At 35.0% G+C, this 144,179-nt stretch overlaps 1 protein-coding gene across 6 annotated transcripts; it reads right to left on the reverse strand.

The window, feature by feature from the left end:
• Positions 1-23,719: 23,719 nt before the first annotated feature.
• STXBP6 (syntaxin binding protein 6) lies at positions 23,720-109,442 on the reverse strand. Of its 6 annotated transcripts, XM_090141273.1 has the most exons (9): positions 109,251-109,442; positions 108,543-108,602; positions 90,045-90,180; positions 77,542-77,725; positions 72,984-73,097; positions 42,414-42,544; positions 40,464-40,629; positions 28,958-29,115; positions 23,720-26,325 (listed from the first exon to the last, which is right to left on the reverse strand). In XM_090141273.1, exons 4-9 carry the CDS (start codon positions 77,693-77,695, stop codon positions 26,302-26,304), a joined length of 747 nt encoding a protein of 248 aa, XP_089997399.1. In that variant the 5' UTR covers positions 77,696-77,725; positions 90,045-90,180; positions 108,543-108,602; positions 109,251-109,442; the 3' UTR covers positions 23,720-26,301. The 6 variants fall into 6 exon arrangements, with proteins under 6 accessions (XP_089997399.1, XP_089997398.1, XP_089997400.1 ...); XM_090141272.1 differs by lacking the exon at positions 108,543-108,602; XM_090141274.1 differs by lacking the exon at positions 90,045-90,180.
• Between the last annotated feature and the right edge of the window lie 34,737 nt (positions 109,443-144,179).

Consider the following 144,179-nt stretch of genomic DNA (forward strand, 5'->3'; position numbering starts at 1 on the left):
AAATGAATGTAGAAATATCATGTAACTAATTACAATGGGAATCAGTGAGATAATGAGAGGAAAGCAATACGACTTTTTTCTTCAGTCTAAATAATCCTAAAAAAGCACTTCTAGCAACATAATGTAAGCATATATTGAGATTAAGACAAAAATTATGGTACTAAGAATCATTACCATTACCACCTTCCTATAAGACAGAGATGATACTCCATTGTCAGCCTTGACTGAGTCTGAAGGAGGTGCAACCTGATTTTATTGTTTGAGAACACAGTAGATGTACACTTCTTTACTGTCTTTTCTACAATGTTTTTTGGGAAAAAAATAATTCTGGTTGATTTTTTTTGTCTCCAGTAAATCTTGGAATTATAGCTGAACCTTCAGAAAATGTAATACTTTATGAATTACAGTGCTTTACTTTATTACTTTGGCCTTTTCAATGTCCAGCAATTTACCTGACTGATCACTTCAGCTATCCTGTGTTTATATCATCACTGACTTCCCTCATCACTACTCTGAAGTAGACTCAGGCCAATGCTGGATGTCACATACTAGAAGTTCACTAACAGTAAATAATAAAATGTCAACTTCAGAAATGAACTAAATGGCTAGAATTATGTATCCACTGCAAAATTAACTCTAAACATACCCTGAATTTATAGAAAGATATCTCGAAAGAGAAATCTAGAAATATCCTTGCTATTTCATGAGGCAATATTTTGTGTTAATGGTGGTGCCTTTTTTTTTTTTTTTTTTTTTTTTTAATTCAAACAATAGATCTGGCTCCATCTAGTGGCCTCACAAAAATTCTCCTCAACGTGTAATCACCACTTCCGTCACTTAATCACAAATTATTTCCAGAGATGTCCAATGACGAAGCTGTTATCACTGATGAAAAAGTAAGAACAATGCACTAGAAGCTTCGAAGTAATAATATACCATGAGAATCAGGCAATTTCAAATTCTGTTGCTCCAGTCTCAGATATTTGAGTAAAGGTGAATGTGACAATAATATGGCATTCTTCTTTGCAATGAAATCCCCAGTCCACATAAGCAATATAACCAAGGATGATACTTTCATTAGAGGCTGAATTCTTTGATCTCTGCTGCACGTCATCTGACTGTCTAATACGAAGATACCTACTGTGCCATTTTTTTTTGTGTCACAGTATTTCCTTTACTTCTCTCCAGATCTCCCAGCTGCTGGAAAATAGATTAATGATATAGGTTCTGCATAGAAATTCATGCCCTTGGACAGTCAGCTTAGTTCCTGGCAAGGCATGACTCTGTGTAATTTTATATTTTTCTCTAATTAGGTCACTAATCAGCCATGACTGCGCCAAAATGCCACCAGCATGGAATAGAGAGAGTGTAACTATCACAGTGTCAAGCTATGGAGCTGATATATCCCAACAAATCTCAGATTACCTAACTTGAATGAAATATTGTGTGTATATTTAGAAGTTTAGAAGTCATAGTTAAAACACCAGGTTTTACAAGCTGATTTGTTCTTTTAAAGAAAAAAATTCTCTCTCCCTTCCCCCCTAAAACATGCATCGATAAATAAAATTCTTAGTGTTGTCTATTATATCAACAGTGTATGTGGAATTTTATCATGGAATCATGTGTTATTTAAGCAGAACCAGAGTACTCAATTTCTCAGAGATTAAAAAGAATGACTAAGCTGCCAGGGAACATGTTATAATGGCTGCCTTCTTATTGTTTTACAGGAAAAGAAAAGAACAGAAAATATAATTTTTTTTTACCAGTAGTTATCCATTATCTACATGGTGTGGCAGTAAATCTCAAAATCTAACTACAAAGAATAATTCAATATAATTCAAATGAATTAAGTATTTATTTTGCGTGTTGGGTTAAGTAGTCATATCTCTCAGCTTTTCTTCGGGGTAATTAAACTATCAAAATGAACTCACATTTCTTAGTCTAGATCTAAATTTAAGAAAAACAACTGTCATCAGATATGCTGAAGATTAGGAAGAAATACATTTCACTCCTATCTTTTTTTAAAAAAGTTTCCATCCACAACAACTGATATAGAAAGTCCTGGAGGAACCACTGAAAGGTTGCTGTTGCTCAAGAGATTTCATCTATTAAAGAATATTTGTCAACTTTCCTGATTTGTCATCAGCTATTTTAATATTGCATTTTTTTTCTTGCTACAAGTATTCTGTAAATATTGCTTCATATTTATCTAAATTGAGTCTTTAATACCTCTTATATTGCCCAATTTTCTTGAACTGCATGCAGTAATTTCTTCTGTATTTTCTCAGGTCTGTCCTAATTTGCAACTGCCTCCAAATGTAAGTACTATACAATTGTTTTCTTTCCCTAGAATACTTTTCATAATATACTTATATAATTATTATATTATTATTACATATTTATAATTATATATATATAAATACTTATATTATAAAATCTATTTCAAATATATTATGAAATAGAACTTTAGCTGGGTAGATCCTTTCTTACTGCTTTGTAAATTTTTCTAAATTTGATCTCATAATTTAAAATCATTTTCTCATCTCTAAGAAAAATAGATAATTCACACAACATAATATTCAATATATAAATCTTTCTAAAACATCAACGTAGTAATGAACTAATTCCAGATGTACATATCCCGAATTTATTTAAAGCACCTTGAATCCAAATGAGCTGATGCTGTATTTGCTTTTCTATAAGGTTCAAGTATGGAAATGAGAGATGATGAATGTCAATTCTCATCAAAAATATCTATAAATTCTCTGGAAAGAAAAAGGTAAAATTCACTGATTTGCAAACACTGTGGGCTCCCATGTATCTGGGCTTGAAACAGACTTGTTTTGTGCCAGGAGAAAATAACCATGACTATGCCAAAAATTCAGTTGCAAAGAAGGTTGAGATAAATTCAGAGGTGACAAAGTGTGTAACACACAGGTCTCAGAAAACTTAATTTTTGAAAATACAAATGCATAATCTGCTCACATCAACAATAGAATTGAAAATCAGACCAGAACAATGACAGATAAGCATTTTAACTTTCAAACTAAAATACTGGTATAATTCTTGTACATAAGTAGTTCTATTAATATTCTTGTTTGTCTGTCCCCTGGAGAAAACTTTAAGGAAACTAGTAGTAGAACTGTTATGCTAAACTACTCCAGATTATGATTTTAAATCCACGTAATACTTAATGATGGTGTCCCACAACTCTGCTCTAGCTTTGAGAAATCAACAATGAAAGTCTCACACGATACACACAATTTCCACAGTTAGAATGTGAATTTAGGAGACTGAAAAGACATGGCTTATAAAAATGTTGGAGTGCTTACCACAGTTATCTGATTTAAATGCTGGGATTGCACTGATGTTCCAAATTATACTTGAATGGTTCCAGGGAGGGGGCATTCACAGCCTCACTGGGCAACCTGTTCCAGTGTCTCACTGCCCTCACAGTAAATAATTTCTCTCTCATATCTATTCTAAATCTACCTTTTTCTAGTTTAAAACCATTTCTCTTCACCCTGTCGCTACCTGCCCTCATAAAAAGTTCCTCCCCAGCTTTTCTGTAGTCTCCCTTCAAGTTCCAGAAGGCTGCTATAAGGTCTCCTTAGAGTCTTCTCTTCTCCAGGCTGAAGAACCCCAGCTCTCAGCCTGTCCTCGTAGGGCAGGTGTTCCAGCCCTCTGATCACCTTCATGGCCCTCCTCTGGACCAGCTCCAACAACTCCACGTCCTTCTTACATTGGGGGCATCAGAACTAGACACAATACTCCAGGTGGGGTCTCATGAGAGCAGAGTAGAGGGGCAGAATCACCTTCCTTGGCCTGCCAGTCATGATTTTCCTGGTGTAAACCAGGATACAGTTTTCCTTCTGGGCTGCAATCACACAGCTGCTGGCTCATGTTGAGTCCTCCTTCAGTCAGCACTTCCAAATCCTCAGGGCTGCTTTCAAGCCATCCTCTGCCCAACCAGTACTTTACTTGGGATTGTGCCAACTCAAATGCAGGACCTTACATTTAGCCTTGTTGAAATTCATGATTTTGTCATGGCCCCATCACTCAAGCCTGTCCATGTCCCACTGGATAGAGTCCTTTCCTTCTGACCATCAGCTGCACCACTCAGCTTGGTATTGTTTGCAAATTTGCTGAGGGTGCACTTGATCTCACCGTCCATGTCACCTACAAAGGTGTTAAATAACACTAGCCCCAACACTGATCACTAGTTTCCACTTGGACATTGAGCCATTGATCACAACTCTCTGAGTACGACCATCCAGCCAATTCCTTATCCAGCAAGTGGTCCATCCATCAAATCCATTTTTCTCCAATCTGGTGACCAGGATGTCATGGGGGACAGTGTCAAATGCTTTGCATAAGACCAGGGAAATGACGTCAGTTACTTTTCTTTTATCCACTGGTGCTGTAACTCCATCATAAAAAGCCTACAATTTTGCCAGGCATGACTTGATCTTGGAGAAGCCATGTTGGTTACCTCCCACCACCTCATCTCTTTTTGCCATGTACCTTCTGGAGGATCTGCTTCATGATCTTGCAAGGCATAGAGGTGAGACTGACTGGCCTGCAGTGAAAAAAAAAAAAAAAAAAAAGAACTAAAAATCTGTATTTTACAGTTAGTTTCTGTTTTTCTCAGCAAGGGACAGCATTTATAACCTATATATATATATATATATATATCTCAAACATTGCCTCAGAATTTGTCTTTTGTTTAATTAATATTCAAAAGAATGTTCTATATATATATATATTTCATATGTAGGCTATGAGTATTGTCAGATTTCAAACTGTTGGAAATACAAGAGCAACATTTCCTATATGTATTCAGCCACAGCTTCCTCTCTGAAGTAAGTGTTTAAAACAAATATTACTGTTGACTTGACTTAGTTTTTTAACTTGAATGCCTCCCTTACATTTTTGACTGTCAAAACTCTTTGTTTTCTGCATTCTTTGTAACTAGATTTTAAATTTCTCCAAAGACACCCATATTTAATGTAACTTCCAAAAAGCAAAGAAGTACAGTCTTCCTCTTTGTACTTTTACTCAATTTCTGCTAAAGCTGTGTCAGCTGTCCTGTCTGTGTCCCCTTCCATACTTCTTGTGAACCCCTAGTCTATTCACTGAAAACACTGCTCAGCCATAGCTGAAGCTTGGGTTTTATCAGCACTGTTTTGGTCATACATCCAAAACACAGCACCATATAAACTGCTCTGAAGAAAATTAACTTCATCCCAGTTCAGTTATACAGAAATCAATATACTGATTTTCTCACGGGCAAGTTTCAAGTTCTATTAGCAGTGAAGAAAAATGAATGACGATAAAATAAAAAATATTTGCTTGGACTCTGATCCAGTGCAGCTTGATGCTCTGAGAGAAGAGCAGTGAAGGGGAGAGCTCCTTGCAGGAACGTTTCTTTCCAGCCAGATCACCTTTGACTTTCAGAAGGAGGAAGAGAGAGAACCAAGGCCAGGAGGACAGGGAACAAGACATGTTTTATCACTATTGAGATTGGGAAGGCACTAAAATCTCAACACACCAGATGATGCTTGGGGAAGCTGTTCTGCTGCCACTATGATTTTGCTCTCTCTGCTGCTGCCTCAGGCAACTTTCTGTTTGGATTGGACCTACAGCTGCCCCTGCCTTAGCACATATGTTCCTTACAGGTTTTATGCCAGGTTTAGAAATTTCACTTGGGAACTGTCTCATTATTAATAATATTTTCAAGTTGTAAAACAGATTTGAAAAATCATTATTTTAACTCAAAATGCTTCTCTATTTATAGAAAATGTCACTAATGCAACATTTAATTCAGCCATTAATTAAACAGTAATAAAAATATGATAAACTATATATAAGGCCATAAAGAAGTGCCTGTGTTAAAAGGTATTTGCTGATTCTCATGCTGAATTTAAGATGAGAAATCCTCTGCTCTGAAGTTTTCTTTATTAGTTTTTAACCAAAAGTGATTTAAAATCTACACTGAAAAGAAGAAATATAACATCTTTATCAAATAAAAAATTAATGTGTCTACTGACATAGAATCATATAGAAAAAGGTTAACTGTGGATGTGTCAACCATCTACAAATATTACAAAACTTTCAGCAAAAAAACTCTACATGTGTGCAAGAGAGCACAGGTATGAAAAAGATAAAAGAAATGAATATAATTTACTCATATACATCAAATAGAAATAGTATTTCAGAATGACTCTTTTGAAAGAAAAAAGTATGCTGACTACCAAAGAGAGAGAAACTTCCAAAAACAATGATTAATAGATTTTAGACCTATCTTTCAAGGAGAGTGATGGGACCAGTCATGGTTAATAATAGTTATGTCTTGATAATTTATTTCGAGTGGAGCAACAGCTCAGAAAAAATCCTCAGGGCACATAAATTATGATCATGATAACTGACTCAGTAATAGAGTTTCTGATCATAGGGTTTAATGCACTTAGAGAAACTGGGAAAGTACTTGTAGCGGAAATGTTAATCACAGCCTGAAACAGTGATTGAGCACCTGGTGAGAAGTCAGGGCCAACCCAGGGGTGCTCAGGTGCATTGTATGTGCCTGAGTAACCAGAAGGGGTAGATCCTGGCCCTATAGCCCTTTCCAGAGCTCACTAAGTGTTGTCAGTGGAGGTGAGAGTATATCTTGTTGGAGATCCCTACCTAACTAAGGCCTTCCACAGATAAGAAGCTCTTTTCCTTCATTTCTGAGTTTGTGGGTGCTGCATTTGGGCTTGTTCTTACTTGCTGCGGTTAAAGACTTTTCCACCTTGCTATCATCGCAGTACTTTCTATCTCATTGCACTACTACATTACACTACTGCATTTCTGTCTACAATTTTCTTTCTGAAACTTAGTGAAATGAGTACTTGGCAAAAGTCTTTACTTCCTTTGCACAGAATCCTTTGCTTTTCCACTAATTTATTACATCTTCATCACCTTTCTCTTATGTGACTCTCCAGTCCATCAGATGTAGTGAAAGTAGCAACAAAATGCTAAATACAGCTAATATCTTATTCTGCTGGCTCAGAAACTTGACATAAATGAGGTGAAACTTCAGGAGAAGGAAATTATGGAAGAAGCAGACCTATGTGAGCAATATACAGCATATGCAATTATGTTATAATTCAATGAAACATACCCCATGCTCTTGGGAATGTTTTTCAGGTTGTTATATTCACAGCATTGATATCCGACTTCTCAGAATGAGCTTCTCAGATTATCTCCATAACTAAGTTGCTGATGCACAAGAGGGCAGTATGTCACAGGAAAATCTAGCTTTGAATTTATGAAATGCACTATTACTGCTTCTAGCATCGAAATGCTTTGGGACTGGTGTAGTTACTTATTTATTTCAAACTTAATCATTGAACCAATTTAATGAGCCCAAAATATGAGCAAATTAAACACGTTTTCCTTTTTTTTTTTTTTTTTCCCGTCCAGCTTTTACATCTTCCAGATTATATAGGTTTTGTATATGTTATTTCATAGTATGGCATATAGGGAATTCTGCCAATGGTGAGAGCATTTTTACATTGCTGCAAGCTTCAAGCAGTGCATGAGAATGGCAACAATCAACTCAGCAGCATGGGTTGGATCCAATACTCCAAGGTCACCTTTTAGCAGCTATAGAAAAAATTCCAAAGGTAGGTTTTTGACTCCTGTGGAGTTTCAGGAAACACAAGAAAGGTTTATAAAAAATGTTCTGACAGAATATTTTAACCTACCTGACCATTAAATAACTCTTCATTGTCCCTGGACAATAGGGGGAATGGATGTGTCATTCAATATGACACATTAATTTATGCCTTACTGAATCTTTAAACATCCTAAGATACTATAGTATGTAATTATCACCATGTAGTCTACGCATCATTCTGTTTAAGACATTGTGAACACCTCTGTGGTACAGTAATGATTTTCTTCATACACCCTCTTTCCTAATATAAAAGCAGTTGGTTTTACAATGAATGTACCTTTGCTCATCTGGAGAGCATTATTCTTATGATTCTTTACTTTAAAGAAGCTTGGCAAACATTTTGCTGCAGCATAATACAACAAAATACATCAACATTTCTAGTCAAGTCTGGAAGTCTCTTCTACTGAAGCCAGTGACATGTCAATATAGACTCATAGAATCATCAAACATAGCTTTGTGTTAGACGAGAACTTAAAATCCATCCACTTCCAGCCCTCTGCTGTGGTCAGGGCTGCTGCCTGCTAGACCAGATTCCACAGGGCCCCATCCAGCCTAGCCTTGAATGCTTTCAGGGATGGGGCATTTCTGGAGTAACCTCTGCCAGTGCCTCATCACCTCATAATATTCCTAATAATATCTAATCAAGTCTCCCCTCTTTTAGTTCATCCCTCTTTGTCCTATCACTATTAGACTGTGTAAAAAGTAGATCTGCTAAGTAGATGCAACATATTCCTTACTTTATTCACAAAATTAGTTCTTGGTATACTTGCCTGATCACAGATAGGCAACCTATGGTTGGGGCAACTAGTAGGAAAGTTCTGTAAAGTTCATCAACATCTTTGCTTATTGGCGAAGCAACACTGATCTTGGCTGTTATTATTTCTGGATTTTCAGTTTCCAGAACTGAAAAATAGAAAATACTTCAATCACATGGCACAAGCAATTCACTAAATAGAGTTTAACAACAACAACAACAACAACAAAAGCTAGGTCAATGAAAACTTCAGTGAGGTTTCTGTGGAGCAATGAAAATCACTTTGCTCTGGAAATCAATCTTCAAATCCATTTGGATATGTATGTGACTTGCTCATTGTGTTTTTCTTTAGTATTTTTTGGGTGTACTTATTTAATGCTGGGTTATAGAGAAGGAAGCAATCCCATTTTTCACCTTTTTTTCCCAGTAAATTCATCAACTCTTATGTTTACGCAGTAGAAATTTAGATGAAACCAACAAATGAGAAATGAGAAAAAAAATGACCTGTTGAACTAAGCTCATGTTGTTACTTGGTATCATTTCATTAACTCTATAACTATTCTGTTTTCCATGTACTCCAACACAAATGCCTATTATAGGCAATATGTAAAATATTAGTGCAGTTCACTAGCACTACTACTCATTTACACAAATACGTTTTATTATTATTTTTTCAAAGATCTTCATGTTTCCAAGATTTTGTATTGAGTAAAAAATGGTGAATTTGTATTAATTTTATTCATTCTACAGTATATATTGTTATCTATGTTGCTCCATGTAAGTGGGAATAATAACTGCTCTTCTGACTTTATCTCCTAAAGATGTGAGTAGCATGAAATACACATGGAATTAAAAGTCATTTTGATGGTGTCCATCAAGTGCCCACATAAATATCATCACAGCAGATAGAAGGGTTCAATAAATTATCTTGGTGATTGTTACTGTCCATACATCCTCTTCTGAGTCCAGTGTGAAATGTAGATGGGATTTATTGGAGAGATATTCATACAATCCAAGGAAACTGGATAAAAATGCACACCTTTGTGCAGTCATAGTCTAGTACAATTCTTTTGTCTCTGCACAGACACAGTATTAGCACAAATAAATACTTCATCAGTGGAATCTACCACAGAGAAAGATAATTTAGTATAAATAACAGCAAAAAATATCAGGTAAATGGAAACTTAGGAAATAAATATAAATTGTATATATAATACGATTTCAGTTGGAAATGCATTGAATGAAGGTGAAGGAACAGAATCCTAGAATCATAGAATCACTCAGGTTGGAAAACACCTTAAAGATCACCAAGTCCAACCTAACCATATTACCCTAACTCTAACAACTCACTGCTAAATCATGTCTCTGAGCACCACATCCAAACAGTTTTTAAACACATTCAGGGATGGTGACTCAACTACCTCCCTGGATTGTGACTAAGGATTAGTATTAAAATTCATGCATGTTTTTTTTTCTACTTTGTATTTATATGCATATTTTATTTGTATTATTTATTTGATATTTAATAGAAGTTGTGGTGATGCACACTCAGAAAAGAAAGATAGAATCTGAACATTCTACTGTAGAAAACAAAATGAAAAACAAAGCAGAGAACGGCTCATGAATTTCAAAAAGAGGTCATGAATTTGCAAATATGTGTGCTTTGGTGCAGATAGTAGAAACACCTCCTCCGGTATCATGCTCTGTAATGTACTTTGACATGGTCACTTGAGAAATAGTAAATGAACTACAATCCTTGTCCAGAACATACAATCAAAAGGGAGCAGCTCCAATTGTGCCAGGCTTAATTCACAAAAAAGGCCTGGAGGAAATTAATACAAGCTTGTCCAGTCTCTAAAACGATTCTGTGAACCATTCTGGGAAAAAATCTTACACACAAGTAATCCAGAGCCTGCAAACCAATTTCAGAAAACAGAAGACATCTATCATTTGCATCATCACCTAGCCACGGACTGGCACAAGAAAATTTTCAATTTGAACAGCTATTAGCAAGATGTCAAGCAGGTCAGAATCTTTAGGACTTAGGAGTGTATTTTATAATAAAAACTACAGATAGAATTTGACTTTTTCATCATACAGAAAAAGATAAATAACCCCAATAAAGCTTGTCTTTTGCTTTGCTCATTATAATTGCAATTTGCTCATTATAATTGCAATATGTATTAAAATATAGAATCGTACTTCAAGAGTTCCTGAACTCTGCTCTAAAGCAGAATAGAAACATCTCAGATCCCACCAGCTTCAGTGAGAGGCAAGCTCTCTCTTTCCTGTTATGATGTTTGACTTTTAAAGTCACTACTTGTTTTATTTCTGAGCTCTGATTTCTTTTTAAAAAGGTTTTATTTAAAAGGTTCTCTAGACTGCAAAAAAAGTTTTCAGAAATTTGAGACAAAATAATGCCCTTACATGTAAAATTAATGACATTTTATTATAAAAAACCCCAAAATATGACTTGATGCTTCAAAATAATTTATAATTATAATAATATATAATATAATAATAATAATTTAGAATTATTCTGAATGTTCTTTTAACACTGACCACAGTTAATACTTCTGGGATTATTTTTAACAAAAATATTAACACTGTATATAACATTTGTAATTCTTATTATAGCAGATTTATTTCACTTCAGTCTACTACTGAAATAATAGATGCAGCCCTGTGTAGAAGAGCCTTCTTGTGATTGTAAATACTGATCCACATGAAAGCCATTGGAGTTGCGTGATTTTTAAGGATTCAGATGCAATGCCTAGGTCTGACAATACTAATTTCCCTTACCTTATATAATAGAAGTCTATTATTTTGGTGAAAACAGACAAACAAACAAACAAAAAAACCCATGCGTAATTCTTGCAACAAAACTACCAGCTTCAAGATATTTAATACCTCTTAAGATTCTGGTTACAGACGTGATTATGAAATAACTTCACTCTTCCTTCTTAATACCAATGATTGTGAAGAAAAGCATTTGTATCTGTCCTGGTATTGTGGTGACAGTACAAAATACAGGATGAAAAATTAACAACTATGTATTCCTGTGACAAACATTTCCTTGCAGCTCTTACATAGTTATATACTTTTAGATACTTTTAATAACACAAAATTTGGATTTTAGTTGCACACAAGGAAGAATTTTACTCTTTTTCTTTGCAACTGCAGAATCCAAAATTGAAATAATATTTCCAAATTGTGCTTCTGTCACTAAGCTGGACAAGAAGAGAATAGGCATATAGGTATCTCCTGAAATTTAAGAGCAGATGACAGTGTAAGCTTTTCTGAACATCCTGTTGCTAGTACAGAAAGAACTTAGGTGTGATGTGTGCATTAGCAAGGCTGTACTTTCTGGCCAGTGTCACCATTTTCTCATATTTGGATCCCATAAATCTGTTATTTCTGTTGTACAACATATTTGACAACTGTTTCTGGAAATTTGTGTATCTAGCAAGATTTCCTAAAGGTTTTTAGACTCTAAATTGTTAGCATTACATCACACAGAGGAATAGAGGATAAAAAATGCTTAATTATTCTTGAATTTTACCTTTAAACAAACAGCTATCAAAGTAGCCAATGTCTAAGCCTAATAAAATACAGATAATAGTTTTCATTAAACATGGTTATTCAGGTTAAAATGTAATAAACACCTCGATTAGAAATATGTATATTTAGAAATTAAATTCTTCTAGTTAAAGATTTGTTCAGATATAGCACCTCAGTTAAATCCAGACTCAAAATAAATGGTATATTTTGCAAGACAATAATTTCTTCTAGTTTTGAAAGAGAAAGCAGTAATATGTATCACAGAAAAAAATGTATTTAATCAATACGCTTTAATTTGATCATTTTAATGGTCAATTTATAGAGTTGCAAGAAGGTTATTTTTCAGAAAGCAAACAAAGAGCAATTTTTGCTTTTTCCAATTCAGCATTTGTGGTGTCAGTCCATACCTTGCATATTATTCATCACCCAAACGCTATTCTGAACAATGAGTGACGAGCTTTGTTACAGTATCTCTGTGGAGTTTATCTCTCTATATAAATCCATGTCCTTCACAAATAGTATTGATTTTTATACTGCTTACTATGATGTGAAATGTTTCCCAGTTTAGAGATGGTAGACTCAAGAAACACCATTAGCTTTTAATTCATAAACTGGAACAGTTATTGAAGTCGAAATTTTGAGCTGCCAAGCATTTTCTAATACCTATAGTTCTGAAGCACGGCTGTATCTGTTTATGCTTGGTAAACAGCAACTCAGGTTTTTCTGGGCAACATAAGGGAATGCTGTAGAGGAAACAGAGAGAGAACCTTGCTTCTCACCCATCTTTTTTCACTCTCCAGCCACTACACTTTGTACAAGGCTAAAAAGATGAGGAAAAGGTGCATAGGGCTGCTTTTCCTTTTTTCCTTTGCAATACTACTATCACTGGAAGTAAGCAGAGAAACACAAGTTGATGACATGATGGCAAAATACCAGGTTCATAAGCTTAAGTCCAACAGTTTCAGGTTGGCAGTGCATCAGCTTTCCAACGCTTAAATGAGTGATCTTCTATGTACATTTAGAATGTACATAGATAAGTAAACACACACGTATGCATTCTCTATCAGTATCAAATTTGCATAAGCATAAAAGCATCTCAAGTCTAAAAGTACAGATAGAAAGGTTCCAATGTAATTTTATGTGTCTTTTATTTAGTTTAAGATAGGAGATGAAGATTATTACATCCAGTTAAAATTGCAAAGGGAATTTGATCAGAAAGACTATGATCATAGATTGTGTTCAAGACTGTTGAAGATGACAATCTTGCTTTTACAAAAATCACCCTGAGATCCCTTATGAACAAAAGCAGTGATAATTCAGCTTGACTGTCCTGTCTATGTGTTTGTCTTTCACCATTAATGTCTAGAGAATTGTGAAGATATTTGAGTAATTGAACAGAAAAATTTTTGAGGAAACAGAGCAATACAAACTGTCACATAGCTTATGCTCTATATTTGTTCCATACTTTAAGGATACAGTCTTTTGCTTCTATCAAAATTTGCTTATTGGTTTATAACACAAATCCATGAACTCAGTAAGAATCCATGAACTCATTAAGTATTATTTGACCAAAATCACCCTGAGCTACAGAGTTGCGTCAAGTGGAAAGGTAGCTCCTTAAGTGTATTTCCAATAATATCTTTAAAGTGTTAACATGTTAAATTTGAACTCCAAACTCCATTGGTAGGAAGAACCAATTTTTTTTTTTTTTAATCCTGTTTTTACTTGAGACATTCTAACAGGAAGAAGAAAAATAGATTTCAGCAAATGCACCCACTGTTGCAATCACTTGCAAAACAGTAGGAGTTACTTCAATGGACATGATTTAAACTAGACTTTTACCAAGCACAATCTTTGATTTAAAACTGTAAAATATAAAATAAAAATTCTAATGATAAAATGCAAACAAGGAAGATAAAAAATCAAAAAGTACAAACGATTAGTTTCATGCAAATAATTGCACAATGCAGTATTTTATTAATGCAATTAACCTTGTTTCATACAAAGTGATAAAATATCATTTAATAATGCATTTCTAAAGAATCTTGATTTTTTTTTTTAAACAAAAATAACAATAGTTGGTTAACGGTTTTAATCTTTAGTTATGCATTAACAGCAACACTTACTTGTACTCACTGGAGTTAAAGAAATCGCTTATTTTATTAGAACCACAAATTTCATTGCAGGTTTAATCTGCTTTGAACAGAAATATAACTCAACTCCAAGTACATATAGCAGCATCAGCTAGATATAAAACTTGGCAAAAAGGACTGTGGGAAACTAATTTGCAAAATATAAAACACAGGCTACAGATTGAATTAAAATAATCAATAAACATTTACTTGTTAAAAATTATGTGTTTTAACAGGCCTGAGAGTAAAGTGAGACATATTGAATAGAATATATTCAAGTAGTTTTATATGATAGTTTCTACAAATTATATGAAATAATGTTATAAAACCTTTGAATGCCTGTAAAGCTGGTAATTTTTTTTTTTTTTTTTTTTTTGTGTGTTTACTTTGAAATGACAAGAAATTTATGAGATGTAAATTTCTTCACATTGAAGTTCTGAAGTTATCTGGCTAAAGAGCTGATAGAGGACAAGCAATGGTAGTGGAAGATCTGTCCTGTACCTCAGTTGCTATGATGTTACCATCTCTTCACTTTATTTATGCTAGTTGAGGTAACAAGATCTCCAACTGACAGGATCAAATGGTTGTCAGAGGTGGCTGCAAGTGAGACGACCCCTAGATCAAATGATAAGCTATACCCTCCCAGCACTTCTGCAAAACTGGTTCACTGCTTTCACTCCAGCAGACAGCATCAAACACTGATTTGCTCAGCCTCTGCTGGAGAGAGTCCTAGAGTCATGTATTGCACTGGACAGTTAGAGGTATTTAATTGCAATGTTTAAATTTCAAATGCACCTCTGTCTTTTGCTTTTGAAGTTTTTAGATATAATACAAAAGAGTAATTTATCAAAACTTCTAGTAATAATAGTCACTTTCTGGATTTTTTTCTTTTTGTATTTCAATTTTCTATGTTCTTACTCATTATGAAATATGAACAATACATGAAAATAAACCAGTAATAAATAGTATAATAAACATGTTAGGCACAAAGTTAGATATATGGAATTTTTGATTTCTGCACAGCTATGCAATACTGTTGGTCTCTTACTTCTGCAACATATCCAATTCAGTTACACTTGCCAAGATCTTAATGTGTCAGGTTTGATTAAAGGTGAATATGAACTTTGAATCCTGCTTACAGTGTTTAGTGACACAGTCCAAAACTATTTAGAACTGTGACAAGGCAGTCAATTTTAATTTTTGTCTCTTTCCTTATCTTAATGCTTCTAATTTCTCCCTATTTTTAAGGTGCTTCAGAATTGCTCTGCAGAGATGTTCCCTAATATCAAAAGATTTTTCTACTATGCCATGTACTGAAATGACACTTAAAAGCAGTCCTCAAGTAAAGGTCACTTACAAACTAATTTAATTCATGATGTAATGAGTACATCTAGGGAACAAGTAGAAGATAATTATTATGTGAAATACAGTTTGAATCAGTCTATTTGAGTGAACAGCTAATAGAATGGCAATCAGAGATCACAGAGCCATTGATGATATGGATGAAAAGGATATTGAAGTTACTTGCCTTAGGAGAAGAGAAATCATACTTCCAGCATTTCCGGTTTCAGAAATCTCACCATTTGTAGTCTTCAACATTGACAGCAACGATAACTAGCACTGATGTAAAAACAGCAGCATCTAGTAATTGCCACTTAAATGGGCTCAAGCCACTGTGATTAGGTTCATATCTAATAAGAAGAGCCAAAATAACCTCAGGACACAGTAAGCCAATATTCAGGTCTTGCTTTGAAATCAGGTATGCTCAGAAAAATGGGACTTTGTCAGATTGTCTTCTGCTCACAACTAGATCTCAGCAATCAGAGAACTGCATCTTAACCTTATTTTTCCTATTGCTTGTTATGCTAATACTTGATGCAATTTGAAAACTGTTTCTATGCTTATCTCTTCATCAAAATATTAAAAAGAACGTAGGATCTCAGAGTATTAGAAATATCACATTAGGAATTGATGTAAGACAACTTCCAATGCAAAAATGGAAATTCTGAACATATCAGGCCTGAAGTTTTGAAATTTTTAGAGGTCTAGGACAGTCACATCATATTATAAGCAGGAAAATAGGGACAATAAGGAGCTTAGTGGCTTAATGACAGCTGGTTAAATTATTTCCTTTGTCCCTCTTTGCAGAACTTGAAGTATTTCAGTAGAGTAAAAGAAAAGAAATAGTGCTAAATTTATCTTGGTCTAGTTTTGACCAGGGCAGATGATTTTCTTTTTCTTTTCCTGTTCTCTCATTTTGACATTAGGTGGAGCGCTATAGTCACCTGAGAACATCCACGCTATATACCCATATGAGAAGAAATCATGGAGAGCACTGCTTTGTGGGGGTTTTTTTGTTTGTTTGTTTTTTATTTATTTATTTTTCTGTTTTAAACAGGAAGCCTCAGGTGCCCAACAGCCATCAATTCACCTTACAAAGCATGAAATTGACAGTGTGATGATTTTTAAAGGACAGTACAGACATTACTCTTCAATCTTTTTTCTTCCTTGATCCAAATCAGTTCAAACAGACTTCTAAGACACTTTCAGGACAAAAGTAACCAAACAACTTCCAGTCATTTCTTACTCCTCTTTCTTAATGTCCACATTTTCAGTGTATGTAAGGCTGGATGACAAGTTGAAGATCCCTATGTACATTCTCATATTCTTTTGTATGATACTAACAAACCACTGAGTTCAATAAATAATACATTTGCCTTGAATGCTCTTTCTGCTACAATATTGATGTTCCATCTTTTCTTTAAATTGCTTGGAATGTGTCATTAATAAACTTTGTTGTTGAGATTTTAGTAATCTTTCACTTTAAAATGCAATCTTAGTATCTAAGTTTTTGAACCCAAAATCTTTTTTAGACTTGCCATTCTGAACTCTTTATCAATAGAAAATACCAACTCTGTCTTCCTTTACTACTTTCAGTAAGCCAGGTGCCTTGTCTGCTAGATGTGCAATACTGAAAGCAAGCTATTTATAACTTTGATATTCTTTTGAATTGCATTCCTATAGTATTTCTATCAACAATATTTTTCAAAAGAAGTTAAAAGTAATGTCTCAAAATTCAGGTTGTTTGCTTTTTTTAACTGGCAGGAATGATTAACTGTCCTTTGTGAATCTTTGCTTAGTATTTGTGTACAGCATATTACATAAATGCCACAGTTACCTTAGAAAATACAGAAAATATCTAAATCATGGTTCAGGTTATTAAAGAACACACTTCACACAGCAACTTGGTTTGACTTTTCAGTAAAAGGTCATTACTATTATTTCCTTAAACTGCATCCTGCACATGCTGGTCAATCTGTCAGAATTCCTACATGTACCCTTCAGTGCTGAACAGAACTAGAATTAAACAGAAAGGAAGTAATCAATAGTAGTTATGTACTGTAGCAAGGTGAGAAGCCACATTATATACAAAGGATGTTTAGGGAAAAATAACAAAATACTTCCTTTATAACCTGGCTATAAATCTCACTTAAAAGGACGGTTAATACAATGTTGTAATTCAGAAATAAATAGAACAAGTTGAATTCTGATGGAGAATCTTGGAGAAATTGATCTTTTATTTTTTTTTTAGTAATTAATACAGTAAATACAATATATATAAAATTAGAATGAAGTTAAAGAGTGATAATTTATTCTTAAGAAACAACACTCTAGAATTTCTAAGTTAAATTAATCTTTGTATCATAACATTAGGCAAAAAAAATTTTTACTGCAAAGAGCAAAAATCTTTGCTCTTCCTGGAGTTAAATGTGCAGTTACTGATATTTACTAGTAAACTTGACTTCCAGAAATTCCTTTTCCTGATAACTTGAGGAAAACAAAACAATACAATACACAACTGGATTAGTATAGTATAGTTGGAGAAGTATAGGAGTAAAAAAATTCTACTTGACCTCACTAATTAGTTCTACACAGGGGTAAAATTCATTTTCTATGCCTGGTTACGGTTGCATAGCTGTTAAGTCTTGCTTCAGGAAATAGTGGAATCAAAAGTAACCATTTGACTCCTATGAATTATGAATTTTTTATCATATTACTAGATATATATCCTACTGTTTGTTTTCCAAACAAATATTCTCAGTTATAATATTCTAAGAAACTTTTCTCATTCTTTGACAGCTGGCTAGATCAAGTAACTTCATCTTTTGTTTGCTGAGATAAAAATAAGAAACTGGGGTACAAAATTTCTCGGAAAAATAAATGTTTTCATGTGAAAAAATAAGTCATTTTAGAGCCATATTTCATATTAGAAATCTGATGTACTGACGGTATGTTTTATGTGGTTGTGTGCATATGTGTAACAAAATCTGTACGTTTTCATTTTGTGCACCTGTGAATTTTTTTCCCTTTCCATATAAAGACATGAACCAGTGATAGGTGGGTGTGAATGAGTCTTGTAGAAGTTCACAGTCAATTTTAAGCTCTGAGGACAGTATATGAGTGAGAGTTGTTTATATGTATAAGTTGTTATTTTCATAGAAAACTGTGAATATACAACTACGGAGATTGGAATAAAAAGCTGTTTAAAATAGATCGAAACAAATCCACCACACCGAGGTTCCCTCACGCTAGTGTCATTTCTGCATTGTTTTGCTTGTGAATTCATTGAAATGTTGTCTTAAACTGACTGCAGTGATTATCATTACAAATCGACCCACTAAGACACATTGATTACCCTGCCTTGACTGTCATTTAAAAAATTTATTTATTGCTCATCATAACTTTAATTTCCCTGATTTAAAATTGGCTTTGGAATAGAAATCAAGAAAATGCCATTCTATACGTATGTCTGGCAAACAAGTATTTCCATATATTTAAGTGAGTTTTCTACCTTGATTAACTAGAATGTGTTTTTTACACTCTGCATATGTTCTATTTATTTATTTATTTTTTTTAAAGTACACCAAATACCAATAGGTTTTTCTTTATTTTAGTGGCTTCATATTAAATGTATGACAGTCTTCCTGGACAGACTGCTAATTTTCATAAATACAATTTTGAGACTGCTAATGTGCTGTCTGAACATCACAGAAATCACAGAACCAAAGCTGGGACTATGGATTCTGCTACAAAATGATGGCGTACATTTCCATGGTCTATCCTTCAACAGGATTTAAGAAAAGACTACATTTATCTTGTCTTTTGTGTTTTTTGTGTAGTTGAATGTGGATGTTCAATGTAGCTCCAATTTTAGGAGGAGGATTTTCAGTATTCTGTCTGAATTTCACTTTTTCTATGAATCTAAGGATAATGAGAAAGAAACAGTAGAAGCAATTAAGTTGCAGATTTGACAGGAACTTGTAACTCTACATAGCATTTTTTGACAAAGCATAAAAATTGTCTAGGGAGTCTAAGATTATGCAAACAAGGCTACATCTGAGCTGATACAGAGCAACCTTTACTTATTATCACTGCCTAGAACATTCTGCTCAGCACTCTTTAGAGATTCCAACCAATCATTCCCTTCATTCCTTTCAATATGAAAAAACAAAACACTTTATTACTACCATTCCCCAAACTTTTCCATCATTGTTTTACATTGACTCCCTTGAAATGAAAAATCCTGAAGCTACTTTACTTAGACAGTTATTCCCTAAGTCAAATTGCAAGTGCGATTATTTGCATCAGGGAAATCTAGAAATCTGTCTTGCATAATACCAGTCTGCTTCTTTACAGTCTTTGGAAGAGAAAGAGGTAGAGATTTAAATTCTATATAACGATACATATTAATTCCTGTCTTGTTTAACATAGTGTTTGATTGGAACTTTGTAACATTAACCTAGAATTGGTAAGTCATTTCAGGCATATAGTTAGTAGTATGAGCTTTCAGTTGCTAATCTTACAATGTAAGTAAGAATAATAAATAATGAAATAGAAAATAAGAGACTCATGTCACTCAAGTAGTAAAAGTTTTACAAAACTCAGAATCAAAGAATTCCAGATTTGGTGAAAGGAAATGCTGAAAGGTATTCACATAATCCCACCAGAGGTCAAGGAAACTTGGCAGAGTGATATACTAAAATATTAACATTGCAAAGACATGTTTTGTATAGAAAAGATGGCCAAAGAATAGTGTTTTGTGTTTTTGATGGGTGAGAACATGTGTAACCTAACTGAAAGGAAAAAATAAACCCTCTGACACTGGATTAGCATTTGATTAAGAAGGAAAATGTTGCTTGCAGTTTAGTATATGCAACCTGAAAATGGTCAAGTTCTTGTAATTATGAGTGCATCAGAGTATAGAATTCTATGCTGTTTGTTAGAGAGCATGATGAATTATTCAGTGTTATACAATGAGCTTTCTCCACTTCCATATTTGTAAATTTTCTGCATTATCTTAGGAAATCTAACATTACGTAACTGCCTTATTTCTCTCTTGGCAACCATGAATCACACTGTTTTCAGGCTGTCACATCACCCCTCAGATAGGGTTTTGCAGTCCTTCGAGGGCCATGTTTTACAGTAAATCCTCATTTCTTAAAAATAACTACACCACTCTCTGTGATATGAATTGTTCAGCTAATCCCACTACAGTACTTCAGAATATGAATATTTTTAAATTTTTGCTATCTTTTCTTAAATTATGTCTTCCATGCTTATAGAAGGGAGGGTTCATGTGCCTCTAAAGGGCATTTTTTAATGAAAGTTGACAATAACAGTGCATTCTGTGTTGGTCTGACACACAGATGCTTTTGTTCCTTACGCTAAACAAGCAACTGTAAGAGTTGCTTGAGCACAAGAGAGTAGCCAGTTTTCCCGCACAGCTGCTGAGGCCTGCGAATAACAAAAAGAGGCATACAGAGCATTCCCCCAGATACTTTAAACTGGGTTCCTTCACTGCAGTGATACAAATGCTTTTAGCCTGAGAGCTGAGTGTCTTCCAGTGCTTGTAAAACTCAAGCAGAGAAGTAATGCTTTCTCAACCCAGCTTTTCTGTAGTGTTGCTACCTCTTGGACACTCTAAAGAAAGATTTTGCCACAAGTTGAGTTTCACAGACAGTGTATACCATGTGCTATCAAAGAGATGATATGGCTGGAGCAGGATGAAAAAAAGTGTACCTGCAAGTAGTCTACTTTTGTTTCTGATTCTTTCACCACAAAGATAAATATAACATTTATAATTATGACACATTGTACTAGGAATAAGGAGATCTGGGTTTTACAGTTCCAGATCTCTAATTTATAGTAAAACAATGGACAGGAATAGAACACTTACCTCTGTAAGGTTAATGTGTATGTGAAATAAAGTTGATGTTTCTCTTTGAATTCTTGTTTCAGAAGGGTGAAAAAATGCTATGAAGGCTGCTCTGAAAGTAACATCTCCTATTTTATTGTGCTGGCTGGTAAAAATGCTAATCGTGGTGACAATGTTGAAAAACAATGTTTTGTAGCTGAGAGTTCACTCTACCAAAAAGTGTTTTCATAATCTTTGTATCTGTTGTAGTTTCCATGGAAATAAATAGGAGGCATTACTTTCTGAGCAACCTACATACATTCAAGATATATGATTCTTCCTTAAATTTGCTAAAGGCTTTTTTTCCAAAGTGAAACTGTAATAACACAAGGTATCTATGTGTGCAGTCCAGCACTATGATCTTCTAACTTTTAATAAATCTTGTCCTCCCAAATCCTTTCAGACCTTCTGAAACACTTTAACTTTGGCCTCGTTGAGTTTTTTCATTTTATGTGCAGTACATATCTATACCTTCTTCATCTACAAATGGTAACAGGCTACATCCAATAATGCAACAGGAAGTTTTAAACACCAAAAGGACAAGCTAAGGCAAAAGATCTTACAACGTGATGGTCTTAAAGGATGAGAGGTTAATTGTGGAGCTATCTCTCTGGATGAGAGAGTTGCAAATGAGATAATAGGACAGAAAATTATTATTGAATGTAGGAAGACTGTAAAAAAGCAGGAAAAAGGAAAGACAGCCAGAGTTGTAGAGGAAGCCACAAATAACCACACAAAAACTGAGGGGAGGATCCTATGAAGCATCACCAGTCTCTTTCCACTTCCTTTTCCTCTTTCCTCTTTCCACTTCCTTTTCCTCTGTCAGAGCCATTGCTATATAAAATAATGTTAGATTAAAATCACTTCTACTTAGGTCTCTAATGCGAGTTAATTAGTAACAACTAACAGTTAACAATGCTTTCCCTATGAGTGTATGCTAAGAGGAATGAAGCCTTGTCTGGCAGATAAATGGTAACTATTTCAACTATTTGTCTTACAATCCTGTATGTACAGCTATTATTTCAGTTAGACACTGGCAGCTCTGCAATTGTTCATAGTCTCAGTGAAGAATAGTACCTGACAAGCTGTTTGAGTGCTCCGCTTTTTAGCAGACCTGTTTCCAGCTTGTCTGAAATGCTGAAAAACAACAAAAATGAACAGATATCCAGATGACCAAGGGTACTCATTTAGGGTACTCATTTCTCCATACATACTTTTAAAAACTACTCAGAAACACTCTGAAGAAATTTTGCAACAAAATCACACATGGTACTCCAGTGACTTGTGAGAAAACACTGATCACAAGATCTCTACCACTGCTGTTCTTTTCTGTTTAGCTCACTTGAGCTTAGTGAGATACCTTAGTGAATACCGAATAGTTTTTACTCATCTGCTCACCAGTATAAGTGATTTCTATGAAAAATACTAAGGTTCAGAAAAGTGTCAGTGTGGTAAAACTGATTTTAAAAATGTTCAAACAATGAACCAAATATTTTTTATTCTTGCAGGATACATTTACAATAACAAGCTGCATTACACTAGCTGAATTACATTAGGAATTATTAAAAAAATGCTCTTCTGATTAATATCTGTTCTGATCCACCAGAGAACTATTTCTTTTACTGTAAGTTTCATCCAGCTTGGGCATCAAGCATGTATATGAAACTGAATAGCAGATAGACGACAAGCATTCTAGCAGTTTTTTTTCCTAAAAATGTACTTCAATCATTTGATTATATTTGTCTACAGGGCATTTTGAGATTAGAATCTTAGGCCCCCTAAGGTATTATTAAAAAAAGTGATAGTGGCAGAGTCACTTCATACTTGATATAATTCTAGAAGCAGCGCTCATTTTAATATATGGAATTTCTTCTATGTGTTTATAGAACATCACCCTCATAGTTTTATATTCCCATAGCTCAAGGTGAATTTCTTCTGTAGACTGGCGAAAGAAAGCAATAACAATTTATGAATAAGAATTTTACAACAAACAGACAAAATAAACAGTTATTTTTATCCTGTATCATTTAGGTAGAAAAATTACTTATGTTAAGCAGGGTCTGGAATGTCCTTCTACCTAGTTTCCGTTACTTTAAAAAAAAAATTATTATTACAGTATTCTTTATAAAAACAGATTTCATAATTCCAGTGAACACTAGAAGAATTATATTTCTAGTAGAACAGAACAAAAAGGTAGAGTAAGATGAAAGAAAGCGTTATTTACAAATCATTTGTTTTTCAAGTAGACAACAAAAATAATCCAAGGACAGTTTTGTTTTGTCCACATTTGAAGTATTTAATGACAAAAAAAAAAAAAAAAAAAGGATTTCCAGTAATTACACAAGAGAACAGGTCCCACTTTTTGTTTCCCCAGAATGGCACAAAATTTCTACATCCCTGGGAACTTTTGAGGAATTGGATACATAGATAACAGCAACTATTACAATTTTAGTAAATCATAGCAATACCTACCAACATTTTAGGAGCACATTCTTGTTAATATATTTCACATAATGCACAATTTTTTCTAGACTCAAAGATAGCCTTTTAGGACAGAATTTGCAGCACAGCAGTTTCAAGTCTAACAATGCATTATTTTTTTCTTTGCAGAACTTTAAAAAGATAAACTATTGATGTTGTTACAATTTACAAATACATTCTTTCATATGAATCATTAACCTGAATTATAGCATATGCTATGTACATCACTGTCTAATAATACTATGTTGTATATGCTACAAACTAATTTCCAGGAGGAAATTACAATGCTATAAGATTTATCTCTGTATGGACATTTATACAACTCTTTTTTTTTCTTTCTTTTTTTTTTTTTTTTTCTTCCTACAAACTACCAAATCTAGTAGTTAAATGAACAGCAAGAAGAAGATGAATACATAAATAACCCCCTTTTCCTTCATTTGGTAACACTAAGTTAGTCAGAATTTTGATAGTAAATGGCTTTTTATGGCTGGATAAAAGACCTGAGTTATGATACATAACACAATACTATTAACTGGAGAATATACAAAAAAATCCTGAAGAACTGTCATTGGGATTAAAGCAGTGTTTTAGAGCAGCTGAACTCACAAAAGATCTAGAACTTAGTGGTGCAACTGTGACCTTGACCTTTTCAGCAGAAATTCATGTAAAAATCTGAAAATCTATCACATTTTTATCTGAATTTAGACAATTCTTATCAATTTAATGATGCTAAATTTGTATAAATGATTGTATGGTACTACATAGATGACAAATATACGACTTCTGTCAGTTTTCAGTGTACAGTTAAATAATAAGCATCATAGAAAACAGTTTAAATTATTTAAAAAATAGATGTACATTTTGAATGTAGCTATAAGAAGTCATATCTTAAAGTTTTCCTAAAGACAAACATCTTTCTACAAGCCAGAACTTCAGTTACATCAGCTTGTGGTAATTAAAGTATCCTTAATTGTGACAGAAGATTTTATCTTTTGTCAAGTACTGCTTGGAGGACTTTAGATTGTTTAAAGTGTCATTAACAATGGAAATATCTTATTCTCCATTGAAAATGAAAACCAAAGTGCATTCATTTAATGCCGGCTCTCTGGCTCTCCAGTAAGATGAGGACAAAAGTTTCTGAAGTGCACTGCTTTTAAAGTGCATACATCTCCAGAAAATGAAGACTGAAACTTCTGCTAAGATTTCTGTTTCTTAATTTGAGAAGCATGTTTGAATGTTACAAAAATATTAAAAAAAAAAAAAAAACAGCTTTAAAGAAAAAAAAGAGTAACCTATTTATCTTTGAAAAAGAATATAATACACATATTGCACACAATGGATACAGAATGAAGTAGGGAGTCACACTTCCAGTGATAATGTATACTGAAAACCGATGCTCAAACCAAAGGTATGATTTTACTACACTAATACACACTTTATAAAAGCACCTATTTTAAAAATCAGATGATCAACTAAGATGAAGGTAACTCTCATCAAATTTCTGAAGAGTATTCCCTAAAATTTTTACTGTAACATTTATGAATAACCAAGGATATGGAAAGCAGTGCGTTTTTGCATCCATCTTTAACTAGAGAAGCACAGGTAAAAAATAATATGAGATGTTATTTTACACCAGATTGCTAGACACTAGATTATTTTTGAGGCACAGCTGTATGTATAGGTTTATCATTCTCTTTTTTCCTCAATTTTGAAACATCACACCTACATTCACTGTATGTTTTTTTCATTTTTCTCTTCAAATAATCCATCTGGAAGTTAAAATAGAAATATTCAAAATGCAGCACTGGAAACAGATTCCCCTATGAAATTCAGATATGCCCTTTGGAATGCTGGTGTTGGCACATGCAAAACTTTCTACGCTGGATAGGCTAAACCAGTTTTCTTTTTCCCAAGGCAATATTCTCCACCACAGTTAAATCCTCATGTGTTTAATTCCAACATTCATATTCTGCTGATGCTACATAAATTCAAGAAATGTGTACCCTTTCTTTGGATTTTATTTCTGCATTCATGTCTGCACTTAGTTAAAATACTCTTCTATGCAATACCAGGAAGGAGTACTCGGGAAGAATATTACTATTTTAATCCGGATCAACTTTGTCATTTGGTCCAGCTCCCCTGTTTGCTTTAGCTCCTGTAATAAACAGAAATAGAGGTACAAAGTACTGCAAGATTTTGTCGCAGTATTACAAAAGAGGAACAAAATGTAAGTCAAAAAGGTAGAAAAGCAACATCTTTTCCTGCACAGAAGCTGAAAGAATGCATCTCCACTGAACCGGAAGGAAAAAAAACACACACAATCCTTCATCTCCTGTAAAAACTGCTGAACCTAGGCTTTTCAGTTTCTTTCAAGAATATTTCAACTTTGGGCAGTATCTCAGCATTTGTGCTTCATCGCAAGCTGAAAAGAAAGAAAAGAAAGATGAAATAATGAATTTATTTGCTTTCAGAGCTGTGTTTCCCAGTGTTCTATTGTTTTGCTTTACATGATGATGGCTGTGTGTATAAGCAAGAGCCCAGAAATAGAGGCACATGTAATAAAAGAAAGACCAAATTATTTGATTAAGTCCCTGTAATTCTATACAGATAATTTAAACAGTTGTTCAGCAGCTCTGCCATTACACGATGATGAAAAATGATTGTCTTTCTGCCCCTGCAATTACTAAATATTTCAATTCCAAGTAATAAAAAATGGACTGAAAGCTGGTAATAAGAGGGATAAGGCAAAACTAAAGCGAGATGAATGCCATATAAAAACTGCAGAAAAACTGATTTTGCCAAATCAAGTAAAGACCTTTGTTTTAAATCTCATATAATATAAAAATGATATCTGTAGATAACAGCATGGTACAGAAAGATGAGAACATTGAACCCTTTACAAAGTTATTTAGAAAGCAAAATCAGTACATGCAGTTAAAATTTCCTAATTTCCTGACAGTGATCCACAAATGACTCAAACTGAAGTGATAGAAACCTTTTATACTCAAGTACTATTTTTAAAAACTCTGATTTGTAGAGACATACCGGATAAACATTTCAACATATAAAATGTCCAACCAACACGTTCTTCTCTCCAATCTCTAAAAATCAGAGATTTTTCAGTAAAATTATACTTTAGTAAGCAAATCTGACAGCAAATATTTTATACTGAATCTGACCTTCTGTGTAATCACCAGCATGGGCAATTTTTTCAGAGAGAAAGAAGGTTGAAAAAGCACTTTCACGAGGAGAATTTGATAGTTACCCTGAACTAAGTTCAAGACTTTACGTAAGTAAGCCCACTCTGTATGGTATACTGTTTCTGGTGCAAACTAATTTTTTTTTTTTCTGCCATTAGGTGACTAAGATATATTTTAAACAATCTAGAAAGATCATTCCTGTGCCTTAAATCTTCTACCATCTGCGTGAGGTTGTATATATCTTAAAATAGCCTGAGACATAGCCAAAGTAACATCCAGACATGCACAAATTAAGCTGTAAGAGAAATTCTTATTCAGTCATAATACTATAGTGATGAAATTAATTATGGGCTGACAATTTTAATTTTTATTCTTTACTGAAGGCAACCTTTAGCTGTTGTAAGGCAATCAAAACAAAAACTATGATTTCTTAAAAGTGTTCACCATTTCTGTCAGAAATCAAGTCTTCCTAATAAAATACACTGCTGGGTAGCTGTCCTACGCATTTTTGTGAGATAAGAGATGCAGAATTGCAGAACTACTGCCCCTCTTATATGCAATTTAAGGTATGGGAAAAAATATAGAAAATGTTTTAAGAAAAAATATTGGAAAAACCATATTACATTTAATAAGACTTATCCTTGCATTCAAAAAGAAGACAATTATTTTTTTGCTGAAGTTGTTCTGTGTTCATGACTATGTAAGAGAGAGATTTGTATAGATCTGAAGGGGAACAATCCAAGATTTCTAGCACTAATGTACTAGAAATGTTGTACTAATTACTAGAAATGTAATAAAGAATCATAAAATTACTGAAGTTGGAAGAGACCACTAAGATAATCTAGTCCATCAAGCCATTAACATTATTGTCCACTGTTCCTCAGTGCCACATCCACTTTCCTTCAAAAACTCCAGGGATGGGTGGTTACTCCACCACTTTGCTGAGCAGCCTATTCCAATGCACTACCACTCTTTGTGAGAAGAAATGCTTCCTAATATCCAACTTGTACATCCCCTGGTGCAACTCATCCTAAAGGATTGTTTGGCATATATACAATAAAGCCAAAAGACTTTTATCCACCAAGGTGCAGGCCAGTTTCTTTCTTTTACCATGAAAACCAAACTCATGCAACCCATCCAAACGTGGGTTTTGGAAGCCCAAGGAAAATGTGCTAAAAGCCAAAAATTTTACATGCTTAGTACTAACTGGAAGTGCTTTAAAGTGGAGTTAGTGAAATTAATCTGACCAAAAATTCCATCTCTTAATTTAGCATTAGCTATCAGTACATGAAACAGGTTACTTTTTTCTGAGTTATAAGTACCTTTTTTTTGTAATTAATGGGATGGAAGTAATTGGATAATACAACTGTAACCCTTTATCTTAAGGTCTCATCTCTTCTCCAAGGAGTTTGGCTACAGATCCATGCACAGAAGAAGTTAAAAAGCAGAAATCACTCAAATAAGGAACAGTTACAAGGAATCACAGAATCCTCAGAGTTGGAAGAGACCTCACGTGGTTTACTTGGGCCCACTGCTCAAGCCTGTCTAGATCCCTCTGGATGATATCCTGTCCTTCTGGTGTGTTGACTGCACTCCACAACCTGGTGCCATCAATGAACTTGGTGAGGGTGCATTCAACCTCCACAGTCAATGTCATTGATGAGGATATTAAAGAGCATTCATCCCAGCACGGACCCCTGAGGGACAGAACTTATCTCCATCCAGACAGTGAGAAAGCAAAGAGATCATAAACAGTGACTGACTGCAATTCTTTCAAGACCTTTCCTCCCCCCCCCCCAATAAAGGAATGTATGACTTTTACCTACTGAGAACCTTATTCTACCGAAATCTTACCTTGTGTGCAGTTTCTGCAAACTGCTGAGCACTGTTTTTCAGTTCCTCCGTCTTTTCTTCTGCTCGACCTAGTCTTTCACCACGTTCATTCAAAGCCTGACTTGCCTTCTGTACCGCACTTGTCACACTGTCTGCAGCTGAATGGAGTATGCTGTTTCCTGCAATGTCAAAATAAACAGTTAGAACACACATGCACACACACACACACATGTTTTGCATTAAATTCAAGTGTTTTCATTTATAATGTCCTAGAGTGAACGCATAACTTGCCACTTTATCATCTAGTCACATTTTGGATAGTGGGATTAGTTACGGTATTCAATGAAACTATATTACTTGTAAGCTATAAAAAAATATCATACTACAGTGTAATACTTGGAGAGTATTAGGAAGCAGTGGACACAGGTTAACTATGAGTTGTTGTTTTTTTTTAGCCTTATACTCCTATATTATTTCAAGAACTTACTCTAATAAATCCATTACACAGACTACAAAGGCACAGCTTTTTGAAACACTCTCAATATAGAGTAACTTTTTTTGAAACAGTCACACTGTTTCACAGAATAATAAAATGGTTTGGGTTGGAAGGGACCTTTAAGATCATCTAGTTCTATTATCGTCAGGGATATCTCCCTCTAGACCAGGATACTCAAAGCCCTGTCCAGCCTGGCCTCGAAGGGGAGGGAGCATCCACAACCTCATTGGGCAACACGTTTCAGTGTCTCATCACCTTCATAGTAAATAATTTCTTCCTAATATATAGTCTAAATCTTCTAGTTTAAAATCTTTCCTCCTTGTCCTGTTGCTACCTGCCCTTGCAAAAAGTTTTTCCACAGCTTTTCTGTAGGCCCCCTTCAGAAACTGGAAGACTACTGTAAGGTCTCCTTAGAGCCTTCTCTTCTCCAGGCTGAAAAGCCCCAGCTCTCTCACAGCCTGTCCTTGCAGAAGAGGTGCTCCAGCCCTCTGACCACCTTCGTAGCCCTCCTTTGGACCTGTCCTAACAGCTCCATGTCCTTCTTGTGTTAGAGGCTCCAGAATTGGACACAGTATTCCAGGTGGGGTCTCACAAGAGCAGAACAAAGGGGCAGAATCACCTTCCTTGCCATGCTGGTCACACTTCTTATGACGCAACCCAAGATACTATTCTTCTGGGCTGCAAGCACATATTGCCGGCTCATATTGAATCTCTGATCAATTAAGACTCTGAAATCCTTCTCTTCAGGTCTGCTCTCATGCCATTCTCCACCCAACATGTATCTATGCTTGAGATCTATTTTCTTCTGAATGATGCTTCCTATAAATTCAAACACTTTCTTCAATATTAAATAATCATCCTAATCAACTTTTGTGTACAAGTCCAACCTAACACTGTTGCTACAGTCATTTAATGTCACACTAATCTATCTTCATACTTTGCCCATGTGAAATACTAGTCATGATTTCATGAGACAACATTCTGAATTTAACCGATCATATTTAAAGTTACATCAAGGCTTAATATAATCTAAGCCCTTAGCTTTACCATCCAAATCTGTTAATTAATTTATCTTTTTCTTCTCTGGAATACTGCGTAACTGTTTCTTCAAGTTTTTGACAGAAGTGAATTTCTCCTCTCCGTTTACCACTTCTAAACATTCACTCAAGTCACTGTGCTTTATATCCTGCTTCTAAACAGAAGAGCTTATTCTCTTTGGTGGAGGAATTGCTGAAGAATGTTTATGATGTGTGCTACATTACAAACAACTGAAAACTCCTCACACAGTGTTGCACATTTTAAGTATGAACTAGTATGCATTAAAATACACATACAGCAAAAATGTGCATTCTACCCTTTTATGTTTTCAGCAAAAGGACTAGTAAAATATCAGCTTTCCCCAAATTGTTGGAATGAAAATTCTGTGATGTCATCCAATAGAACTGCAAAAGCTTTAAATTTTAATCTAACTTACAATAATTACTTACCAAGATATCTACAAAGTCACTGTGAGAGAGAGAAAATCAATACAGGTAGAGCAGATAGAGTATTAACTATTGGGCACATCATCACTGCTAGTTTTCTGAACTGCCTCTGAATGTTGTATTCGCACAGTCTCTTCACAGTATTAAACATAAATATTTAACATTTAAATTCTTTTTGCTGGTAAAGGTATAAAATTAGCTCAACAGCAATTTGAACATTCAAATCGAAAATTGAGCAGCATAGTAAATTTTTGCTATAACAGAGTTTGCTGTTCTTATGGACGTACAAAGACAATTTTAAATCAACACAAACCAACTGCCTTTACCTATCAATCTGAGAGGTATGACTACTTAATAATCATCACAGGTTAATAAATAAAACCCAAACACTACATTGAATGATTATTTTGCTACTAGTTTCATTAGGAAAATCAAGAACAAAAGATTCATTGAGTCTAACTATGCAGATAATACCTTTTTCCTTAGAAACAGCAAACAAACACTGAATAGAGAAACCAGAGTTTGCTCCAGATAGCCTATGAGACAACAGTGCAAACTATACACATATAAATTCTTGAGAAAAATAACCACATTTCAATATTAATTAACTAAACCAGAACTATTATCACAATATGAAGGTATGGAAGGGACCCAACAATCTACCATATGCTGACTCATGAAAGATGAATCATAATAGAAATACCAATCTGAGACCCCCTGATAACATGTCTATCAATATTGCTAATGTGCTACACACATTAATAATTAAAAATTAAATGTGTATAAGATATGGAACATCTACAGAATTCTTTGTTTTGGCACAGAACAAAGGAGCAGCATTTAGAAAAGAAAATTGGTACTATAACTAAAGACATGGATATCTAAGAATATTGTGAGCTGTCATTTGTTAAGACATAAGTGGAACTTCATCTTTTCCAGCAGTCTCTGTTTAGCCTCTGAGAAGTCTGGTTATAAAATCAAATCAAACCACTTTGTATGTTTTCTCACTTCAGTGTTTCTCAGTCAGTTGCTACTTTGTTCATAGCTTGCTTGTTTAAAGCCAGTTCCACTAATTTTTCTTGGAAGCTTATTTTGGCTTTTGTTCAGGTCATATTTCCTGTAAACAGGCGTACTTTTTTTTTTTTTTTTTGGATGAGGAGGAGTGATTTAAGGCCTCTTGTACTAATCCGTGCTGGTTTTCTGGGATAAGATTTTTTAAAAGCTCTCAACTCTGCCTGTTGCTTTGTGCAGACAGAAAACTTCCACTGAATTCAAGTGAAGCAAAGTGTATTTCAGTATATAGAATTTCATAAAACTCATAATCATTGAAAGCCTTAAAACCTGTTGGAGAATAGACGTTAACAGATTGCTGACCTGAAATGTAGGCAAACAAAGAAACAAATAATCCTATACTGTACATGAGCAACACAGAAACTCATATCTCAGTAGTCTACTGAATTCCATCAGTTTATTTCTAGAGCACACATAGCTGGTTTCTGATATGCCTGACTACACTTTTTTCTTACATTAGTATCTCTAAATAGTAGCATTTGTACTAAATCGACCGAAGAAGCATTCCTATGAACTGCATTCCTATCACATAAATTTCTTCCTATAAGCTGCAAAACTTTCAAGCTGCTTTACAAGAATTAATTACCAACATTCCAAATTTTTGGACAAGTTAGTTCTGTGACTGAACACTATGCCTGAACTGCATCTACTAAGAAGAAAATAATTTAAATTTATTTCAGCCAACTGATGTGCACAGAACCACTTTAAAAAAATACATAAAATAAACAAGTAGACATACAAAAAACTGCAATTAACTTTTTTTGCCCCCTCTTTATAAAGATTTCAGAACTTCTAATGATCTTCAGGTCAGATGCAGAATCTGCTCAACATAAAGCTTTCAACAACTTCTCATACAACGTCTTCTTGGGAAAGATTTTGTAACATTTGCAAGAGGAGAAAAACATCACCAAAAAACTGGCATGGATGAACTGGTGTTCTCAAATAAACATGAACAAAGTATCTGTATTTTACCATTTTATGAAACTGCTCTTTTTTTAAGTGCAAGCACACAGCTTTTTATTTTTTTTTTTTAAACCTGGTAGTAATTGCTGACTTACGAAGTGGAACAAATAAATACTACCAGATAACATAGGAAAAGTATGTATTCAGATTGAGTATGATCTAAAGTAGCAGGTTAATGTTAATTTCTAATATAAGCAAAATGTGTATGTTTATGTCAATTCTTGATATGATATCAAGAAGGATACTGGGTTTAATTTGGTATTTTTCAACAGAAAATTTGCTATAAAAAACACAGAAACATACTACAAATTTATTTTCAGTTGCTCAAATGATTGGCTTAAAGGGGTAGCTATTAATACAGCTTTTTCTATGATACTTTGTCTTATCTGAAATTGTCTTCTCATCTGAAAAGGAATTTAACATTCAGATCCTCAATTAATAGCTATGCAGTTCAGTAATCCTTTTTTTTAAAATTTTATTTTATTTTAAGCAAATCAGACATTTTGCTTTGAATTTTTGCTGCAGAACTTAAACTTCTAGAATTAAACTCCTCTTTTTCCTTAGAAAATTCAGATAGTGACTTGTGTAATTATACATAATGTGTCATGTCCAAAGGTGCAGAAACAGTGGAAGGGCAGCAACCTTTGTATGAGAGACACTGAAGAAGCAATATTTTCCGGGAAGCACTAAAGCTCCTGTCAACTTCATTTTTAGGTTTTTGGTTCTTATGATCACAAACTATGTCAGAGAATGCATAAAAAAGTGCATTCTTAATCCAGCATACACAGTACCTGAAAGATATTACAGGCTCTATCATCAATCAACATGGAAATTGATTGATTTAATTAACTAATTTGTGTCCTGAGATACCATTATTGTTTGCATGACCGGTTTTAACATACATTCATAAAAATTTCATCACATTCTCTATTAACCATGCAAAAAATATTTCATTTCAATCCAGGTTTTTATATGTACATCAGTGCTAAGACTTTACAGTCATTGTCTTGTAAACACAGGCATTTAATTTTTAATTGTGCACATATTTAGCAATTATCTTCTGTTCTGAGAATGAAATAACTGTGATTATTTATAGTAATTAAGATGCTCTGTCTATTACACCAAAACAACTTATTTCTTTTTAACAAAATAAGCTATTTATGTTTCCTATTGATCTGCAATAAAACTGGACTTGCATTACTAAATAAAGGTTAAAAGACTAACAGCGATTAGTTTAAATTCACAAACAAGACCAACTGTAACTGTAAACCTACTCTTTATGCCCATGCATACTATTTTCACTACTATATACTGAAGTCACTAAAAGTTCAACATAAATTTGGAAACAGGGATTATAATTGAAAAGGATGACTTTATCTTCACCATTTCATGTTTTGTTAACTGTGAACTCATCATCCAGGAATAAAGGCCACCACATCATTAAAATATCCAATAAAAAATGAAGGTCTTGAGAGAGAGAAATATGCTGAAAAGTTAAATTTTCAGTTAAGAAATAATTCCCCTTCCCCAACGAAGCTGTATCTAAATTCTTCACTGTGGCTTGCAAAATCTTAGACATAGAAACATTAGACTGTCTTATACTACTCTTGACAATTTTCTTGGTGGAAGGCTCTTAATTTCCATGAAAACTGTTTCCAAGATTAACTGCACCTTTGCAGATTCCCTATACTACAACTGGACTTTTTCATTGTCTTCCTTGAACCTGCAGTTGTAAGTTCTAAGTTCACAGCCAGAAAATTCATATTGAACAAAAGGCTGAAGCCTGAACAGAAAACAAGAATTTTCAGGCAGATCAGTATCTAAGCAAACACATGGGTGTTCAGCTGCAGGTGGCAGTGCTAGTACAGAGGTGTCAGATTTCACATTTTTTAGCTTGTACTGATCATACAACATCCAAATCTCTGTGCTCTCAAGTCACAGATCAATGTTTTTGCCTTTGTAAAAATCTGACTCTGCATGGGAAAGTAGCGTAAGTATCAGAATAGGAAGTAATCTCAAATTAAGAATTATTACATTGGTTTCCACAGTTTTGATGTGGGGTAGGTAACTTCTTTTGACACAAACAAATCTTTTACTACTCTTTTATGCCAATGATGGCTAAAAGGAGCTTTGAATATGCAAACAAAGATAAATATTGCGTGCTATTTTGAAGTACAGAGATATTTAGATACAACAAATCACATTTAATAAATGCATCTAATTCAGTATTACTCCCAAAGTATATAATTCAAACTAATATAAAATGAGTTGAAGTTCACAGTGAATTAAGAGGAATCTGTATGATTCCTGCAGGATGGCAGGGGAAATCTGAAGGGTATTATTGAACTTTGTACTACTATATGACCTGATCAAGTCAGAATGGCAATGACTTCCCTAACTGCACGTTTAAGTCAACACTTGTGAGGACTCCAAATTCCTGAAATCCATAGTTAGCTATAAAGCATCATTTTAACATTAGTTCTTTAGAAGGAGGGAAGGAGAAGAGATAGAAACAAAAGACACTGTTTATATAGGTGCATACACATGTTTAAACTGAGGGCTTCCCAAAGAATCAAAGAAATCTTTTGATGTTATATCTTGTCAGTGGTCTGGCAGTGAAGAGGATATAGAAAATGCTGTATAAATTCATAATTTAAACATCTCCTTTCAACAAAGAAACATTTCTAAAGGAAAACAGAGATGAGACCAATGACTTTATTAAATTAGTTCATAGTCTGATAGCAGCACAAGATTTACCAGGATTAATAGTTGTAACTGGTCTTTCAGTAGTTTGGACCAGCAGCTAATTTATACCTTCAAAAATAGGAAAGCTAAGTATTTTCAGGGATTGTTATTTCAGATTTGATCAGACTCAGCCCCTGGAAATCAAAGGAGTGTTGCCTCCCTATCAAACCTCCTCTCTCTCAAGATGTCAGGTTCCATCAGCTGCACAGAAGAAATAACAATGCATTAAGTCTACACTGAACGAGGGTTATGCAAAGGCAATCTGTTTCGAATTTTATGAGTGAGTTTATATACTTTGAAGACTTATACTTGAAGACAAAGAATCAATAAATTGTACCCTAGAAGAATTACTGTCATAGCAAACTGAGCATTCTGAACTGGCTATCAAATTAATTTTTCTTCAGCAATTTTCTTTAAGGATATACAGCAAATATCAACTCCCAGGAATACTGCAATAATGTTACAAAGCTCTTATCAGTAACACTATTAGTTTGTGAGTCTGTGCAGCTGTATCTCATTTGAAATATAGCAACATTTTACAGCTGGAGTATATGATATCTTGTGTACACTGAACTGCAGCAGTGGATCCACACAAGCTTGTTGTTATAGATTTCTATTGTGACTGAAATTCAGAAACTGATTTCTCTGTCAATTCCATTTTCATAGGCTACTCATTTTCCTCCACAAGAAGTATTTTTAGGCAGAACTTTAATTAAATAAACAAACAAACAAAACCCAACCAACAGTATAGAAACTTGCAAGCAACTACAGAAAATAATTTAAATTTAAATGCAGTTTCTTAGGAAATAACCACAAAAGCAAAACAAAAGCAGAGACATAGACACACAAAATACAAACAAGCATAGGCCTCAAAGGTGATGGAATGCACTACTAATGCTATATAGCAGTTCAACAGAATTGCATTGTAAGCCAACTGTATTTTATTTACCAAGGAAAGAAGAACTGCAAGTAAGAAAACAGAACTGTCACAGTGGATCAGGCTTAGTGCTTTGACTACTGCTTTATCTACCAGTGTACATTACTGCCTTCTCAAGGGGCCTTACTACAACAGTAGGTAAACTGGAATGAATACACATAATGAAGCCTTCTCCTAAGGCTCAATACTTATTACTTTTCTTGACCAGCAGAACAAGTGCTTCCAAACTTTGTTCATTATTATTTACCGATGAAATTAATCATTATTTTATTAATCCTTTCAATATTTTTACATAAGCAACACATTAAATGATTTGCCAAAGCTATGTTCTTTTTTCTTTTCTAACCTCAATCTCTGTCTTAATCTTTCTTATTAATAATAAATGTTAAATTTAAAAGGATCGGATACTGTTTATAATTTTTCAACAGTTACATTCAGAAACTTTGCTATCTTCTATGGTTCAATATCATCATATAATTCCAATGCCCCACCTTTCTCTGTTGAAATCAAAAGATTAGCAAAAGTTACAGAAATTAGAAAAATACAGAAATCAGAAATCAACAATTAAAAACTAGAAGACACATTGCACAAATATGAAAAGTAGAATTGACAAATCATTGATGCATTTCTTAAAAAATTACTTTCTATGTTTCCAGTGTACTTCTGTTAATGTTTTTAAACACTGGCATAGATGCTGGGACAGGATGATCAGATATAAAGAAAGGAATTCTTAACTTGAATGAATTCCTTATTACTCTTTTTCTTACTCTTTTCCAAACTGAGAAATTTAAACTTAGTTTTATACTTGAATTTAGTATATTCATATAAATCAGGACAAAACCAAGTTAGTATTTTCAATCTAAACTAATACAAATCTACTGGTCTACTGACCAGAAAATTTACTATTATTAATTAGATGAAAAACACAGAACTACATTCTGTCTCAGTTATTTCAAAATTACAAAATACTAACAAAAACAAGTGATAGATTTTTTTAAATACATAGATAAATTTTGTCACAGTACTTTCACATTAATTCATAGTAGAAGAATTAATTTACAAGTGAAAGTCTGTAAGGGTCCCATGCTCAAGAGCACAGTTTTTAAGTGACTATCAGGTAAGAAGTGAAAGCAGTAAGTATCAGATATTTGAAAGAAAAGGGGCCAGGAGGAGATTTAGTCTTCCTTCCCATCCTAATTCCTAATTTCATGTGTCTTCTAAAGTCATTCATTCAACTTGAACAGTAAGAAGGAAGCCAATACACATTTACTTGGTCTCAAATGTCTTATTCCACCATATAACTCTATCATCTCTTCTAATGCTTAAAAGGTATCCAGATAACACAAACAAAGTATTTTGCTTTAAAGCTGACAGTTGCTAACAAACTGCAAAACTTCTGTGAAATCGACATTCTGAAACATCCAGTTCCCAGTTGGCTTTCTAAAATATGACAGAAAAGCTAAATTCAAATTGGCTTTTTCATGTAGAAATTTCATCCTCAATTAAACCCAAAGAATTAATGAAAACATCATGAAGTCCTATTTCTTGATATCTGAAGCTGAGTCAATAGCTTATAAAAAAAGAAACTCATTACCATTTCACACTGGCAATATATTCTTAGAGAAGAGTGATCCACTAATAATTCTTGTCAGTTGTCCTAGAGAAAAGGTTACACAGGCAAAGATATAATTTATTTGGGTTCTAAGGATATTTTAATTAATTTGACAGAATAACTACAGCTTATAGGACAAAGCTTAAAAAAAGCAAACAAAAAAATTGCAAGAGCATCACCTTACTTTCACCCGTCTTCCTTCCTTCTGCAGTTCTAGTATGTGTCTGAAGGTGGCAGCAATTGTTTATCATTACATGTTCCGAATTTAGGTTTGTTTTTGTTTAGTTTTGTTACTTAGTAACAATTTGTGTAACACAATGATACCTCAGATTAGATGCATTCCAGTGTCACTATCCACACATTAGAAACATACAGAATTGAAAAGCATTTCCTACTGTAATAAGTAATAATAATAATAATAATAATAAAAGACAACTCCCTCCTCCCAAATAAATGCCTGCTTTTCTTTTCTTCTACAAAGCATTATCTAGAAACCTCATGTAAGGCACAGATAGGTCTCTTTCCCCAAGAGAGGAACTTGAAATATTTAATACAAAATACAACTTGGAGGAATCTTCTACTTACAGTCTTTCCAAATTTGAATTTGCTCTTTGTTCTAAGAATTAGCACCCAAAATATTCACTTGAGCACATTATCACTGTAATTACTAATATCATTAATCAAGTCACAGAAAACACTCTAGACCAACTCCACAGACTATATCCTTACTTTATACTCAATAACAGTAAAGCAAAACATGGCTTGGGAGATGAAGATTCAGGCTACTAGGAGCAAGATTTTGTGTGTATGGGAAGTTAAAATGAGGAAGTAAATAGAGAGGGTCTGCATTTCACAGAAGATGACAACAATTCATTTAAGACTAAGCTCTTAGGTAATTCCTGCAGAAACATAGATAGCATGAACTTCACTTTCTTCATTCCTGCCATTTAGGAAGGCACAAGACTCAATCAGTGAGCTTGTAAACAAGTCCTGCAAAACTACTTTCATCTTTGGTTCCTGTTGGGAAAAAGTTCAGTGGTTTGTTGTTTTTTGTATCTGAAAATAAGCAATAGTTACAAGATACACATTATATATATATAATGTAAATATCTATAACATTACACAAGTATATGTTTTAAAAATAATTTAAAAATACTGGAGTATTAGAAGATAAATTAACAATCCAGTATGAAATTACTGTGTACGTTCCTCAGAAAGAACAAAAGAGTATTACTTAAAATACAAGGGCTGCCATCATACAGGGGATAAGGTGACGTGCTTTATCTGTAACATGACATGCTTCATCTATAAACTGACAGCACTGATGTTTCAAAATGCTTTGAATCTATTGCTTTGGTTAATTACTAGGAGGAGCAAGGGAAAAGTTACAAATTCAGAACTGGATTTGGTTTACATGAGGATATATCATTTATACATTTTTTTTGCATATTCCACTATAGTGATGGCTTACATATTCCAGTCACGAGTTTGAAATCTGTGACATACTTCTCTAATTTCTATAAAGATATCTGATACTATAGGTTTCAGACTAACTATTTCAAAGTTGCTATTACAGTCATTTGTTTTTACTCAGTGCAGGAAGAATGTCTCCACTAGATATGTACATTTTGAAGTTTTAAATATAATGTAAACCAAAAGTTTTGAAAATGATGGAAAGATTAGTGAAATAGGAAGAAAGAAAGGAAGCTTAGAAGAAAATTCAGTGTCTCTTCTCTTAGTTTGAAAGGACACCAATAGAAAAGGGATGACTGACAGAACAATTTTGACTGCAAAATTAGTGGTAACATCACTGTTGGCAGCTAAAACACATCTGGAGATGATTTCTTCTCCAAGTTTACTTTTGGTGTTTTGGAACAAAACTATATACGAAATTTAGTAATAAACACTTTTGGGCATGCTTGTATGAAATTATATTGTAGAGAAGTCCTCTGCTGCTGTGGGTAGGAGGAGACTTCTCAGAAGATGAGTAGTGAATATTACCTCTTAAACTAAATATTTGAGAAACTAAGACACTGGAGAATTTGAAGAGATGGTTGATGGTGAAACTGTGAAGCCTACGATTTCATTACTGCCAGATTAGCATATTCAGACTCATGATATCAAAGTATAGATAAGCACATTTAAACACAGAATAACTCACTTGCAAACTATCATTTCATGTCCACATGCTCAGAATACTCCAGTTTCAATAGACTTACCTCCAACAATTTTAGATTGGCAATTGATGAATTCTGGCTTCTTGTCTGTAAGGTATCGCTGACATGTGTGATGAAGAATCTGAAAGAATGTGCATTTTTCTGAAGCTGTGCTTGCTACCCATTGGTCAAAAGCATTTTCAAATACTAAATCAAATTCTGGGGAATCCTAGAAGAAAGAATACACAACTGTTATTCCAGTTTCATGAATGATTTGAAAAAAGATTTCCAAATTATTTTTTTTTGGAAAAAAATTAAAAAGCAATTATGCTGGAAAAAACAAACAAGCAAAAAAATCCCCATGAATATCAGAAACTTCAGATCACCCCAGGATTATTTTTTCTCCTATATATTTTTGATAAAAACACATGCAGGAATTGTTTTCTTATATATTTTTAATGAGGAATATTCAGCTAAGAAAAGAAATACCCGAAAACAAGAATATTTTAGACCAAATTATTAGAAGTTGGAATCTGATAAGAAATTCTTTTTAACTACAGATATATAGCTACTTTTACCTTCTATATTAACACAAGGATTTTTGTTTTAATATGTTTTAGCCATTCAGTCCAAAATATATTCTTATGCTGCATTACATAGAAAATGTGGTTCTGGTCTCTATATTTACTAAAAGAAAGAAAATAAACAGTAAGCCCTAGTCATTGTATTTAATTTATTATCATAAAGTGTTGTATAGATCTCAGGATAACAAGAACAAAAGATCACTTTCAGAACCAAGTTATCTCCAACTCTGTAACTTGCAATAGCTGCCAAAATAGATGGATTCTATAAAAGCAGTGATGCTATACACTTAGCAATATTTGCTAAAAATCATTTTGTAAACTAATCCAGCAAATATTATTTTGAATCAATGACACTGAACTATAGAAAAATAAGTGAAAGGAATGTCTAAGCTGAAGAACTTGATAGGACTTTCACATTGAATGTATCTCCAGATGCTGTTTACAGAGCTTCTTTGCAGATTATGTGAAACATCTATGACATTACTCTCATTTTCACCGTCCCTCTTATCCAAATAAAATTCTGCTTCCTGCTTTTCATTTAGCAGTGACCCAAGAACTTAATATTTATTAGCAGGACTGTACTAAATTTGGTGCACCACTAAGATGCTTATATGTTTGATCAGAGTACAACCCTGAAGAAATCAAGCGGGGTTAGCCATAAATATTCCGCTGTACAATGAGCACAGTAAATCATTTTGTTATCACACAATATTATTCACATTGCTACCTTCTAATTCTGCTGTTTGAATACTGAAGATTTGCATTTATAAACATGTTAGTAGAATTCTTCCCCAACAACTCAAGTCAGACTGCACATTCCACATTAAAAACAAACAAACAAAAAAACAGCACATGTTTGAGGCAAAAATTCCGGAAACAATTCCAAAACTACTTACAGAGTTTTTTGTTTGTTTGAATTGATTTCTGTTTTAAATCAGTAGTCATGTGACACTGGCATATAAGGTATACCACAACCCTTTGTACAGAAGGATAATTGGTGTGGAGGGAACTGAGGAGTGGACTGTCCTCGGAAAAGGTTCACAGTATTTCCAGAAACTTGAACCTCAGTAACCCCTGCTTTCTTTGCTTCTACTTACCGCCCTTACAATACAGCTGCATGCCAAAATGGAACCCAAGAGGCTTACAGATGAAGACAAGGCAAACACAGCTCTTATTTTTCTCTTCAAAAGAAAAGACAGAGCAGGGAAAAGAGTATGGGAGACAGGAAAGAATAAAGAAAATATCTGATTACAAGTTTTGGCCTCCTCTCATCTTTCCCATCATTCATGTACTCCACCAACTTATTTCTTGTTTGAGAATTTGCACTTAAACCTGTCACTTATCTTTCCATTTGCCTTTTGAAAGACGCTTGTTCCACAAATCAGTTACAAGAGCTCAGTTTCCATTTTCTAGAACTGTTCAAACTTACCTGATTAGGATCAATACCGTTGACCTGGCGAAGCTGCTCAAGCATCCACTGCGTTCTCCTAACAAATGATGTAGAGCCTTCAAATTGCTTGACCTTTGTAATAGTTGCTTGAGCTGGTTTTTTGTTTGTCACTAAACACATAAAAGAAAAAACATGCAACAGTAATGGGTTGAATTTTTCAGAAATGTTCTGTTCAGTTCAGTGTATCGGTTAGTTGGTTTAATGGTTCTATAATAATACATATTTATATATAAATTCTATAATGTCCCCCAAAATTAAATACATATTTCTAATTCTGACAGTATAAAGCATTCTCTTTCATAGATAACATAGTGAAAAGTATATTTCTTATGAAAGATGACACAATTCCAAACAACCATTATATAACTCAAAATTAGGTACATTTCAGATCACGACAGGTTAAGTTGCCAACAGCTTATAAAAACCAGAATGAAAGCTAAGCTCTTTCTGTCTGAATTTTTACAGACAATTAAGCACTTACATTTTCCCATCCTAAGTAGCCATGGTTTCTCAAATACAACTTGTTATTCATTTATCTCATCATTCAATTTTTTCTTTTAGATAAGAGAACAAACATGGCAATTCCATGCAAGTTTAATTTTATTTAACTGCTACTTTGAGCTGATTTCCATGCTCACAGTTGACTGAAAAAAAAAAACACCCAAACATACAGGTTTCTCTGTCTTTTCAAAACATGCCAACTCCTATGACATTCAGTTCCCAGTTTACATTTGACTTCAAAGTACGTGCACTTAGTGCACCAAGATAATAAAACCGCAAAACCACAGAGAATCTGTGGAAAACATAAAAATCAAGGAACTAAAACTCATTCCATCTTTTCTCCTCAAATACAAGGTATCACAAGTAAGAACAAGCTTACATATTCCAAAGAAAACATATGTTAAAAAAAATCCCAATATCGTAGAATATAGTTCCGCTTTTGGGAATAAAGAGAAAGTTAATATTAAATAGTAAAGATAGCACATCCTTATCTCATCATTAAGTATTGAAAAAGTTAACGCTAAATTCTCAACAGCAGGCAAAATGGGTTCTTACAGTAGACTTTTTCTGTAAACAAATACATTTTTGTGAGTATAATTAGACATACTTTCAATTCGTACAAGAAATTTTAAATCAATTTTAGGCACTTAATAAAATCATATTCACTATTATATTCATATTATTTATCTGTTGCTGTTTTATGTGATTTCCAAAACACATTTCTATTTCCATTGAAAAGATAATTTGTAGAAGCATTGTACTGCAAAATCTACTAAAACTGGTCTGTCACTCACTTTTCACAATAAAACATATTTCTGTTCAGTTTATATGATCCTCCATAAAGAGTAGCATTGGGAATGGCCACTTTTCTCTTGGCTTTCAGATGTTGGCACTTAAAAAAGACTTTTTAAATAATCAAGTCTTAAATAGTAAGATTAGCTCTTATTTGTGTACTCCTGTTACCCACATTCTCAGGAAAACTAACGAGACAAATCTGAAAGTATATACTGCATAAACTTTTGAACTCAGAGACATACATACTGTAAATGTTGATGTAGTGATCAACATTCCACAGAGTTAAAAAAGCTAACTTTTTTTAGGATGAAAGTTTACTATTGCACAGGTCAGTGACTTGATGTTAAAGGTACTTTAGAATGGAATAGCAAATTTGTACTAATACGAAAAAATCTTTTTAATATCTCAGGTGTATTCAATTTAATTGAGTCTGTGGATGTAAAAGCCCAAGAATCTTCATGAGAACTTGTTTTTGAAAAGAAATTCACTTTCATGAAAAATTCAGTAAGTTAAAAAATAATTAAACAGTTATCTGTCATGTGAAATGTTAATATGGAATTACTTCAGACTAGAAAACACAGCTGGATTCAGTATATTGACTGGACTGTTTATGAGATTATAATTAACAGATTATATATTTATATATATTTATATATATTACATATAGAACAGAATTCTCTTAATTGATAGCCAAAAACACTGAGAATCAAAATTGTAAAGTACATGATTCAGAACCATGTCAGATCTTAAAGAGAGGAAATCAATGTAGTATACCAGAAGATATAACAATTAAACAAAACAGAGATGACAGGCACCATACCTATACTTACACTGTATAGACAGATTCTGCTTTTACTGCAAGTTTTCAAGACCATGAAGTAGAAAACAAATACAGTATACATGAGCACAACACAAACTGAGGCCACGAGCTTTCTAAATTAATCCTTTTTAATATTTATTCACATCTTTTTGTCAAGACCTGTGTTAATTTTGGCAAACTGAATTCACTGGGCTCAGTTCCGCTTATCTTCTACGTAAGGCTGATAGAAGAAAGCTAAGAGTGGCCCTAATTTTAGCATCTCTGTGGTATTATCTTTCTAAACATATCAGACAATATTCTACTGCTGAATGTTGAAAGAAAAAACTGCTTGTTAAAAGAAAAAAACTTACAATATGTAAGGCACATATAGGATCAGTGCTAGCAGTACTGCAAAATAAAACAAAGGAAGCACTAGACAAAACAATTATTATGTGTGATTAAATGATATTTTTTTCTTTCAGAATCTCATGGATAATTGATTGTGACTCTTATTGGCCTAAACTTGATTTCAACCAACTGCTCTGAAGGCTTCTACATGACATACTTTCTAGTACTTTTGAAAATGGAGGTCATTTACTATTTCAAGGTCAAATATCAGATTTTACAGACTTGACAGTGAGACACAGGATGTCAAAACCTCTGTAGACTGCTCAGTTTCCTAGACTGCAGATTCCTATTTCCTATTTGAATAATCTAATTATTTGCATCTCTCTACATAGTCCTTTTAACAGCGAACAGATTTTCGTTCAACTTTTCAGTGAAAGCCTATTCTTCAGCTACTCTCAACAATTCCTGTTAGAGATAAACAGTAAAAAAAAGAAAAATAAAAACAAAAACACCAACCCAACAACTTGATTAGATGATTGGTTCACTATCATCCATACAATTAGCCTCGAAGAGGCTTTGTCATACAAAAGAATCTTGAGCAACTCAGTCATTGCTTTAAATAGAAATACAGCCTGAAGTCAGGAACTGTGACACTCCTGGAATACTAGCAGTTCTCCCTTTAGGTCTCTCACTTGTAATTACCGAGTGCAATGAAACAGACCTAGTTGCATTCTACCTTCTTTATCTAGGTATTTAAGGATAAGACTGGAATTTCTAGATCATTCTAAAAGCAGTTACCCAAAAGTCTACCAAATATGCTTTAAAAATCTTCATTTATCCCATGCCAGGTTGACAGTAGTATGGCAGCCATTAAAGATGCACAGCCATTAAAGATGCTCAGTCATTAAAGACGCTCCTGATGCTCAGACTCCCTGGCATCTGGAAGAGCAATCCTCACCAGCTGTCTTGCAAACTACAGCACTTCCAGAGAAGCCACTGAGTACGCCTTAAACTGCAAATATAAGAAGGAAAAAATTGGAAGAAATTACATGCTCCTAGCCACACACTCTTCCTAATAAGACGCACAGACGTATTTACTGAATTTCTCACAATATTTATCTACCTTAATAAAAGACGGTACTAAAATCATGTTTTGATTATAGTGATTTTTCGTTCTGTGCTTGATTTTTTTTCTAACAGAATATTAATCCTTCAAAATATCAAGCTGTAGCATGGACAAAGCACTCTTATTAGATAATATTAGATTCAATAAAATAGATCTATTTATACATTTAATTGAAGGGAACATATATCTATTAGTAAATTAAGAAAATGTTTGAGAAGTCAACTTACAGCAATTAATGATGGAACAAATTATGGACTATTTTACTTTAAAAAAAAAAAAAACAAACAACACAACAAAACAAACAGAAACAAACCCAAAACACACAGATGAAAACACAGCACTAGATTAACAAATAATCAAAAAGCAATGAGCCAGAAAGAGCATTACTTCTGAAACTGAAGACACTACTATTTTGCATCACAAGTAAAAATACATCACAGCATTGTTTCAAAGACATAGGTGAAATTTAAGAGGGATGCATTTAAGTGAAATACTTTTTCAAAAGCAAATTATAAAATAAGAGACAAAAAGAATTAATTTTATATCCCACTGTAACAAAGCCAAGAAAGTCACTGCTTTAATGATTTGAAGAACCCTGAAACATACTTATTTGAAATCCAGACATAAGTTAGAATTCTTTACAACACGTGGCTGGAATCTTAAGCAGCTAATCAATATAGCTTTTCACACTGAAAGCTAAGGGAGATGAAACTATTGGTCTAAATTCATTTCATCTGCAGTCCAGAATTAATTCTTAATTTTTTTTTGTCAACTTTCTAAAATATCTTTACATGTATATCCTGTATGGAAATGGCAAAATAACATGAAGTGATAACTGTTTAAATATTTACATTGAAATATTTGGCCTCGAGATAAAGTTTTAAGCAACATCTGTGCTTGAAGTCTTGATTCTGGATATCTGAGTTCAGTTTTGAATGGTCTTTAAATTTGGATTAGTACGTACGCTAAATAACTTTTGAACTCTTTAGGTAATTAGTACTCATAGGACAAATGTTTTTTTTGCCTCACAAAATTTCCAATCATATTGTAGCGTGTACCCTTACTGACTGAAATAACTATTGAAGGGATAAATTAATGTACAAAGTCTTGAAGCAGTTAGTGATTGTTGCAATTGTTCACATTACAACAAGATTATATTTATTTAATACCCGGACTCTACATAAGTGCTCTATTGTTCTTAGAGATTAATTTTTTAAGTAGTTCAATGTTTTATTGCTTCTTTGTCTTTTGGTTTTGAGAAAAAGGAAGTAGTGCAAATGAAGTAAGAGCACTAAAATATTACTTTCATTTGTAAGACTGACAGACAGAGGAATCTACTGAAGGTACTGGCTATGTATGCAGTACAATCCAAAACTACCCACCAACGTAATGTTCTGTCTCATCCTGTAAAATTGCAGTGGATGTTTATCCCCCAGCTCACAAATAACCAGTAATGAAATTTGTGTAAAAACAGCTGTTAATGACAGGAAAAAAATAAGTCCTTTAAAATGCACTCAAGAGAGTGTAAGCTGACTCCAGTTTTTATCAGGAAATAGATAAAATGAGTTATTAATATTATTGGCACATTTTTTTTTTATTTTTTTTTACAAGCCCATTCCCAAAGATAGAAAGTAGTTTACAAAGAGCCTGTGAAAGAAATCATTATTCTTCCATACTTTGCAGCTCTCCAGAGTTACGTACTGAGAATTGCCTTTTCCCTCCAGAGTTCTATTTGTGCAATTCAGTCTAATTCAGCAAATCTGACTCTCAGCCTCCAAGAAAGCAACCACTTCATAAACTGGCAAAAGCTCCTTGACTAAAATTTTGACAGGTAGAATTCTGGTAAACTATGGCTAGCCATTAATTTGATGATCTGGAATTTCTGAACTTCAGAAGAGCACTAACTTTTCTATTCCTCTAATTGCTTCCCCATCCTACAGTCTGAGCTTTCATATTCAGAGAATAAAGCAAGAGAACTTCAGAGAAAGCCTCAAATGCTTAAGGAAACCCATAACATATCACTTTCTTCTAAATGTATAAAGTCTCAAAGAAAAGAACACATCCCAGATTTTTCAAAGTAGCTTTGCAACATTCAGACAGAAGCTGAGGTTTAAGTAAGTTGGTGCATTCCAACATATTTATGTGTTAAATAATGAACCATGTATGTGATATCACCTTATGACATGGACCTCAGGAAAGTTATTTATAGTCTGCTTCACATGGTAGTTGTGAGTTTTATTATCAATTTCAGCTTTGAGTTTGAATACAAGAATTTATAGTATTTTATATTTTCACACAGTAATTTCAGGAACAGACTGATTTAATACGGAGATTAAATTCCTCCTTATAGAACTTTGAGCCTTATCACTGTGGTTGTACAAGTTCCTGCAAACTCGAGACCTGCCATGGTTCTCATACTTCAGCTATCTAAGGCAAGGAGCTGCTCTGAGAAGACAGTGATACTAAGTAGACACACTGCCTCCTCCAGAATGAATTTCAGGTACAGAAAAAAAGATTTGCTCCCAGCAGAAAATACCTAGTCTCACTAAGATTTTTGTAGTGTTGCACATAGTTTTGAAGTTCATTTCTGCATTTTGTTTCTTAAAAAATTGAGGCTTTTTTTTCTTTTCCTGGGGAAGAAGTTTTGGTCAAAAGAGAATGTGGGAAAGAGGAAGAGATTCCACATCAGTTATCTGAACAATACAGGATATTAAAAGAATAGAGGGAAACTCTCCCTCTTCTCCTACCTTTCCTATCTCTTCTAAAATAAATAGCTATTTAGCTGTATATTTTTCACACTATAATGTAAGTAACATTTCTTCTTTCTACATACAAGTTCTCTCTATCTGCTGAATAAAAAAACATAAATTTAAGAAATAGTATTAAAAATGAGTTAATCTCAACATAGACTGTTAGGTAAATGTATGTGATACTTCTCCAAGAAGAAAGACTAGACAAAACAGTTTAGTTGTATCTTCGAAGCCAAAAAAAAAAAAAAAAAAACACCAAACAAAAAAAACCCATTGCTTTGGTTTTTAATATCTATATAATGACAAATATTTTATGTTGTGTAAGACAAGGAGAAATATTTTAGGTGAATACCTGCACATTTTTCAAACTTATGAAAAAGGGCATTAATAACAAACAGATTCCCCTAAGTATTGCCCCTTTTAGTTTTATACCTGGTTATCCATTCTTTACTTTTCACAGAACAATGTAAATCCATGTCCTTATAAACTGTTTTTATGCCTGTTCAATCATTTTAATCCCCTCTCATCAGAACATCTCAAAAGTCAGCCTATCATTTTTCATTCTTATCAAATTTTTCAAAGCTAGGGAAGTAGAAGCACTATAGTAATAAATTAATGGCTTCTTTAATGTGTTCTTCATACATGATAGCAATATAGCTTAAGGTATTAACACCAAAGGAATTGCTCTCCATTTTGGCTCAGTTCTGTAAATGGATGCAGTTAACAGTGGGAAGAATGGCAGACTTTGTTTATAGCCAGGAAGAACCCTTCTGTATTCTTCTGGAACTCCTACATTTCCAATATTCTTCTCTCTCTTTTCTTTAAAATGAAGGTAGTATCATAAACAAGCATTGCTGAAGAAGATATTTTAAGCAGCTTTGCAAGCACTCATGCACACTTCAGAAAATCTCACTTCAATCCAATTTGGAAATCAAGGCTGAAGATATTCACTGTGGTGTATATACTTGTAAAAGGCTAGGGATATTTATCACATTCTAGTCATTTCAACAACAAGCAGTCACAGACAACTAGTTGAAGATTGTATCACAAAAGTATTTCTCTTAATAAATGGAATTTGGCATAATTCCCACACAATCTAACAGATGTGCATCTGCATGCAGTAAGTACCGAAGAAATTACCTCACCATCCTGAAAACAATGTTTAAATGTCCTGAAGGGCAAACTAAAGTTATACTTCATTCTCAGTATCTCATAAAATGTACTGTATTAGGAAATAGTTTTCCAATTATGTTTGCTTAGATGACTTGACAACCTTCATGTTTTTGGAATAAACTGTCCAATAACTTTTAAGATCCTACACAGATTTTAAGATTCCTTCCATAAAAGGAACTGTGACAACAGAAGTATTTGTTTTTAGAAAAACTGTGGGTTTTTTTCTGATTTTATACTAAATCACCTAACATTAGTAGAAGAGACTACCCAGCAGATACTCAGATACAGCAGGTACAAGAAAGGATTCTACTTAAACTTTTCCATAAAAAATCCTTATCTCTTGCTATATAATGGCCTAAGACAGAGCTGCAGTGGAAAAATACTTTCATATTCACAATTTGAACTGATAGACACTGTTCTATGTACATTCACATTGGTATAACATTCAGTTCTCAATACAAGCAACTAAAAAAAAAAGTGCTAACCATTTTAGATTACAAAGAAATTAATTTTAGCAAACAAACCCAGAGACCAACAAAACTTCACAAACATCTGTGAAGTGGTACAGGAGGTGACTGAAGGAGAAGTCAAGCAGTAAGGAAAACACGTGGGCTAAAAACTGCAATGCTAAGTTGTGAGATATTATTTTAATTGAAGTCAGTTATTTAAATGAAGTCCATTAAATGACAAAAAAAAAACAAAAAAACAAAAAAACAACCAACAAACAAACAAACAAAGAAACAAACCCCCCCTCCCAAAAAAAAACAGAATCTCACAGAATATGTATGTGTTTACTCCACTAAAAGAGAATGTTAAACCGTTCTTATATCTTATGCTCAGAAGTCTTAAAAGGACATTTAAACTGCAGAGAAGAAGAGATCTTACTTGAAGGTGTTATTATGAGCAGATAGTGTTGAGTTGCTCTGCATAGTATTTTAAATTACTTGAGATATAAATATTGCATACACTTCTATTAACAGGATTTCATTGTAAGGGTGAGAGCAGAAACAAACAAACAAAAAAATATTTAGCATCTGAACTGTTAGTCCAGTTCTTGTTCAACAGACTCAAAGTCATCTGCAAAGTAATGAATCTCAGAACACCTATGTAAAATAAAAATATAAACCTTTTCTAAATGAATCTCAGAGGTGAAGTGAATTAAAACATTTCATGAAGTCTTATCTGTCCATGTAGACAGCCAGGAATTTTTTTCTTTTAAAATGCATTTTGCATGACCTAAATTGATCCACTTCCTACTGTAAAAAGGCCAGCGAAAGTGCAAGTGAATGGATCCTATAGAAAACTCAAGATAAGGATAAAACCACACAGAAGTATATATAATTTTAAAGCACTATCCAAAGTTTTCCTTGACACATTACACTAATATCAGTCTTTGAGTAATCTTTTGTAATCTGTGTGTATCAGTAATGCATTTGTAGTCAAATTAAAATCATGTGGAAGGAAAATAAAATAGTATTTCCCAGATCATGATTTCATTAACATTCAAAGGTTAAAACTAAAGATATTTTGAAGCAGATTAAAGATTTCAAAAGAAAAAGAAGAAAAAGAACAGGTATGAAATATGAAGAATTCGGCATAGTTTTACTATTCTACAATCTATACAGCTAGGACATTCAGTAATTCCAATTTTTATCAGTAGATATGCCATTATAGCTCAGAACCATGCTGTGACCATTGATCTGACAGATAGAGAACACTAGAGCTACCTGCTGTTGTGGTAGGTGATTTTGACAGAGGACACTAGTAATGCTGCAATTAAATTTAATAAGATTTATCTCTAGAAATAGTAATGCACTAAGAGAGAAAAAATCCAGTTGTACAGTAAAACAAAAAAAAAATCCTAATCCATGGGAGTGTCTGGTGGATAAGCACCTCAACCTAGTAGACGGAGGGAAAGACAGACGGAGGGAAAGACAGACGGAGGGAAAGACAGACGGAGGGAAAGACAGACGGAGGGAAAGACAGACGGAGGGAAAGACAGACGGAGGGAAAGACAGACGGAGGGAAAGACAGACGGAGGGAAAGACAGACGGAGGGAAAGACAGACGGAGGGAAAGACAGACGGAGGGAAAGACAGACGGAGGGAAAGACGGGAAAAAAAAAAGAAAAAAGAATCTGGGTATGCAGAAATATTGCCAAAAATAAGCAACCTTTATGCTATTACATGACTCATCACTTGTCAGAACATAAAACAAGCAACAAGCACAGTTGGCATAGTAATACCTTGCAGATTTTTTCCTACTGTTGTCGCTATATAATCATTGCTCATTGCAATTAGAAAGATCTATTTTAAAATGGATGAACTGCTCATTATTGCCCCATACTTAATCCTTCTGACTAAATTATAGCTTCTCTGTGGTAAGAAATGAGGTGCTGACCAGCACATACTCAGGAAAATTTGATAACAGGAATGATTGCTAAGAGGTGAAAAAAATGCAACAAATTCCCAAGGGTTTTCTAAAAGCATACATTTGAAATTATGATCTATAAATACAGTCACCCCTGAAGAAATGCACGTCCTTCAAAATGAAATTTGACAGTACAGCCTTCTTGTCTCATGACATTTGCTTATCTCATGGAGTATTGTTTTTCCAGTCCATACTAGTGCTGTACATATCTTACAGAAAACTTTCTGGAAGCATGCTTTAAATTGAAAATGCTTTTTGTTTCTTCCAAACATGCACTAGAAGAATCAGACAAGGCCAGATCAAAATAACATTCAAGTTACTTGAAAATTGGATTTCTGAAAAGAAGCTTCTTACATTGTGTATCCACAGCAAACTAGGATCAGCAGTACACTTGCTGCAGAAATCAAGTTCAGTTTCTTATACCTGTTTCAGCACTTAATCTAAAGAAAACTACCTTCAATTCACCTATTCTACACGCAGGTACAGAAACATACAAGAGAAAACTATCTACAACAAATAGTTGCAGAATAAATAGAAAAAAAAAGTTACTGAAAATAAGTTTAAAGTATCAAATTTAATAAATTAAACTTTACTCTGGAATTTCCTTATATGGAAAATTAATTGATCTGGGAAGTTCAAAATAAAGTCCAACTTCCCTGACAGCATGATGTTGTTGGAATCTTGCCACACTTAACTAATAAGATTTGAAAAAGATAATCAAAAAGCTTATGACCTAGCTGCAGTACACTGGGCAATACAGAAACAAGGATAAAGAAATTTTAGTTTTATCTTGATGGAAACTTCCCTTTCTAACTGGCTTATGCAGGTGCCATCATCCCAGTTTTTACATAATGCGCTTAACACTAAAAACAGAGTTGACTTAAGAGATATCTCCAAATCTAATATTGAAGAGAAGACATCTGCTGGCATCTGCGACAGTCTTATGCACTCCATGTTTGTCTTTGCTTAACTTTATGATGTTCCTGCTGAACTAGAGGCAGCTGATGAACAGTCATATCCCCACTGGATCTGTTCCCCTCCTGTATAGTATGACCTTCAAACCTAAGGGAAGCACAGAATATTTCATTGTTCTAATCATAGAACAGGACACTAACTAGGATCAGCTCCAATATCATCAGCTTCTGCATGCAGCCCCTTGCACCTGGCTTATTAAACTTTGAACTACTGAGAAGACAGAATCCTATTCACCTTGCAGTCCCTGCCCCATCTACCATTCTATGCGGTTATGTTCCCATGTGGTTACTAAGTATTAGATTTATATCAGATCTATAAATTCCATTACAAAAATCAATACATCAATTTACTATTATAGTGAGAAACAGTGAACAAGTGATCTGTCTTTTCGTATGAGCTTTATATTATATTAAATTTTTACTCTAACCAATAGTCTATATTTTAACACTACTTAAGTATGGAAGACTCAGAGTCTAACACTTAAGAAATGACTGGTTATACAATGTCATATATTGCATCACACACTGAACAGAGAATTTACAAATTTCAACTTAAGTAATGGCAATATAAGCTTACAGTAAAAACTCAAATGAGCTTGAAATAAATAAAATTTATATACCTATTACTTGGAAATAATGCAATTAAATCAACTGCCATCTTTCTGTCAGCATTTTCTTCTGATCAAATAAATTATATATCTTAACATTTCAGTCACAATCATTTTTGGTTTACTGACTACTCTAAAAATTTCAAGCACTTTAAAGAGAGAGGATTAAATAAGGGAAAAGCAAAATCCACCCAAATCTCTACCAAACTACTCATTCTTCTATTTCTCACCATTCACACTCAAATTCACATGAAGTAACTGAAAAATTTCCAAACACCAGGACTAACAACTGGAATTTCAGCATCTATCAAATCATATTTGTTTTTGCTGGTATGAACTTTATTATGACAAGTATTACTATACGTCCTTTTTTTTTTTTTTTTTTTTTTTTTTGTATTTATACTTACCTTTTTAAATATTTTTGTTTGGTTATTACCTTCTCATTTTTCTTTTTTGTTTCCAGCTTCTACGTACTACAGAATCAGATTCCATTCTGAAGGGAAAGATCCTACTCTTTATCTAAACTTACATTGTACATGAATGATGATAAAAAAAAGAATAGCTTTCTCAAAGTTTCTCACAGTAGCTACAAGGCATCAAATTAAGTTAATAAAAAAAAGAAACTCTACTTTTGTGCACAGTTCATAATTAAAAGGTAGAACTACTGATGTAAAAACACTAAGTGAGTACTAACAATGATTATGAATTCACAAAAAGGATGCTCACAACAAATTCCGTATGAACTTAAGAATATGAAGTTCAGTAAGAGCTATGTGCGTACGATGATGTGAACTAGCATGAAAGAAAACATGGCTAGATGGATCCTTCTCAGTATTGTTATGTTGCAAACACCACAAACTTATCAGAGACAGACTGATCCTTCTTTACAGGTAAGTACTGGCTAAGTTATTCAGTCAAACTCCACTACAGCATACAACATAAACCTGCTTATTGCACGCTTCCACACAAGTTACCAAATGCTTCATTAACCCAGAGAAAATAAAACAAAATCAAGAGCTGTATTTCTTAGCTGCCTTCTCTGCAGCCCACATAGGTCTGTAAAGCAAGATATTGAGTAGTGAAAAGCAATCAGAACTGGAAAGTTCAGGATTAGAGCCCAATATATCACAGTTTCTCAGTACTTAATAGAACAGTGCACTTGTATCATATATCACTTCTGTTTGCAAAGTTCAGACTTGTAAACACTTTCCTTTCCAATCCAAGACCTGCAGTAACATCATGACAACCTTCTCCACTCAAGATGAAAGGAAAACAAGACAGAAAGCTTTAGCACAATCTGTTTTTCCTTATATGTTCATTTTCCATTTCATTGCCAGACATCATCAGCAAAAAATATCAGTTTCACACCTTTGGCTGATGTTTCAGGAGGAAAGCTCTAGGTCATCATTTTATACACTTGATCTAACAATATTTTTTTCTTAAATTAAGAAAGATTTCAAGCACACAATGTCAAACCACATCCTGCTTCAGTAAGAAATGACTGTGTGATTTGTTCAGTTTGGAACACACTATATACAAAGACCTTTTTTTATTACAGTGATTTTCAATTAGTAATAAAAAAAAAATATATGATTGGCTGTCTAATAGGAGGAATCAACATTCTTACAAAAGGTTCTCACCCGTGAACCATGATTTAGATGTTTTGTTTCTTTCAGATGAGCACACATTTTGAGAAGGCAGACAGATGTAATTCAAAGCAAATTAAACACATTACATCTATATCTGGCTTCTATTTCTGTTCTTCTCCACAGTTAAGGAGACATGACATCCTTCCATACTCTTTCCTTCTAGAAAAGTCAGAAATATTATTTACTAAATTCATCATAAAAGATAAAAGTGCAACAGAAACATTCCTATGGAAATTCTATTACTAAGAAAAATAATCTATTCCATAGAGGAAGTAAAAAGTAAAATATTAATGTTCACAGATGAATTCCTGCAAATGCATACACTTGTCAATGAAAATTCAACTACCATTAGTATTTTTTTTTTTCTTCTCAATTTATTTATTCAACAATAACTTCTAGAAGAATATAATGAACTGGGAACACAACTGAAAAGCAACAAATGATAGAAATGAAAATAAAGAAGGCTGGAAAGTTAAAAATTCTCTAGACATTTATTTCACTTTCTAGTTTTGCTTAAAAGAGTCAAAAAGTTTGTTCCATGCTATAAAGTTTTATTTTACAATTGAAAGTTCACAATAGCAACATATTTTCAACAACTACAAGTAGGCGGGACACCCTGCCTCCCATGGCAACTAAATTGGAAAACTAGTTGGAAGCTTTTAAATCACAGATCCATGCATGTAAAGAAAATTTTAAAAAAGAGAAAGGAACTAATAAAACCATTTTTATTTTTAAGCTCATTCAGACCAAGTTTTAAGAGAGAATAAAACAAATCTTCCCAAGATAGAAGTTTAAAAAATTTACCAGCATTAATTAGTTTAAAGGGCCGAAGTATGCCTTAATGGTAGAAAGAAGACAACACCTAAAAAGGAAAAAACAAAACATCAAAACCAACCTATTCTTCAGGCTCATCCTCTTCATGAGAAACATTTCATAGTTTCACAGATATGCATTTCTGCAACAGCTTCCATCTAGTAATTATTCCTAGCTTGTAACCTGATGTAAACATTACAGTTTCAGTGAAGAAACTCAGAACAGCATTTTGCTGCTGAATAAAACACTTTAATAAAACCAAACTACTTTGTTTCCCCTTGAAAATAAGTAAATGAGAGGTGAAGAAATGGGAGAGGTAAACTCAGCTTATTCTCCTCTTTTACGCCTCCATACAAAAATTTCAGAAATCAAAGAGCAAATAATAAAAAAATAGTCCTGCACTGTTTTTTAATACTTACTTTTTAAAGAGTTCTTCCTTTTTGGCACATTTTCTATCATTATATTTTTATAAAGCAACAACTTTCTCTTTAGAATTCAGACTTGGTACATAAAATGACAAATGAGACAACGGAATGTTTGGGACAATCTGGGTTAAGGTAATTAGTATGGGTAATTTGATTTGTTTAACTACTGCAACAGTTGCTTACAATATTTGCTGACAAAAAGCTACTGTCACACAAGTGAACCCTGCTGTCCTCCTCCCATGTCTGAGGATACTGAAATGTTTTGCTCTTATCTGAACAAGAAACTTAAATCCCAAACTATCTACAAACCAAAAAGCATTTTTGTTTACCACTTAAAAAGAGCTACATACATGCGGTGCATTACTGTATTAGTCAGTCTAACTGTTATCATACAATTATATCTGCATTCCGGTTACAAGGTTCCTGCCTCTATCACAGCTGTAAAGAATATGCTATTTGAAACAAAAAGATACAGACATTATCCTAGAAAATTTATACTGCAAAAGGACAGGTAATCAATCACTTAATTATTTGGCAGTACTAGAAATTCAGGAATATGTGACTACTATAGCATCTGAGGACAGAAATGGATGGTAATGAGGCCTTCAAAGGCTCTTTAGAAGTCAATTTAGCCTCATCAGAGACTTACTGAATGCGGCATAATTGCAAAGACTGCCAACACAAGAAATTTAATGTGCTCCAAAGTAAACTGAATAGCTATAGAATCTTCAAATAACATCAGGGAAAAAAGGCTAAGGCACTTGGACTGAAAAGATGCAAGGAATAAAATTACAGGAGAAGAGAGCTGAGCAGCCCCATACACTTTGAAAGGGCTTTATCTAAAATTCTCAGTCTCCGTAATCAAACTCAACAGAATGAAACATACAAGCAGCTATGGTACTGATGAGCAGACTGGTTGAAGAAACATTCAAATAGATCACAAGTTCTCAAAGATTACAGTGCAGTACCAACTCTTGTTTTAAGTTATATTTTAAAGATATGTTTCAAAGGTAATTCTCAGTGTTGCATTTTGCAATCAATTGGGATGGCTTATTCCCAGAATACTAGGTATAGTACATGGCTGACATGAGTAGAAGAAAAACAACAGGGGTCAGATTACCTTCAAGCAAATATTTGAGCCACATCAATTTCTTCTGAACAAACATGAAACACAATCAACAAGTGTTATTTCATAGCTAATCACCCCCCTACACTAGAGATTTAAAAATGGACCTGAAAATATGGACAGAAACTCTTTCACCCTTCTGTGTTTGCCAAACTGCCCACAGAGAAAAGCTATTCATTTAATTTTAAATAGCCTTCTGCCTTGCAGAAAGTCTCTGTACAGTAACAAAGACCTTCAAAAATGCATGGGCTGTTTCTTAAATAACGCCTCCTATTTTGCTAAGTTAGTCCATAATGTCAGTGGTGGATGTTTGTAGTATGGCAGTAGAGGTTGAACCTTCCCATCAATATTATGTTACTTTTTCTTGCCATGCTACAGATAGTACTAGAGGGGTAGTCTGAAAAAATAGTGTCTAACAAGGAAGTACACATGAAGCAAAGGTGTATTATTGAATTCCTTCATGTGGAAAAAAGCTATTGCCACTTGCTGAACATGGAGACCAAACAGTGGATGAAAAGCACAGAGTGGCAGTGGGTGGTGTATTTCAGCAGTGACAGCGACATGAAAGACAAGCCATGTTCTGGATGTTCTGGACAGCCATGCAGTTTTTTTTACGTGCACTGCATGCAGCCTCCTATTAAGTGCTGGAGAAAATGCATTGCTAATGGTGACTATGCCGAAAAACAATGTTTAGTAACTGAGAATTTCCTCTATCAATTAGTGTTATTGTGCTCTTTGTATCTATTGTAGTTTCCATGGAAATAATTTAATACCCGCAGAGCACACACATTAGCATCGCACTCACGTATAAACATAAGATGAGGGACATTATTCTGAAGCAATGCTTTTGCTTAAGACAGAAGCAGTTCTGTACTTACATGCTACCACAAGATATTCACAAGGATTAGAATGTGACAGCAAAACTAATAATGCCACACGTTCTCTTCTAACTTGTTAATATTGCCAATTAGAACATTTCTCCTGAGAAAGATGAAAATGAAGATATTACAGCCATTTTTACAATAAATACTAAATTAAGTTAATTACATTATTACAATAAATATAAAAATGAAGACTTGAAATCATCTACAAACAATGTCAATAGATACTAAATCTTATATCAGTAGCAAATAAAGAACAATAGATTAAGGAAATAAATCACATTTCACACAAATCTGATAAGGTTAAATATCTGTATGACAAACATGATCTTCACAATGCGATACACAATCATCTTTGAGAGGCTGGAGTGACCAGCATGGAATACTTATTTGGACTGTAATCTACCCTTTTGAGGCTGAGAATGCTAAGCAGCTTCCTAACAATCTTTATTTAATGGGCAGCTGCATCCCCTAGCTTCTTCCAAACACATATTAGTATATATGACAAATTCCTTAGGGTCACTCAACACCAACTGCTTTACTAGTCTTTTATAAAAACATATTTGAAGGAAATATTGGAACAATGGTAATGGCTACTGCTTGCTACTTGCAAAATATCTCAGTCACATAAATTTTTCTTTGTTCTCATTACGATTTACATACACTGTTTTTGTTCTTTTTTATTTTACTTTTAATTAATACATAGCTTGTTTATCAAGGACATCATTTGACCTTACTGAATATAGCTCTAAACAAATAATTGGAATCAGCTTGTTCATAATATGTAGCAACACCAAGTAAGAACTCCAGAGCAGAAACAGCAGAGTATGGTTAGAAGCTAGATAACTTCATGGCTCATATCAGACTCTGCAATCAACTGAGTTCTCACCTTGCCTCATTATGCACTATGTCACATACTCTGGGTTTCACAGACAAAGTAAGAATTAGACTGAAGTGAGCAAGCTGAAAATAGAGCAGAACTAATCAACAGATCTTCCCTATGTTTTGATTTCCTCAGATACATTCTCCTCTTTCCACATGGAAGCTTTTCTTGAACATAAGCCAAAGTCTTCAAACATTTTCCCATTCATTTGTTGCTAGGGCAAGATGAGACTGAAAAATACACCAAGATCCTGAGAACATCTGTATGATGTGTGCATTGACTGTGAGCACACAGGCCATTTACTACACTTCAAGAATTAGAATATTTACTGGTCTCTGAATCCCACGCAGAAATACAGGAATACTGCTTGAAGTTTCTGAGACTCCAACTCACTACCACAAAATCTCTTTTAATACTCCTCTCTAAAAAAAGGTAAAGAGCTGTATGAGCTGTACATAATTCTCTAAAATGAAGCAAATAAACACGGATTCAAATGATTATATGCTAGGCATGATACCAACTTGTTCAAGTACCTAGAGTAGAAACAAACTGATCCTTGACTGACCATTATTTACATTTTTTCCAGTTTGTAGTTTTTAGTGCAAAGTCAACAATCTTAATATATACTTAAAATTTCTAGAATTTCTTAGCCTTCCACTTATGAAATTTAGAGCAATTTTCACACTGAACAATTATCAGATACAGTTGTTTCTCATGTGATTAGAAAATGCTTAGTGTCATAGATAGGGTTCTGCTTGTTACTGAACAACCCTTTTGTTCAGTAGATTTTCTGTGAACAAGTAATAAATCCTAACACCTAGTACTACTTTGGTTTTCTTTTTTTTTTACTGGTTGACAATTAAACCAGAATGCCATATTACAGCTTCATAATTTTATAAGTAACACAGCAAATTCGCAGTGTATTTGTATTATATAAATCATTTTGAAATTTAATATTGAAGATAACATACCACATAATGCTACACAAATTGCAGTTGTATAGCCCAGGCATAAGTTCTTTTGCTATTTTTATTTAACCTATTACAATGAAAACATAATAACCAGGATTTAACAGCATAAGCAGCAACTGCATCTTGAAACTTTATACAGATGTCACAAACAGAGATCTTTTGGAATACATAATACAGATAACATGAAGCCCCAAATGCTTATCACGTGGATAGCCCCACAGATTTAAAAAAACATAGCAATGAATGAGCAGAAAATTATTGAATCTAATTACTGAAATATGATAGACAATGTTTCTCTTTAAACTGAGGTTACAGATTGTGTGAGAGATCTTACATACAAATAATTTAACATTACGAGACCTCTGATACTGTGTAATTATCACAGATGGAGGCTCCAGATAACAGGATGTAGGGCTTGTCATTGCTGTTTGTGATTGGTTGTGCAGTTTTGTTTTGTTTTAGTATTTATATACAGTCTATAACTGAATGTAAATGTTTCTTAACTTACTGTGAAATAGAAACCAGAATAGCAGGACCCTACAGTATACTTAATAAAAGCCTTCTAATCTTCAAAGAAAGATATCCTAGACTGTATGTCAGAGTACAGTGAATATCCCAAGAGCTGGATGAAGTAGTGGCTCAGTACTCTTCAGACTGGGAATTTCCGATGGGAAAAATATTAACTTCTGGTCTCTTGCACTGTATCAAAACAGTTACATAAAGAAAAGGTCAAGGTTTCCTAGCAAAATAAATATAGATGTCTTAACTTAAAACTAATAGCATACTTTTCAGATATGGGGTGTTTTTATGGCAATAACCAAGTTTGAACATAATGCAATGGAACACCAGACAACTATCCAGCTGTGTAATAACTTCAATGACATTCTGTGCCAATACAGATACTGCATATAATAAATAAAATAAGATTTGGTGAACCTGGATATAGTAGTATTCATCTAATTATGCACGTCGGCTGTACTATCACCAGGATACAGCTGTTAAAGATATGAACCATAGCTCTTTTCCCTTTCTCCACTCCCCTTTGCGTGGGTTATGCTTTCTGGCACCTCACCAATTTCTACTGACACTGCATCTCAAACAACTAACATGCCGAAGATGGAAAAAAAACATATGAGATCTTTAGAAGTCATTAATACTGTCACCAGCAGTATGTAAAAAACTATGAGCAGAAGACAAAAGATTAAGGGATAACAACCAAGTTGTTTTAGAAAAATCCCTTGCACTTTAGAGAAATGAAAGTGTTCTAAACATGCTCTTGTGTAAAGGAAAAACATACATATATAACTTAATATTTGCCTTCAAAATGCACCCAATTTCTTAGAGATGTACATAAACATCTTTTGCTGTTCAAATATTATGACTCATTCCAGACTCTAGACACTGCTGAAGGGTAAGCAGGGCCCCATAGTAAAAGAGTACAAGTGAGAAAAAGGCTTCACAGGGACTACGGATAGGGGGGGAATAGTTAGAGATAGTTTCTAGAAGCAAGAATGTAAAAGTTGTTAGACAAATAAGCAATGGCAGACACGGGGTCTGGAACAATGATGGGGATGAAGGCTGTAAAGATAAGGGTTTGAGAACAGCCTGAGGACATCTGGCAATGAGATCATTAGATGTCCACAGGGCAAGCTGAAACTGGGTTGGGGGGGACTGCCGCTCCCGCAGGGTCAAAAGTTAACATGGAGAAAGACTACAAGGCTTCACAACAAAGATGAGGATTCTTCATCCCACGACCATCAGGAGGAGACCCTCATGACTCACTATGCAGATGCAAGGAGGGGGACGGGGGGGGGGGGGGGGAACCGCATGCTAATGGGGTTCTTGGGAATGCAATTAATATGTATGTTCCGAATTCTTGGAAACTATTGATTATTTATTAGTTCAGCCTATACCTATAGCATGCTTTTTCCTGACGTGCAAGTTAGGAAGAGCTATCCCCCTTGCACCTGAAACACACGCAGCACTGATTAAATATACCTGCTTTTATAATTACTTTGTGGTTATAGAGTCTGATTCCACATGTCACTACTACCAACACAGAGTTTGCATGTTTTTATGTCAGCTTTGTAAACCAATCTCTTTTTGCCTGCTTTCATCTTCTTGTTCAATTCATTGTGGTCAACACCAAATGTAGCGCAAGCTAAATTATTACTTCTATCATCCAAATCACATCCATACCCATACTACAGTTGTGAAGAAAATTATACAGACCCTCAAAATATTTGAAATATCCAGAAATAGTATATTGATGATTTGCTTAATCTGATATTGAATATTCTGTAGCCACCACCACTCCTTGTGACTTTTTCTCCATTGTAAGTTAAGTTATGTCTGCTATTCCCTTAACACAGATTCTGTTTCAATAAAATCACTACGAGTATCATTAGCTAAAGCACACTACGCAGAGATACTACACACTAGCACAGTACAACACAAAGGTGTGCCAAAAAGTGGTAGTGAGAAGAACTGTGGCACAGGTGTACCCTCCTCGGGATTGTTAAACTCTAAGCTTATCAGAAGCCATGAGTAGTCCCAAGACTTCTAATAAATACAATGCTTTACAGTGCTAAAACAAAAACAAAAAAACCCCACAACAACCAACCATCACAGAACATTTCCATAGCAATACAATTATTACAATACTAAGAAGGTCTTTCTATTTCAGATGGAAAGACAACTTCTTTGGGTAACAAGAAAAAAGAGCTCCTTGTGCAAGGTAATCCTGCAGTGGGTCACATTACAGTTCAAGTGTTCTAACGTATCTCTTCATACCTGGAGTCCAAGAGGACAAAACTATTCTTTGTTAGTGTCAAAAGACTGAACTTGAGAAGTCAAAAATTCTCTGTTTTAAACTAGAAAAATTACAAGTGGGTTGTCTAGTCCTTATCTTTATTTTAATACTTCCCCTTATGCAAATTTACAGTCACTTAGCAACTTAGTGGTAACTGTCTTTGTTTCAAGAATATTGTTAACTAGATCATGAAACCACTGGCTTAGTAAAAATAGCATCTGAAAATAAAGGACATGTCACTCAATTTATTCCTATTCTAGGAAATTCTGTGTACTCTGAGTCACTTTACTTTGACAGATGAAGCACATGGTCAGAACATAGTTTGACAAAGTTGATGTGTATCTATTATGCTAAAAATCTAGAATTTATTGAATATTGCCCAAATCTTCAGGTAAGCATGTAAGGCTCAAAATGAAAAAAAAAAATCCATTAAAAATAAAATTATTTTTACCTTATTATGTAAACTATTTAATTTTAAATCAGCCCTCAAATTGATGTATTCATGGTACAGTGTAGGAGGAATTATCTGATTTTGCAGCATTTTAAGGCCCAAATAATTTGCATTTTCTAAAACTCAATTTTCTGTGTAGACAGATTTTTGACAAACTGTGTTGTTAAGATGTTACACCATCAAGGATAAGAATTTTATGGAAAAAATTAAGTCAGCATATTATTCAATTTTTATCTGCAATCTTTTAAAAGAAATGCTGTGAGATTACTTATAAGAAATAGAGGAGCTAGGTCTGAAGTTAGTTTTAAAACACGTGAACTTGAATATGTCAAGACGGAAATGAGTTTGTATTATTTCCTGTGTTGTTCACTGAAGCCTCAAAACATGGATGATGTAATGTTCTATTTTTTTTTTTTTTTTTATGTCTACATGTCAGTACTTATGGAGAGCGCTGTGCAAAAAGAAGAGAAGCAGTGAATTATTTGCATTGATATTATACGAAAAAAATGAAATCATGAACAACTGTAAAGTCAATAGAAGTCCTATTTACACTGCAAAAGTAACAAGTGAAAAGCAAGACAAAGCAGAACTAGCTATACTAGAAATTAATAGCTGAATCTCAAAGATTTAAGAGAAGCTAACATCTGTTTCCAATATTCCATTCACACAAATGTGTCCTAATGACAACTTGTTCGGAGTTATGCATATAAATCTACCATATTCCTAATTTTTCCTTCTTGATTTTTCAGACTTCTTAAAAATCAATCTTTATGGTCAGAACATATTTCAGGAAAAATTTCTCTGCCTTTCTAGTATATGATCCCCTGTACAGAACTCATGAGAAAATGCTCAACTTTCAGACAAGTTCTCACTGCCCATACTAACTCAAAAAAGCAAATAATTGTCCAGTTAAACTGTTTACAATACTTGCAGGATTCACTGCTTTTAAACTTTGAATGGTCTTCATCTGGTAGTCATCAAAAGTCATGCAAAAATTCAACAAAACAGAATACCCAAAACATAGAATGTCTCTAGATCGGTACAGCATCTGTTCAGCAACACAAACTTTTCTCCAGCTGTCAGTCTCCAGCTGTGGAATTTCTGTAAATATCTCTAATTACAAGATTTTCTCTATTCAGCTTTGAGTTCAAAGAGGTACTAAGAAATAACACAACTGATGACTCAAGATTTGGAGACTGTATTATCTAAATGAATGGCAAATATAACTCTTGGCAATAATTCTACTTGCTTACACTGCTGTTCTGAGTAATTTTAGCAGACAGACAATCTGAATAACACAATTGCCCCATTACACATTAATTTTTTGAGATGCTATTTAATTAGCATAACATAAGTAGTGAAACATGACTAAAAAAGGTAGTTTTTATTCCATTTAAAAGACAATTAGAGCATTAATGAAATCTGTGTTATTTCTCATGAACTGGAATGCAAAAAAGCCACTGCCACTGGATGATAATGTTAAAATCCCTTAGTCTCACAGGATTGCAGTACAGGTTTAAACATCTGTATTTCAAAATGGCATCATCATATTGTACATATCGGTCACCACCCAAGCCCTCCTCCTTGCTAAGAAAATAAGCTAATTGACATTAGCACAAAAAATATTTTAGAAGGCCACATCAGTCCCTAGCTAGAAAACCAAAAGCTCACCTTTATATAAAGCAATAAATATCAGTGTTTGAGAGCCTAACTGAACAAATTAATACCTCAACAAATACATTGGTCTATAATTTTAGAATCCTTCAAATGCTGTAACAGGACATTTTCTTTTCTTCTTCAATTCATGATAAATTTCACAGCATCTCTTCAAGCCTTTTCAAATTTTACATTCTCCATAGTTGAAGGTCATTTCTGTTCTTTAGCTTCCAAACTAGTTTGCATTACACTGTGAACCATGGGTAAGGAACCAAAATTCCCTCACATAGATGATACAGCTAAAGAATAATTTGTGTGTATTTGTATGCTACATTCACTTAAGAAATTAGAATTTCTTATTTAAAATTTAAGAAAAACTAAGAAAACTGTTATTAAAAAGACATTGTAATATCTAAATACAAACTATCTATCTATCTATCTATATATATTTGATAACTTTTTCATAAGTTCTTTACCTAGCTCTTGTTTTCAAGTAGGTTTAAAAAAAAATCAGAAATAAACAAGGCTCAGACTTTATTTTAGACAATTTCAGATAACCTAGTGTTAGAGCTATTGAGATTTCTTTAGTAATCTGCTATGATTACAGATGAACGAACATAATAACTGGAGGTTAGAAATATTTGTTTATTTAAAGTTTCATTTTTTTCCTCTCATTTGGGAAAAGTATATATTGTATATGTGCCTTGAAACCAAAGTTACTGGTAAGACAATGTTCCTTGGATTTAAAAAATCTGTTATCTTCCAAGTCAATGATCCAGTCACAGAGAATAGCTCTTACTACAGAGAGACAAGAGGCAGAGATTTAAGAAAACTAACACAGCAGGGGCTAATATCATATTATCCATGAACAGCATTTAGTAGTTATTTCATCCAGCAAGAAGCTTATGTTGCAGCTTCCCTTCCAGCTGAGCATCTCCTCTGAAGACACATCTGAGGAGGCAATACAGACAAACAACCAGATTCTGCATTTAGAGCATAAAATTGCCTGAGGAATTTTACATACATGATGACTATGTTTCAGATTAAAATGATACCTTAGATTAATTCCCTGAAAATGAATTTACCTTAAGTCTTATAAATGTCCTTCATTAGCTTAAACATCCCAACAGGAATGAGAAAATCTTGTGTCAACTTTCAAGGAGACCAAATCGTCAAGATTCAGGCTTCCATTTAAAACTGCTCAAGTTGTTTTTTTTGTTTGTTTTTTGAGACACTACCCTCTGACATACTAAATGAAATATCTGTAAAGCATTAAAAATTTTTAATGCAGGCTTTATTATATTCCCATAAACTGTAATTTAACAGTAGTCATTTCAAAAAAGCTGCTTGTAGAAAATTGATCTGTGTTTCAGAAGGACCATTCAAAGATAAGGTAAATATTTAAGCTTCTATAAAGGAAAAAGTTAAAAGACTATGAGGAAAATTTCATCTCACAGGTAAAATAGGTGAAATTCCTCATAGAAAGAAAATGAGGGTTTTTTTTCCTAACACTAACACTGGAAAATTTGAGCTGCAGTACAGTTGTAACGTGATCATTCCCCTGAGGCTACAAAAGGTTATTACATACTGCAGAGCTCTAAAAAAACACAGCAAAAGAGCCACTGAAAGGGTGGGGCAGGCTTTCTCTGTGAAGCAGTTCCAGCTAAACAGTTACTAGAGTTTGTTTTAGCTTAGACAAATGGGCAGCTCCTCCTTGGCACAAGGTCAAAAAACCTTGCATACTTCATATTCATTCAGCCTCCCCACCCTTCATATGTTGTTTTTATCCTTCTTATTAGGGCATGCATAATCAGATTACAAAAAACAACTTCTGTAAAAATCTTAATGTAAGCAATACAGAGCTTTGGCTCCATACATACAGGCCAATTATTTCAGAGAGCATATATGCATAAATGTATATATTGCTAATTGGAAATTTTCAGATATTATACCACTGGGGGAGAAATGGGAAGAATTAGCTCTAAATACCTCCCCTGCAGTATGTCATAAGTGGCCTATTCCTTGATTAGTATGTAAGATTCTGTGGCAGCAGTTTGGATGACTGTGGGTCACAATCAAATCACAACAGCAGATGAAGTTATCAATCCTGATCTGTTTTGTATTTAAATCACTTTGAAATGATTATTTGCAGATGACGCAAAAAAATGTTTGGAGATCAGGAACGTGTTACTCATCTTTGACAACGCAACAATAAAAGCCTACCTTATGACAGAGAAGCTTGATGTAATACTCTAATTGGCTTAGCAATTTCTTTTTCAAGTACTTCTTATGGGCTGCTCTACACTGAAAGTTGTTTGATGGTACTGACTTCAAATAGAACAACTATGAAAAAACTTAGTGGATTTAATTCCTACAGCTTAGAGTACAGTAACAGGACAAGATTTTAAGCTGATGTTTACCTATGTGAGTTCATAACACTGCAATTAATGGTCTAGGAGAAAGAGAGCTTCTAGCTGTTACAACTAACTCAGAGCAAAGCTACATAGTAATTGACAGAAACATTTTCTGAAATACAACTGGATAGAACTCCAGATGTTTCCTACCCCATATGATACAAATTGAACTATTTGTATCACGATGAGTCAGAGTGCAGTAATGCTAAACTACAGTACCATGAAACTTCAGAAAACTGTTCAAACTGAATCCTGCCTAAAAGCAAAACACAATTTGAATTACTATTGTAAAGTGAGAATGATTTCTACAAAAATTAGTAATCAGAAGACACTCAGATAGGTCTTGTTTCCATAGCTGCCATATTGCAAGCTGGAGGCAAAGTTATCATAAATCATTGTATATTACATTCTTATTTCTAGCTCTGCTTCTTTATTTCTTTGTTTTTTATTTTTTATTTTTTTTTTTATTTTAAATCACATATAAAATAACACTAACCTCTGCCAAAAAACTCATTTGGACAGAAAATGAACAAACTATTTCCAAAGACAGCATGACATTCAAACACTTCGACCTGCCAGTAAACTTGATGCCAGCATCTGTCAAAAAAAAGTGCAGCAAAACATGCTGTGTTCACTGAGGGAAGCTACTTCCATCTCCTCAGGAATGCAAACCTACCAACCACAAATAATTCCAATGAATGGATAAAGAAATACACTTACCATCATCTTTTGCAATGGAGGAAAGGAATTCTGCAACCTACTTACTTTCTGTAAGGTGTCTAGTAATTTTGGGATGCCCCCATGGAAAGGCTACATATTCCAGCCAAGAATAACCTCATTAAGCTTCTTTTGTGAGTAAGAGGACAACATAAGGCCTCCAACATAAAGCTTTGTGAAGGTTTTTTGTTTTTTTGTATTTTTTTTTTTTAACACATAACTTTATTGCATCAATAAACACTTCCTATACGTGACTGTTAAGTCTATCCCTATTTATTATTGCAAAGTTACGTCTGATTCCTTACTTATCTCATACAGATTTCTTATTTTTCTTTATCCAGGTTTTTTGTTTGTTTTGTTCCCTCTCCCCCACAACATCACACTTTCAGGTTTTGGAAATTTTTCCAAGATGTGCATGTGTGCATGAGTTGGAGGATAAAACAACACAAAAATCTTAACTCTCCATAAAATAAGAGGCAGTAACACAAGATTCCCAGATCAACATATCACCTTATAAAACTGAAAGTGATACGTGATAGTTAACTTCCAAGCTTTATCTACCTACTATATTTCTATCTTGTAAAATTTATATAGAATAAAATAAAAGATCAAAGTGCAAAACAAACCCCTGGCAAGACTATGAAACAAAAAGCAGTGATCAGAAGCACGACTGTATACCTGCAGCTTAAAACTAAAAAAAAATATGTCCTGCATGTAAATTAGATTAAGTACATACAGAGAGATAGATTGACAGGAGTATATAAACATTCTTCCTTCACTTTTAAGAGAAAAATAAATAAAGAAATAAATCACAAATCCTAGACTATATGCTTTCAAATAGACAATTCTTTAGGTTTGCTAAAACAGGATACCCACCTAAGCAAACATTTTATGCAAAGTTTTGGTTACACTAAATCGAACAACTGGACACAATCAGAAAGGTTCAGAGCATCAATATATGTCAAAGATATTTCTCTGAATACCAACAATAAATTAGTCCTTCTGTCAAAAAAAAACAACCCAAACTCTTATTTTCCTGTTTATAAATAGACATGAAGATCAATAATGAAGAAAAGAAAAATAACTCCAAAAGCAATCAATTGTCCACCTATGTGATCTTATTGCTCAAAGATTTTCAAAGACTCTTAGAGGACATTTTAGAAATTCCCTTTATAAAATGGAACTTGGCATGAGCATTAAGAGAAAATGGTATTTAGATTTCTAAAAACCCCTTTGAGTACCAAAGAGCTAAGATTTCAAAAATATCGTGATAAAAAGTTCTGATACCAAAAAAAAAAAAAAAAAAAAAAAAAAAAAAAAAAAAGAAGAGTTAAGAGCAGTATTCAGTATTACAACCTATCATAATTAGAAGTAGATGAAAATAGATGAAAGCAATTTTAACAATTTCGTATGAGCACTGACTGCACCTGCAATCTCTACACTGTGGCAAATTCATTAGGCTGTCATGGAACAGGAAAGCTGTTCTGAGACTAACATTACCCTTGTCAGCTGTATCAGTCTTCCACAACATGACACAGGCTATGTTTGAGCACCACCAGCTCTAATCAGCCAGCATTACTACAAACAATTTTTGCTAGTTTCAGCAAGCACTGAGGCTAGTCGCTGAGTATGAATTAGACTTCATACACATGTATATATTCAATATATGCCTATACAGACACACAAGTCCACTGCCTGAATCAAATCATGTCAAGTTATACAAAAATATCAGTGCTCTCCTTTGGCCAACTTAATAGCCAGTATGAACAATGAATACCAGTCACTGAGCACAACACTGAAGACATGCATTTATCGTAAAGGTAACTGAATAATTAGATCTTTGTCTTAAAGTTATTACCGAGATAGGACAGTGATGCTTAGGAACTTTCCCTTGAAAGAACTGGGAGGAAGAGAAGTTTGCTTGTGTTGTTTTGTTCATTTGCTTTTTCACAGTTTTTATCTTTCCCTCTCCCTGTTCTAGTTTATGAAGGATTTCCATTTGCAGGACGAAGCACTTTACAGAACTGATGTTTAAGTACTGTTTAAAGAAGACAAACAAACAACAACAACAAAGCAATAAAACCCGCTCAGCTAATATTTCAACTCAAAGCAAAATAAGTGCAATGTTAAAGGCTCACATTAAAGAAGTTCTGAGACATCTCTTGGATGTTTTATTTTCCTTACAAGAAAAAGGCATCTGTAATGGCCTTTGTTTACTCCATAGACAGATTAATGAAAACATTACGCCTCTGCATAACTACATTTCTAGTTAAAGTTTTAAAATAACTGAACAATCATCAGTATATTTTGATTTAGCTATATTAAACAGAAAAGTAGAAGCATGAGTCAGTGTCAAAATTCATCCAAATACTTGATGTGGTTAATTAAGGTTGAAAGAAACCCTGGTAAATAAAAGGTGAGGATGTTGAAGAGGCATATTAGCTTCTATAGCTTTTAAAAGGGATTCTACTTCCTTTCTGAAGCAACGTTAATAAGGGGGAAATGGATCAGTGAAAAGCCATAATCATTCTTGTGTATCTGAAGATATAAGCATGTTTTCCAACTTAGAATTTGTTATGCAGAATTTGTTATTTGTTAGGCTTTAATATTAATTCCACAGGAGTTAGTAAGCTTTTCATTTTTCTTTGTATAATATGTAACAAACTGTTTAAATTAACTCCATCAGTGGATTTAACCTTGTCTGGCAACAAATACAAGCACCAGCCTATCATCATGTTTTACAGGGGCATACATCAACAATTACATGTAAGTATATCAAACCATACAATTAGGAAAATAATAACCAGTAGCTTATGCATGAGAAAATAGTACTATTACTGATCTAGAAGTATACCCAAGTGATCTCCCAGAGCACCTTCTTCATCTTAAATGTAAAACTTGTCACATTTATGCAATTCTTGGCACAATTCTACAGCTTCTTGCTAAAGTCTCCAATGACATATTATACAATAATTTTTCAAAGTTGCCTCCACTAATTATTCGCTGATCTTACAGTTAAAATACAAGTTTTCCTTACAGTATCTTTATCATTGCGCTTCATTTTTTCCATAAATATAATATGAGTCTTAATTGTTTCATAACATCAGAAGTTATCAATTGAAGTTATTCATGTTTCTCATGGCCAGAGAGCCATTTTCATGCACTTGCACTATCTCAGTTGTATGATTTCAGACAAAAAACCTCTGTAAGCAGTCAACTCACTGTATAGACACACAAACATCAGTGCACAGAAGTCAGAATAAATGCTAAGAACCTGACACTGAATTGGAACTGAATTACATGTGTGTGAAAAACCACCAAATGCAACTCCATTCACACTACTGAACTGCATCATTGGCTTAGTCTACAAGAACTGAACTCTGAAGAAGTTTTTTTCATAGACCAACAGAAAGTTAACAGATACTTTAAGATAAAATGGCAAAAGTTTTAGGCAGAGAACTGGTAATGGTAGCCACACTTTTCTTTACTTTAAAGCTACTGTATGTAACTGGCAGCCCTTTCACTGAGTACAGATCCCAAAATGTCTAATGTCCTAATAAAACTCACGTATCAATAGAAGGCCTGATGTTCAGCCTGTTGTACTAATCTAAATCCATGAGGTTACAGCAACCACTACAACTGATCCGCAGTAGCCATCAAATAGCTGTCCAGGTTGGACAGAACTTGCAGAAGACATAAATTATGTTCTACTTTGCATAAGTAATGAAACATACAGTGGAAAGCCTGACACCTTAGTAGGGCAGATACCCCTCCAGAGTGAGTGCCCTATGCTTGACCATCAACACTATAGTATTATCATCACTCCTTAATACTATGTTTAAACAGAGAGAAAATATCCCTAGAAAAATAACCAATAACAACTCTTTACATCATATGACAAATTACCTACAAAATTCTCCTGGAAAAGGAGTGGATAAATGAAATTTACTTTGGTTTCTTGAATCCTGAGAAAAAGAAACCTTGAGAATTCTCTTCATTATAAGATCCTGAAAACAGGAAAAGGAAAAATTAAAGAAATAAACTAGGAAAATGATAACTTCAGCACAGGATCAAAACTGACATGACAAGTGAGAACACACAAAAAAGTGAATTATTTTAATCAAAAATGCCTTATCACTACTTTTCGATTTTCACTTCAAGTATCACACTGAAAAATCAATTGCAAAAAACCTGCCCTGGAATTTCCCATTAAATTATGGCCAATTTCTGGCAGCCATATTAACTTACCTTCAAAGGAAGGAGGGATATATGCCATTTTCAAGCAACTGTCCATTCCATGAGCAGTCATTTTGAAAGGAATAACAAGTTTATGTTTGAAAAACAACTTTATGACACCACTGGCTGGAGACAAAAACAGAATATGAAGCTATTATTGAAAGTGAAACCAAGTGGTGTGTTAGATTTTAGCTGGTGTGTCCTAAGAGCCCAAACAGAGGGTATTCACAGAACTAATTAAGCTAACAAGGTATATCTCTGTCTCTCTGTATACTTTGAAGCAGGAGAGGGGAAAAATCCACCCCTGCACACTGTGGTAACTACAAATCTCTTTTAAAACTTATTAACTTTTTGTATGAGAAAAAACATGATGTGGTCAATAAGGTTAAATTTTAGTGAAAGTAGAAAAAATAAATATGCTATTCCCCTGCATGTACACCTAATTTTTGTATACTTTTTCTATGCCTTTTCTTCCCCCCCACTTTCTTTTAGATTTTCTTTCATCATTCTCAGAAAATTGCAGTTTCACATAGAAGTCACTAAAAATAAATAAATCCTTGAACTGACAGCATGTTAATTTAATTTGAAGACAGTAAAGAGAGGAACAGTAACAACAACAGCAAAAAACTAAAAGTTTCCACCCTAAGTTTTGAACAATATTATCTTTTAATATTTACATACAAATTCCAACATTTTAACAAGAAGGACAAGAAAGAGAATGGTGCAGCTAAGTGTTATGTCACATGAGAATTCAGGTTCAGAAGGAACCATCTGATTCATTCAGTTGCAACTGCAAGAGACTTTCAGCTCTGAAAAGGTCGATGCCAATTCCATATGCACAAACTGGAACACTTCCAGCGCATTATAACAAATTAAAACTCCATTTGATATTCAAAGTTACTAAGAAATCATAATGATATCATGTCAAAAGTGATAACACAGAACTAGTCTCAGAAAATATTGCCTATGTCCTATACCTCTAAAGTGACCTTAAAAGGTCACTTAAAAGTATTTTATACTTCAGTTAACATTCTAAATAAGTTTAAGAGCTCTTCTAAACATATTTTTTTGAATTATATGAGCCTACGATTATAAAATAAAAACTTAGATCTGATCCAATAACCATTGGTAGGTCTGCTAGTGTGGAGGAGGTGATAAATTCCCACTTTCAGCTCTGAATTTCTTGCCTTTTCTCTATGTCAAATAATTTCCTACATTTAATAATAATAATGATAATTCAGTTTTTATATTCTCTGTTCTGCCAACAACCACGCCTCACCTCTGTTTTTCTTATCTGTCTACTCCTTGCTTGCAGTTCTTCAGCTAAATAACTCCGTTAGGATCTCCCTTGGCTATGCTTGCCCATCTGTCTTTGTCAGCCATGTAAATACAAAGGGCATGAAGGTTGCAGGTAATCCAACTCTTCAGTCTTCACAAGTGCAGTAAGCAGTTTTGCAGCAGCATTCTTTCCTGCCTTCAGTCATAACTGTCAGGCTTTATGTACACCTTTTTGGAGAATTAATGAGTATTTTCTTGTAATCAATTCAAATACAAACTCCAGTATATACAACAAATGCAATTTTGAAGGAAGAACTTCCCTTACTTACCCACTTCGCACTGTTTAGCATTTGATTATTTTAATGCTTCAGTACAACAGCTATATTATCTTGGAATCCTAAAGGTGAGGGTGGTGCATTGTCCCTCACCTCTGGAAACTGGTACTCAGGATCTCTGTCCTCATTTACAAAAAAGCAGGTAGACAACAATTACGTTGTAATGTATTTTCAATCCAACACTGAAAACAAAACAACTAAATTACAAAAAATTGTGTAATTTTTCAGTTACAAACTCAATAGAAAGTAAAGCAGCTATTACAATGTCTGGTAATGTCTAGATTTCTGCACTCAATCTTGAATTAAACTATAATTAGGCAAGACACATTTGTATTCCCAAACATTTTTAAGTCTCTTAACAAGTTAGTTTTTAAGCAGATTCTTTCAACTGATGAATTCAGCTTTAAACTTTATCTTAGCAAAAGACAGATTGAATCAGTTTAAGAAAACTAAGAACATGAAGATATTTTAGTCACTAACTTTATTTATCTAATATACAGAAACCTGGAGGAAAAAAGAAATTGGACAAGAGTGAAAGGTTTACAACTTTGTTTCTAAAACTAATGTTGCAACACTCAGCAACACTCATTTTAAGTGGAAACTAACATTCAGAACTCTCCACCAAAGCTTCTCACGCTTAATACTAAATCACAGAAAAATGGATGGTCACAGAATATATTAGTGCATTCAGCAATCCCAAGATAAAATTCATGTTTGACTGTGGATACAGCAGAGCTGCCATTTGCACAGTAACTTATAAATTAAAAAAAAATAAGTCCATAAAGATAACACAACTCCTTGCTGCAACTAAGATCATTATTAGTTCAATTTCCTTTAACAATAGTGGCAGAAACAGTTACTACCTACCCTTTAGTTTTGTGTCATCAATTACTCTTGACTAATTGTGCTTGATCCTATTGCATTTGATCATATTTTTGATTACTTTAGAATTATAAATCCACCCTCAAACGTGAGTACAGCTTGGTAGACCCAGTCTCTTGTTGTCACCTACTGAAATTCCCATACAATATGTCTGATACCATAGACTGCTATGATACTTAATACAAATCTGTTTCATACTCCTGCAGAACACCACTAACAGCATGCCACGTGACTCTTAATATTATTACGCAGATTTCCAGTACCCAACACACAGAATTTTGTCTAAACTGTGAATACTTCTCATTATCATTAATGAGAAGCTATGCTGAAATCAAGACCTCTGCTATTTCTCTTACTCATGGAACATTATCCTGTTGCAGAAAGACATTAGATGCATCTAAGTTCATTTAACATCTTTAAGTCCATTTTGGCTGCTACACATGAACATGGAAATGGCTGAGCTGAGAAATTAAGTTCCTCAGAATGGTAAAAAAAAATAAAAATAAAAATAAATAAATTAAGAAACCAACAATCAGATGAATAGAATTCACCTATATAAAACTGTAAGCATAGCTCATGCCTTTAACCTTTATTCATGAACATAGATGTGTCATTTGTGCACTCTGAACATGTCTGCACTGTCCTAAAATAGAATTATTATTTTAAATAAGACCACTCAGGAAAAATAAACTGAACTTCTAAAAACTGACCACCAAAAAGAAAATGAGTTGAGCCTTGTTCCATAACAAGTCAGAAATTAGAACTCTTTTTCCTTCATTATGTGAAGAAATCGAAACCCCCAACCCATACCATAAACCCCAACCACAAACCCAAGAAAAATCCTAGCTGAATCAAACCCTTTCTTTAAACTATTGTAAAGGGGGAAAATGGCAAGTAGAAAATGTTAAATCTGTTTTGCCTAATTGTGAATCACTATGAGTGTACAGATGCTGTGCAGCTCATGCTTAATATATGCTTATTTACATACATTCACAAATGTTATTTGGCAACATATAAATTTAAATTCTGAACCTATGCACCATGTTTCAAAACCCAGCAATTCTGCGACTGCTATAAATTCTACATTTTGAGAGTTTCAATTTAATTTGCAGTGAAAAAAGATTTGACAGAGTCCGTTAAACTCTATTTTCCCTTTACTTCAAACACAATGGCAATCTACTGATCTTCAGAGAGCACTTGTTCTCTGACCACTGATTTTACTTCCATTAAGATGCACACCCTCTAAGGAAGCAACTGATGCTTAAAAATATGACTACAACACCTTAGGATACCATATATATTCACACATACTTAGTTGGCAGACACCAAAACTACAGGGGATTTAATTCAATGTTTCATTTATATATACTAAAGTAAATGAATTGGACGCTGCTTTCATTAGAAAATATAAAAAGTACGTAGCAAAATGTACAACTAGTACCCGTCCTGTTCTACAAAACTGAAATTCAGACTCTCACTAATACTGCTTTGGAGAAACTTATGATTCATGTGAACAGCTTAGCAACAAATAGGTCATTGCTTCCTGTAACCTGTGATGTCTAAAACAGGTCTTTACATCATTTTCTCCTTCAAAGCATCTATTTCCTCCTTCACCTTTTAAAAAGTCAAGTGACTAAAGACCAACACAGGTTCTGTATGTCAACAAGAAAAATATTCTGGATGAAAGTTTCATTTTTAAGGACTCAGTGAAACAGATGTAATTAAAAATAAGAGGAAAATATTTTTGCTTCAAATCAGAAATTTCAGGGCTTAAAAAGCAAGTACAACATAAATTTTATCCCTCCAAGAAATATCTTAACCTTGATAGGAAAAGATTTTTCTAAATATTCTCTCTTCATAATCTGCAGTTATGCTGTAAGAGAACATTTTTTAAAGAAATCACCTATTTATTATGCAGCACAAATATTAATGGCCTGCATTCCAAATGCTATTATTCTCTGCTTCCATTACTAAGATTCAAATCAGCCAGCACTGCACAGCTATGGGTAACATGTAATCAATTAATTGAAGATAAACTAAAACAGACAACTGGATGTCAAAATCTTTAATCTTACCTGACAGGCAGATGTATGTTAAATATTCACCCTGACCCCCAGTAGCAAGGAAAGGAATCTTTTTTTTCGTTCTTCTTTTAACTTGGACAGCTCCCAGCATCCTTTCATCATGTGGGGCAAAAATTTCTTTGTTGATTGCAGATTTGGTATTCATTGTAGATCAGATATAGCAGACTGACACTCTCTAAAACAAAATCAGAAATATAAAACTATTAGGAACTACCCCTAAGCTATGTGAAATTCCCTTTATCTTACGCTGGCATTTGCAACACCGACCCTTCAAATAAAGTCTTTAACGCATCAAAGAATTTTCAACAGAATTTTGCATACTTTGAGGTAGAATTTTCTAAATATCTGAGTTGTCCCTGAGGTACTTCTTGTTATGCACAGTTCTCAATCTAGCTAAGCCTAGAAGCAGTGCATGCTAGGACTTCATCTGAGAAGACTTTGGGTCACATTGAACACCTTCTGACTTTATTCTACATAAAAGCCTCATTAATTTTCTCTCTGGTAAGTGGTGGAAATCTCTTTTCTTGATCCTTGTACACTTTTGAAATCACTTGTTCTATGGCTGTTGACTCTGGAAATTTTCAGATGAACAATGTTCTTACTAACTTCTCAAGCCTCTGATTTTCCATTCTAAAAATTTTCTACTTCCCTTTACATTAGTCTTAACATAAGCGTCACTGATCCTCTCTAAGAATCATCTGTACTTCTTACTACCAAGCTCCCACAATACCATCTTCAGCTTTTTCCTTACTTGGAGGGTGAAGATATATTTTTATTTTTTATTACACAAGTGGCACCTCCAAGCATTTCAATCAAACTTCCTAGAGGACAGTCCAAAATGAGGCTCTTATTTGCCCTAAGTGATAACCTCCATATCTCAACTAGTGAAGTAATAAATTCTACTTGCAGGAAAATACTAACAGATGATACTTGCCACACTTTTATCATTGGAAAACAGATAAATTCTGGTCAGATTAGATTATAAAGCCAAGAAAGTCATGGAATCATTATGTTAGTGCGCATAGTATTAGCGAATAAATGTCTCACCATTTTCAGTCTCAACATTTTATTGGCATGTCTTTATGATGATCTCTTATGATTTTGCTTCCAAAATACATATTCAAGGAGGTGTGACAGTGCACAACTTGGTTCAAATCTAGTTAATAACCTATTTATTTTAGGATCTAATTAAAATCCTTGTTGAACAAAACACTAAATAATAGTAAGCCCCAGTTTCAGAATAGTTAGAATTACAGCTGTGGAAACTAACACATTATAGAATCATAGAATGGCCTGGGTTGAAAAGAACCTCAGAGATCACCTGGTTTCAACCCCGCTGCTGTGGGCAGGGTCACCAACCACTAGACCGGGCTGCCCAAAAACACATCCAGCCTTGTCTTGAATGACTCCAGGGATGGGGCATCCAAAACCTCTCTAGGCAACCTGTTCCAGTGCATCACCACCCTCTGGGTGAAAACCTTCCTCCTAATATCTAACCTAAATCTCTTCTGTCTTAGTTTAAAACCATTCCTCCTTTCCTATAACTATCAATCCATGTAAACAGTCGTTTCCCCTCCTGCTTATACGCTCCCTTCAAGTACTGGATGGCCACAGTGAGCTCTCCCCAGAGTCTTCTCTTCTCCAAGATAACCAAGCTCAGTTTCCTCAACCTTTCTTCAGAGATGCTCCAGCTCTTGGATCATCTTAGTGGCCCTCCTCTGGACCAGTTCCAAGAGCTCTGCATCTTTCTTGTGCTGGGGGCCCCAGGCCTGGATGCAGTACTCCAGACAGGGCATCACAAGAGATGAGTAGAGGGGAACAATGACCCCCCCCTCCTCTGGGTGCTGGCCACCCAGTTTTTAATGCAGCCCAGGATATAGTTAGCCTCCCAGACTGCCAGTGCACACTGCTGATTTATGTCCAGCTTCTCATCCACCAGGATCCTCCAGTCCTTCTTCACAAGGCTGCTCTCGAGATCTTCTCACAGTCTATATAAATACCTGGGATTTTGCTGGCCCAAGTGTAGCACCTTGCACTTGGCCTTGTTGAACCTCATTAGGTTCACATGGGCCCATTTCTCCAGCCTGCCCAGGTCCCTCTGGATGGCTTCCCTTCCCTCCAGTGTATCAGCTGCACTGCTCAGCTTGGTATCATCTGTAAACTTGCTGAGAGTGCACTCAGTTCCATTGTTTATATCATTGATGAATATGTTCAAGAGCACTGGTCCCAAGATTAAGCCTTAAGGGACATAACTTGTGACTGGCCTCCACTCTGACGTAGAACCACTGATCACAACCCTTTGGCTGCGACCAGCCAACCAGTTCTTAATTCATCAAACAGTCCATCTTTCTAATCCATACTTCTCCAATTTAGAGAGAAGGATGTGGTGAGGGACCATATCAGAGGCTTTGCAGAATTCCAGATAGACGACATCTGTTGCCCTCTCCTTTCCACCAATGCTGTCACTCCATCATAGAAGGCCACTAGATTGGTCAGACAAGATCTGACCTTGGTGAAGCCATGCTGGCTGTTGTGGATCACCTCTTTATCTTTTATGTGCCTTAACGTAACTACAAGAATCTGCTCCATGATCTTCCCAGGCACTGAGGTGAGACTCACCAGCCTGTAATTCCCCAGATCATCCTTTATTCTCATTTTTAAGAAAGGAAGAATGTTTCCCTCTTCCCAGTCACTGCGGATTTCACCTGACAGCCATGATTTTTCAAATGTGATGGCAAACAGCTTGGCAACCGCATCTGCCATCTCTCTTAGAACCCTGAGATGCATTTCATCTGGCCCCATGGACTTATGTATACTCAGTTTCATGAGGAAGTCTCGGACTTGTTCCACTGGAACACTGGAACAGAATACACTCCTTTCACCCAGATCTAGAGGTTCATGGTCCTGGCAGACATGAGGAGCCTGATCACCAGTGAAGACCCAGGCAAAGCACTTAGTGAGCACCTTAGCATTTTCCATGTCTAAGGAAGCCAGTTCTCCACTCTCATTTATCAGAGGGGGAACACTCTCCTTGGTCTGTCTCCTCCTGTCTATGTACCCATAGAACCCCTTGTTATTTTTCACATTCCTTACCAAGTTCAGCTCCATCTGTACCTTGACTTTCCTGATGTTATCTCTACATACATGGACAACATCCCAATATTCTTCCCAGGGTACACAACACTGCTTCTACTTCCTGTACATTTCCCTCTTTTCCCTCAATTAAAGCTGAAGGTCCTTGCTCAGCCATGCTGGTTGCCTACCTCCTCTGCACAATTTCTTCTGCTGGGGGATGGAGAGCTCTTGTGCTCACAGAAGGATGTCCTTAAATAGCTGCTAGCTTTGTTTGTTCCCATGCCCTGCAGGCCAGCTTCCCAGGAGATCCCATCCAGCAGTTCCTTGAGCAGCCGGAAGCTTGCCTCCTGAAGTTCAGGGTTCTAACTCTACTTTCTGCCAGGCCTGCACTCCTCCAGATCACAAACTTCACCAGGGCATGATCACTTACAGCCCAGGCTGCCTCTAGTCTTAACATCTCTAATGTTCTCCTCTGCATTAGTAAGCATTAGGTTCAGTAAGGCTTCATCCCTGAACAGTTTGTGTAATACCTGGACCAGGAAGTTATCCTCAACAAACTCCAAGAAGCTCCTGAATTATCTACCACCTGCCATGCCACTATCCCAGCAAATATTTGGGTGGCTGAAATCCCCCATGAGAACAAGAGCCTGTGAGCATGACACTTACTGGAGTTGAAGCAAGAAGGCCTTGCTAAAGGCTCCCCTTGATCAGGAGGCCAGTAGTAGATTCCAGCCACTAGATGTCCTTTACTGGACCAATCCTTGATTTTAACCCGTACACTCTCAACCTGGTCAAGGCTGTTACTCAGACACAGCTCTTAACAATCTACCCACTTCCTAACATAAAGGGCAACTCCCCCTCCCTTCCTACCCTGTCTGTCCCTCTGAAGGGCCTATAGAGCTTATAGAGTGAAGTTACTTCACCCTAAGAAAAATCAATTTATTTTAAAGTGTCCCTTATCAAAAGAAACTTCCAGACCAATTTCAAAGAAAAAAATTTGAAAAGTGAATGCTTGGCTTCTGAAGAGATGAGATTTTTTAACTAATACATAAAAGTTACCTTTCATGTAACAACAAATATATCAGCATGAAAAAGGAATAAAAATAAATCTACCATCCAGATACTTACAAGAGGTCATGATATTTCTTCTGCTTATCATATTAAACTTTTTCTGCTCTTCTGTATTATGGAAGTGTATATTGTAGCAGCATGCTGTTGGTCATTAGGACTATTTTTCCAATTTTTATTTTTAAATTCAAAGCCACTATTCATGACTACAGCTTCAGTCACACAGTGCTCCTTCTAGCTGAGATAAAGACTGATAATCATTACAGAAATAACTTCAATCTCAGACCTTCAAATGCTTAAACAACTTCTAACTAATGGAACATTGGGAAAGTCAAAATAGATTCTCAGGTAAAGATATACTTGAGTTACAGAAAAAGGTTTCTCTAACAGCAATAATCTGATGCTGTAAGTTTTGCATCTGGACTGTTGGACTGCAGCTGTCCTCAGACATTTTCTTGTGCTTCATGCAGCTTACAGTGAAGTGTGATTTCAAAGACTGTACGTGAATCAAAGGCTTCCTTGATTAAGACAGCAAATATTTATAAAGAAAGGAATAATTGCACTAAAACCAGAGTGCCCTATTTTCAGTTTTCCTTACCTAAAAAATTGGTTGCAGTACTAAATATTATTTGTTTATAGATTTACAGCTTTCCTAGAATCATAGAATCACAAGGTTAGAAATGACCTGTAAGATCATCTAGTCCAACTGTCTTCTCATTATCATTGCTACCACAAATATATGATTCATATAATACTTCAAGATTTACTTCAAGGATGAGTCTCTCTGTATATAGCTAATAGGATTCTGCTGAACAGGAGGCAAGCCAAAGAAACAAGAAGTAGTACTCAAATTCTGTTTCATAGATTTCCCTCCAAGAAACTAGAATAACTACCAAATAACCTAAAATAAATACAAAACATATTGAATTTAATGAATTTCACTGTGTATATACATATGTTTAATCTGGCAGATAATGGAGGAGCTTTTATGTACAAACAGCACAAATCCAACTTTTATACAAAATCCAGCTTGATAGTATCACAAGGCAGATCTCATATTTCAGTTGAAACAAAGATAATATGACATGGAATAACAAAATTTTGCAGTTTGTATCTGCAGGCTTTTATTAGCTTTGTGATTAAGCTATTTTTGTATACATCCACCCTAAATTGTACACAAAGAACAGTAGTACGTCCCCAACATTTCAATTGGAATCCCTGACAAAGTATGCACACAGTGCCTAGAAGGTTTCGATTCTTCTTTTCTCAATACTTTACTTACAATAATCTCAGATGCCAGAATTATGAGCTTAATCTAATACAGCTAACTTGACATGATTTCTGAATTTGTTGTGGGAACCAACGCTAGTAACAAAAGACTGTTTACTGTGGAAAAAAAAAAAAAAAGTCCAAAAAACAACAAACTAACCAAACAACTAATAGACTTCTAAAGGTACATCTGTTGATAAAAAAAAAATCCAACAATTGAACAGAAATGAAATCAGAAATCAACAGCTAAATGTAAATAAGCAGACTTTTACATATTTACTAGTGGATATATGTGGAAATGACTTTAACCTTTGCTTTTAAAGAAATAAAACTTTCTAGTACTCTCTTTTTTTTTTTTTTTTTTTTTTTTTTTTTGCATTGCATTGCATTGCATTGCAGATACAACGCAGTTTGTTTTGTTTTGCTACTAAACAGGGAATGCATGAATGAGTCTCCATTTCTCCAATCTTCCAACAAAAATACCTTTTCTTTCATAAAAAAGCAGTTTGTACACGCAAGACTTCATGTAGTCCCTGCAGATTTCTTTATACAGTTATGTTCTTGGCATTAGCTCCATAAGGAATTCAAATTATTACCAGTTTTCCATGGGTGCGCGTGGATTCGCACACTTCAAAATGCAAGTATCTTCCCCCACACCATATGCTATTCTAATGAATGTTCAAGTTATTTTAGCCATCAGAAACCTACTGAACTTTGAAGAGAAGCAATAATTACAAGTGAAAATATAACTGTTTCATGAGGTGTAGGAAATTATTTAGAACACCAGAAAAGCAATTCACCCTTAGTCTCTTGGTGTTTGACTTAGTGTCAAGGTACTGCTGAAGACTTAATAGGGAAAGTTCAGCTTCTGAGAAAAAAAAGTGAGCAAAACAAAGAAAAAAAAAAAAAAACAAGCAACCAACAAATCCCAAAAGCAATAACAAAACAAACCAATGAAAAAAAAAAAAATCACTGAACAAAATCCACACACTAAAGCACACAGCCTCCTGCAGCTTTTTGTCTTCATTTTTAGTCATAATTTAGATATTTATATATGGATAAATAATTGAAATACTGCATATTGATTTTTTACTACAATTATCTTTTCCAGAGAGATGGAAAAAGGAAGATAGATAAAACTGCCTGGATTATTAATACATGTATGCCGGTTTCAATGCAAGGCTATTTTTGCTTATTTTTCAGCTTTTTTTTTTTTTTTTTTTTTCTTGGTGCACAGAGATTCAGAATACAATTTAGGTTATTGAAGCCATCATTCCAACTTCCGAATGCTGACTCCCTGGATATGTAGAGATTGAATCAAACATCTTGAATATGAATATATAAATAAGAAATACATAAAAATAGCTACTCTTTATGGATCAATTTAGAGAGGTGGTTCCTTTGATGGACTCATATTAATATACAGGACTCAGAATCTAATCTTAAATACTTAAATACAGCTCTGAAACATTAAGTAATTTATTCCAGTTTCTTTCGTGAAGTCCTCTCTGAATTTTATTACATAGATCTCACCCAGAAGTTGTGGGAATCAGAATAACCCTGAGGGTCTGAAGCACTGTCCGCTATAAATTGTACCTTATCACCCTACTCCTAGATATAATGTGCCAAAAAAAAAAAAAAAAAAATTCCCTCTGAACTCTTTCATTTTTACATGACAGTCCTTGTATCAGCTGCTTCATGCCTCAGCACAAAAGGTGCTCCTTTTGTCCAAGTTATCTTGAATAAATTCACATTTCCTTCAAAAAGTAAATAGAAGAGTTCAAGAAGAAAAAAACAACTGGAAACATGTTCTGAAAGTACAAAGTATTATTGCAGGCTCTCTGAGCACTCAGAAGACAGTGAGTTCACGCTCCCAGTGTTATCACTCTGAAGAAAAGGGGATTGGAACATTTCAGTAAATGTAAGAATACTGAAAGGGAACCCAGGCTCCCTGTCTTACACGCTTTGTTTGTTCTACATACTTGGTTTCACTCAAATTATTGTGACGCTATTGTCTGAACAAAGAAAATTCCATTTTTCTCTAGCCACTGCAATTTTGTGGAATGGAATGCCTGAATATACACCTTACCCATGGTATTAGACAGAAAAGATATTCTCGTACATATTTGATCTGATGCCTGAAGCACACTGCCCATCTGCATCACCTCAAATCCTTCTCTGCTACAATTCATCTCCATGGCATTTGTATCAGTAAAATCTCCTTCTAAGAACAGTCAACCAGTCCACAATCTTGGAAAGGGAGGAAGAGAGATAGGAATTAAAGGCAATTTCTAAAAACTTTTTAAGTAAAGGTAAGAAAATACCTTAAGAGATCCCATACACTTCAAAACAATAAATAAGGACTGTTTTGGTTTTTCTTTTTGGTCAGTCAAAAGTTCGGACTGCTTTCTGGCACATCTCCAACAAGCAGCTGACTTATCTCTCCATACAGATGCTTCACAGGGCCATGCAAGCAAGTGTAAAGGAAAATAACAGTATCTGTTGAGGTAATAGAAGACAGGCAGAACAGAGGAAACTAATCCTCAACATGCTGAATTTCATGAGTAGTAAGTTCACAAAGAAGTGACGTAAGAAACAAGAGAAAAAATGTTTTCCAAACAAACAGAAAGAAGCAAAAAAAACAAACCAAAACAAACAAAAAAAAAAAAACAACAAACCATAAAACAAACCAAAAAAAAACAACAAAAAAAAACCTGACTAACCAACCAACCAAAATAAGCAAACTCAACAAACCCATTGTCTGGAGTTTTTGTTTTCAGTCACATTTCCAATTTGCTTTTTCAAATAAGCTCTCACTGATGAGTTGTTCATTTGAATAAATATTAATTCCAAAATATGAGAATTGAGACATTGTGAATATATTTGTGCAGCCAACTGCTTAAGTGGCAGTTAAGACACAAAGTGTTTTTACTTACACAGCAAGCTATCTACCCAATCAAGTTTAATTTGGTGAAATACAGAGTAGTAAAGATGGATAGAAGCAACAGGCCATTGAAATATCAGTATTTGGCATGTTTCTTTATCCAAAGCAGGAAGGAATTGTTCAGGTCACAGGCAACTCTTATAAACTTTCATTCCAAAGCAAAATGATTTGAGTTCTGTGCAACTCAGAGATGGATCTGTAGTATAAAAACATTCTAAAAAAGTTCTATAAAGCATCTGGAGATCTCAACAGAATATGCATTCATGAAAAAAAAATGGAAATGGAATACAGAGTTTTTCAATTCAGAGTTTTCATTTCCTACCATGAGTTTACATTAACCAGGGCCTCTGTCATATGATGAATTTTTATATTTATTTCTTAAATGATTGGAATACTTCTAAGTTTTGTTCCCCTCCCTTCATCACACAAAAAACTCAAAATAACTGCTTACAAAGACAAATTATCAGCAACATCACTGAAATTCTGCAAGTGGTCAAGGAGAACCTGTGCAGAAGACAGAGCAGCTATTTTCGTTCCTGAGATCTTCCTCAGTCTATTTCTGATACAGCAAGAGGCATACATGCAGCATAATTGTAACCAACTATCCTTACTTCCTCAAGCTAGATGGCAGCAAAAGCAGAAAATGTAGCATTACCAGCTTCTTTAGACACTTTGTGTCCCAAACTCTCCCCCAGAGGTATGCAAACCTAAAAAAGAGCTGGTATAAGAAGACACACTGGCAGATAGGTTACTGTGTTTTCCAGATCAAAATTTTTGTTGTTTCTGTTCCAACAACAAGGAAAAAAAAAAAAAAAAAAAAAAAGGGATTTCAGATCCAGAAACAAATGCCCTAGAAAATAATATGGTGGGATCTGCCATGCTTGTTCACAACAAAATTGTAATTTTTCGGTCATAAATCTATGGTACTGCAAGCTAAAAAACAAATCAAATTCAAATGTAAGAGATGTAAGATTTCTGTACTGGAATCCTTTCTGCAAATGACTGCAGGAAAAAAAAAAAAAAAAAAAAAAGCCATCTGCTGCCAACAGGCAGTTAGGAGTTAGGTAGTTGTTGCCCCCCCTTTCCCCCCCCCCTTTTTTTTTCCTCTCTCCTCAAAACTATAAAAAAATTCTCTAAGAATTTTCCTTACAGTTGAGAAGAACAGGGCTACCTAAACAGACTTTTCCCTGGGCCCTGTATGTTCAGCTAGGGGCACTTCTAGGACAGCTCCAATGAGAGATGCACATCACACAAAGAGGTACAGGCTTCTATGAGTGAAAAGTGAGCGGGTTAGAAAACACTGACAGAAGCCAGCATTAGAAGGGTCCCAGAACAGAAAGTCACAACTTTTTGAGGAAGTATGAACACCATTCAAAACAAGAACAGGTATATAAAAGAGCAACAAATAACTGCTTGGGAACACTGATCTTGGAGTAATTCCCAAATAACTCCCCCTCCCCCCCTCGTTCCCCCATGAAAATGTTTTTTAACCTCACAAACAACTTCACAGAGAAACTAGGAAATGCCAGCTGTTATAACAGAGCCACATATTTATCACATTTGCATTTCTGAAAAGTTATATTTATTACTTCAAGATATCAGGAAATTCATAGCACCAAGAACTAACACCTCTGCATAGCAATACCAAAAAATCATAGTCTTAAGAAGTCAGCTTAATTCATGTGACCTTTTAGATATTTTTAGGTGTTAAGGCCAGTTATTACATCTCCCCTTAGACTATTCTTTTCAGACTGAACTCAATTTATTTGATCATTCCTCATGGATTTTTTCTGGTTTCAGACACCTAGCCTCTCCAAACTGCCTCTCATGGGCATACGTCTTCTTTGAACCACCATCCTCAATTCTGGACTCACCGTTTCTTTAAGGTGAAGTCAACTGGAAGAATTACTTCATAAATCTTACACTTAACCTTTCCATTTATTGTAAAACAGCCATACGTGAATATTTTCTGGAAGATCAGCAAAAGATGTTGAACTGGAACTGTCACAGGCTACATTCTTCAAATCCTCTTTGGAAGAAATGCTACTACTCAGTTAGTTTCTCATTTGATATATAAGACACTCACTACTCCCACTTAACAAGGGATTTTTGTGTTTACTACTTTCAGGCTATTTCTCCAGTACTAAATTCATTTCTCGTTCCAAGCCTGCCTTTTCACATTTACAGGTGTCTACACTGACAGAGCAACACAGTGGGATGAGACATACTACCAAGTGAAGTTCTCTACTTCACACATTTAAGGTGACTCCACTTTTTCAGCTAAGTAGAAACCTTTTATTCTATCATTCAAAATAGATGTGCAAATATGCATTATTATTATATATATTTGCACATCTGTTTTGTGCGAATATATATAATAAATATATATATATTTAATAATGGAATGTATCAGTAACTATTGCCCAATGTTAGAAGATTTATTCCACCACTCAGTTCTGTGATAATAAAATCTCTCTAAAGTATTATACCAGCATTTTACTTGAGAGAAAAGAAGAACCATGCAGTAGTAGTAAAGTATCTGCTGGTAGTGTCTTGATAATTTCTAGCAGTTAACTATGATTTTCTGGCAGGTAATATGAGCTGAAGACATTTCCAACAACAAATCCCATGAATACTCCAAAGGTAATTATCATATGTTCCAAAAATGGGTGAGCACAATTAAGCTTGAAAAATTTCAAAAATCCTACACATTGAAGAAACTACAAAAAATGCTTTTGTTCAAGGGATATTACCATCTCTGAAATTATTAGAAATTGCATCTATATCCCTGTCCCCTCCTCCAAAGTATTTGATTGCTCAACTCTGCACTTGTCATAATTCACAGAAAAACTACTGCAAATAGCCCTTATTGATTTCAACACACTTCTCTTCTCTTCCCACTTCTTTTTTTTTTTTTTTTTTTTTTTTTTTAAATGAATGTCTCACTTAAATCAGAAAAAGCTAGAAAACAAACTAATGGCTTTTTCTATTCCCTTGATGCTTCGTATTTCAACCACTAATCGCTGCTCATAAATTAGTATTCTATTTTCGAAAGTTATTGGTGAGTTTCCATTAGACATGGACGCGATGGGGAGAAATCATCTTGTCATATGTTAAGTCCCTGTAAACCTGACTTAAAAAAAATACTATGTATGTATATAACCATACCACGGGATATTACAAGAGATTTTTCACACAGAGAATGTCACACTGAAACAGGTTGCCCAAGGAGGTTGTGGATGCCGCATCCCTGGAAGAATTCAAGGCCAGGCTGGATGTGGTTCTGGGCAGCCTGGTCTAGTGGTTGGCAACCCTGCACGTAGCAAGGGGTTTGAAACTAGATGATCATTATGGTTCTTTACAACCCAGGCCATTATATGATTCCATGATTTAATGATGATTTCTTGAATACATGAAATTTTTCATCTGGCTTAAGAATATGCAAGAGCTATTAACTTTTAGTCAAAAATATCTTGAAGAGAAGTTGTATATTAATCAATATATAGATAACTGTACAATGCATAGTAACATTTTCTAGTTTACAGTAAATTCTGATATAGCAAGTATTACAACACAGAGAGACATAAATTGGAACCTAAATAGCCAAAAACTAAAACCCATCATTCTTTAGTTCCTTCTATCACATCTTTATGAAGAAAGAAATTGAAATACCATTGTCTTAATGCTTTCATTTTCAGAAATTACTTTTTACATATCTGAACAATGACAGCACAGCATATCATAAGAAGGAGGAGAAACACTGACAAACTTGACTAAGAAGTATCTTAGGGGGTAGAAGGAGTGTCATAAAACAAGATATACAACACAAAATCCTACAACATTAATTTCAGAAGTTTAGGAATGATCTTACCGCTCAGTAAACTGATTCCTGACTAATCAATGTATCAGATATCCTTCCAGTCTTAGCTTCACTCAGAATCTACCTGTGAATAATTAACATTCTCTCTAACCAGTGTGCACAGCTATGCACCCTTACATAATGTAATCTCACAATGTATCTTCATAGGTTTACACAAAGATAATTGCAGCACCAAAGGACACTGAGTTCAGAAATGCACATTTTCATCTGATCAAAGGACATCGCCATATCGAATTGATAAGAATAATTATTACCAACCTCCACAGCAACAAACTCTCTGCAATAATGCTGTGTCAGTCAACTTAAACCCACACCCAGTTCTGATCTTCAAGCAGTGTTATTTTCTTTGTAATACCATTCTCCAACCTTGAAAGTGTTTACTGACAAAAGCCATCTAAAAAAACAAAACAAAACAAAACAAAAGAGATAAGCTTCTTGGCAACATTCTTAGATAAAACTACATCTAATTGAAAGAACAAGAATATATCCCATACATTCTTAGTATTTTTTATCCAACAAATGATTTCTGCCAGTACAAGATGAAGAAAAAATTGGCGTCTTTAACCAAGGCTCCTGAACACAATGCAGGAGAAAACTGCCAGCCATGCATCCCATTTTATTGGTCAACTTAGAAAAGGAATCCAAGGAAATACATGCATGCTTATCTCAAATACAATATTCTTCCTACAATATAAATGTCATTATGAAAATCCTCCATGTGTGCAAATCCAAGCCTCCACTATGCCATACAACTGCTCAAAGACGGACACATCCAATTACAGGTAAGAACTGTTTCAAAAAAATCAATTGAGTTTTGTCCTCAGCCAAAAGCTGCTTTCCAGCACCAGCTTATGCTAGTTTAACTGTGGGATAATGTCAAATGAAGAAGTCAGCTTCCTCAATCTCTCAGTGTTTTGCTGATTCATCAGAACACTAGTCCTCTGCTAAAATTTGCAGCTGCACATCATTATTGTCAGCCCAGTGGAATTGCTAAGAACATGCACCACTTCTTGCAATATCCTACAGCTCACTCTGCTAACTCAGTATTGAAACCACACCCTTAACTCTGCAGATTCCTTTCTTCAAAGTCAATTCAATTCAAAGAAAAGCATGTGGCATCACCACAATGAGACAAGCAAAGCTGCCAAACCCATGACTCACTCTCATCTTCAGGATTGTTTTCATTTAGAAGTAGTTCTTAATTTTTTGAAAGTGTTTTTCATTACACATTTGGATAATATCAGTGGATTTGCATTAACTTAAGTAACTGTTACCCTCTGTAAATATTTATTTTTGTCCAACCCTAAAATGTCCAACCCTGAATCCCAGTTCAGCAGAGATATATTTACTTATGATGCATACTTGTTATCTCCTCTCCCACCCTCTGTCATCACTGTATCGTCTTTTGCATATGGCTCATTATTTTCTAACATAATACTTCCTCTTTTTTTAATCTGGTTTCTTTTACAGAATGAAGGTGCATCTACATTGCATTTCAGTGAAAAAAAAGCTGGCTCTTTAAAATATTAGCAGAAGTTAAATCTTAGTGAAATCTAAAGGGCAAGAGGAGACATGCATTCATATAACTGAAACATTAATTTGTAAAAACTCTTCAGCAACTAGATAACACACGCATGCCTGCAGTGACAAGAGATATAGATGCCCAAATTAAGAAAAATAAGTCTGGTCAAACAGATGGAATCTGAATTGGTGACTTAAAAATTTAATACTGTATAAAGCATTCAATAATTTCTTTGAAAAATGTATGTTTACTTTGATATGAAAAATATAAATACAATACTATAATCACCACTTTCTTACTATAATTGATTTTCTCTTTTCGTAACAAAGCAAGTAGTATGCAACTGTGACACTCCAACCTATATTGTCAGCCATCTGACAAACATACAAAAATATAGAACTTAACAGCTACAACTCAGTTATTTCATAGAGAGTTTAGTAGCATCTCCAGCAGTAGATCACTATGTAACATCCAGAGAAATGACAAAATCACTTCTCTAAAGCCAAGACACATTCCCATTTTATCTTTCCTAATCAACTCCAAATAAATCTAGTTTCAGAGATGTAAAAAGCAGTACTAAAATTATGCCACTTTTAGTCTACCCTCTGTCTTACAGAGAATTAGAAAGCATTCCTCCCAAATTGAATATGTTGTTCACATACTCCAGAGAAAATACTTTCATAAAACTTTCTCTACACAGTGTCCATAATAACATTCATTTATTTATATACTACCATCAGCAGAAAAACAAGTCTTGTTATGAAACAGTAATTTAGGATGCTTGTACTAGTAAAATAAACCATAGTTATTTTTTTCAGCATATGTTGTCCAAAAGGATTACAAATACATTCATTATTTCTGTTTTTATGTATGCATACACATGGACACACATGCACACCCCACCGATTCAGCCTTTGATATATGATAGCCACTGGTGCTTCTGCAATCCTTTAATTTTTCTTCCCCCCCATGTAAAAAATCCTCATATTTAAATAGGCATTTTAAACAGTTATCTTAATTTAGATGCTAAAATCTTGTATAGGTCCCTGAAAGGCCTTTTTGTCCCTGACCATATTCCTTCAGGTCTCCCCCTACCCTTCTCAGGCCCAGCAGAGCCTACAGCCTGTATCAGTGTGGCTATGAGAGAGGGCTGCCTGTGGGCCCACAGCACTGTCAGACCATCCCAGGCTGTGTTTGTTCCTGGTTCCTCTCGATAACCTCATTCTGATGCTGCTGAACTGATGAAAGGCTCTAAACCATGAGTAACTATTTGCACAAGGAAAAGGTATACTAGCAACATCTTGAGTAAATGTATTAACAAGCAAGAAAGATCCAAAGTCTATACTTAATCCTTTCATTGCATAGCTATTTACACATTTAACTTTTTTTTTTTTTTTTTTTTACTTGCTTTCAGGAAGTTTTAAATAACTTAAATAGTCTACAAGTCACACAAGAATGGAGGCTACGACTACAGGGTAGAAAACCAACGACAGCAGAGAAACATGATCAAAGAAACTTACTCCATGCACATCTCAACCATAGCTTGCACAGTAGTATCATCTCCTAATCAGCAGCAGTACACAGCATAAGCTGTTTTTAATTTTCAAATGAAAAGGTAATTATGTAACAGACTACCTAGCACAGAGGCTGAACTCAGGGAAGGCAGTTGTCATGCACCTGACAGCTACAACATTGAACCAAAGACTTTGTGCTTACTTGTATTTAAGAAAGGCAATAAGGACCTCAGATCAGAACGTACAGCTCTTCAGAGAGATGGTTGCTAGACTTCCACAGAATTAATTTACTTTGACTGAGAAAGACTACATTATTTCTCTTAGCCAGGATGTCTCCTCTATGAAAGTCTCAAGGTACAGAAGAAAACTGAACAATATTCTTCAAAACACCCATCAGTCTCATAAGAACATTCTTAGACTTTCTGACAAATTCTGTGCCGAGATATAGCGAGACAGAAAAATGACACAATAAGAAGAGTACTTAAAAAAAAACAAAGTTCAGTGACATTAGCAAGAAATTCAGATTAAACACGAAGCAAAGGACCTGCTATGTCTTGTCAGTCTTGGCACTCTAAATCAAGATGATGAGGTGGATGCCTGCTTCAGCAGAGCCTGAGACATCATACTAGTTCAACAAAAATCCCTTCTTATTCAAATGCACTAACTGTTCAAGTGTAATAGAAATAACAGTTCAGACTGCAATAACCCTTATCAATATTTATCATTATCTTCCAAGCATAACCTCATGCTAGAAGAAGATATATTGAGTAGGCCATAAAGAAGGGGTATGCAAGAAACTGTCTTGCTTCACAGTTCAATATGATTTTATTTCAGTACATGTAATCTTCTGAAAGTCAAGAAGACTCTAGCCTTTAAATTTCTTCAAATGTATGTGTAAACATATATGTACACGTATATATATCCTTGCAACAGAGGACAAACAGAACTCTTTCTCTGAACACGTAGTTTCACAGATTACTAGTAAAAGTAACTACTGATAAGACAGTCTACAAACCTTAATTGTTCGATTAACCTCTCAAAATGCTGGTTATATATAAAAACATTTCCATGAAAACATGCAACTGCAGCTTATCCATGAAAAAGAAATCACTAAATTGTTTGAGATTATATTTCACAATAACTTCGATGGAATTGAAAGGTTTTGTTATTTCACACACATTTGTTCTACCTTCAGTGTGCATTTGCACAAATGAAAAAGTCGTTTTACGCACACACACTGTTACATCTACTTGATAAAACAAGTGGATTATTCTTGGCTCTTCCCTGTTGCATAAAAAGATTGCTTAATTGCTTTTACTCATCCCTGCTAGGTAAACTACCTGTTAAGAATTACTAATTGTAGAATAACACAGAAAACATTTAACTTATTTCCTAGGGTAGGACTAGAAGGTAGCAAAAGAAAGGAAAGGACCTCAACTAATTGAAATTGAGAAGGACAAGTCTGGAAAGCATTTTAAAAGACACAGCCCCTCCTGGGGAGGATCCAGCACACATTTATAGCTAGTGATTGTCTAAAATGTTTTAGTGACTCCACAGTGTAGCCTCCTTCCTGAAGTATTTTTTCCCCCAGGAGATGATGTCAAGAAGAATCTTTCCTAAATCTGTCCATACAAGAACACAAACAAACAGCACTTCATCACTTCATGATTATTTAAAAAAAAATGTGGTGGGGAATGGAAAAAAAGCTATGCATAGGCCTGTTTAATATCCTTTTATCCTGCTTACCTACTGATGTCATTTACATCACTTGGGACACCACTACTACATAAGAGTTCAAACTCACAACCACCAAGCTGTGTACCTACGTGATATGCACAAGTATCTTAAAAACATAATAAAAATTAATAAACTTGCCTTTTAAAAACAGAAAACGTTGTCCCTCTGATGATGTAAAATTAGTTTGAATAGTATTAGAAAAAGATTAAACATTTCTATTTAGTACTTGATAATCATATCAACTAACATTTGACAGATGAAAATGATAGATACCTATCAGCCTACCAACCTAATCATCAGAAGATGATTATTTTTACTAGTTACAAGATATAATATTCACGTCTGAAGAATACATGTTTTATTTGCATCACACAATTACATTGCTTCATCAGTCATTCCTCTGTTACATACACATTCCAATATAAAGACTGGGTCAGTGTCTACACTTGTGACAAATACGAATGAAGTAACTGCAGATCTTATGCATAGGATAGAGGTATCCAACACTCATAGGTCACAGGCATCTAAGCTAGAATAGCTCAGCATTTTCACAGCAGGAAGTAGATGGTACGCCATACAGATTATAAATGGTGATGCCGACAAGCATTATAAAAAGACAGACTCTTTTCCAGATGCTAGAAATTCTACAAACCCATTAGAACTCCATGAGAGAAATTTAAACAAAAATAGAGTCTATTTGAAAATGGATTCAAAAATTGTCATTTACAGTAAAGTTGTGACTTTCATATAATTACAAAACTCACAATGAGAGCTAAATGCATACAAGCCTGTGGGAGCATCAACATATTTTTAGCATTTCTATGATAACCTAGAAAAAAAAACCTCAAAAAAAACCATACTTTTCACCACAAGTAGCACATTCTTTTCAACATCTTTCTACTCCAAATTAATCAAGCTATAACTACTGGCCTCACTATTTGAATATACATTTGAGGGATGCCCTGAGAAAATTCATAGCCTTTAAAAGAAAAAAAAATATATTGAATTCTGGAATTTCCTACACATTTGCTGATATTTTTTCCCCCTACACATCCTGCTCTATACAGGACTACTAGTATATTGTACTTCAATACAATTCAAACTCCCCAATTTCACTGCATGACCTGAATATATAAAAAAAATAGATAATGATTTAACTGGCATATGACAATAGATTGTTAATCAAAAAAACCCAATTTATAAATCTTCATTATGTAACAATTTATTTTTCTTTGTAAACTATCCAGGTGGCATAGCAGAAAAGGAATTAGAAAGAAAGAATTTGATCTGAATATTATGACCCTGGAACAATACTCATTCTGATTCACGCAGCTTTGAGTCTGTTGACTTTTTGGGTGTACTCTGTGAATGAGGTAACACTGAAGTGACCCCAACTGCCACTTCTTATGGAACTTGAATTCCAGGAAAAATGCTTAACTCATCAGACATTTGGGCTTATTTCTTCCAATCAAAATATATTAGTAGATATAATTTTTGAATATTTCATATAATGAGAATCAAAAATCTATTTCCTTAGAAGACAATTTTGATATGAACACTATTCAAGACAGTTTGTTTAAGATGTAATAAAGCATCCTTACTATTACTCAAGAACATACATTCAGTGAGCACATCACTTGCCTTATTTTCCCGAGTTTTATTTAAGGAGGTGGGACAGGAAAAATCTACAGCACTGCAAGCACACATGAGTGAAGCTGGCAGCACACATGACTGAAGCTGATCTAACTTCAAGACATGGATGCATAGGGGTGTAGATAAAAGACAAGTTTGGATGAAGAATTTCACCATCCCTTCAAGTCCATGCAACTTGTTTTCCATTCTCATAATGGAGAGCACCCCAGACCTGAATTGAGAGCAGACTTTGGCCCTATTTTCTGGCCATATAAATCCTCAGCCAGTAGATCACATGATTTTTTTCATACAATGCTTTCAAACCCAATCACGATAGACTCTGTAGCTCTCACAGACAGGTTGCCCAATTCTCTTTTCTCCTTTCCTGCAATGCAAAGAAGATGACAGTTATGTCTCATGGACAGACAGGAAGAAATAGATCGTAGCTAGGTTTTCTCTGTCCTCAGGTAGAATGACTTGTCCTTCTAAGAATCTTATCTTGGTAGTCAGGAAGCCAGGAAAACTGCATCTGCCCCAGATCTTCCAGCATTTCAAACCCAAGTTCCTTATTTTGCAGGAAAAAAACAAAACAAAACAAAAAAACACCAGTCCAAAATACAGGTATTCCTTTACCATCTGAAGAGGTACAGAACTTCCTGTTATCTTGGCACTACTACTACCCAGCTTGGAAGGATTGCTTCACATCAATCCCATGCAACAACATGGGTAAAATACATACATTATAATTTAGATTACCTCTGTTCATGGATAGATATTATTTGAATGCTTTTATATAGCTGAATTCACATTGAGGACACTACTGCATTCTGACACATGCAAGCATGTCAATAAGTAAAAGACAAATGTTTGCTGAGCATTCAAATGTATGCTGTACTTTTAAGTTTTGTAAATACATCAACTAACGGAAAGTATTTGAGAACAAGTCAGTCCAAGACAAAAAAACTGAAGAAGGCTTACGTATAAACTCAACCTGCTACTGGCCTTAGAATTGCCAAATAGTTCCTGCTCTTCCATTCTACAGTAGTTTGCTTAAGAAGGCTACATTATGTACATCAAGTTGAAGAGCAAATTCAAATGCTTACTGTCCTTGAGTTGCCTTTGCCGCTGCACAGTAATATTATTTACTGCTTTGGTGTCTTCTCACAAGTGCAGTAAGAACAATTGAGACCTAGGAGTACCATGTGCTCAGCTCTGGAGTTGTATTTGTGCAAAACAATTCTGTTCTGTTCTTTTCTGAAAGGGAAGAAAAAATGGCTCTGCACAGAGATTTTTTAGACCTATTACAATTCAGTGAGATGTATAAAGAACTGTGTGAATGCAAGTTGAAGTCAAAAGGAAAGCATTTTTAAAACAAGTTTCACAGCTGTAATTTTTTAAGATTTGATTATGACAGGTTTTAGGAACAGATTAACTTTTCAGCTCACAGAAGTTTCATGGAAAAAATAACAAAAAAAAAAAAAAACACCAGGAACTTGAAGGTAAGAATTCAAGCTTTGAAAAAGATCAAGTTTTTCACATGGAGTATTAATGTGCAACATAGATTAAGAACAGATATCTGAGGAACAATGCTGAACCAAAATATAAACAGACTATATCCAACAAAACAAATGCAGCAGATTCACAGAATTACAACGCGTGGAAGTTTCAAAAGGAAAATCACTAAACACGATCCATAAATGTTTAGTTTATCATCATATGAGCACATATCTATACACACTTTCCTCTTCATTCTCTGCTACAGTAGCTGAACAAGATTTTCCAGAAATTTAAGTGTTTTAGTTAAGGTTAATAGCACTGAAAGCTTTAATAAGTGGAATACCATCAGCACTACTTAAAAATATGTATCGTCCCTGCTTATGTGTTGAACAGGAGTCAACTGAATTTTTAAAATTGCTCTGGTGGAGGAAAGAAAAGGTAAAGATCTTTTGGATTTTTTTTTCCCCCGAAAATCTCCAAAAAGTACGAAAGCAATCAAACAAACATCAACAACAAAAACACCTGTTATATTTGCCTCAACAAAGATACAAGCCTCTCATACCTCAAGGAAACATCTCTTAAGGACCCAGTATCAGAGAACCTTCTGTCTTGAGAAGAAAATTTCACTCAGGAAGCATTTAAAGAAAAGACAACTCTGGTAAAACCAGCACCTATTAACGTGAGGCACATGGCATGATACAAACATTATTCTGATAATTTCTTAAAAGGCTTTCATTTCATTATTACAAGGATATTAATTTATCAAAAAATATATCTGTATGATAGCTGCTTCTTAATCCACATGAAAGAGCTTTTGAGATTGAGAATGACAGAGATAAGCACATTCTCTGCTTTCAGCTACTATTCCTAGTGATGTTTCATTCTCACTTGAAAGAGCCATCTTTTTATATGGCCATCTGCACAGTAAGAAAGGGAGAGGTTTTCCAAGCAGGGATGTTATCAGAAAAGTGTGGGTATAGCCCTAATAGACAGACGTGTATTTCATTATTTTAAGTTGCTCAGTCAGCTTGACAATTCTAGCACCATTTATATACTTGAGAGAGAAAATTTGCTTACTGTGGGAAAGAAAAACAGAAACCCCAAGAGAATTGAAATATTTCCATCTGGAATCAAGCAAGGAGATACAGTATTAATAAAGTGCTTTTTGTCTCAGCTTTTGTCTGTTCAAGGACAAAACAAAACAAAACACATTTACTGACTCAACCCAAACAATACTTCTTTTACCATGACTTATATTATCAATCCAAAACATAACAGTGCTAAGGCCATGTTAGTTCTAAGCTCTTCTGTGTAGTGAAAAAAGTGGAGCCCTGCAAAAAGACTTCCTTGCATTCAGCATTATATTCTACATAACAGCAGATTTTTACAGGTACATGTCTAGTTTTCAAACTAAAAATTAAATACAGAATGCACACACACAAAGTCTCTTGATATCCATTACATGCTTATTTTCTTTCTAAAAAAGCAGAGATCTTAAAAATAGATAAATGCTTAATTTATCCACATTTAATTATTAATTTATGAATGTTACTCCAAAAGTAATGACTCCTATTTATTTCTATGGAAATTACAACAAATACAAAGAGTGTAGTAATACTATTTGGCAGAGCAAATTCTCAGCTACAAAACATCTTTTTCAACAGTCACCACCATTAGCTATACATTTTCACCAGCAATGAACAAGAGCCTGCATGCCATGCTCAAACTCCACACAAGTGGAGGTGACCAACTCTTTTAGAGCTGCTATGATCATGCTGTTGCTAGGATAATCTTACCCATGCAGTCCATCTTTCATCAGCCCAAAAAGATATCAGTCAGAAAATGCCAAATCCAGACTGTACAACAGGTGTGGTAGGACAATCCTGTCAAGATTAGCAATGTGCTCCACAGAATTCAAACTGGCGTGGGACCTGGTATTACCCTGTTGCAAGAGAAGGGCAGTCTTTGCTGACCTGAATCCGGAAGTTGTAGCCTTCAGATTAGTCCAAGCCATGATGTCACCGTCAGTGTTGATGGCTTGTCTGGGTTCCAGGAAACCCTGAAGGATCACCTTCTTCTCTATTCCAAAAGACAGTGCACATCATTTTGCACACCAACAGCCACATCTTGAACTTCCTCCTCAATGGGGAATTCACATCCTGTCACTCCACAGACTGTTCATTTTGCCTCTAACACACAGTAATGACACTGCATTTCGTCATCAGTAACGATATGATATCGAAAATATTCTCTGTCAGCCTCATATTGGTTCAATAGGTCCTGACAAGCTTGCACACTGTGTTTATCCTGCTGTGATCATTCATGGGGCACACTTGGCACAAATTCTGCAATGCTCCAATAATACTCCATTGTTTCCAATGCATCAAAACCAATATTCAGCTCTGTACACAGTTCCCTGGTCATAATCTGCTGATTCATGCACGTGAACATATTGAGATGCTCTTCATTGTACAATGTGATACCTGTGCGTGGCCATCCAAAACATGACTCGTGTTTCACATTCCTCCTGCCACTGCTGAAATGTACCACCTACCACCTTACCATTCTCACATGCACAGTTTGGTTCCCATAAACATTCAGCAAGCGTTGATGAATGTCAGTGGGTGCCATTTCTTCCACATAGAGGAATGGCACATCTTTGCTTCATATGTGCTTCCAGATCAGATGCCGTTTTGTTGGAGGGTCCCTCTGCTGCCATCTGTTACATGGCAACAAAATACAACAGAATATTGGCAAGAAGATTCAACTTCAATCACCGTACCACCAACATCCACCTCTGATGTCATGGGCCAACATAATAAAATAGGAAACACTACTTTCAGAGCATCCCTTGTATGTTAAAATAATTTGATAGTAGTTCCAAATAGAAATTTTCTTAATAGACTATTTGTAATTATGGTAAAGACATTACCAATATCCAAAGCCTTTTAAAAAGCACAGACCTCCTGGAACAAGTAAATAAGCTAACTAGAGCAGGAGACTGCCTTTCAATGTCCTGTATCTTGTGATACCAACAATCTTAGAATGAAATGAATTTCAACTTTCAATCAAAAATTAGAAGATAGCTAATGGATCTATTTCTCTTGCCTTTGAATCTGCATTAATTCAATTTTAAGCTTTATTAGACACAGAGTACTTTGCATGGTATTGAAATACATATTGTGTTATATTTGCAAGCACCCGACTTGGAGACAAACAACCACTCAATTACACAAATTTGTCTTTTTCTTACTGTTAGTGAACTTTTACTCCTACGTTCTCCTTTCCACACTGGAACGCACTGGCCTTTTTTCTCCAGTATAACAGAAGCAACCATTAGTTACCTATCTCACATTAAACTCCAGTGATCTCCTTTCACTCTGCATTCCCAAATGCAGTTTCTTATTCTGTACATACTTTTTCCAGCTTTTCATTCAAGGACTTTCTTGAAAAAGCTATCCAGTTCTGCTAATTCAAATATGTTTAACAGCTATTATTTACTCAGTGAGTGTAAAGTATTTCACATCCTCCTTCCATAGTGCAGCATAGCTGGAAAGACACAGAATGTACCACAGTGTTATTTCCAGAACACTTGCCTTTCGTCCCTTAAGAACTTCATTGTCTCATTTAAAGAATATAACTCTCAAAGAATCAAAAAACTTTACAAAAGGGAAGTGAAAAGTGCAGAGAACGGAAGAACTAGAAAAGAAGCAACATTCCCCTCTCCACAGAAGATGCTTTGCTTACAAGATAAATTGGACTGAAAGATAAGAATGAAAATATAAGAAATGCTGAATAAACAGATGATGTTATAAAGGCAGAAAATGTTGCGAGAGAGATTAAACAGAATAACACAATCATGACCAGGTCATGGAAATAATCCTTGTTTAGGAGGACAGCTGAACCAGTGCTACTAGTTCCATAATGAGATAAACAACTGCAGCAGCTTCCACACTGTAATTGTTAAAAAGACTACTCACATCCTGGTTTGCTCATGTTCCAGAGGTACTGAATTCTCACTTCTTTTCATATTGACCATGTTTGTAGGGAAGACTACTGTACTTTCTCAAAGTTTTATAGTATCTCCTTGTCTCTTCCAAAATGCTTCATTCAGAAGAACTTATTATAATACATTGCATCAGTTCAGGTTCTGCTTTTCTGACCTCAGAGAAGCTCATACAATGAAATAAAGATTATATTTTTCCCTCTCTCCCAGCAAAACACACATACATGTATATAAATACATATACACGCGTGTATGTATGCATTCACATATATGTATATATGTGTATATTTTGCTGGGAGAGTGGAAAATATACATACAAATGTATACCATATATACTTTGTGTATATGTATATTTATATATATATATACACACATACATAAACACATTTCTTTCAGGCTTTCAGAACAACAAGATTCTTTAGCAAAACCACAAGGGAAAGAAACTGTCACCTCTGTCTCATGCTGTCATCTTGGAAGAGATGGTGCTTTGAAGTTGAAACAAAAAGGCAAAAATGATGATGAGCTTTCTTATCAAAACTGAGCACATCTGGAATTTCAGACAAGCCTATGTTGCAAGAACATGCAATACGTCTACATAGTGAAGTGAACATACAGAAAGATAGTTCCGGATTTATTACTGTATAAACAGCAGGAAGTGAATAAATGTGTTCATTTTCCTCTGGGTGCCAAATCAGGATCAGGTCCGTAAGAAATATCCACATCTAAGCATTCACATGGGTGACTTTTATAGCTGCACCTGTGAAATATGTTTCCTTCTTGTGCAGAGACAGGTTACCTACACAAAGTATGTCAAACTGCAGAGCAAGGCACAACAGATGTACTCAAAGGAAGGCAGGAAATGTGATAGTCCATAGACGTCATTGCCAGTTTAATGTAAAACCTAACTGACTTTTATTATAAAATGCAAAGAGGAAGAAGTTTATATTATCAACAGAGTAAAATTCTACATGGCATAAATCTTCAGCTTCAAATGCACATCGAATTCAAGTCTTTCACCAAATTGCTTAAGAAGATAAAACTAAAGTCTTATACGTTGGCAATCTACGAAGACAGAAATAGAAAATGGATTATGAACACAGGTTTACCACAGAAGTGTAGCGTGACCTTAAATAACTCTCTTAATGTCATTTATTTCAGCAGTAAATTGGGGTTAACCACACTCAGTACACAGATGTATTGAAAAACCTCAGCAGCTAAAAGTGCTTGTGCAACCCCAAGTGGCACACTTCTGGGTACTAGGACAGCATTACTGGTGTTGCACAGCTGCATTCCTCAGTTCCATTAATCTTCCAGAGGAAGTCTGTAGGGAAGCCCCACATAGCATTCCAAGTGCAACCTGGATTGCTGGCAACACCTTCCTCTACTGTTCACAGTAAATAAATGGAAAACAAAGAACAAATTCCAAAATATATGAAGTTAGCTTTTGAATGAGTAACAACTCTACTTCTGCACACAGAAAATAGTTAGCATTGAAAGTTTCTTCATGGTTTTGAGTGTATTTGATAACTGCTCATCATTCACATCAGCTATTGCTGTTTGAAATAAGCATTTAACCAGAACATAACTCAGTATCTTTACAGTGCACTGCCTCACAAGTTTCCATAGAGAATAAACTTCAAATAATCGAATGTCTGATATTCCTGGAGAATTCCAATTTGTTACTTCTTATTTTTACATTTGGTCAAGGAAGATACAGTCAGAGGTCACCTTGGCAAACGTAACACACACAAATCCGTGGTCCGTGAAGGGGCCACCAGTGTTGAGGGAGCTGGCAGAAATGACTGCCAACGCACCCTCTATCATATTTCAAAAGTCATGGAAAATGGAAGAGATGTCTGAATACTTGAGGAAAGAGTTTAGTCTTGTTCACATCTTTATTGGTGACCTGGATGAAGGGACAGAATGCACCCTCAGCAAGTTTACTGGAAGGAGTGGCTGACATTCAATGGTTGAAGAAGGCTGTGCTGCCATTCAAAGTGACCGGACAGGCTGGAAAGTTGGCCAGAGATGAACCTTACAAGTTTCAAGGACAAATGCAGATCTTACACTTGGGGAGGAATAATCACAATGCATTGATACAGGTTAGGAAGTGCCTGCTGGGAAAGAGATCAGCAGAGAAATTCCTGGTGGACAGCAGGTTGACCGTGAGCCAGCAGTGTGCTCTTGTGGCCAAGAAGGCCAGTGGCATCCTAGGGTGCATTAAAAACAATATGTCCAGCAGGTTGAGGGAAGTGATCTTCTCCCTTTACTCTGCCCTGGTGAGGCCACATCTGGAGCTCTGTGTCCAATTCTGGGCTTCTCAGCATGAGAAAAACAAGGAACTTGCAGAGGGAGTCCAATGGAAGGCCACAAAGATTATTAAGGGCCTGGAGCTTCTCCCTTATGAGGAAAGGCTGAGAGACCTGGGACTGTTTATCCTGGAGAAGATAAGATTGATTGGAGAGACCTTACCAATGCATATATACATCCACAGGGCAGGAGTCAAATGGATGGGGCCAGGCTCTTTTCAGTGGTGTTTAGGAACAGTACAAGAAGCAGCGGGCACAAACTAGACCACAGGAAGTTCCTTGCAAACATGAGGAAAAAAAATACTTTGAGTTTTGATAAAGTACTCAAACAGACTGGAGTTGTGGATTCCTCTTATCTAGAGATATTCAAAACCCACATGGACGCTTTCCCGTGAAACCTACTGTACGGAACATGCTTTAGCAGAGGGGCTGGACTAGACATTCTCCAGACATTCCTTCCAATCCCTACAGTTCTGTGGTTTACCTGAATATGCTCAGAGTAGAGTAAGTTCCCAAATAAGCTAATGGTGAGGAAGGGGATGCAGAGCTGCAAGCCTTCTTGTCACCCACCTAATATCAGTGCAAGAGCACCATAATTAACTCTGAGTGACACCAGGATCAAGCTATACATAACTCCAGACCTACACACTCTCATGCATAAGTAATCATTTTTGTAAAAAGAATGTATCAGTAGGGCAATACAAAAGTAACTAGGAGTAGGATTGGGTGTATGCACACATGAAACCATGACAAAAGATTAACAAAGCCCATCATGAGCACCTATTCTCCCACCCCAAACTATTATCACTTCTCAAAAATATCAATCACACACACACACACAAAAAACTATTTTGCTTAATGTGGCTAAAACTAATATGTATGTGTATGTATATTATATAGAGTATGTCTTTTTTCTTTTATGGAAAAAAGTAAATAGTAATGAAGACATCAGCTCTTGGCTGTTATCTTTAAAGTTCTCTCTTTAGGAAGTTAAGATTAGTAGTTTATAAAGAATACAAGTTTAAAAAGCTTCTAGTTTGATATACCTTAACTGCATACTTTTTTATTTTTTCCAAATGCTGAAACACTGTTAAACAATTTGACAGAACCTGAAACTATTTGACTTTTACTTAATTTTTCTGAGAATCTAAGGGTGCCATGTACTTAGCTCACATTTACTAGATTCCTTAAAGTATAGGCTTTTAGTTTCTTACTCCTTTATGAGCTGATACATTACTCTTCTGACAGATAAGTGGTTAGATTGAAAATACCATAAGAGACATGGGTTTTACTTTTATTTTGAAGTATTAAATGTAAAATCCCATCTAGGCATTAAAAATAAATTACTGGTCCCAACATCATCCTGACAAACTTAATTGATCAAAGAAGTCTGTTTCCTTCATAAAGCTTTCCCAGCGCAAACATCAGGAGACATCACCAAGCAATTGATCTGCAGGACTAGGCCCAAGAACTTAGCACCAACTTCGGGCATAAAGGAAGACTGCTGCCCTGAGAAACAGTCAACATCACCTAACACAGAGCAGTCACAAAACTGTACTGTCTTATTTCCAAATCACATGAAAGTTATTTCTGTCCACGCTACTTACTGAAGTAATGCCATAACTACTCTGTGAAGCACTACAACGCTCCGATTCATGCCCTCAAGGCTCCTGACTATTTCCACTGACTAGACAGGAAACACAGACACCACAAATCTTTATGTGATGCAGTGTATGCTCACAGCATAATGCAAGGAAAGACCTGACATATAAGGCTCAAGTTTTAAGCACAGACTGAAGTAGAAATGAGCAACCTCCTAAAATCCAAGTTGTCATGGTAAGAAAAATCCTTCATCTTAGATTTGGTTATTTCAAGAATAGACAATATATGATAACTTAGCACTTGATAAATTCATGTCACCTAGTCTCGTGTTAACATGTTAAAGCATTGTCTGAAGGCTATCCAAACTCATAGGAGATAGAAAAGTAAAACAACCACCTGATGAAGCATATCCAGTTGATCTGGTCAAGACCCAATGAAGTTCAGCTACAGCTTTCTCCTGAATTTTCCTACAAGTTAAGCTAAATCTTCAAAACCTGAATTTCAGTAATGAATTTCTGTATGCTTAATTCAGGCCCCAGAAAACTGAAATTGTTCTGAATAAAGTAATCTTAGTCTGCCAATAGAACATGTTCAAATCAGTTTGTAGTACAGAAAAAAAATATGAAAATATTTAAATGCTGAGTTTGTATTGTATTTTTCAAAATACTAACCCTATGCACTACCAGAGATGCAGGAAGTGTCCGCTACTTGATACAGTGTTGAACTACTTTTTGCTTGTACTGACACTCACTTCCTAATGGGTGCAAATTTGTGTATCCAAAATTTAAAAGAACAATTGACACAGGATTTCACTTTCCACAGTTCAGATTTTAGTATTTTTCATATTTTTTCTGTATTTTTTCTTCTTCTTTTTTTTTTTTTATTTTATAACATTCTAGTTTTGGTGTTTTTTGTTTGTTTGTTTGTTTTGTTTGTTTTGTTTTGTTTTGTTTTTCTCCAGTAAATGCAGTACTGCATGCAGCAGTCATAGGAAAAGTGTATTAATGACTGTGCTGGCACATCTGGCTACAGTACAAGTTCAACCATTTTTCAAATCCTCAACATTGCCAGCAACTGCCAATCAAGGACTGAGAAAATTAAGTGTTTTCTTGAAGGACTTGATTTGTCTCTGTATACACATTAGCTAGAGTGTTTTTGTTTGGTTAAAAACAGGATAAATTAATTTGTAGTCAATCATCACATTATCCAGATGCACTGTCTTCCAAAACTGTGCCTAAAACATTTTTACAGAAACCTTGGCAATGCCAGCTTACCAGCTGTACACTGAAAAGGAACATTAAGTTACAGAAGAAGAAAAGAGAAGTGAAGAACAAATGCACTATTATTCAGACAGCTTATCTCCTCCAAAAATAGACCTATGGTTACTGCTCTCTAGAATCAGTATTTATTGAATTCCATTCATATTACAGAAGTGCAAGACATCTATTCCATACAGTTCAAGAACTGCACATTTTTGAAAAAAAGTATATCTAAAATTTACACTCTAATCCATTAATAGTACAAATACAAAAAGTATCTGTTGAGGAACCCTTCCAATTTAAGAAGTAAACTTCCAGTATAAATAGCTTAAGTAATAAAAACACATTTAGCTGGGAGGGAACAAAACTTCATACTGAGGATTTTACAGTTAGCTGATTTTCATATCATCCTTACTTTCTAAAAAGTTACACATTCACAAAAGAAAGTGAAATATCTGACTCCACACTTGAAGAAGTGTGGAAGAAAAAAACATAAATATTTATCCTTGAGCCTTCTGTAGCACACACAACTGCATTCTTTTCACGCTTCCCTAACTCAGGGTGTTAAGATCCAGTCTGCATATAGAGGGTACACTCAGAAATGTGAAGATAAATCAAATGGAGATGCAAAATCAGTGGTGTGTGAGTTATAACAACCTGTTTCCAAAGCAAACACTCAGGGCTAAAAGATCTCCTACTTTGCATAGCACAGATCCTCAGAGAATTTTTTCACCCAGCAATTCCTTCAGCTGGGGAAGCAATTGCAATAAAGAGACTCGGGCTAACTCTTAAAACAGTGTTTTTGCCCTGCTCAGAAAACGTCTTTGTTTTCCTTTATATTTCTTGCATCTTTAAAAGTAGCAGCCAACTTTTAAAGCTTATTTTTAATGTGAGTCAAGAATGTGCAGAAGGGAAATCAGCATGGCATGGCTACACCTAACAGCAACCCCCAGGTGAAAGGACTCTAAAACACTTTGCTGAAAGAGATCTTCTCTCTTGTAATTTACCAGGTCAATTATCACCAGCCCCAAGAGAGAATCATGTCTCCTAGGGGCAAGAAACTGTAAAATTGCATTTCACAGGGGAGATGGAAAAAAAAAAACAAAAAACAAAAAAAACAGCTGATCATCACAATTATTCACCCTCAAACTATCCCAGGTATTTATTTCTTGTTCATTCCTTCAGAGCCCACTATACTTGGGAGTCCTTAAGGACTCTTTAAAACCGACAACTATGCTTACAGAAAAATTCAAGAGTTAATAGGTGTTTGGAAATCAGAGATATGGAAAAAAAAATAACAAAATATGACTTTTAAAGTAGCAGCAAGGTTCTGCTTCACTAATCTCTGTTCACCCCTCTTTTGAGAGGAAAGCAGCAGGACACCAAGATCCCTCCTTTAGTCAGATGCTGCAGCTTTGAGTAGCTGAGGTAATGGTAAGAGAACCAGGGTCCCGCATTACCATCTTCCAGTATTTCACAACAGAGAAGGACACAGTCCTGCCTTCACTAATGTCAAACACAAAGAGATACCAGATGATTCCCACCATATGAGTGAGAATTCTTGACTCTTAAAAGGAACGTCATGGGATTGTGGATGCCTTTCAAGCAATGAGAAAATATTTCTGACTCATAGAAGAGAAACAGCCAAGCTGAAAATATATTAAAAGCTTGTACTTACAGAAAGACAGAGAGCTTTTACAAGGGAAGGAATTCACCCAACATAAACTCCTCCAGTTGTCTGACAAAGGACAAAAAGATGTGATAGATGAATGGCCCGTTTCTTTAAATTACGGTAAATATTCCCTTGAACTTCAGGCTCCACCAGCATCGGTGCCACCCAACAGGAGAAAGAAGCCAAACAATCGAAGTTTTACTTTCCATTAGCAAAGCCGGCAGTAACAAAAAACAGGGAAGGCAGCGATGGCGGCTTCCCCGGACTGTAAGGTTTATTCCCTAACACGTTACGCCGAAGAAGACCAGAAGAAACACTTTACATTTTCTATCCGGCGTTCCGTCACTCTTCAGTACTCTGAAAGCCTCACCGAGAGGGAACGACGGGGATGCGCGCGGGTGCGTGTCGGTGCCGGTGAGAAACACCCCGCCGGGCAGAGCAACACCACCCCGCCCGTAGCAGCGCTGCCACTCCCGCACCCGCCCCCCGACCGACGCCGCCGGGCTCCGCGCTCCGGCGCCGTGCGAGATGAGGTACCGGCACGGAGTTAATCGTTAACTCGCAGCCCACTTCCCCACAGCTCCTCTGGCGGACTTCCCAGCCCTAGCAGCTCGGCTGCGGCTCATCTCCCGTACCGCACACGTTGGGCAGCCGAGCCCCTCCACCCGCCCAGCGGCCACGGTGGCCCGCGGACTACCGCCGCCTTCCGCTCACCTTCCTGCCGGCCGGATCTCTCTCCCCTCCTCGTTGCAGCGGCGCGGGCGCCGTTGAGCGTCCAGCGGTGAGCTCAGTTAGCGCCGAGCCGTACCGCACCGTGCCCCGCGCCGCTCCGCACGGAGCCCCCGCGGCGGCGGCCGCCGCGCTGCCAGCGCCGAGGCGTGAGGGCGGCCCCACGTGCGTCCGTTGCACCAATCGGCTCCGCCCGCCACCGTCCCGGGCCGCCCGCAAACCGGGCGCGGTGGCGGCCCCCGGCCGGGCGCTGGTTTGGGAAGTAGGGGAAAGCGAAACGCTGGGCCGGGAGTTTTGGATCTCCGGACGGGAGGGAACAAAGGAACCCTGGGCAGAGAGCGTCCCAAGGCGGCTTCAGGCCCCGAGCCAGGGCTGAGGGAGTTGAAACGGACAAGGCTCTGAAGTGGAGCGCGTTTATAAAGCAGCCCTTCAGTTTGCAGAGAAGAACTAAAACGTGTTCGCGGCTTGCCAAAGAATAGCAGCAGTGTAGGAGTGGCTCTAGCTTTTCTAAATGGTCCAAAGATAGAACAGCACTACAGCAGCGAAGGGAGCCTCATGTCAGGAGAGCAAGAGCAGCTGGTGCAGCTCGGGACTTCTTGAAAGGCGCAACCATCGCGTTTTATTAAGCATCAGACTTCAGTTAAATTGTAACAGCACGCAAAGAGTGCAACTGGAAACAAATGTTGCCCCTGTACTCTGCTCCTGACTTGAGGTGTCCAGTCTCCACGTCACACTTCCGGCACCACTGCGCTCACTGTGGCCGCGCTTAACAACAATTTAGGATGAAAACAAACACTCTAAACATACCATATATTTTTTTGTACCATAGTTTGTAACATTTATAACTTTGCATTGTTGTATGATTGTTAACAGGAACCGTGATCAGTTTCTGTTATTTACTCACGTTGCACTGTAGGTTGGTGAGTTGCTGTGTGTGCATTTTGTTCCCATCATTCCGTCTACTAGTTACTGGTGTGGCGTAGTGATAGTTGTTCCCAGTGGCCTCAGTTTCTCAGTCAATTACTGTCTATCATACTACTACTCCTGCAGGCTGCTCATGAAATGTACTCTCAACTCCACCAAGTGACTCACCTTAATTCCAATGGATTTTTGCACAGCTGTCGTAGAAACAGGCTGATCAACTTTTGTTGTAGGCAGCAGCCTCCCACAAATGCTTTAGTGCCTCCCATCCTACTTGAAAATATTTTCAGCCTCCAGTGTCCTCTTTTTTTCTATCATTTGAGTGTATTTTTCCAAAAAAGACAGCTTCCTTTCTAGTGTGATCCTTGTTACCCATTGTATCTCCAGCACTATGGGCTTGTACCCAGGTGCCCAGACATGAGAAGTAGGGAACACAGGCCACAGCTCTGAGAGGCAATGCCACAAACAATGTCAGGTGGTAGCAAGGACAGTCAGATTGTTGTAGTGTTGAGTCCTTCAAAAAGCCCATGACTATCCTTTTTAGAAGGATAACCTAGGATTGCCCTGCTGTATTTTTTTATCTACTATGTAAATATTGAGTCTTCTGATCCACAGCTACACAGATCAGTGACACAGAAGTTGAGGAAGTCATTAAATTACTGCTTCCAAAAACCAACAAGAAAAAAGATGAATGTGCATTTGGGCACAATCAAAATGACACCTGGCAGCCCTTAAGTCTTTTATTTCTTTATTTATTTTTTGTTTACTTTCACTATTGTTTTCTGGTGGTTGTTCTCTTTTCCGTGTAGGTTCTCTGCAGGTAATGTGTTTCAAATTAGAAAGTTGAAGTCTAGGGTTGTTTTATTCTTTTGGGGTTTTTATTTTTTAGCAGGTACTCCAAACTTTCAAATGTTCCTCATTTTTGCTACCATCATCTTTTAGTCTGATGGTACTGATGGTATTTACTTTCAGTAAGTTAACTGCTACTAGTAATGCTAAATTATCTTGATAGACTTCAGGTTATGTTTAAGCATTTACAATGATATGTACTGCTCTTCTAAAAAATGCCTTCTTAAATGCCTTGGGCCTTGTTGGATTGAAGTGTCATGCTTGTGCTCAGCCATTGTTCTGATCCTATATGAGGATAAATGTATTAGTTAGATAACACAGCAAACTAGTCCAACAGACTTCAACATTCATGCCATACAGGTATAGGGAAGTAAGTACTTTTTTCACACATAAGTAATATTAAACAACCCCAAAAATATCTCTCAGTGACCATACAAAATTGTTTGAGTGCCTTAGGGTTCTGACAAGTGATATCTAGTCGATGTAAATGAATACTTTGGGAGTTTAATGCCTACAGCACTATGCCAGACAGTGTTAGAGAGCTTACTGTCTTCATGGTCTTGCCTTTGTACCTCTCCTACATGAATCCTACACAAATTTCTATCTCTCCTACACAAAGTATGCTACCTTGGTACAAATTAACCTCACTTCTGTCCTAAACCACATCCTGGTGGTTTTCTGGTTCTCCAAGACACATTCAAGTATTCAAACATAAATCTTAGCCTTTGTTTCAGGAGCAAATGAAGCTGTCGAAATGGTTTGTGCCCAAGATAAGAAATATTCTTAAAATTAAATTTCAGATAATAAACTACTTCCCTGAAACATGACCTCTAAATTTAGGACAATTAAGTATCATGTAGGCCTGGAAACAGGAAATCTATTAAAGCTGTGCAGCTGAGCCACTGGAATGCATAGGACTGTCACTGATGAGTAGCTAGATAAAGGAGTGATGATCAAGATGTCTGTAGTCCATCAGGGAGTTGAAAGAGGACTGTACAGGACACCTTGTAGTACTATGTGGGAAACTGAGCAGGCTGCAAGTACTCAAACATAACATTTAAAGATAGGTAGAATAATCTGAATAAATACTGCTGCAAACAAGTAATGGTGTTCAAGTGGTGCTTAACAAAAACAATTTTGCTACAACTTGCTACACAGAAGTAATAGAAATTACTAATATTTGCAAGAAAAGCAGTTTCTTCACTGCTATCCTCTGATGTTTATTCATTTCCTGTTTAGATTAAAAATAATATCCTTAGCTTCAAGCTCAAGTCTTCCTTAGTTCATCTCCAATTAAAAATTACAGTGTTTAATTAAGAATAAATCCAAAATAAGCAGCTATTAATTCAAATCTAATTAAGATACTAGTAATTTATATAGAGAGAGTCGTGTGTGTGTGCATGTAAAAGCAGAGTCTCAAGGTATTAGTACAGATTAGGACTATCTACTTCCTCAGATAAAGGCACTAGAATTTGTTATCACAGGGTGTACATGTACCGCTTTAAAAACAGCTTTGTGAAAATGAGATGAAGAACTGTCTTTCATGACCAGTGGCACCTCAGGAAGCTTTCAGACTTATAGCAAGTCAGTAGGGAGCATGAGTGAACTTTGGAAAGTGGAGATCTTGGAACAGTCGTGACATTTTCTTAACATTCCCAACAAGATGCACTTTAATACTAAAAATTAAACAAATAATGTGGGTTTGGCAGCATTAAGAGTTATAAAAGTGCTTGCTTGTAGGATTGGAAGGCCTTAGCATTTTATTAGGTCTGATTGGCTTAGCCTCTAATTGCAGGCTTCTTTTGAGCAGCAGATAAGATCTAAGTGTAATGGTTATGATTACTAGAGGAGTGCACAGCACATGGCCATGACTCCACATGCTGGCTGGCCTAACAGCATGCATGACTTGACCACAGACATCCTGCTGTGATTTGTAATACAGTAAGGGGAATGCAATAGAAAATTATCTATAATTTGCATGACATGCCTTTCTACTTATCATCTCCAAGTAGTTAGTATCATTGCTGTGTGGAAAATAGTGCTAAAGGTCATTGGTATGAATATGAAATTTAAGGAGTTTAGAAAATAAGAAATATTCTTTCCTAATATTTATTTAAAAGTATGTACAGATGTAGGGTTTTTTTATGGTAAAGTGGAATAAAAACAGACACAAATGGATAATTTACTGCAATAGTTGAACAAAGCACTTGGGGATTATTTCATTGGCTGTGTACAAATACAATTATGTTCCTTTCTTAGAAAGAGCTTTCTTATTCGGTTCAACTTCTTGCTCTGAATGAAATAAATTCAATTTTTTTTTTTTTTGTAAATTTTGCTTCTCCCAGAAAGCCAAGTAATGTATTTTTCATCATTGCATTGATGGTAGGCCTTGATATTGTTTAAAGCAGAAACAATTATATTGTTTCATATTTAAAATATAAAATGTACATGAAATGTTTTCTCCCAGTTAAAGATTATATTTGAAGCATCTTAATAATAATGATGAGGAGGAGATGATATAAATACAGTTTAGACAGGCAGACAATTTTTGAAAACTGCATGCTTTCCAACTACATTATCTCTCTTTGACCCATATAGCCTATAAGGAGAAACAGGGCTTGATCCTTAGTTAAGAGGAAAACCATGGAGTTCAGTCAGCTCGCACACTGGAGATGTCTCGGACCTGACTGTACCTTTCTATTTACAACCTGAATAGCTTAGGCAAAGAGTTAAGGTAAATGTCACCTATATGTACTTCAGCATCTAGATAAGCTGTGTAAAATCATTATTCATTGACACCCTCTTGTCTTAGCGAAAAAAAGTTTTAGATATTTGCTGTATTAGCTTTTGCATCTAAAAGTAGCCCCACCATCCCACCTTATGTAAAAGAAAACTGTCCCTCTTATGCAACTCTTGGCTATTAAAGTTTGGTCCCCACCAAGGGGAGTAGATGAAAGTAGTCCGGCAAAAAACTCCCAAAATAGAAAGAATGGTTGAGGAAGAGAAAGATATGCTCTTGCTAATATCCAAATTCTAATTTTAAAAGTTAGTATTATGTGAGTAAGCATATCACTGCAGCTAGCTTCCATTTGTCTAGCTCATCATCAATGTCAATGATAAATATTCTGCAAGGTATACTGGCCTTGCTCTGAATGGTGTACTTTCACTTCACTGGGTTCTTGTAGCTAGCCAGTTACGGTGAGATTACTTATCTTTGCATCTAACAGTCTTCCTCAAACTTTCCATTAATTTTCCTTTAATGAAGTAAAAGTTTTCTTTGTATAGCAGTGAAAAATATTTCTAAGATTTGAAAAAATATATTTTGTTGTTCAGCCAAAACTTTTTATAAATACATTACATTTCAAAAATATCACCCCTACATTTTACAGCCTGTAGCCAAATCCAAAAGATATTTTTTCTTTTCAACTGGTGTCTTTTATCTGGATGTCTTTAATATTCTTCTCTGCAACAGTGCAGCTGCAAGTGCTCATGATAGTAAAGCTTGCTCCCCGAGATAACTAAGAGTACACTGCCATAGTGCATAATATTACATACAGATAACCTAATGGTGTCCTTTCTGAGGTTAAGACAGCTCAAAATAAGTAAATTGAGAACTTAGTAGATTTTTTTTTTTTTTTTTTTTTTTTTCCAGAACACATTTAATTTTGAAATACTGAGTGAGTCTGCATAGCACAGTGAAGACAGATTTTGTCAGCTGGCTCCTCATCCCTGCAGGAGAGCCCCAGATAAAGAGAATTTGCCCATTGTTATATGATTTTCCAGACTTCCATGTTACCCAGCATTCTTTTTGAATGTTAAGTATCTCTCCATATGTCAGGTTCCACTATGCCAAACAACTTGGAGAAAACATGAAGAATACTACAGAAATAGAATTCAGTTTGTCCCAAACACTTACAACATTTTGAGAACAATGTAGATGAATTTCTCTTTGCTGTCAAATTTGTAGATTTGTCTTGGCCATTCTGGAAGTGGGAAGCAGAGAGGAGAGGTTTGGAGAAAAATATGGAATTGTACATGTCATGTGAGATTGACATACCTGAAATGTGGTTTGCTTCAAGAAGGAGTGTGTTGATCTTCTTCAGAATAAGCAAGCACATGAGTTAACCAGGAAGCAGTGGTGAAACAGGCTGATGTGGACATCTGGGCTTTCAGCCCAGTAGTTTAACCCAGTAATTGATTGACTAAAACAAATTTCATCTTAGACCTACAAAACAACATAACATCCTTACCAAGAAAACTGAAGCTTAAAAAGAGTGAAATACGGAGGTTTAGGTCTGAGATAACTAATATATTAAAAAGGATTGTACTTAATATGCCATTGTAATATATAAAGAAATCTGATGTAATTTTCTTATTCTGACAATTAAAGTGCAGCCTCTCAAGGCATCTAACAGGCCATTGCCTTTGCTTCAGCAGGGATAACCACTATTTCTCACACCAGTGTGCTATGGTACTATAATTATCTCACAGTATTTGATGACTAACATAAAGCCAAGCTTTCAGAGGCTGCCCAAGTAATATTTTAAACATATTTTTAGAACATACATTTTTTGGTTGGAAACAAAACCACTGTAACTCTGTTAGTTCTTACTACCTATGTGTTATATACATTCTATGTCCAAATACAGTGTCTCTAGATTCCAGGTTTACGAAAGACATTTTACCATGGCTACATAGGCTGCATTTTCTATAATTAATAAGGACATTTTTCATTTCAATGGTATATTAAACCTAAAAATTTAGAAGCATGCTGCTAATAAATTTCCAAGTAGGGACTCTGCAAGAACACATAATATTGCTGTTTCTAAAGAGATGACAGTGCAAAATGAGAATAGAAATTAGAATTCTTTGAGTCAACCAGGAAAATCTCCTTTTACTTCTGCATACTTTGAAGACAACAAGGTATGAAGTGCTACCTCAAAAAATTGTTTTCTCAATCCAATTTTTGCAAAACAAAAACAAAAAACAAAAAAACACATAATAAAAATCTAAGGAATTTGTATTTAATACAGCATAAAAAGTCCCCAAGATTTTTCCACAGTTTCTAAACAAATTAGTGTAATGCTTTTCAGTGTCAGAGGCAGGACCCATATTTTCATAGCTAGCATATTTTTTCCCTAGAGGATATCTAAGAATTCAATATTTCTCTGTGAATATGATGGGCTCAGAGTTTTTCCTGAACAAGGGCCATAGGCATTTTGCCTATAGAAGTTTGCATTCCACTAAGATCAAGATCATGAGTCTTGTATTCCTTGAAAGTACTTGCTCTTCTTTGACCCAGAAGCAGGTCTTCTGTGGTCAGAAAAAAAACTATCTGAATTTTGAAGCTTTGCCAAGAACCAATATCCGATTATAGAGTTAGGTTTTTACATATCAGTTTTCCTAGATGCTTTCACCAGTTATGAGCTCACAGCTGTGGGGGATATTGTTTTGGGAAAAACACAGTTATCTTGATCCAGTCTCTAATACTTAGAGAAAAACACTGATGAGTAAAAAATAATCACAAATCTTTTTCATCTATTAAAACACAGTAGGAGAATAAAATTTTTGAAAGATGATTGCACATGTAGATAATAAGAAATAATTTTTACTTTTAAACCCCCATCTCACCTATTCTGCCAGATTCAAGAAGGGGAAGTACCAATTAAATGCCTTGGGTCTTATACTCTTTCCTTTTTGCTACCAGCTGTTGCCAGGATTAAATAGACATTTGTCCTGGTCTCATGTAACATTCTTTGTATTTCAGATTTCCCGTGCAATTTTGGTACTCCAAACAATTGGCTTCTGCATGAAAACTCAAGTGAAATAATCTATACGAAAACTCTTAAGAAGAAAATATAATACTCATGCATTATGGACCAATGTTATATAAAACAGTAAAATAGTAAAATTTTTGAAAAGGAATTCCAGTTCAATACTGTAATATAGAAGTGACAGGCTAACAGAAGTTTCCTGTCTTAATATCTTGAAATACTTCTGTAAACTTGCTTAGTTTCAATAGAAGCATATTTAATTTTCTTTTAGTCAAACTGATTTACTTTTTTGATATGCCAGACTTCATACATGCACTGTATGTATGATATATAGTCCATCCTTATAAACAGTAAATATTACTATATAATACATATATACACGTGTGTATGTTTATATTAAAATACTCATAAATGCATTATGTATATTTACATATATACAAGTAAATTAATAGGGAAATTCCTATAAATTAAAATAAACTGAAATTTAATCCAGACATATTTAAATTAATGAATCATCAGAGATTTCACTCCAGTTATTTCCAAATAGGATAGAAGGAAATACATGAGTGATGTAATCTATCTTCTTATAATGATGCACCAATGGATCCTTACTTTTGTGAGGTACCAACATTTTTTTCAGAATTCCACAACTACTCCAAAAACCCCCTTATGTGAAAGGACACAAAATACTTGCTCATTCTTTGTAATAAATGAATGCTCAATCAGTGAAAAAACAAAGAAAGCTGCAGGAAAAGAAGAAAGATGGAGTGAATAATTTGTTTATATCCCACTAATTGCCAACTGCAGGTGAATTTTTTTATGATCACGGGAGGTAGACATACCGCTAAACTACAGAAGGCAGAGTAACATCAATACTGATTTTTCCTTCCTATTCTGAATTTACTGAGTGCCTTAATTTCATTTGGATAAAGACTCACCACCACACTAATAGTATGAGATATACCAGCAACCTGCTTTTCATCATCTTTACAATCAATCTTGATGCTTCTGAGGAAGGTATTTCTTCCTCTTCATGCCCATTTGTGCCTTGAAAACCAGCTAAAACTCCAAAGAAAAGTTGTGCATTCTACAACCAATAAATAATTAAATAGGTAAGTAAGTAAGTAAGTAAGTAAATAAATAACTTCTCACCAGACCTCAGATTGCATGCCAAGGCACTACTTTAAACCCTGAGGCTTCAGAAGCCTTATTAGTGGATAACCTTTAACTGAAACATAGTAATAATGCCAGTAAAGTCAAAATAATTACTCGTGTTCTGAAAGATAAACACCTAGATATACCTATAGACAGTAACACTTTTGCTAATCTCACAGGGATTAGTTTTCTTTATTTCACATTTTGTATCAGATCTATCTCCACTTACTGTTGCCACCAATAGAGTTTATCTGTTTAGCTTGGGTTTGGAGATAAATCAGATGTATGTCTATATATGTTCACAGACTATTAAAGGGAATTTGATTTTCACTTGTTGTACATATTTCAATATCATACATTCAAACTTTTTTATCATGTTTCCTTACCTTTTGCTTTTCAAATACAATTGAGAAACACCAAAATGAAGTGACTTTAATATCACACTTGGCTTTTCAGCTTGAAACCTGGTTTCCTTTCTATTGCTTCCAGTATCTGCAAAAGACCATGGGCAAAAAGTATTATTTATACAAACCATATTTATATAAGTCTAATTAATTTCAAGATAAATAGCACAGTCAGGTGTAAGGCAAGCAAGCAGATAAGTACTGACCTCAAGATGGAGGGCTATCTAGTTTGATACCTGTGCAGTTTTATCTACTACCCAAATCTGGAAAAACATGGCTTCATGCTTGCAGGCTCAGAAAGAGACCCAGTGTCTTGGTTTCACCTGGAATAGAGTTAATCTTCCTTTTAGCTAATGTGTTGCTGTGTTTTGAATTTAGTATGACAATAATGCTGATAACACACCAATGCATGCTTAGGAAAAGGGTGCTGATCAGTAGCTGGCTGAATGTAAGCCAGAAGTGTGCCTAGGTGGCCAAGAAGGAAAATGGCATTCTGGTCTGCATCAAAAATAACTTTGCCAACAGGAATAAGGAAGAGGTTGTCCCCTTGTACTCAGCACTGTTAAGACTGAGTCTTGAGTACTGTGTTCAATTTTGGGCGCCTCACTACAAGAAAGTTATCAAGGCCCTGGAGCATATCCAGAGAAAGGCAACAAGGATGGTGAAGGGTCTGAAGCATAAGTTTCACAAGGAGTGGCTGAAGAAACTAGGAAATAGCTCTCTACAACTCCTTGCAAGGAGATCGTAGAGGGATGGAGATCGGCCTCTTTTCCCAGGTAACTAGCAATAACATAAGAGTAATGGCCATAGGCTGTACCAAGGGAGGTTCAGGTTGATTATCAGGAAAAAAATCTTCTCAGAAAGAGTAGTGAGGCATTGGAACAGTCTTTTCAGGGAAGCAGTGGAGTGACTATCCCTAAAAGTGCTAAAGAAATGTATAGATGTGGCACTAAGGGACATGGTTTGGCATTGGGGTGATGAGTTGACAGTTGGACTAAATGTTCGTAGTGATCTTTTCCAACTTTAATGATTTTATGATCCTGTGATTCTCTAGTTGCAGATTATTTTGGTGTTAAAATTATTTTTTGTATGATTATATTCTCAAATGTTACTGCACTCAGGATAGCTATAATATACAGCTCTGCTTTTTTCCAGTGTTCATTTTCTCAAGACTTTAGGCAGATTTTTGTCTTTTTTTGAAAGTACAACATTTTTTCTTTCCCACTCATTTCTTTTCCACACCTGTCAGATTTACAAACTCCATCTGGGATCTGAAAAAAACAAGCTGTACTTTCTCTCTGCTCCCCTTACTAATGAGGATTCTGGAGACAGAAGTAAGCTGACAATTTGGATGATGTGGGAAGAAAACTGCAGTTCAGCTCAGCTTCTTTGGAAAAAAATGCAACTGGCATTAAAGTAAGTATATCTGACTTCACAGTATTCAGGATATAGATACAGAGTAATAGGATGTTACTTTTTACAACGTTATTTTTTCTGACTGTAACCTCTGCAGGCTGATTAGTGGATCTCATCAGATTTTTAAATTGCCTTCATGCATTTCACTAGCATCTATTTCTTCATCTGTATCAAAGAGAAAATGTGTCTGTATTTAACAGTGCAAGACTGCTCTGGGAAACTTGAATACCTTTCTTCCAGTAAAAACATATTGTTCTTCCTTTATCTATATAGCACTGCCCAAAAATTTATCTGACTATTGAGCTCTAGTGTGAGTAGAAATGCTGCATTTAGTATTTAACTGTGGGGAAAAAAAAAATCTGATTTATGAAATCACAAAATAAATAGGAAAGAAAAGATATCTGTCATCCTGAATGACAAGCTCATAGCAACTAGATTTTCTTGGGAAACTGCCAAACATCATTTACCTCCCACATATGTGACTGCAGCTCTAGCATTAAAATAGACATCAAAGTCATGTAAATATAACTAACTTTCTGAGATACAACAAGTATTAACAGTTTCACATTCGTTCATTTAAAAGCATATTGGAAAAAATAAATTCAATCTGCACTGACATCTGTTATTTTACATCTTTTCACTTACTGCAATTACAGCTAGAAAGTGAATCACTTTCCTTTCTGAAAACTACTGAATACTGTAAATATTCTTTCATTTATTAGGCAAAGCAATAGCAAATTAGTTTACAGAGGTAAGATGAGAAGATATTAGCAGATATACTCTTTAATGAGTCTGATATACATTTCTAGACAAAATGAATATAACACAATATCACATATGCCTGACCAGGACAAAATAAATGAATAAATAAATATTGAAGTTGAAATTCTTTTGCCTATATCTTTTTAATGTGAGCGGAGGTGATTTTACATACATAGCATAACAGCATAAAGGGAACAGGCTTGAGAGATAATGAGTTATAATAGGATAATACTTGACTCACATCAGTAGATGAGAAGCAAAACATTGATATGCAGTTTTATTTTCATTTCCTTGTTATATATAATAGTGAAGAGGAAAGACAATTTTGTTAGAAGCAGCACACCACACCAACATTTAAAGTCAGCAGGGAGTACAGTGCCACCTTCTGAACCACTATGTTCATGTTCAGAAATCATCTCAGTCATACTGGGTGTTTAAAGAAAATAGATATCTCACTCTTCTTCATTGTCTTTAGTATCTGACTGGCAAGATTTTCCTAAATTTAGCTGTAAAAAGAGAAGTTTCTGTAGATGAAAATTCCTATCAAAAATTATACAGGAAACAAGGTTTTCCAGCACTGGGAGATTTTTTGTTACCTGTTTTTGTTTGTTTTTCACTGTCTTCTGGGAAAAAATATTTATTAGTGTATGTGGGCAAGTTTGTATCCTACATACATTATTTAATTTAAAAAAAAATCAATACTGAAATATTGACTGTTCACTTTCACATCTGACTCTCTTTTCTCAGTTTACTTACACAGAAGATGAGAAGCCTAAAATAGAAATTTTGGAAGCTTTGACTACAGCACAAAACTGCTGTTTTGTACTGAAGTTTTGTCAAGCACATATAATATATGCATCACAAGCATGTTAACTAGCAAGACTTGAAGTAAATCACATTTTATCCTCTAACGTCAAACCAATTCACCATATCGGTGGATGTAAACTGTTTGGTTATGCATACTTTAATGGTATCACCCATAATCAAAGATTAGTACATTATTAACTAATTTCTATCAGTCATTAAGTGGTAATCAACTAGATAATCAGTTAGAAACTGATGACACTAGCTCTTAAGACAAAGTTTCTTCTGTAAGAAGAAAAATAATTCAGAAAAAAGAAAAAATTAAGAGATTATTTTGCTGTTAACTTCAGTATAAGTGTCTTCCTTAGGTCCTGTGGCAATTAACATGTAGAAGGCAGCACATTAACAAACAAACCAGGTTTTGAAAATATCTCCTTTGATTTTATTGTATATCTAAGAAGGCAGGCTCCTTGTGGGATGAAAACTTGATTTGTTCACACAGAAAAACTGCTCTAATATTTCCCATAATTTAAAGGATATGCTTATTGGTTGAATACCTTTATCCTACTACAAATTACCCTTTTTAGGGTAACTTGGATTACAAATTATAGTAATAAGAAAAAAAGCAGAGGAAGCAACTATTTGCAAACTATCGTATTAGATCTTTATTATAAATGAGTATTACTTACTAAATCATTTGTATTCTATTATCCAAGAAAATAGTCTTACTTCAGAAATATTTAAATAAAAATTTAATTTCCCACAGAAATTAATAGTATTAGCTCATAAATATTTATACTTTAATTCCAAGAGACATTATAAATTTAAATGTGATCTGTGCCATTTTAAAAATAGTTTTGTAACTAATCTTCCTTTCCTATACACATAGAATTCTCTTCTTAATTGTAATGGGAAGTTCAAGTATCAAAAGACCATAGGCCTGACCACTCTCCTTCCTATGCATCCAACTACACTTTCAGCTGATCGGGTTTCATCTGGGACAGACAACTGTGTTCAGAACTGACAAAAGCTGACAAGGTATTGTCATGTCTCACCCTGGACTGGCTCTTGAAGGGTTGGTCAGGGAACAGGGAGGATAGAATGTACCTACTCAAAACCTGCTGGTTTTGGAAAAACCAAAAGAAATGCATTTGTTCAGCCTGGAGAAGAGAAAGCCTCTGGGGAGTCCTTACTGCTGCCCACTCCCTGATGGGAGGATGCAGAGGAGGTGTTTTTTGGCTTTAGCGGTGCAGTGAGACACAACAGGCAGAATGAAATATGAAAAGCCCATTAGATATAAAGAATTTTTTTTAATATGAAGAACAGATTGTGGATCTTTACCCTTCATGGAGTTCAGGACTTGATTGGGCTTGGCCTAGGCTTGATAGTCTTGATCTGAGCAGGGGGGTGAGGAATTGATGCCCTCCGGAGGTACCTTTTCAACAAGATTATTCTGTGATTTGATGTGAGAAATGTTCAAATGCCACATCTAATTGCAGAGGAGCACAATCTTGTAAGAACAGCACCTTGGTAGTGACATGAGGCTGAGATTACTCAGGCAATGAATATACTTACTTTGGAGGAAGAAGACAGGAACATGGAGAAAATTAGTGCCAAGAAAATGGAGAAAAGTAAAATGAGCTATGTAGTCATGAACTGAGTAGTGATACCTGCCAGACAGGTCTTGCAGCTGCAGACTAGAGCAAGACAATAAACCAAAACTCTGTTCTGGCTATACTGCAAGAGTGGAGGTTGTTTCTGCAGCTGAAAGGACAGGGTGGAGGGATGCTTCCCTGCCTGGTAGGGAAACAACTAGGTGAACAAATAAGGCATCCTGGTATCAGAGTCACTGCCCACTCTAGCAGCCACCGATTGTTCAGGAAAAAGCATTTACAATCTCTGGAAGAAAATAAATGTGTGTGAAACAGAAACAAATTAAAGAACTTGTCATTATTTCTTTCTCTAAAAATGCTACTAGTGGGAAATTATCAGGGCTTTAATTTGTCCCTTGATGAAGGACAATTTTTGCGATAGGTTAGAAATTTGGTTTACAAGTTCTAGATATTTATCTACATTATTTTTAACTGCAAGCCCAAATTGTCCATATCCTACCTTGAAAATTATACCTGCTCTCTAATAGCATTCCTATGCCGCAGCACTGTTATTCTCTATTTCAGTTTTAAAACAGTAAAATCTATGTTACAGCTGATACGTTTGTCTCAATGAGCAGAGGATAGTTAATTTCTAGGATTCCTAGGGGGCTAAAATGCTGCTGCCCTTGTATAGATGTTAACAAGGAGCAGAAAAGGACACAAGAAACATTTCTCACTGAATAATATGCAGACATAATTTTGACAAAATAGGCTTGGAGAATGTTAAAAGACGGTTCTCCACTGCCAGAAAGGGCAGATACTCTTCTCTCTCTTGTCTTTTAAATTATCAAGGAGCAAGCTGCACAGAGAGGAGCACATCATTCTTCTTAAAGGTAGTATTTTTGAGAATATTTCCCTCTTAATGTACACATGGCCTTAAGCCCTCTGACTTGGCACCAATGCAGAAATATACTTTCACTGAATGAACCTATGGCACAAAAACCTGCATAGACCTCTCTAGAGTGGATTCATTTTATTTGATCTTTTGATTATGCTGTAGTAGACAAGCAAACTATTGCTTCTGGTCAAAAAAGTTTAGTATACAAAACATCTCCATGGTTCATTTCATGTTCCTTAATAGAAAAAGAATAAAGTCATTACCCTAAGTCATCTTGTGCATGAAGTTACTTTGACAACATCTGAAGAACTCTGATATGATAGTTCATATGCATCATTTGTTTATATGGCATTTTCTGATCTGTGAAATCCCAAGTTATAGCTTGTTTTCTATCACACAAAACAGCAAGGCCCCCAAATAAGTATTGCTGTGGAACTAGATAGACAGTTCCATTTCTGCCATCTTGTACAGATGCAATACAGAACCACACTGAAGTTCAATTATATTTTTCTGCCATTTCACTGCAGCAGGAAATCTGAGAAGACAAATGCAATGTTAAGTGTTTTCATCAGTTTCTGGCACATAAGTACTAAAATATAGATGGTTTCATTTATTTATAAAAGAATTCAGGAGATGATCAGCAGTATAAAATTACTATCTGAAGAGAAAATATTTCCTAATTTTTTTATAAATCAAAGATCTCATGTCAGATTAAAGCACAAGAAAACAAAAATGAAGGTTTCAATTGAAAAAAATATCACAGATTGTGCATTAGGCTGCACAATTTTTGCATTGGAGCTGAGTTTGCTAGAAAGGAATCTTGCACTGAAAATGTTATCAGGAAAGAGAAAAAGAAAAGGAAAAGCCTATCAATTTCTTCCTAGATAGAAACAGTGACCTGTATTTCAGAGCTATACATGGAGTAGAAATTTGCTTCATGATACATTCCTCCAGCTTCTGCAACTGACAGAAATCAGTAAAAAAAATTAATGTAAGATTGTTGCCAGCTGAACAATCCTTTAGAGTCTATGAGAAAGCGATCATCAATTTTGTTTAGATACAAATCATTTGAAAAAGTTTCACTATGTCTTATTGCTCACAGCACTGGACTCAAACTGGTATATAAAAGGCAAAGAAATATCATGATCCAGCAGAAGCCAGAGTTCATTAGTTACCCCGACAAGGTAAATACATGAAGATGAGAAGATAAAAAGAAGGTTTTAAATTACCTTACCAGTTCAGATCTTGATGTATCACTAAACAGACCCCAAAGTAGTGCAATTCAGGCTAAAGGGCAAGAGAGTATCATGTAATAGAGCAGAATGAAAAGATCTAACGCTAAGAGAAAGATGTATTCTTATCATTAATGGAGGTTCATCACATTTTCATATACAATTCTTAAATAAATAAATATTGATAATAATAAAAATTCAGATTGTCTATTATTTTAGAAAATATTGAAAACAGTAAGCTCATACCACAGGATGAATTTAGCTCTTCTCAAACTGGAATTTCTCATCAATCACTTTAGCAGCTGTAGGTAATCACTTCTGTTCACTCTTTACCCGTATGCTGCCTGCTCTCATGACTCAATTGTGTTAGAAAGTTGTTATTTCTAACTGCAACAAGGCAGTGAATCAGATGCAGGATCTGATCTGACAGAGAATTATTCCTCCCTCTCTCTTCCTCTCTTCCATTCATATCTGCTCAAGTCTGTGACCCAATTTACCACATAAGCACACAACGGTTTGTGCTGGGGTAAGAGATTAAGAGTTTTTTTTAATCACTGATGACCAAATATACTTTTCCCAATATCTGTGCCAGTTACTGCTCACTGTGTTAACTGAACAATGAACACCTAGGTGACTCTAATCAATTTAATTTAAAATTTATCTTTCTTTGGCCTTATGCTTATGTATATTTTCACGGACATTTTGGTCAGAAGACTTACAAATTATAAAATCTAACAAGAACATGATGTATTATTGCTACCTTGTAGCTAAAGATACAGCATATGTTTTAATATAAAATTGACATCAGAGAAAACATGTGAACCATAATTTGTTGTTTTACATTAGCAGTCAAATTCTTTCTACTTCTCTAGCTTTTTTTTTCTTTTCTTTCAAGCAAGCTTCCTTTTCAGCCTAGCATAACCTACTCAACTTCCTCAGAGAATAACTGTTTCATCTCTTATTCATCTTTTTAAGCAGTTTCTGCTCAGTCAGCATCATTATTTCATTTAATGTTTTGAATGGCTATTCAAGTGCTCCTTTCTATGTAACAAATATCTTCATTCAAGCAAAGTCATTACCCCTCTTTGCTCCCACCCCTCACCAAAGAAAAAAGAAGGAAAACAAAACAACAGCTGCTACAGTGGAAGCTTGAATCCAGCATTGCCAAACAAAGGGTTGCAAAAGATACTTAATAGGCTTCCAAATTAGTTTGGGTTACAAATGGAGTTCTGTCTTTGTTCCTTTTAAATTCAGCTTTTCTGGGGTTACTCTCTTAAGTTTGTTACTGAAATAATTAATAATAATAAAAGGACCCTGCTTTTTATGCCATAAATACAGAAGTTCCAAGTTAACATAATACTAATGACTAGAGAGCAAAATCATATGAACCCTGCTAAATAATACAGATGCAAAGGTAAAATCACAAAAATGTACTTTTACTAACAAATTGCCATTATTATACCCAGAAAAACACCAAATAACTGCTAACCAACACAATTAATAAAGACATTCAGGTCTGTATCTTGGTGACTCTAGAAACAGTGCTACAAACAGTTCTAACTTACTGCAGTTACTGCTATACATGCAAATTTCAATGTTAAGTTGAATATGTTAAGGTTTGACCATGTATTCCCAGTATAAAGGTCATGTGATAGAGAAAAATTATAGGAGGGTACATAGTACAAACAGTACAAGTTATGAAAGCAATAGAGTAAGAATTGTTTTTCTGAACAGTTTCTTTAATTAGTTCACAGCTCATTTTTATTTCTCTCTAGAAAGATGGAGAAAGTGTTCAAGTGATGAACTTGAACAGACTTCATATAAGTCTGACTACCCTATTAAATGACTTCTGTCATTTAATAACAGATATCACAGGGTAGTCAAATGGAGAAGACCTGCTTTTTCTATCACAGAATACAAAGCAGCACATTTGACTCAATCAAGAAAGGAAAAAGAAGGATGTTTACTTAGCCTTCAATATTAATTTACCACTTTTGGTGGTATACCAATGGCTCATGGTGCATTTCTGAGGGCGGCTGTGCTCTATTTGCTCTATGGAGAATTTCTTCGATGGTGTATATAAAGTACAAATGAAATGTACACTTCAGGACTGTTTCAGGTAAGTTCTCATAATTGCTGTCAGATGTTATGTTCTGGGTCTTGATCTTCAAAACAATTTTCAAGCCATTATGTCCTTAGTCTGGAGATATCCATAAAACTACAACAATACATTAGTGAATGTATTAGGCATACATAGCAAGATCTTGGCAGTGTGAAGAGGCTCCAGGGGTGGCCACTGTGGGAGGAACACAGGAGATGCCCTCTGTTAAGCCTCCAGAACAGAGGAAGAGGTGCTTCAGGCCCCACAGCGCAAACTCCTACAGCCCTAGAAAAGAGCAGACTTTTTCCCTTACAAACTGTAGTCTACAGGCTGAAACCACTGAAGCAGGGGAGATGTGTGAGAGTGAAGGAGCAGCAGAAATAAACTACAATATACTGACTGTACCTCTCTCCCCACCACACCGCATCACTCTCTGGGTGGGGGAGGGGTCTTGTGTGATGTTGAACATGCAAAGGGGGTAGATTTTGCTTTAATTTTTGTCTTTGCTTCTCACTACCAAAATATATTTTAACTGGCAATAAATAAAATTACTTTTCTTCTAGTAGAATCTGTTTTGCCAGTGGCAGTAATTAGTAAGTTATTTCCCTTTCTTTACCTTGACTTATACTATTTTCTTCCCCTGTTCTGCTGAGAAGGAGTGAGCAAGCAGCTCAGTGGTAGTTTGGCCCTTAGCCAAGGCTAAGCTACTGCAGTGAAACTAATTTAATATACAGTTTTAAACTTTTTTAACCTCTCCTTTTGAAGAGACCATCTGACTCACTCTAGCTCCTTACAAAACTTCTGAACAAATGTAGCAGAGCATTAGAAATAAAAGTTCAGGCTGGTGCACAGCTTCATTACATTTCTCCCTAGAGTATTTACTGAAATACTAAACAAGTTGATTAATAAACTGCAATTAGAGCAAGAAATAAGATTTGAACACTGATAGCCTGAATTTTATATTGCTGTAACCTTCCTTGGAGAATTTCTTGCATAGAGAATGAAAAGCTAATTTTATGCATTGAGCTAATGCTGGCTGTATATTACAGTGAGAATTTACATGCGGTATTATTGCACAGACTTGTGTTTCTCCAACATATGCAAATAAATGTTTTGTTTCAAAGAATTATGTTCAGTTCTGCAGAAAGTTCTTCAAGAGGAAGCTGAGCAGAAGAGGGTTTATAATCTGATTTGATATCTGAGTATAGACAGTTCTTGAGAAAGAATATTGATTTGAGAGAGCGAAGAAAAATAATTGTTTATTACTGCTTGATCTTATGTACTTTGTGGAAATCTGGTTTATGCATGTAAATAAAATAAGATTTGTTACCTCCGGCAACCACCGTATCAAAGGCCGCACTGCCTAGGGGCTAGCGATCTGCATTCGCTAGGGTCATAGCAACACTGACACCAATATGACGAAGAAGCAAATGGCAATTTATTAAGGCACAACGACCCCTTAAATACACATCCTGTTTCGCCTAAGCTCCTTAAGCATGCATCACATGTTACTCACACATTACTCACAGAGCGGGGGAGGTCCTATCGTGTCACAACCTGATACCCCATTATGGCCTACTACAACACAGCAGGGGGTCCTTTCACATCACAGTCCGATATTTCGTTAGTGCCTACGACAACAAAGATTATACTTAGAATCAACTACTGAAACCTTTGCACTGACCTTCAAAATATATATGTATATAGGGAGAGATATCTAGAATCAATAAAGAGAGAATTGACTTCTGGGTTAGGATGAGAAGTGAAGAGAAACAGTATTAAGATTTCTAGAGAAAATACATTTCTGTGAAAAAAAAAAAAAAAAAGTAGCTGGATTTCTCTTTCTTTTGCATTTGGTATAGGAAAGTAAGTCACATGAGAAAGCACTGGATGTTTTTGTTGATGTCACTGACCAGGTCACTTTGCCTTTCCATATTTCTCTACACAGTAGGATATAAATCATCTTGACATTTATTTCTAACAGGCCTAAATGAATTAACCATTATTATGAAATAATATTAAATGCAAATACATTATTAATCTATTATTTATAATTGTTAAATGTAAATAAAAATTAAATACCTATTAAAGTAATGTATTATTACATTTCATATAAAAATTTAATTGTGTATTAATAACAGACTACAGGTCTGCAAGAAGTGGATAATGAGATTAAAAATCTCTCTTGTTCTTAAGAATAATCCCTACTTATTTGGATTATCTAAATAGCGGAAAGAATTTACAAGAAGTAACACATCAAAGAAAACATTTCTTCAGCGTGCTGGAAAGTATAACGCATGATCAGTTCTCTTCATCCATGATCCCTACTGAGGGATAAGATATATGTGGAGCATTCGTATGCAACGATAATCTAGTAATGAACTAATAAATTAGTTACTGAGCAAAAGATCAGAGGAAAAGTAGGAACAGCTCCTAGAATTTTGCAACAGTAACTTCTGGTTCTGGGATACTTTGTCTGATTCTGTTATTTTTCTTCTGTATAGAAATACAGAACATAGAATTTGCTAGATACAGATCTTCAGCTTAAGATCACTAGATTTTGAGTTAATCTTGAGGCGTATTTCAGTGAATAAGACTTCTGAAAGCGGAGAGATGAACAAATTTTCTCTTAAAGCATATTTAAGTTAAGATAGTAGAAACACCGTGTCATTAAACAAACCTGACCTGCCTACCTGCTTGGGAAAAAAAAAAAAAAAAGCATTCAGACAGCTGATGAGTGTTATTCCTACTACATAATTTTAGCCACCTAGAAAACTATCTTCTAGGCTAACATAGCTGTCAAAACGGTCTACAAAATGGAGTGTCAAGTAATTCAAAAAAATTGATGTTTTCACATGTCTTTGTCCCTCTGTCCCTCTTTGAGGATAAGAAAGCCAAGTGTTAAAAATGCTAATGCTCTATTATACAGATGAAACCTATATAGACTTCTACAGAAATGAGACATGTTTTAACTTGTGATAAAGGACAAAAAGCTTACTACACAAATAAATGCATTTGAGCCTGATTTCAAGGATCTCTGAATGGTTAAGTTTGGAAGGGATCAATAGTGGCCATCATCTTCAACCATCCTGCTCCAGCAGTGTTGCCTAGAATCAGTTGGCCAGGGCACCTTGTGAATATCTCCCAATATATTCTTTTAAAAATAACTTCCAAAAAACCCAAGATTTTTTCTTTAGAAAATGTTTCATTCTCTAGAGAATGAACTTTAATGTAATTCTGTATTTCTCTGTATCACATTTTTCTTTTTTTTTTCTGAGATGGAAAAAAATACTGTCAAACAGTGAAGGTGACTTGCTGCCTTTGATTTAAAAAAAAAAAAAAAAATCACTACAGTGGAATTTTTTCTCGCTTTTCTTTTCTGAAGAAATCATCACAAAATCTTTTGTATTTTTTTCTTTCTATATACTTTCAATGTTTTTTTTTTTTTTTTTTTTTTCTTTTAGAAATATTTGTGACTTATATCATTGGGATTATTTGAAAAAAAACAATCTCTTAAAAAAAAAAAAAAAAAAAACAGTAATTTAGACAAATAGAGATAAAACATAAGTAGTTATACTGAAAAAGGTAAAGACATTTTAAACAGTTGTTCTACCAGAGATTAAACACATTGCATCCTTATCTAGTGAGAATCAAAGATTTCTATGAAGATTAAAGAGTGCTGTATTCAAAAAAATCACATTGTTTAGATTTCTGCGCTACTTCTTCTGTGAATTCATTCTAATTATACTGCTTTTCTGAAATAAATAAATGAATATAATTTACATAAACATAACATATTATGATAATGCACATGGCTAATTTTTTTTATAAATTGTTCTCTTTTGAAGCCTAAATTTTTTTTCCCCTTTTAAGTAGGTTGCAGAACATCTTCTACAGCTTCAATGGAAGTGATTAATACAAATTAATATTTAACATAGTAATTTGAATCCTTTACACCTCTTTTCCTAAAAATCAGTCTGGGCCTTCTCTTTCCTGATTCAAATTGTTCCTGATAAATTGGGATTAGGCAAGCAAATTATCTACTGTTCTGAAGTGGAAAAATCTTATTCTTGATTTAGAATAGTAACTTGAACAATGGTCTGTATTTTGCACATTGAAAGACATATATTAGATGTGGGACATAGAGCCTAGAAACTACTTCATTATATAATAATTAGTTAGTCATTTAGAGAAATTAAATATTTCAGAAGAAATTAAATACACGTACATACAATGTGGCAGTGTCACTTATGAGGTACCTCATGATTAAACCTCATTTTACATAAAAGTTCAGCATTGCTTTCCCAGCAAGTACCTAGTTAAGATACAGTTGATGTTGAAGTGTCCCAAAACATAAGAAAAGAAAGTAGTAGAAAATTGTAAAATAGCATAGATGTATTTTCTCTAGCCTGCAGCAAAAACTATAATCAGTTTTTCACTGAACTGCTTCACAGAACTAATTATTAGCATATCAGCTACACTACTACTCAGTCTAAGAATGATTTCTTAATGTCAATGGCTATTCTGTGTAGACAATATAAGAGAAAATTGCACAGATGTAGTAGAAGTAAATGCAAGAAAGGCTTTCTCAAATGTTCTATTTTTAAACTTGAGTTTTTCACTACTCACCATTCTGTCAGCCCATCAGTTTTCAATCCCATCTCTGTTGCCCATATCATGTAAAGTTTCCCACAGAGCTAAGCAAATTGAATAATTTTAAACTCACATATACAATGCCATTTTACCAGAAAGATGGGTAAGTCTACTATGGAATCACGATTCTTTCATAGTCCTGCAGCAGAAAGCTGCATTTAGCCCAAGTGCTACTTTTGTCCTTATATTTGCAGTGAGGATTCTGTGTTCATAGAATCATAGAATCACAAGGTTGGAAACAACCTATAAGATCCTCTAGTCCAACTGTCTTCACATTACCACTGCTACCACAAGCTACTAGATCATATCTCGCAGCTCCTCATCCAGACAAGATGATGTGTTCACACATTCTTCGTAGACAAGCTTAAAGTTGTATGTGTTTGACCTCTGTGTTCCTGTTCACATTAACAGATTATCTTCCTTATCTTTTGGATTCTGTCACTTAACCGTAGTCATCCTGTGTCCTTCCATCTTCCTCCTGTCCTCTAACCAGAACAAAAGATCTGCCTTATTTATCTTACCTGAAGTCATTGGAAATCAACAGCAGTGTTTCCACTCGGCAGCTTGCTGAGAACATTTAATAAAAAGCAAGTAAGATACAAATTAACATCTGGTATGAATAGATAGATCCTAATGTGTTTAGACCTGTCTGAGGGAGGCTGTCTTAATCATAACATCTGAATTCTAAGCAGTACAGTCTACTTATTTTTATGTCCTTATGGTGAGAAACTGTGCAGCTCAGGTAAGACTAAGGCTGGAAGGAAAGTTTTTAGACATCAGCAGGAATTCCCTCTTTGCACTGATTAAAATATGTGCTATAATTGTAATCTGGTTGTGTGTTTTGCTTTAACAATTGCAGTTGACAGGAAATTGAGAATTTAAGAATGGATCATCTTACAAATCAATGAAATTTTTATGATAGATGCTCTAAAACACTCCCATAGATCACTATCATATCTCACATGGAGATAAACATACAAAAAGTTTTAAATAGAAGTCTATAAGAAAAGATGTGTACTCAACATCTTGTGAAGAGTAAATGACAGTTTCACAGCCTGGAAAGTGAACAGAGCATGAAATTGGTTAATACAGGATAGTAACATGAATAAAAAAAAAAAAATTGTCATCAATACTTATATTTTTCTCCTGAGAAACATAAAGCACAGGCCATCAGAGAAGATTATGAAGATTATAACTCAACACTAAGGAATTTGGTCATGCAGACTGTAACTGAGTTACACAGGGCATAGAGAAGTGTGAAAGACTGGCATTCTTTGCAGAAGAAGGACATTTTTTTTCCCTTAAAAGAAAAGACCCCAGCTGCTTAGCATATGAGAGGTCAAAATTAGCTACAGAACAAGAGATTTGAGCATCTGAGACCCAGATTTCCTAATGGGCAATAACATGTTAGAAAATGCATTTGTGCTTTGCACAATTTTTTTTTTTTTTTTTTTTTTTTTTTACTAAAAATGTGGATCTTGCATTCAATATGCATAATTATAAATTCATAAAGAAATAGATGAGTATTATTCAAAAATCATGATAAAACTTATATGCCACACTGAGAATTGTGGCAGTCTTTCAGTTCCAGCTTCCAGTGACTGGGAATTTTCAGGAGGGATTTCGATTTCCTTCTCCATTTTTTTGAATAAGGCAAGAAATGCTGAGATTATGGAAAAGACCAATGTGGAGAATACTGCAGTCACTTCTTTGTAGAAAGCAGTTGATGTTAATTTGTTAGTAGACTTAGGGTAAAAGTTCAATAAACTTAATAAAACTTTTTTTTTTTTTTTTTTTTTTGGGGGGGGGGGGAGGGGGGAGGGAAGTTGGGGGCTCTGCTTGCATGGATGTAGAAATCAGTGGACTAGATTCCCTGAAAAACAACTGCCACAAGTTAATCACCCTCATTTTCAGAGCACTGGCTAACGGTTCACTTCTGTACCTTTAAATAGCTTCTCTATTTTTCTCCAAATGAGAGCAGAAATATCACAGTAGAACACCATAACAGATGAGACCTATCAGGTACATTCAGCAGCTTTCAAACAGCTCTGCTTTACCCTTGCCACCACAGATGCAGTGCATCATCAGTTTAGTATTACGCGGGTAACTAGGCTGGTTTTGTTGTTGTGAGAAGTGTCTTTGCATCTAGGTGGTCCCAAGAATGCCAGGAATGAAGTAAATTTTTGTATAGGGGTTCCTTGACAGTGGTTTTCAGATCAGAACTTGATGATGGAAGTGAATCATCATAGGAGAAGTAATTTTGTTTTGTGTTGGCTTCTCTTTGAGAGCCAGTAAGGAAAGTATGACACTAGTATAGTGCAACAGATGAATGCTGAGATTTGATGTTTAGTCCAATTACACTGGTGTAATTTATGTGTAACAGTTCGTAATGAAAGTGGGAAGATGACTGCCTCCTCTTGACTTTAGAGAGATTTTACTCCCTGCACCCTCTCCTCCAACCCCTCCTCCCACCCCCCTTCCCCGGAAGTGCTATACAGAATAAAGTTACTTAAGTTGATAGTACAAAGCAAGAGCGTTACTAGTTACTTGCTAGAAAACAGGAGAGAAACTGCTACAAAGTAACAGTCTCCTGAAGTCTTCCTTTCACGCTCAGTCTGTGAGTGAAAACAACACATGTCCACATCCTTAAGTTTAGGAAGACGCAGGTGCACAGTTGTGCTACAATACTGTCTGAATTTCAGCTGGGTTGGAGTTGTTTCCTCCAGAATGCATTGTATGTTGTTGTGTTTTGGTTCTAGGAGGAAAACACTGTTGATAACGCGCTGTTGTTTCTAGCTACTGCTAAGCAGTGTTATACAGAACCAAGGCCATTCTCAGTGAAGGGCAGGAAGAGCTGGGAGGGAACAGAATTAGGACAGCTAACTTAAACTGGCCAAAGAGATATTCCATTCTATACGGTATCAAGTAGGAGGAGTTTAGAAGGTAGCAGGAACTCATCTGACTTTTCCACTGCTCAGAGGACTAGCTGTTCATCATCTGAGGGATAGAGAGAATTACTTGGTATATACATTCATATATATGTAGTCATACATTTTATTTTCATTTTCCCTGGCTTAAATAGTTTTATCTGAACCCATGAGCTTTATTTTGTCCTATTGATTCTCTCCCCCATCCCACTGGGAAAAAGGAGGGGTGAGCAAGTGACTGTGGTGCTCAGCCATTTGCCAGATTAGACTAGAACACTATCAGTAATTTAAGAGACAGTTTTAAACTAAGGAAATGAACTTTTTACATAATCTCTCTTTAGTACATATTACTTTCATTGCATGAAATCCATAGCACATCATTTAACTATGAATCACCAGAAAAGATCAAGGGAGTGCCAGTATGGATGGAGATCCACTTTGTAGAGCTAGATTTGCCTCTGCTACAATGGCAGTCCATGTGTTCATGTATTAAAATAAAAGAAATGCTGGAGAAGCTCTTCGTGATAAAAATGTACACCAGCAATAAGTTTATATTCTCATTTCTCATGCCATGCTATTTGAACCTATTCATCTTTCAGCATAATGCGTTGATCCAGAATATGAACAGTGCAGTGTTTCATTTTCAGTTGCAATAATCTCTTTCACAATAGTACATGTTAAAAAAAATAAAAAATAAATAAAAAAAATAAGTCAAAGAAGTGAAAGGTATAAAAGAAAAAGAAAGTAAAAAAGAAAACAACAAAAAACCTAAGACCACCCAAACATATTACATCACATTACACCTATAATAATATAGGTGACAAGCAACATCAATAAACTCAAAAACAGTTTTCTCTGCTTAGAAATTTTAATAAAAGCATAACATGCATTTAGAGGACAATAACACTATAATGTGATGGAAACTATAGTGATAATAATGGGGTGGCAAATTGTTTAGCTACAGCAAATGAGGACAAGCCCAAACAAAGCAACCACATATGCAGAAATGAAGGGAAAAAAAAGCTACTTAACTTTTGAAGACCTCAGGTAAGAAAGGATCTTTGGTGAAAGAAGTTTCATCCCCACTGCCAACCCTTAAAGGAGGTCTGGGAAGAGGCAGATCCTGGCTCTAGCTCTTCCAGTCACTCAGGTGCATCAAGCTCCCCTGGATTGGCCCTGCCTTCCCACCAGCTGCTCAGTTACTGTTTCAGGCCACGACACAGCATTTCTGCTGCAAGGATTTTAAAGAATTAACAAATAGTAATGGGGATGAAAAAAATTATGAAGTCAAACTGGCTTTCCTACATTTCCTATTAGCTATGAAGAAATGCTTGAATATCTTCCCTTATGCAAACAGATAAGGATCCTTTCATGGAAAATGTCTATAAATCTGACATCATATTTTTTTCCAAAAGATTTACATATTCAAAAAAATTGTCAGTTTATAAATGAAGACAGTGTCTCTCTCACTCTCTCTCTATATAGAAAATATTGTCATTATTTTGTTCTAAAACAGTCTTAAATTTTCATACAGTTTTGAATATAGGTCTGAACATGTAAAAAGTGATGATAATTTCTTTGTTCAGAAAATATCTGAAAGTAGGATGATTGTAAACAAATGGAATTGTGTAGGCAGGGGAATAATATGAATGATGATACAACTTCAGGCATTCAGTGCCATGCAAAATTTTTATTTGTCTCAGAAGAAGAATTAAAAGCAAATATGACCAGTAGAATTCATCAGTACTTGTAAGAGTAGCAAAATTAGTAACTTCCTTATTCAAAATTAAAAGGCCATTTCTCTTCCTCATCCTTTCCCTTTCTCTTCCTATTTCCCCCCTACTCCCTCTGAGGAGGGAGGGTATGGAAAATTAGTTAAATAAATTATATTATATTATTATTAAAAGGAACAAACAAAAAAAGAATGAAACAAAGCCTACTGGTTGATCTTTAAACTGTTGGCTCAGTTCTGTTGATTTTATTTTCTTTGTAAATCTAATATGGAGTAACTCCACTGCCTAACAAATCAGTTCCAGAGAAGAGAGTCAAGAAAACAAGACACAAGAAGTCTTCTCTCACAGCAGGGACTGCATTTGCTGCTGCTGTATTTATCTCTTTTGACTAAAGGGTTAGCTGGCCCTTGTTATTTTTCTGCTGCTGTTGCTGTTTCTCAAATTAGGCTGATGGCTCAGTTTCCACAGTCTACATCTTTTCATGCTGAGAAGCTCAGTGAAATGGTCCAAAATTGTACTGCTGATGCAGTGGGTCAAAAGTAATCTGAAAGAGTTTAAGCTTAAAAACATGAATAAAATGAAATGCCAGTTGTATTTCTGCACACCAGAAAAAGAAAATAAAAATTGCCAAAGACAAGTAAACAGGAAGACAACTACAAAAGAGACTGAAGAGATCTCTGATATTTTATATGGAAAAAAAGTATTAATACAATATAATGGGCTTTAATAGCAAAGCCAGATTTCTGGCAGGAGTTGTATAAGATACCTTAAGTCACTTTTTCTACTGTTCTCTTTGAAATTCTGACCTCCTGATTTGAAGAACTCAAACTGAAGTGTTGTTAGGTACATCACCCTCTGCAACTGCTACTACCCAGAGCCTGAATGAATCAGTATAAGAACAGTGTTATCATCAGATTCTAGGACCTACCATTCTCATTTTCCAGTAAGGGTTCTCTTGCTTTTACTGATATTCTCATGGTATATGTGTAGTATTCAAAGTAGCACATAGATTGGTAGTCTGTGAACAGATTTTTTACAAACTTTACAACTATTAGGCAGCTTGATGTAATGCCTGTCTTATTGACACAATGATTGTCATTGCCATCTTCATTGTTCCCATTTGCCTCTTGTACTTAAGGCTGAAAATATGACCAGGATGGGGGAAGCTTTATTTAGGTATTTATGCAGCATCTAGAACATTCTGTGCTGTGTAATTGGGATCAGTGATGATACCAAGTGATTCCTCTTCCACACTGATTGTAAGATGACTAGTTCTCAAATGTGCTTCACAAAGCACTGAGAAATGTCTTAAGACCTACATCACATACTAGATATCCTGCATCTTATAGGTGCTACATTACCACTTGCTAAATGACTTATAGCTGCTTGATGACAGCTACAACCTTGCCTTAAACAAGTAATCTGTATTATGTTCTCCCAGTTTTCTGATAGCCAACCAGGGACACAGATATAGTGTTTTAAGGTGTTAGTTCTATTCTCTCCTGTCACTCAGCTGTTTCAAATTCAATCTAGTCTTACTTGGGCAAACTTTGTTGCCCAAATGTAATTTATGGGTATTTTAAATTATTAGGACAATTTGAAAACAACAATGATGAGACCCAATGATTGAAGCAGGGTTGACACTGGCCCTCTACATCTCTCTTCTGTTTAAATACAGGAATCTCAGTTTTATGACCTTCTGGGATTTGATTTTCCATTTCTTTTTCCAATGAGATTGTTTGCAGAGTGCTATGAAAATGTCTTATTTGTATTTATATGCAGAACAAAATGCATTTCAGGCAAACATGTTTCAGTACAGTGTTATTTTTCAGAGCAATGTTTTCAAGACAAGACAATTACACGAGGCAACAAGAAATATTGCTTTCAGAGGACAGCTTCTGAATATGTGGTTTAGTCCTACTCAGCACTACCAGGAAAAAAAAAAAGCATAAAAATACAGGCTGATTTTTTCATCTTGTGTATTCATATATTGCATAAGTTTGTCCTTAGTTCTATGCTATGTCAATTTAGGCTTGAGCTTGCACTGAACTTTACATTTTCTACTGTCCAAAGTAATTATGGAAGAATAGGCACTTAGGCTTGACAATAAGCTAGCTGGTTCCTAGGGTGCTCAGAGCAAAGAAGCAGCAGCTTATAGAAAAAGAATAATAAAAAAAAACAAAGATGAGACAAGAATAAGTTTGTAATGGTAATATGATGATTTTACATATGGTCTGACTACTAGCGAGTACAGTAAAAGATCACATGATGATATGACCAAAAGTGAAGGTAATGACTTACTAATGTTGTTCATATTATAGCTTCTTTGTGTCACATTATTTCTTAGATTTTCATTTTCTGTAGTAAAAATAGAATTCAAACAACAGCATTGAGATAAATTTTGAAATTAATAAATGGAACACTTTTGTTAAATGTAATAAAAATCATCATGACAAAATCAGTCATTTCCACTTGGGTTTGGAAATAGATACTCTTTAAAGTCCCCTCCAATCTGAGTCGTTCTGTGATTCCAGGAAAGATTTATATATTGTTAAATCAGCATTTTACAATGGAAAATTGGAAATTTTTATTTGAAATATTTTGACCAGCTGCATTATACACCTTGTGAAAAAGCCCACTGATTCACCGGAGAATTTGTTACATTTTCTTACTGGTCAAAACATGTTATAATTGTCTTCCAGTTTTGCTGTTGATTTTCAATTGAACTCCAGTACTATAATGAATGTTCTGCTATTTCTGTCATCTTTAGGATTATTTAGTTGTCAGAGGTTTTTTTTTTTTTTTTTTTTTTTTTTTTTTTGCTTAGTAGCTTATTACATGGCTTAGAGAAAATATACATTGATTGCAGATAGCAACTCACCATAAAATTATCCTGCATATTCTCAAGATTTTAAATTCCAAGGACTCTGAAGAGTTGGACAGTTTACATTCAGTAGTCCTTAAGTGATTATTTCTTCCATGGAAGAAACCAGATCTTTTAGTATCCGCATATGCACATTTTGACACATTCTGTAAAGAATGTCTTTCATTTGTTTGGAGTATCACACCCTGTTTTGGGGATCTCTGGAACCAAATTACACTCATTTGAAGGTACGGACTGTTTCAGTCATACTTAAATGACTTGTAACTTGAAATGAAGTGATAATTGTGAAAAGTCTTTTAGTGATGGCTAAAACTAGGCAGAGAGATTGACAGGGAGGGACCCATAAAACCCTGTATAAAACCATGGTATCAACATTTTTTGGCGCTACTAATTAGGACTAGAAGAATATACTAGTCCTTGTTCGACAGACTTGAGAACCTCTACTTGTTTCAAAAAAGGAAGATTTATGGAGCAGAAAAAATACTAAGGAATTCATTCACTTAGAGGAACAAACAAACAAAAGAAGCCAAAAAACTAATTCCTGAAAAATAATGTTGGCCATTTTTGTCCATAACAAATGTAGAACAGAAATTAGAAATTTAATATTCTTAAGAAGTTGAGAAAATATTGATGCTAGAATTTTTATATTATCTTTTGATGAACAAACAGAAACTCATTGATTTAGAAATTTTATCTTTTAAATCTTTTACTTTACACTCATCCATTTTTTTTTTCTGCATTATCTATAGATCATTACTCTTTTTTTGTTTCTTTCTTTTTTTTATTTTCTCTCCTTCACATTTAGAAAGTCATCTTTTTTTTTTTTTCTTCCCTGTCCTTTTAAGCATTCATCTTTGACTCATCCTTAAGTTTCTTCAATAAGTTTCTCTAACCTTCTCTTTTTCAATTGCAGCTATCCGTTTCATTTCTCTCTGGGAACATTTTTGCAGTGCAGTATAATAGAAAAAACCCACCCATCTTCTTGCCTGGAAGATTGGAAAATAAAATCAATCCACAGAAATAACAGAGGTCAGAACTGCAGGCACAGGAGCTTCTTGCTACCAAGCCAGAGATATTACTGATTTTTATTTCTGTTCCTATAGAGATGCATCCCCTTTGTATCCAGATACATTACCAGCCATTGAGAATAGGAGCTGGATGATAGGCAGACAGCTGTCCAGGAGCTGAGAAGAAACTACCACCCTTACATTTTCTACTGGTAAATGTTTCCTTCTGAAGCAAATGTTGCAAACTGTCATTGAGAAAAATTCATGCACTTGAATTCTGTGTAATAACATACAGAAACATTACTGATACCATCAGTGTAACTTTTATGCAATATATCATCTCAGTATCACATCCTGCCTATGGGATACTTGAATCTTAATTTAAAAGCATTACAGCGTAAAAAAATTCACTTCATAACGTAATCAAATTTATGTTTATATTTACTCCACAGTTGGAGGAAGAAAATTAAAATATTGGAGAAAATGAACACATCCAGCCATCACCCTTGACTTCCAGCAAGTTTAAAACATGCCGATACAACTCCGCAATTCTACAGAGACCCTAGAGCAGGTATTAGAGAAAAGTATGCTGCAGATTTTTCCAGAAAATATAGATAATAAAGGTAGTGCAGAGGTGTGATTTTGAATGTAATAAAGTAAAAAGCATTCAAATAATTTAGAGGAAAGGATGCATCTAAAAATTGAAAGAAAACATGGGACCCTTATAGGAAGATGGTTGGATGCGCCTGGCAAAGATGAGCTACTTGAAATGAACTAGTAGAATCATGATAGGATGAGCAGTTAGAGAAAGTGATACAGTTAAGGCTTAACTAACAAGTCAGTGGCTAAAATTTAAGACATACAGCCTATACTCTTATGAACAAAGCCATATCAGTTGCAAGCATGAATTTTGTTGCTAACCTCAATTAAACTCTGACATCTTTGGCAGCTTGTCTCACTTAAGTGATTTAACAGCAAGAGAACTCTACCCTTTGGTACGTATAAGCCCTGACCTCCTGCCGAGTGAAGAAAAGGTTTTTCTGGGTGCATTTTACTAGAGCTCTAGTAGACAGCAGCAGTATTTTCCTCAGAGATGTATTCTGCCTCCTAGTTAGTTTTCATATAACACAAAGAAAAATATAAATTTCAAATCATGTCTTTCAATTGACAAGTAGCTTATAACTACAGATTTTATACTGTGACAACGAGAGCATATGAAATAGCATAGCAAAGTAGATGGTTTGCTAGTATTTCAAGTTTAAATTAAAAAAAAGAAGTGCCAAATAACAGCAAGATTTCAGTCTTACACAATTTGCTTTTCAAGAGATAAAGTCAGAAAAAACAAGCTTGAATTCTTTTCTAACATGGTGTCTATTTGCAAGTGTTTTCTAGAGTACAGAGTTGTTCTATTCTGAAGACTCAGTACTGCTGCTACAACCAGTAATGTCAGATACATTGAAAACCCATATTTTTGTTCTTATTTTGTTACTTTTAAACATATGCTTTTAATTTATAAAAACGTTTAAGCAAATTTTTATAGCTTTTTTTAGCTCATATAATATTTAAAATAATAATACAGAAGATTAAATAATACAGAAGATTACATAAGATATAGTTTTGTTCATAAACATGTTTTTACACATAACTTTGTCCTAAATATAATCTTACCATCCACAGGAATTTATCACGGGAGTAATAAACCCGTGGATAAATTGCTCCATCCTTAGAGGTGTTCAAGGCCAGTAGGTGACAACCCTGAACATGGCACGATAGTTGGAACAGGATTATCTTTAAGGTTCTTTCCAAAACAGGGAATTGCGTGATAAGAAGGCAGAAAGTTACAATATAATATTATAAATCAAGAACTGGAAAAGTGCATTTGATTAGTAGTTAAAGGGTTCAAACTTTTGATCTACTTCATAGATAAATATAACTGATCTGGTTGAGTGCAAACACCCACCACAAAAATGAAAAATATCATAACTGATGGAGAGAGTCATAAAAGTTTTAAGGGTGACACCAGTTAGATACTAAGTAAAGATACAAATTAGGGTGATTGCCACCTACTAGATCAGACTGCTTAAGGTCCCATCCGACCTAGCCTTGAATGCCTCCAGGGATAGGGCACCCACAGCTTGTTCACAAGTTTGTTAATAAACTTGTGAACTGAAGGATGGTAAGAATATACGTAGGACAAAGGCTAAGTTTTGTTTACAGACACTTCTGAAGAAAATCTTTGTACCGTATTTTGTATCAAGTAAAAGACACACAAAGAAGGAATCTCTGTCTCTTGTACTCTTCAGATCAGAAAAGGAAAATGGTTGAGTCAAAAATGATTTACTGGGCTTTTGCAAGCTGAATGACATCATACAGTGAGAGAACATGACACAATGATCTAGTGGTCCAGTTCTATTTCTTACTCACAGAATGAATCACAGAAAACCTCAGGGTCATCAAAGGCTTTGGATCAATAACATTACCTTTTTTGCTGTCAACTTAATGTGGACAATTCTACATGATTCCTAGTAAAAATATTTATGATACAGGAAGAGCAGTGCCACAGTTTTACAGTAGGCAAAAACATGTATAATTCTGGATTTCTTTGATATAATTATGAATTTTCACTTTTAGAATTATTTTGGGTAAATTAGTGAATACTTTCATACTTCCCAGTCAGAATCTTGGTGCATTTCATTGTTGTTTTGTTTTCTTTGCTTTGTCTATTCTCTTTCCCCTGCGTTTCAAATAGAATCTGAAATATTCCTAAATATGTGCCTGGATGAATGCTATGCACAATGGACAGATCTGTTTTGTTTAGCTAATAAACTATAATACTTTAAAATAATTACTGTATTGCTTTTATATTTTGAATGATTAAAAACTTGAAATAATAAAATCAAAACCTAAAAATTTAATCTAAACTTTTGAAATTACTCACATTTTCTTTCCTTTATTGTTAGTGATCCTGAGAAACAATATGCAACAAAAATGCAATTATTTATGTCCTGTAAATAGAAGGACCAACCTCTAGAATTTCCGCCTCTAGTGTAAGAGGATGTTCCAGTTTTCAGCTGTGAAAGGTTTCACTTAGACTGCTCTCATTTCAATCTTTGTGAAATTGTCTTCTTTATTATTATTTTTCCCCTGGAATTTGCAGTGGGTTAAACTTCAGGAAGATAATAAGATAATCATATAAAAGAATTAGATACTATAAATTACTTGTGCAAAAAGTTAATCTGGAGCTGGATCTTAATTTCCTATCTCCTAATTGACTAATTTCCATAATGGACTTCAGTAGGACTACTCACAATGAAAAATCCTCGATATCAGAAAGTCTAACAGGCTAATGCAATGAACTTTTTAGTGTTCTACTTCTATGATATGCTATGTTACATACTGTGTATGAACTGTGATTTTTACTTCCCATCATGGGCTATAGACAAGAAACTTAATATATAAGTGGAGCATTCTCTGCAGAGTGGCACTATTTTCAACTCAGGGTTAAAAGGAATATATTGAGACTACCTTGAGGTAACTACTTTCCTGCACTAAAATGGTAACGTACATTCAAAACTTCTTCTGTAAAACAAGCTATTTAAAAATCTATGGTTTTTTTTTTTGTTCCCCCCCCCCCCCCCCCCCATCTGCTTATTTATTTTCTTGACCTTATGATCAGAATAGAACAACAAAAGATTATATTAGCATCTATGTTTATCTAGTTGGGTAACATTATAAGTTGTGAATTAATTTTTAAAAAATAGTCTACAGTGCATCCACACACTGTGGACACAACCCAGCTTTT

This window comes from Phasianus colchicus, chromosome 5, assembly GCF_987193195.1.
Source record: "Phasianus colchicus chromosome 5, bPhaCol1.hap1.1, whole genome shotgun sequence".
In the NCBI taxonomy this organism is placed as follows: domain Eukaryota; kingdom Metazoa; phylum Chordata; class Aves; order Galliformes; family Phasianidae; genus Phasianus; species Phasianus colchicus.

Coding starts and splice junctions, on each gene's coding strand:
- STXBP6 (XM_090141272.1), bottom strand. CDS start 77,695: ATGAATACCAAATCTGCAATCAACAAAGAAATTTTTGCCCCACATGAT. Junction 73,098..77,541: donor AACATACATCTGCCTGTCAG/GTAAGATTAAAG, acceptor TTTTGTCTCCAG/CCAGTGGTGTCATAAAGTTG. Junction 29,116..40,463: donor CCAATCTAAAATTGTTGGAG/GTAAGTCTATTG, acceptor TTGACATTGCAG/GAAACAGCATACTCCATTCA.